Source organism: Oculina patagonica, chromosome 11 (genome assembly GCF_052425735.1).
Source record: "Oculina patagonica isolate OP01 chromosome 11, crgOcupat, whole genome shotgun sequence".
In the NCBI taxonomy this organism is placed as follows: Eukaryota; Metazoa; Cnidaria; class Anthozoa; order Scleractinia; family Oculinidae; genus Oculina; species Oculina patagonica.
In genome coordinates, this window is record NC_135768.1 from 16,144,139 (window position 1) to 16,288,317 (window position 144,179).

Here is a 144,179-nt window from a genome sequence, read left to right on the forward strand (position 1 = left end):
ACAGTACCACACTGTTCATATCCATGGTAAGCTGCCATTTCTTGAAATTTTACTTCAATTTAATGCGAAGTATATATTTTACGCCGGTAAACGTTGCTCCATGTTTCAACACGTGTTCACCTTGAAACGTGCTCGGTTTACGTTTCATGTCGAATATCTTGTAAAAATGCTTCCAAACTTAAATGAATACTACAACTTGCAATCGAAGCTTTAAATCTCAAACCCTTTTTCGCCGAAAGTTTACTTTCTCTTACAAATTTTATTTCTTTATCAAACTTTGTTCAGGCCTCTTGCATCTATAGCGCTGTACTAAGGACTTGTGTTCATTTCTTAAAATTTGATTGTTCTTAATATATTTTTTGCCTTTACTTTTAGAACCGGCAAGTCTTAAAGAAAGCCATATCTGCAAAAACGACGAGTGGAAGGATTCAAAGAGGGAAAAGTCCGAAGCTGCGGTGAATAACACAAAGCTAAGAATGTAATTTGAAAGTTCAGTAACACCGAAACCTCTCCGAAGAAGCATGGCAGTTTCTTGTGCTAGAATTAGGCCAGAGATATCAAAAAGTACATGCCATTTGAAGATATGCTTTTTTGCGGTTGAAATAATAATTGCATTCGAAAGACATTCAAGTGCGGATAAAAACATGAGTAATAAATTTAACTCTGCCATGTTCACTATCGGAAAGGTTATATGAAGATGCTTCGTCTGCACATGTTTTCAGGGCCTTTATATTTGAGTGATCAACCTAGCAAATTTACAAAACCCGTGGAGGAAAAATTGACAGTCAAATTTGTCTCATTAGCCTTATTTTCTGGTATCTTTTTCACGGGTTAAAACAATTAAAACTTTCTTGATGGAATAAATACTTTAACAGAATTTCTTTACCAACTTGCCGAATTTTAATCATATTTGTTTGTTTTCATTTTCACTGAGGTCTGCAGTATTCATAAGCTCTGAAAACATGCGATAAGACAGTAACAAATATTATGCAGAGTATCTTAAGGTGGCACTGCATTTTAAAATCAAAACGTCGTAGCTCTTTGAAACTATTGGTTACGTGACCATGTTAATGAAAACAAATTATGTTAGGATGTAATTGACTTGGAAATCTGAATTAAATGAAGTCAGCATTGGACAATCCATTCTTGCTCTCAAAAAAACGACTTAAGAAAGAATACATTTTCTAACAGCAAATTTTGAATTAATGAGATATATGATAAATTATATTTGTTGGAAAGCATTTTCCTCGCTTAAAATCAATTAAAAATATGTTCGTGTGGAATTTGTTGCAACTACTAAACATATTATTATACAATTACATAACGAGCAAAATTGATAGCAATTTTGAAACATTACAAACGAGGAAACAAATAAAGGTATTATCATGTTAGATTTCCAATACATTTTGTTTGCAAAATTCTTCAAGGAATTTTTCATTTCAACTTATTTCTTTGGTTAACTTCATATTTGGAACAATTATTAATTGACATGATTCGTTATATCAAAATTCTCTTTTTGTCTGCTACATATAAAATACATTGGCGTACGCCTATACATTCGACATGCAGAGCCATCTTAAAATAACGTTAAGAGAGAATTGGGTTTATGAAATGATTGACATATACTAAATAAAAATGTAAAGACAGAATATTCTATTATTTTTTTCCGAGAAGTTTTCGGAAAGTTTCGGCTGACGGTCGTCGTGTGGGAGGGAAAATTTGAACTGTCAATCACAAACCCAATCTGTTCTCTTGTAATTTTTAGCGAGGCTGTATCGAATTATGTCTGGTCTCAGTTTGAAAAATACGACAAACTACAAATATAGTTAATCTCTCGATCTATTGATTTTTCTTTTTAACTCGAAGCGCACTTTACTAGCCCGGCCCCCCCTCCACGTGCAAAAGGTAAATGCAAATTAGATGCTGTTGACTGTATGAGGGTCAAATCCTTTTTGTTAGTGTTTCGTGTTTAAATATTTCATTTTTTCTTCATTTATCTAAAATGCTCGCATTAGTTCGTTATCGAGAAATATTTTTATCCAAAAGAAGTTACGGACGATATTGTAAAGCAATACGTTTTGAAGTGCTTTTTGATAACCAGACATGAATCTTTAGAGCCTCTCTGAATATATCTGAGCTATTGTCAAAACCAGTTTCTGAATGCCACACAGGACGGAAATTTAACTAACAACGCGCAAAGGTTTCAAAAAAGATTATTTGAATTAAATTATTTGATAAAATATACTCGAAAACATTTGGGTTTTTTGTGAAATTGCTTGCGCTAAATTAAAGTTGCGTCTAAAATTTTCTCCAGATTTTGCGATAATATTTTTGCTCCGTCTTTCCTGTTCTGTGTAGCAAACCGAAACAAGTAATCTTGACATGGCTCGGTTTTATTTCTTGAAGGAAAAATGGCAAGCCATAGACGCAGTTCAAATCGGCTAAGAATTATTCGCAAATGTTTTTGTTTTGTCACTTAAAAGTGTACGGTGGTTACGGAATTTACTCGCGTTTTAGATTAACACATACGCGGGCTTTTCCTTTCGTAATCCTTATGGCTTGCCATTGATATCTTCTTGAAATATAGTGTATGATGATATCCCGTTAAATAGCAATGCCTTAAACGACTGATAGCTAGAAATATATTTACAGAAATGAGAAGAACAGGTTAAAATTGATACAAATGCGAAGTTTCTGCACTCTTATTTGGACATTGAGGAGGTGGGGACATTTTTGGAATCACTTTAGTCAAGAGAGTTTGTATAGCTGGGTCTCAAGTCTCCCGGCTGTATAAACATTCTTAAATATTTCGATTTAAAAGTGTTTTCACCCTCTCAATGATGTGCAGAAACGTTGCAGTTGTACAAATTTTAACTTGCTGGTCTCATTTCTGTAAATATATTTCTAACTGCTCGTCGTTTTAGGGCTGCCTATTAAACAAGATATCATCATAAAATACATCATCTTGCACACAGACATGTTTCTTGCAAAAACCGTTTATTCGGAAACAAAAACCTTTTTCTTTGCGCTTATGTGCAAGATGGTGTATATTGTTATTTTTAGCGGGAAAAATTCAAAGGGGTACCCCTTTAAAATTTTTGTCAACAAAATTGTCAGGGGATATGCTGTGCAAAATTTTCCAAATTTTCCCGCCAAAAGACTTAATATATATAGAAGGATTTTTTTCTTCACACCTTTGTAATTAATTTAATTGAATTTCAATAAACTAATTAAAGTTTATTCGTGAACAATTGCTTTTATATTATTAGATAATTAATTATTATTGAGATCAATAAAAGAGACAATAAAGAAGACTTCAAAACACCTTTGAATGATGTTTATTTTATTGTGCAAATATTAAATAATACTTCAATTATTTAAGTTACAAATACATAGCACTTTGATATTTGAAAAGAAAAGGCGCATGCGTATTTTGGGCGCCCATATTTTTCTAAGTCTTTTGGTGGGAAAATAAAAAACTACAGTGTAAATTTACTGAAAGTGACACAGAAGAAGTCAAAAATAAAAAACGGCGCATGCGTATTTTAAGCGCCCGTATTTTTTCTAAGTTTTTTGGCGGGAAAATTTAAAATTTTGACATAGGTTACCTTGTAAGCGAAGTTTGGTAATCAAGACAATTTTTTCCAAAACATAATTAAATAAAGAAAACAGTTTTAAATTTTGTACAAGATTAACAACAAAATTAAGCATATGAAGAAATTTTGGCTTTTCAAGACAATATTTACAAAACATTTTTGCAGATGAGAAAATTCTAACTTGTTGTAGTAAATAAGCTTGTTTTCCAAACAACTTCATTTTTTTACTGACTTTGAAGCATTAATTTTTGCCATGAAAAAAAAATTGAGTTGCAAATTTGGCAAACAGACAGTGAAGAAAAAAAATATAGCTTGTGATAAACGTGGAGGCTGACTAAAACTTGGGCTTGTTAGAGAAACATAAAGTTAGTTTGGGATACAAATTGAAATATATGATCAGGACACGCGCGACTTTGAAGAAAAAACTGTTTTGCATTACACTATCAGCCACTGAGAATATACTCAAGTTCTAAATAAAAGTTTTTGCGGCATTTCAATTTTAAATCCAGTAAATCAAGAATAACTAGAATATGACCCCTATACTTCTGATATTCTGCCATCTTTCTCGACTTATTAAACTGTAGTTGAAATAAGAACAAATTGTCGCGCACAAGTTTGAATGATTAACGTACAATGTAACACAACACCGCTAATTCTTAAGAGTCACGCACGCCTCGATCATATTGTGACAGAAATGGATTAAATCGAAAAAAAAATTCGTCAAGATTTTTTCACAGAAGCCCAAATTCTAGTCTGCTCCGCCAATTGCGATAAAAATTTGCTCACCAAACGTGTCACCGTAAAAAAGGTACTGATACCTAACAATAACTCAAAGTATTCAATGAGATGCAAAAGCATAAGAAAGTTCAGAGAATTTGTCGAAGTAAATAGCGATGTCTCCTTTCAAATTTAAAGCCAAATTGATTGGTTTTGCATCTCATAAAAGGTTGAACCTCATAAATAAGTTGAATCACGTGTTAGATATATAGTGTCTGTAATAAAGATACATACAGTTGGTTGAATTCAATTCTTAAAATCTGCTTTAATATGCTGGCTGTTTTGTGTTCCCCTCAGTATTTCGCTTGTCTTGTCTTATCCTTGTCTTGTCCTTGTCTTTTTCCTTGTCTTGATCTTTATTTCAGAAATCCTGAAATAAATACAAATATTCAATTTAACACAAATAGTGCATCCTCAAACATTGATCTCTCAAGGGACTGTTCCACCGTAAGTTACGTTTTTTGACCGAACACTCGCTATGAAGCTTACCTTTTGGAAAGAAATTACTTCTTTGAATTAAAATGACCAAACCACAGCTTAATTGCTACCAAATTTGTTTCCTGGGAATTATAATATAAAAATCACAAGCAAACAAGATTAACTTTGAAACCAGTTCAGCCCAACAACCTTTCAATAACCCATATCGCAATTAGTTTCAACCTTCGTTCGTTTTAGCCATTTTCTGTATTTGCTGTGTTATTTAACTGTTCCTTCAATGTTGCAAGAAGTAATTTTGATATTTCGCCGAATGTGATGCTCATTTCCCATTCCTAAATTTGACTTTAAAATCCGTGACACACTCCCTTAAAGTATTCTTGCTCCTTTCCAAAGCTATTACTTGTCCTCATTGATGGTTGTTTGGGTAACTCTACATCCCCAGAGTGGAACATTACCCAGTTAACGAGTTTCAACACCAGTTTGCTTAATTGACAATTAGACGTTGATTACTATTGGAAATTGCAGTACTGAAAAGAAACAGATATGCCCGTCAAAAAAGGAATCAGTTTGCAAAAATCTTGAATTAAATTTAACCATGAGCTAAGTATCGATTTAGCAATTAAAATTAAAAATCTTGCTTTCTTTAAACGAATTGAAGTATATTTGTCATTATTCAGTTGAAAGTGAGGATGTTAAAATCGAAACACGAGTGTGAAATGTTGTTATGACGTGGAGATCGAAACATTGTCAGTTAAATTTTAAGTTATCTTTCAGTTTGCAGATGTTGAGTTCAAAACATGTTTTTTTAGTTAAAATATCAAGCTATCTGTCAATTGTCAGTAAGAATGTTGAGATTAAAGCATGATTCGTTAGTTAAGACAGTGTTCGTACTTTTTTGAAATTTAATGACTTTCCATGACCTTTCCATGTCCTCAATTTGCCCAATTTGCTTTTCTTATTGATTTTATGTACGTTTTTTGTCCTTCTCTTTACCAAAAAATAACCTGCCAAATTTATTTTGTACAATCAATATCATTTTCCATGACTTTCCATGACCCACACTCAAAAATTTCATGACTTTCCAAACCTGGAAAATAAAAATTGTAAGATTTCAAGACTTTCCAGGTTTTCCGTAACCCCTACGAACCCTGTTTAAATACAAGCTAGGGCACCTGTCAATTTCAAAAAACTTGAAACAACAGTCAAAATTTTTAGCCAGTTAGGATTCTGAAATTCTTTGTCAATTAAAAATCAAGCAATCTGTTAGTTTTTAGTTAAGATGTGAGTATTGGATGCATAGATCAAAACATAAATTCCCTCATTTAAAAATTGAAAGGTGAAATTCATTCCAAAATTGCACTTTTTTCTTCTTCTCCTTTACGCGATCTGTCTGCATGACTTGTCAATGGGAATTTAAGGTATCTTTCAGTTGTGCAGTAAGGAAGTTGGGATTTAAGCAGGATTGTTAGATAAAATTGCAAACCATATTTTAGTTGTCAGAAAAGACATTCTGATCGACACATGATTTGACAGTTGAAATTTTAAACAATCTGTCTGTCGTTGTTTAATTAGGACGTGAGATGAAAACACGATTTGCAAGTTAAAATTTGTAGTCATTTGTTAGTTATCAGTAAGGATGTTGAGATTTAAATTTAAAACCATCTGATGTTGAGAGCAAAAAACAATTTTCAGAAAATATTCAGTCGTCTGTCAATTTTCAGGAAGGATCAGTAAGATCGGAAATGATTGTCATAATTTGTTCCATCTCCTTTCGGTCTTTCGATAATTCAGCGAGGAAAAAGTGGTAAAACAAAGAAATCAAATCGTTTTTAAGCGTTTCAAGTTAGTTTTCAAATCATCAAACAGTTATCAGCTATTAAAACGCTGTAAGTTTCACATATAAATGTTTTCAAAGTTTTTGCCTGTAAAAAGTGTGTAAAAAGTGTAAGTGTAAATGAAATTGTTTTGCCCTGTTTGCTTTTTTAATTATTAAAAATGATCGAAAATTGAATTATTACTTATACTATCAAGGCATTGAAAAACAGACGAGTGATCTTACGTGACGAGTGTGTCTAAATTCTAAAAAAATTACCCGAAAAAAACATATTGAAATCACTGGGGAGAATTCAAAGCTCGATGGGGGGGGGGGTTAAAGTCGAAAACCTGGCAATTTTGTTACTGTGAGGTTGTTTGGTATACATTGGCTTAGCCTAAACATTCAATAGCCAAACTCTGTACGTTTTAGAAATTTTCGTAAACATATCCGAAGTTTTTCCGATTCTTTTGTCCAATCAGAAATTAAACGAGCATTACCGAATAGTTGCTACTGACGTCATCTGTTTATTTTTATGACAATACTTTGTTACTAAGCTGGCAACAACTTGGCAACCGTGGCGTACTGGGCATACAGTGTAAAATTCCCATTAAAATAAGAGAAAATTAAACTAACCTGTCAGAGATGTCTTTTGCTCCATTACTGTTCGTTTGATGTTGCAATGTCATAATGCATGTCTTCCTTCAGAGACTGAAATGTAAAAAATGATTTGATGAGCATATTGCTAGAAAATTACTTCTGGTTATTTTGGAATCATGTAAACAGGCCCTAAGAACCTACATAAACTGAATCAGGTTCTTACATGGATGATTATCGCTACAAATGTAGGCTATTTAAGTTCTCAATAAGTTCTTTTTTTCTAAAAGAAAAACCATTTTTGTGAATGGACTTTTTGGTGACCAGTATGCAGTCTTTTCCTTATATGAAATTTGCATATTATTTTATTTAAATCTTTTTGGATTGTATCAATATGATTTTCAACAATGGCATTTACATTGCAACTGGAGTGATAAGGCCTTCTGGGAGTCTTAAAAGAGGATCCAGAATGTCGACTTATCTTATTTCCTTTAAAGTAAACATTTTTTAAAACGCCATTTTGGAAAATAAAAACCTATTTCCAAATAAAAGTTTTTATGGGAGTCTTACTGGCAAATTTTAGCCTAATAGGTTCTTAAAAATTAGGTACACATTTGTACTGAATTCCTTTCAATATAACGGTATAAAACATTAACTAACCTTCCATAGATGAACTTGGCCCCTGCAATGGTCCTTTGTACAATGTTCCGAGTTGTTATCGTCTGCCTGATGAGAAATACAAAACCGTAATTTGTGAGCGAATGATTACTTGTCATTGTTTTGTTTTGTAACGTAACGTAACGCTCTCTAGGACAAGGTGCAAAGGATCATCATCATCTCATCATCATCATCATTTGTTAGGGACGGACAATTATTTTTTTGGAGGGGGGGGGGGTATGAAAAATATTGAAAAAATGTTTGAAGGGCCTACAAAGGCAAAATAGATTGTTTGCAAACACAATATGTATGACAAAAAAGTTTGAATTTCGAAAAGAATGTTTGCAGAGAGTTAAATAAAAAAAGTTTGGTTTTCCCAAGAAAATAATTGTCCGTCCCTTAGCCACTTTAGATTACAGCAATCATTACGGTAAGGCAAGGAGATCACCACACTTATAGGGGAGGCCACCTTGGTTAGCGATATGTTAGTAATTTAGTTGTGGATGTGCGGCTAAGTCAATTCAGACTCAATTCATTAAAAAATTCAATCATTTTTTTCTTAAAAGTAGAAGGTCTAGTCGAACCAGTGATCGATGTTAGGAGAGAATTCCAAGAATAGGGATTCCAGAGCTATTAAAGAATACCGGGCCATTCATCAACTATCTCTGAACGCGTTGTAGAACGAAGAATATAGAAAAAAATGAGCCATTCAAATTCAATTCTTAATAACTGATCCGGGTTTAACAGGCCGTTCCAGTTTTCCGTATGTGACCAGAAATGCAATGCGATAAGTGACATTTGAGGATAAACAATTTCTCGTGATCTGAAAGAGCCTAAAACCCTAAACATAAAACTGCCTGTTAAAATATTCAATACATTTACAGTTATAGATTTCTGAATTAACGCTACCGAAAGTGTTCTAGAAATAAATAATTCCAGACATTGCAATATTCCGGTCCAAGAATGTCGCCGTTATAAAATAATGCATGTTGCAAACTCTTAATTCAATGAAAAAGAGCCGTTGTACGAAATAAGATAAAATAATTGAACCGAAAACACGTCTTAAAGTAAACAAATTATTTCATCTTTAGATTAACTAAAGTAAGTAATAAAACGTAACGTTTGAATGACATACCGTGAACACGTCAAGAAAACTCTCATGTCTTTACTTCAGTTCTTCTACTCGCTGGCTGTTTCTGGCTTTCAAGCCGTCTCATGCAATCGAATTTCGCTCTAAAAATGTTTCTCCAATAGAATTTTCAGTCTGGAACATGCTTGGCAAAGATTCCTCTAACATGGAAACGGTATACGGCGAATTTTAAAGCAAGAAGTTCAAGGAGCCGAATTTCTAAACACCGCGTGTAAAATTGTTGAAGAACATGAATAGTCAATGAGGGTAAAAATATTTGAAATGCAAATTCAAGTTGAGCTTTCACTGACGATGAAGGAGATTGGGACCAATAATAGGGGTCACCAATAAGGTTGTCTCAAAGATGATCGCAATTTCCCAAAAAGTTGCTCGAACGTTGCGCTAAAATATCCAGAACGTTGCTTTTAAGGAGGAAATTTCTTCAGATATATATGTAAATTTATAATTGATGTAAATAGTTTTAGTATATCTCTTTTTATTTATTTTTTTCTTGTTGTTTTTGTTTATATTCGGAGAAATTATCATTTTATTGCTACTCTGGAAATCCGAATTGAAATAAATTTTATTGATTATATTGATATGCTGAATGACGCATCTTCAGAAATTACTCGTGAATTTTTGGCAAAAAAAATTATCAGATCTAAAAGAGGTGTGGCTTTGACACTTGCACACATAAGTCATGTGATGGCACTTGTTCTTGTGCGAAGGTCACACCTGTTTTAGATCGGCAGATCGGCTAATATTCACATCTAAATTCCTCAGCATTAAAACAGTAGGAGTCAACAACCAAAAAGGCCATTTTGCGAGGTAGATTCCTATTGTCCAAATGTTAAGATATTCAAATGACAATATCAGCCGAACTACAAATAGGTGTGACTTTGACATTTACCCACCATAACTGTCTATTACTTGCAGCTGCCAAAGTCATAATGTAATTATTTTGCTAGTAAAAAGAAAAAATCATACGACAAGTGAATGATCAAAATGACTGTTTTATTCATTAACAGTTTCAGTTTTTTTGTAACACACTTTTTATAATTAGGTATACGTACAAACAATCTTAGAACGCTATAGTGTATTAGTACATACTAAAACAGTAAATACGCAAACTACGGATATCCTTTGCTATTCACCTCCGAGCAACTCGCGAAAATTGCAATCTTTGACAGGAATAATGGCCGTTTTCACACTAGAAGACGGACAAATTGTCTAGACGGACAAGTCGTCTGACGACTTGTTCGTCTAGTGTGAATTTAAGACGGTTTATGGACGACTTGTCCGTCTAGACGACCAAGTCGTCCTCGAAAAATCGTCTTCCTAGACGGCCAAATCGACGGACAAATTCCAACGATTCAAAATCGTGTCCGTCCCGTTTTCACACTAAGACGATTTGTCCGTCTCAGACCGGATTTCTCCGTCTCGACGATTTGTCCGTCTTTAGTGTGAAAACGGCCAATGAGTAAAAAATAATCATTTGTGGGTTATTTTATCTCACCGTTTTAGTACATGCTAAAATAACTATTCACCTCAGTGTTAGTGGCCAATGGTGGATATTTACCTCGCACTAGCCACCGACACTGAGGTGAATAGTTGCTAACTATACTTTAAGTTTTAAGAGTGTTTTCTATAAAAATACAAACATTTTTTACAAGATGTAGAGTAAGCTGAAACTCGTCGCTTTTCTTAATGTAATGGTACGTATTCACATTTGGTAAGAATGGAATGATTTGCTGCGGACCATTGTTGAGTACATCCTTGTGTAGACCAGTCCCTGAACTCCCTCTTCTGAACTTCCTCCCTTATAGGGGTTGAACCCAGGCGCGAGAAGAGAGAGTCCAGAATAACTTGCATGTACATGCGCTAGTTTTCCCCCCGAAATCGGGGGAAAAACATATTTGGCAGCACTTTTGAAGACGCCCGCGCACAGACTTCTTACTGACCACGTACTTAAAGGGACTATATCACAGATTTTACCAGATGTTTGAACCGCCAAAATTTATATTTGTGTCGCATGAAAACTAAAAAATTATAGTCCATTTTTATTAAAAATTGCTTTATTAGAGCACTAAAACTGTTAACTAGCATCTTTGGCTGCAGATGGCTCGGATTGAAACGCATTGCAATTTGAAAACGTCAGGCAAACGTTTTCAAATTGTTACCGCGAGTCTTTAAAAAATCGATATTTATAGCCGTACCTTGACTTTAGATGTTCAAAGATAATGTTTTTTATGGGTTAAGTTGCCTTCCACTAATTTCAGAACAGTAAGACTAAAAATCTGCGAAATCTCCGTGACATTGTCCCTTTAAGCGGGATCACCAGGAAAAACTTTAAGAAGAGCCTAGTTTGCCATAGTATATACAGAAAAAGATAACGACCAAAATACAATCGCTTTCCGTGAACTATGCGCGCGGAAGAGAGAGTTCAGGGACTGGACTTATCGTTGTGGTATTATTTGTTGTTGTTGTTGTGGTGGTGGTGGTAGTGAACGTTATACGTTCCTTTTGTGACCATTCCAATGAATTTTTCAGCAGTACATTACTGCGGCACTGTTCATTATTCTTTACAAAACGGTTGGTGGTTTCGTCTTTTAACATTTTACTATTTATTTGAAATTTAAGTACTACAAAATTCCGGTGGTAAGCCTTCGGCTAAGAAGAAACAATTTAACCTCTCACAATAAATAAATTGAAAGAAAACCACTCCGATTACTCGCAGTAATCGCATCACTGCGGTTGGGTTTGTTATGGTTAATGTGGTAACTGAAGTCAAGCAAAAAATAAATGGCTAAGTTTTTAAAAGTGAACGCAAGCGCGTGTATGGTTTAAAGCCTCTTTTTCTTAATACAAGGCCATTCAGGAAGAATAACAGTTTTTTGGAAACCATGAATGGAAACTTTCACTGCTGGAAGTATGATGTATTACAAAAAATTGCATTAATGTGTTGAAACATTGGATACAATAAGCAGTCATTTTGGATTTTGAAATCCCGCGTACCGCCATTTGGAATCGTATGACGTCATATGGTTACCAAGCAAAAACCCACATTAAATATGCCATGTTAAATAGACACACATAAGGAAATGCAATTTTGTCCTTTTATTTTCAGACAATGTGACAGGTCTGAGCTGATTCTAATTTTGCCTTGTTATAATTATGTACACGGATAGGGGTAACATTATGACGTCATCAGTTCGAAGATGGTGCTGCGCGGGAGTTTCGTAACTCCAAATGACTTACACTCCTGTCTCATTTTCTATAAACACTTATTACTGTATTTTCTCAATTGAACACCCCCGGCGTTTATTTCAAACTTAGACTGGTGGACCCGGCGTTTATTTGAAGCCGGCGTTTATTAACGAAGTGAAACTTTCTGTTATTTTTCATGTTGATTTATTATCACCCATCCCCCGATACCTAGGGCCAGTTTTTCAAAGCGGGACAATTTTTCCCTTTGTCCCGCCCGGACAAACTGTACCTGGGTCTCCGAAGATGATTACTACCAAGGGTTACAGTGCTGCATACGGCACGTTGCAATCAAGATTTGTGACAAACAGAACCGAAACACTATATGAACAACATGGGAACAAATAAATGTTATGGACATAAAGTTTTAAGTCCATAAACGGCAACGCCTGGACCTCGAATAAACGCCGGGACCTCGATCAAACGCCCCCGGCGTTTATTTAAAAAATTAGCAGTTTTAAACCGGCTTTTTAACGAGGCCGGCGTTTAAACGGGGTCCGGCGTTTAATCGAGAAAATACGGTACATGTAATTTCCCGTAATTAAGAGCCGGGAATGTGAATTGAAAGAACTAGCATTTAGTACTTTTGAGATGTAAATCTTCTAAAGCTATCACTGATATATCATCATCATCTCTTGAGTGTAAGGTGGTCGAGCCTGACATCGTAGACAATCGCTTCTTGGTTCTTTTTGGCTCAAGCTTCGCGTAGTTCAGTATTTCCTTCTTGTGTTTCTTTCTCAGCCTAGCTAGAGTTTTTATCGAGTGTTGAAAGAAATCTTCCACGATTAATCTCATTTCTTCAATCATTTTGTCCTTGTGTACTGACAGAGCTGTGTAGAATATAAAAACAGACTTTAAGTTTAAAGTTGTTATATTTTAAGTTCAGGTTTTCTTAACCTTATTGAGCCTGGGCATTTTCTTTATTCGTGAGCTTGGGAGATACCCATGTATCGCAAAAGCATCCACATTATAGTAATCAATTTTAAAAGGCTTGTTAAGCATTCAGAATTTTTTTTAAGTGATAGTTATGTGCCAAAAATAAACCTCATATTACGCCAAAGTAACATATTTCATTCTAAAGTCCCCATCTTGGATTTTGAAACTTTTTACTATGTCACGGGAAAATCACCAAAACTCAATCTCACATTAAGGAAAAATGGGCCGTTGAAAAACTCAACATTTCGGTAAAACACCCTCTGAGAACATGGTTGCCATAATAAAATTAAATGACGTATTAATTAATAAAACTAACAATTGACACACCAAAATGAACCCCGCTTCAGGTTAAATAGGGTTAATGAAAAACGGCACGATATCTGTCACTTAAGAATGACATATACCAAGGACTTTCTGACCATATTTTGGCATGGTGTCAGTTGGTCAAATAATAACACGCGATAAAGCATGTTTAATTTTTTTGGAGGGTGTGGGCTGGGGGATAGGGTGAAATGTTGGACGAGGTTGAACATGGTACTGTGATTTGTCAGTGGTGAGCAGATCAATAATTTGTTGAAGCGGAAAGGTTAGGCATAAAATTTATACGATATTTTGCGATAACCGACTTCAATAACTGCTTTATTATTCGATTTTTGAGTTCGATTTTGGTGTAGCAGACATTTCAAATCGCTTAGCGGCCATTCACCGACAATTCTTGTAAACGAACTGCCATTTTTCACAGAAGTGGACACAACTACGCATGGTAGAATATTACTTGCAGCAAAATTACTATTTGAAGATAATGAGCATGAGCAGACCATCATTTTTAGCTATTTTTAGGCAGTTATTTGAAGATCATGTGACGGGAGCTCGGCCAATTAAAAGGGAGAAAAATTTGCATCGAATCATAAATTAAATTACTGAATGGATTGAAGAAATTAAGACGGATTCCGCTAAAAGTTCGAGCAATGAGTGCAAAAATTAAGTACCAAAAACCTATTCATTGTACCGTAACATATAATATACTATTTGAATCTTCTCACTGAAATTTATTTGTCTTAATGACCCCGTGATTGAACTCTAAAGCATTCTCGAGAATATTAAAGTCAAACCTCGTAAAAATGTTTAAAACGCGCGCCATTTTGTTTTTAACTGGCGTGAAACGTCCGTTCTAATTGAAAAGTAGGTATTTTCAAATCCATTTTTCTCTCGCGGGGTCAGCTTGAGAGCTAAAGTTTTGATAGGTTTTTGTTAGCTGTACTCAAACTGTTACCATGCTATGAGATCTTTGTGGTAACTTTATTTTTGCCTGTATTGCTCGAATGTTCGGCGGGAACCATCTTAACTGTCAATCAGCCTAACATAAATTAGCATGATTTACAACTTACTGATGTCTTGTTGAACTTTTTGTCGTCCTCGTATTCTTCTCACTGCTTCATATAAGAGTCCCAAGATAACACCTGTTGCTGCCAGTGCGCTTGTAATGAGGAGTGTATTGTGGAAAAGATCAGCATCACTATCAAACAAACCAGTCGAGATGTCCTGGACGACTTCTTCATCGGACAGCCCCGAACCCTGCGACATTGAAGATAAACGGGGGTGTAACCCAAGTGGAAGACTCTGTATGTAATTTTGTGCACAAAACTGAAAAACTTTTAACCTTAGCTATTAACCAAAAACATTGCATTCTCAATGGGCCCTTTGTAGCTAATGATCACATGGTAAAAAGTTAAACCTCGCTGGAGGGAAAGAAGCGCACTGGGACATTCAACACAAAGCGACTTTAATCAGTCATGCTTGGCTTTCCTTTGTTTTGATATTCCAGAGTGGAGCTTGCCCTCCAGCATGGCGGATTTTGTACCATGTGATCTTAAACTGCAAAGGGCCCACTGTATCCTTAAACCAAAATAATTGATATTTGATTTTTAACGGCTTTTCCGGCACGCATTTGGGTACCATTTTATCGTTCACACTTCAAACTACGACTAATTTATTGCACAAGTTGCCATTGGAAATTGTAGCTTAACCACACCAGTGGTTTTTATTTCCTTCTCAGCTGTTATGTTGACGCATTGTGTCATGCAAACACTACTATCCAACAAGTAGAGGAGTCACGCAACAACTCAAATGAGCCGTTATCTGGGTCTTCACGTGTAACGCCACCCCGAGTGACAAGAGAATTGCGTGACGACCCAAAACAACATAATGAGAAAGGACTTCAGTTAGCTTAAAGCAGTTCTATGTGCAAATTTACAAACATTAAGAGTAACTGCTTGCTAAAACGTACCTTTATTGGCTCCACGAGCTCATCAACCCATTTAAAAATTTCCGCTTGATGGGAGCGCATGTAACCATAGAAACAATGTCGAAGACGCATCGAGTCTCCACCAATAACAACTCCATAAGCTGTTTGATAATCAATGATCTGGGCCACTCGTATTGAGGGCTTGGAGAAAAGGTCTTTTTGCGTTCCTCCGGCGTAGGTGTCTATTAAAATCCCGTCTACCTCCCTGTTGACAAGAGCCTCGGAGAGCTCCTCCAAGGTGTGATAGTCTTTGTCTAAGTAGGAAAAGAAACACGGCTTTTAAAAATTGCATTGGGCCTTCGAGAGTGCAATTATTTCAGTGTTTAGTTTGTTTAAATCCCGTATAATTCGACTCCATTCAATAAAATAACGATGAAGCTCTTCCTAGCAGTTTGACTGTGATGGCAATGTGTCCTCCTCCTCATCCTTCTCCTCCTCCTTATCATCATCATCATCATCATCATCATCATCATCATCATCATCATCATCATTAGAAGGATGGTTTTCGGACTTTGCGACTTTTTCTTAAAACACTTCTCTAAAAGCCAAATTTTAATCTTTTTAAATTCTAACTGCGTGGCTGTTAACGTGAATATGAAGACTATCTTATGTACAAATATGACAAGAAATGAATAAAACCGCTCTTCATTAAGCCGTTTCAAAAGTCGATGGGGTCGCTTTGTCAACAAAAGTTGTGGTAAGCACTAAAATTAAGTGGTAAACTATGATTTTGACAAATTATGTGAGTTATCTAGATACCATTTAACCTTTCGGGAGATCATCAGTTACCACAAACCTTTTTTAGTCACGTTTTTCTTCGATCTTGGCAAACGGGACGAAATGTGTTACATCGGACGATCAATGCGAAGTAAAAATTTTCGGACGAATTTGAAAAGAGCGTTTTCGAAGTCAAATGAAAATAAGGAACAGTATATTGCTCCGTTTTCCTTCAAATTTTTACCAGAGATAAAGGTAAGTGATATCTAACTGTCTGCAAAATTAGAACTGATAACACTTTTGTTTTATATTTTTTTCGAAGCTTCAACGAACGGGACCCTCCTGTATGTACCGGTCACAAAGTCCACTTAATGTGCGGAGGTCGAAAAATGGAAATATTTGGAATAGATTTTAATAAGAATAACTAAGATTTTAATGGCATACACGCTACTCCAAAGCGGTCTTTAAGCTATTGTTTGGTGCCATTCTGTCAAAACCATTAGCCACAGAGATACATTTTAGGAGTTGCGAGGTCGTATCTTCCACACGACAACTCCTTTAGATGTGCGGAAGTCGAAAAAAAAGGAAATATCTGAAATAGCTTTAAACAAGAATAACTAAGATTTTAACGGCATAAACTCTATTTCAAAGCGGTCTTTCAGCTATTATTTGGTGCCGGTTTACCAAAACCATCAGCTACAGAGATGCATTTTAGGAGTTATGAGGTCGTATATTCCACATGAGTCTCCGTCAGATTTGCAAAAAAATAAAGTCCAAATTTCAACTCCAAGCATAAAATTGTGTCATACAATACGTTGCTGAACGATTAAAAGAATGACGCACCAAACGTTTACTCATTTGCCCTACCCAAGTTTTCGACCCGTTACAACGCCATTTCGGAGCGTCCGAATCGCAGTTAATACTGCTTTGTGTCAGATCGAGATGCTTATAATAATCAAGAATTGGGGAAAAGATATCTCGCCATATAAGCAGATCAGTGTTTAACGCTATTTCGTTTTTTCCTTCCTACCCTCTACCCCCTTTGTGAAGTATGAAGCATAACGTCCAAGAATAACACAAAAGTCAAGTGAGATACTAGTATTTTTTTCGATGCATTCCGCACTTATCGTCAGCTTTTTATTACGCTCACATCTTAAACTATACCATGTTAAGAGAACAAACGAGCTTCTGCTATTTTCAAATATTTTCACACAATTGAAATCCTAAAATGTTGCATCTTTTATTAAAAAAATCTAGATGCGTCCGTTCTTGGGTCTTTATCCACAGTCGATCACGGAAAAGATTCCAATCTCAGTCATCTCCTTACTTTCCCACGCACGTTAGTCGCTTCTCGACTTGCAGGCTAAAACGTATTCTAAAGTGGGGTTTTCGAATGACCTCAAAGTTGTAAAGTTTGCGAGAAAATTGAAAAAAAAAAAATCCCACCCTCGCGTACTATGACGTTTACCCATGGTTCTTTGAGGTGGTTGCTTCGCATGTGCTCGACCCGCTCGGCAGTTGTCTTGGAAGTCTTGGAAGGTAAGTCTTCTTCGTTTGTCATCTTAATACCCTTACTTTCCTTTATATGCAGTCATTCGTTATGGTACAGGTGCGGAGTAGCTAGAGAATTCGAAGAAACGCACCTGTGAAAAGTACAGAGTTGAATTCTTATCGATCTGTTTTCAAATAATTCGCTTAAGCTTATATAAACAGAATTTTGACATGTTGACACACGGCCGGTTAAAACTGAAAGTAAATCTGGAAATTTCTCCTAGCTGCTGACTTTGTAGCTCGGTCACCTTATTACTGAGCAATGAATCCGAACAGCAGATATGAAGAGGCAAATATCCTGCTCGAACTGAAACAGGCCCGTGTGAATCTTCGACAAGCTTCCGATGAAGGACATCAAGTCAAGAAATCTCAGGTTAGTGAACATAAAGCGCTCGCATATACTATTGTCTTATACTTATGAAAGCAATACAAATACTTGATTGGGCTTTAATTAAAAATTATCTGTTTAAATAGGCCTCATTCCATTTGTAGTCGTTTATGATAAATACCGAGTTCAATCGAAAGAGACGAACCGTAAATTGCCATGTTGAAATATAGTGATTTAATTCTATGCCAAATACAAAACTTAAAATTCATCGCATGTGTTTACAGATACAAAAAAATTAGAAACGAAGCGAAATCACGAAGAACCCAGCCTCTCATCACGGGTACATTTCTGAATGTGAAAAGCTTCGGAAGAGCGATGTGTAAATATCCCAATGTTGTTTATGAGTGAAATTACATCGTGTGCGGTTAATTGCCTGGGTTAAGCTGGATAAATAGTGAAAAAATATTGCTTTGTGAAATGTCATTTTCAGGTAATCAGTTACACTGTAATAATGCAAACTTTGGAAACAGTTTTGAGAAATTGAACCTAAATTGTAAATTCGGTAAACGAAAAAAATTTTTGGTCATAAAATGAATTCGAGGAAAAATAGACAAAAAGTAAACTTATTCAACAAAATAGTAAGCCGTTTTTGAGAGGAAAATTCAAATATTCTTAATAATTTTATTTTTGTATTCTTTGGTAAGGAATCGAAGGGGAAAAAATATTACCTTGAGAGTTCTGGATATGGCCAACATAGTGGACCATACTCGACTTGGGTGAAGGGGGGGGGGGGTAGGTTGCTATGAGAAACAGGGCTTGCTACAGAGCAGTGGGGCTGGTAAGAGACAGGGTTAAGTAAAGAGTAGTGGGCTTGTATGAGATCTGCGACTTACTTAAGTAGGGTTGTTATAACAGGCAGGGCTTACTAGTAAGTATGGGGTTGGTATGAGAGGTGTGGCTTTCTATGGTGAGGTTGCAATAAGAGACAGGGCTTACTACAGGGTGGGTGTTGGTATGAGAGGTGTGGCTTTCTATGGTGGGGTTGTAATTAGAGACAGGGTTTACTACAGGGTGGGTGTTGGTATGAGAGGTGTGGCTTTCTATGGTGGGGTTGTAATAAGAGACAGGGCTTACTACAGGGTGGGTGTTGGTATGAGAGGTGTGGCTTTCTATGGTGGGGTTGTAATTAGAGACAGGGTTTACTACAGGGTGGGTGTTGGTATGAGAGGTGTGGCTTACTATGGTGGGGTTGCAATAAGAGACAGGGCTTACTACAGGGTGGGTGTTGGTATGAGAGGTCTGGCTTACTATGGTGGGGTTGTAATTAGAGACAGTGTTTACTACAGGGTGGGTGTTGATGTGAGAGGTATTACTTACTAGGGTGGGGTTGGTATAAGAACAGGTCTATAGATTTTTTTGGGGTGGTATGAAAAGTGTTGCATTGGTATATCAATTACTGCTGCAGACTATAGTTGTTTATGGTTTATTAAACCACATCTTCAAATTAAAGGCAGAATGCAATTTATTATTCTGGCAGAGAATACACTGCCAACCTCTCTTACTCAAAATGTCCGACCCAGATGTACTTTTGGCTCGTCACATACATAATCTTTTATCAATAAAGATATTGAAAGACGAAGCAAAGGAACAGCTAACTCTGATTTAACCTCTTGCTCCCAAATAAGTCATAAAGAGCAGTACATCAATGATTTAGGTCTTTTTTCCAGTGCTTGGCTTCCTTTTCCTTATCTTACATCGAAGGCAGACCTCTGATCTTAAATTATTTTTTAAAAAAAATTACATGGGCATTTGGTCATTCTTTTTCATACTCGAGTATAATAAGCTAGCATATCTGGGAAAATAATATGAAGACATATTGAATGTTTTCAACAACTGTTCAAATCGATTTCTAAAGGTCATTTGGTGGATATTTAGTTTTACTTTTGCTTTACAGGTCATTATAGCAATATTTCTCAAGGGGTTGTTTTTGTCAAAATGTTGTTATCTTGTGTTGAGAAAAGCCCATACGAGATCTGTTGAAAACTGTCATAAGCTGTTGTGCCACACAACACTGTAAATCCAAGAAGAATATTAACTTATTATATATATTTTTTAAGTTTCATATTAACTTCCCTTAATTTTAACTTATTATATATTTTTTTAAGTTTCATATTAACTTCCCTTAATTTTGTCATTATCACGTCTCATTTCAAAATAGTTTTTAAACAATATTTTAATGAGGTACTATTATAAAACTAATTGCCGCAATTTGTTTTAGGCTGAAAGACACATCTGGGCCCTAAAGGGGCTATTCAAATCTGTAACAAAAAGAGATCCTCCTGCAACAGAAAGTGACAGTTCCTTGACTGAAATGGAAAATGAAACAGAAGAAAGTAATGTAGAGGCAGCAAGAGTATTTACGAAGAAGACTAAAGAAAAAGTGCGCGGGAAGAAAGTCAAGATAGTCTTGTCAAACAAAAGAAAAGCAACATCTACTAAATGCTATTCAAAAGAAGCAAAAGTAAAAAAAGTTGTTGGCCAAAGTGAGAAAGAAGACCAGTCCTGTAGTGCTGAGTCAGATTCCGAAAGTGGTGAGGACGAACATGAAGAGGAAGATAGCAGTCCCTCAGAATCTGGAAGTGGTGAGGATAAAGTTCAAGTTGTCAAAGAGATAAAGTCACAAGTGAGAAACAAGTTTGAATGCCCTCTTCGTTGTGGTGCAAAAGTGTATCAGCTCCCACGACATTTGAGAAGCGTCCATGGATGGAAAGCAGAACGTGCTAGAAATGCTGTTAACCGCTTTGACATGCGTCACGATCAGAGAAATTCCAAAAAACCCAAAGCCGTACGTGAAAAGCGGAAGCAGAAATACTGCAATGAATGTGGGCGCAAACAACGGTATCTCTCCAAACACTTACAGAAACAACACGGTTTAATGAAAGGGACCAAACAGTACCGGAGGGCATTAAAGGAATCTAGACCTGTTTATCTCTGGAAAGATTCGCTCAAATCGCAGGTTGTAGACGTTGAGAGTGACACTGTAAGTGAGTTTGATGAGACCGCTGTTAAGACAACTAACACGAAAGGTAAAGAGAAGAAGAGGCAAAACAGCACATCTCTTAAGACAAGCTTAGCTGGTTGGCAAGGGATCGAAATAGCAAGCATTTCCTCGGCTGAAGATGACAAAAACTCCACAATGGAAGATGTTCAAGAGTTAGAAGGAACCGAGGCTGAAGATGCAGAATATCTCGACTATGATGAAGATGAAAGTGGTGGAGCAGAGTTCAACACGACAGCTTTTGAATTGAACCAGGACAGTAGAGTAATGTTGGACAAGTTTGAGAAGTGGATTCTAAGTCCTGACGGAGGTGAAAAGGATCCCAAGCCAGCTTCACTGGTAGTACGACAAGTGCAGAAAGTACTTATCATGCTAGGAACAGAGAACATTGAAAGTCTGTTTGACAAGGCGCTAATTCGCGACAAGTTCTATCCAGAATCGAGAGCTACTGTCAAGGCTGGAACCACAATCAGTTACTTGCATTCGTTGAGGAAGTTTTATACTTTCGCCATGACTGAAGATGACGTGGGTATTTCTCAAGAATGTCGAAAAGTGGCAGATGCCCTGTACAAGAAATGTGGCGAGTGGTGCAAAAGTTTAAGCAAAGATGTGAAACGAAGATTCTGGGAAAAACAAGAGGAAGATCTCGCTCGCCTCATAACACCAGAAAAAATTCAAGAGTTCACTAAAACAGAGTTTGCAAGGAATCAAGTAAAAACGTTAGGTCAGTTGATTGACAACAGGGAGAAGCCCCCAGCACTGGGCCAACAGGAGTACTGTGATTTAAGAAACTTTCTGTTTATTCACATCTTAAGCCAGAATGGGCACAGAAGTGGTGTTTTAACAAACAGTACCCTTGCAGAGTACGAGAAAATGACCCGTGTAGATGGCACCTATATGGTTGCAGTCAAAGATCACAAGACCTTTTCACACCATGGTCAAGCCAACCTTTGTTTTGACGAAAGTCTAAAAGCATGGGTGGACATTTATGTGAAATGTGCAAGAAATCAAGTTGACGCAGGCGAAGAAAGCGATGCTCTGTTTTTAAATTGGAAAGGAGGGAAGATGTCAAGCAGTGATCTTTCACCAGCATTAACCAGTGCATGGAGAAAGTCTGGTATGATTGGGAACGACACACGCATATCTGGGACTCTTATGAGGAAGTCCTGCACAACTGCCGTTCGTAACCACAATAAAGAGGTCAAGGGGAGTGTTGCCGCTCACATGGCACACAGTGAGCGTACGGCAGACAAGCATTATCATCTACTTCAGAAGCGTACCAACTCTGCCTTTGCAGCCAGGCAGTTAACTACCATTATGCATGGCAGTTCGTCTCCTGCTGTATCATCACATGAAAGAAAAGGTGATCCTGAGTCTATTGATGAGCAAGACCTAACACCTACGCCACTTGCACGGCAGAGCTGGACAGAAGAAGAAGAAAAAGCAGTCCAGGAAGTTTTTGCAGACCAGATAAGCCGCCAGTCAATTACTATGCGAGAAGTATTGGCACTTAAGGAGACCCATCCACTGCTCAAAAATTCCGAAAACAAAAGACTGCTTGATAAAATAAGAGGATTATATCGGTACAAGAAAACTGATGGTGAATGTCTGGAAGACAAGCAGAGAAGTGATGATGCTGTTCAGGATAGCGATGGCAACTCAATAATAGGTCCGTCTACAAATCAAAGTAAAACAAGAGTTTTTGAAGAGGAAGAGGTCACCTTGTTCAAAGAATTTTTTAAGGACATGATTCAGAGGGGTGAGAAGATAGAGCAAAAGGTTGTGGTACAGCGATTGAAAGAGAATGGCCACGGACACATTTATGAAAAATACACCAAGCAAAAAGTGACCGATAAAATTAGAGGTCTACGTTTGACAAACATCAGGCAATGGAGACAGTAATCATCAAGCATTGAGAAACATTCGAACAAAGACATTTATTTTTATTTATTGTTGAATAATCACTTGATACGTTGATATTATAGTTAGTTGCGGTGGCGCGGAAACCGTGAGGTGTTTGACATTGAGGCCACTTTGACGTTCTTAAGGACCTGTTCATTTCTTTCTTGACTAGTGTATTCGATGCTTTTTTTTAGGATTTCTATGCGATAGAAAAATAAGTTAAAGATGAATTTTGTTTCTAAATTCTCAAGGTACTGATTTTGTAAAGTAACATTAGTACTAAGTAAATTGTCCGTAGAAAAAATTGTGAAAAGTACAGAACCGGAAAGTAACTAATACCAGTTAGTTTGACACTTATTTAGGCAGGGAAGTAGTTGTCGCCACATGGAACTCTGGGAAGCAGTTGAACCAAAAGGTTAAGTTTGCATTATTGTAGATCAGTCAATTACTTGATATATCGTGTTAATATTACAGTTACGTGCGGCCACGTTTATTAAGGCCATATTAGGCTATTTTTCCAGGAACGCTTTTCCTGATGATAAAAAGGCTACGTTCAGTTAATTCTGTTGCTCAAACAAATCTGAACAAGTAACAGGCATTATCATTAACTCTACATATTAGCCTTGTTTTGAAATGTTTTTTCCCTAGATATTGTTGTTATGAAATAAAAACAAAAAAATACTATGCCGAGTTTATTTCTATATATACAACTTTTATCTAAAAGTATTGCATCAAACTTTGTCTTGAATAATTCATCGATAGAGAGCTGCAACTGCAAAGAAAGGTTGACAGAGTTCAAACATGAAAACTATTCAGGATTTGACACGGGATCTGTACGCTAAAACTAAATGCTTCAAAATCACTTTCTTAGTTGTCTTAACATCACAAAGGACAAATCTAGAGCAAACGCAGGGAATAGTTTGGTCTCCAAATCCGCAAGTCGTGAAGCCCACACAAAAGTCGTTTAGCCCACACAAAAAGTCGCTCAGTCCACATAAGGGTCGTTAAGTCAACTTGGCTGAGTCGCTCAGTCCACACAAGGGTCGTTAAGTCAACTTGGCCAAGTCGCTTAGTCAACAGAAGGTTGTTAAGTCCACATTTTTTAGTCGTCAAGTCCACAAACAAAGGCGCAAAATCCACAATCCATATAATCATCATCATCGTCATCGTCATCGTCATCGTCATCGTCATCGTCATCGTCATCGTCATCATCAATCTTTTGAGCGCTAGGCGACGCATAGGGCCTCCAAAATATTCCGCCACTTGGTCCGGTCATGTACCGCATTTCGGGCCCCACCCAATGTTAGATGAACTGACGCCAGCTCTTTTTGTCTTCCAAGCGTCGTACTTCCCATCATTTATTGGATAGAAGTTTATACGACAATAAGAAAGTTAGTTTACCACTTTTAAAAAATAACTTTATAGGGAAAACACAAAAACGACCTACCCTTGCTCATGAGCGCATTCCTCCTAACTCCGAGATTGTATTCTGGTGAGCCATGAATCGCTCCTATCTGAAAAATTATAAGTTACAGGAAGGTGAAAATATAAGAAAATGCTGCTGGCTTTTGCGAGAATAAGAATTTTGAAGTGGACAGGTTGAACCTTGGTAGAAAAAGTTTCAAGTTTCAGAATTGGCGTAGTATAAAAACCACTTTAATTTTAAAATAATTTCACTTATCAGGTCACATGTACCTTCGATCCATATATGGTGGTTTCACTGTCTGAAGTAATAGTCGTTAATGCGGTCGTCAAAGCTCCCATGGTCACTGAGATGATGACCAGTCCTGTTAGTACCCAGCCTACAGCAAAAATGCGACCAAGGTGGCTCATGGGAGTGCGATCACCATAGCTAGAAGAAGAAGGAGTTTGGTCATTTGATGGTCAAAAATGGCGGAAAGATCATAGCCCCCGTCTCTATTCATTTTTGACCGTCTGTTGTCACGTGATTAAACAATTTGCATTCACGCAACAACGTGAGCTCACTTTAATCGCTGATGAAGACTGTGCGAGACAGTCGAAAGCTAAGAACCTTTGTCAGTAACTTAGGAAATTTCCTTGATATTAGAAAAAAGAACGCTTTTTTGGGTTGAATAGGGGACGAATTAAACTAAGTCGGCCTTTTCATAAAAGTTTCCTATAACCTAAGGCAGTAGAACGCAAAAGTTAACGGGCCAAAACAATGCACCTAACACCCAAAAAGTCAATATAATTACACTTGTTGGCAAGTTACTATACATGTATTAGGTATTGGGTATAAGATATCTTTTTGAAGAGCTTACCCGACAGTCGTCATGGAAACAAAAGACCACCAAACTCCTTCCCATGTTCCGTGGATAAATGACGTCGGGAAGTGTTGGCTGTTCGAGTTTGCGTCCTGAAAGCAAAAAACACAGAGAGAGAGTGTATTGTTACTAAAAATATATATAAAAGACATTCTTCAATTTTTAAGCACAGCGCAAAAAACCTGCTGAAAAGATCAAAGAAGAAAATAGAAAAAAACTAAAAACGAAGGAAAGCAATTATTTTGGTTCGTCTCTTTTTCATCTTCTTCACATCAGTAGTTCTTTCTCTTTTCTGTATTAATGTACAATCAAAACATTTGTACGAGCACGGCCAAAGTTGTCGCGCCGTTGAAACAACACCATGCAAGCACTTCCCACAACGCAACCTTAGATATCTAAACAACCGTAGCCAAAAAAGGTGGAACGCTTACCCAAAAACGACACAATTACAGATACTTTACTCGAAAACTTTAACACGATAACATACAGATGTGTTTTTAGAGGTCCCCTTCCGCGTCTCAATGTTGAACCCCTTCAGGGTAAGAATCGTTTGTGAAATAAGTTTGGTAGATCAACATTGAGACGTTCAGGGGCGAGGAAAGGAAGAAAATAAGTAACTGTGTCAACACTTTTGATGAGGATTGTAGCTCCTTTAAAACTAAAATTTTACCTTGTAGTTAAGAGCCCAGAGACCATGACATAACTCTTGTAAAATTTGTTTGTTCACAACCAAAGAAGGAAAAAAACTTACCAGAATCCACACTGTTACACCCGCTATGTAAGCCATCACCAAAGGTATCACTATAACAGGCCAGCACGCCAGGAGGGCATCAAACATGGCGTCCTTTACACCGGAAGTGTCCGAGTACACTATGAACGCGACGCCGGCGGATTCCACAAATGGCGCGTAACCCAGTCCTCCCTTGTAACTATCCTGCAACTTGTACCCGATGACTGGGAACGAGAAATCCGTCTGACCATTTATATTTTGTAAAAGGTCCTCGGATCGGTTTTGTTGCGCCGTGCCGTTATTTCCATTCCGCGTGAAGTCTAATGTGGATTGTCCGTGATCGAGACAGTCTCCACAGCAATGGTCAATTACCCCGGTCAATAATTTAGGTATGATTATACCAGGGGTGCGCAAGGAAGTCAGATTGACGTAGGGAGGGTAATTTATCCAGTTGGTTGTTAAGTTGGGACGGCAACGGCAAGTTTCTGTGAACAGAAAATAAATGTTTTTTAAGGAAAGTTATTCCCAAAACCGGCCCAGTTACAGGGGTTTTCTGTTATTTCAATAACCGTGCAAGGCCTAGGACGGTGTGGCGGGCATGTGCTTTTGGTGACGTCAACGCTCGCGATAGAGTCCAGACTTCTTTGAACCAAGAAGACTATATTGAACAGGAAGAAAATGCAATTGCCGGAAAAATAGGGAATATTTAAATGCAAGGCTTTAGGTTTGCAGACCAATTTGTTCTGCACTATTGAGTGCGGGAGATCGCTGCCCTAAAGACTTTTGTGTTTTATTGTTTCCTACTTTGGTGTAGTAATCCTCTCTACCAACTGGTCTACTACCATCAGTAACTTTAACCTGCGAGAGATCTCAGTGCAAGCACCTAAGAAACGACAGATCATGAACAGGAAATGAACATGGATTGGCCATACGATTAGAAGACCAACTGACTGCATTGCCCTGCAACCCTTCTGTTTCAATCCGCAGTGTAATAGACAGATAGGGAAGACCGCGTAACAGCTGGAGGAGGGATACAGAACGCACTATTCAGTCTAATTTTAGCTATAGCAAAATTCAAGTTTAAATAAAGTTTAAGTATGTATATGTATGTATGTCAAAGGGCTACTCCTGGAAACAGATGGAACGCCTGGCCAGGGACAGAGGGGAGTGGAGGAGCTTTGTTAGTAGCCTATGCTTCGAAATGGAGTAGACAGGCTTCAGATCGGATGAGACCAGACCTTGAGGTAGTCTGGTGCATTGTGTAATCGACCTTAAAGTGACCACTCTCCGAAACTTCCCTTCCATGACTGGTGGTATATCAAGAGAATGGCCCCTTTTTGGTTGATATAGTTTAATCCCATGTCCTTCCTATCGATAAAGAAATAAATCATTTCATACTTACTTAAAGGAGTTTATAACGTCCTATTATTTCATTACCGTGCTATACTAGGATTAATCTCAGCAGAAGTCCAAAAAGAAAGTTTTGACTGCCAAAAATTGCTATTTTACAATAACTTTAAGAATTTACAAGATTAATCTACATTCACTATTTGTAACTGACCTCCAAAGGTAACGCCCTGCGGCCCAGGCCCTTTGTTTGAGATGGCAGCGACGGTTATCCTGTAGATCACAAGCGGTTCAAGATTTTGCAATGTCATAAAAGTAGCTGCATGTCCAACATCTTGGCTAATCACGGGCTCAAATTCCACCGGCAAGTCACCAATGGCAACAGCTTGGTGCGTCACTCGATACCCCACGAGGCGACCGTGTGTAAATTCTTGAGGAATTGGGTCCCAGAAAATGGGTATGCTTGTCAAACTTGTCCGGTTATAAGATCTGACGTTTGATGGCGGTTTACTGGGTACTAGGAAAAGAAAAGAAAAAGAAACATGCGTTTTTGGTTCGTAAATGATGTCTCACTCACTTAACCCGCATAGTCTGCATCGTTCACCATTCTACTTCAAACATTTGACAATTTTAAACGAAGCACTTACTGTGTTTTTCCTGAAAACTGCTATAAATAAGGATTTTTTTCCAACAATTTGCCGGTAGTCATTTTTACTCCTGGGTGGAGAGAAGCACTGTGAGAGTAAAGTGTCTTTCACATGACCCCGGCCAGCGCTGGAACACAGAACTCTCGATTAAAAGTCTCAATTAAAAGTCCAGTGCACTGAGGTCCCACGTTTCCTTATTGAATGAGGTTTATTTAATTGAAGGTTACTTTAAAATTTACACAGCCTGGTAGAGCTCCCACTAATTTTGAAGTCTGAAATATGGTAAGCTTTTGAAGTAAGCCAGAAGGGAGAAGAAGACCGGGTCGACCAAAAACAACATGGAGGAGGATGGTTGAAGATGAAAGGCATACAGCTGGGTGGCAGGCATGGGCGAATGTCAGAGCCCTAGCAGCAAATCGTAGTGGGTAAAAAGAGAAGGTCAAAGCCTTATGTGTCTTATGGGATTGAGAGATATAGGTATATGTACAGGTATATAACAACACTGTATTATATGCTTGCTCCAAATTTACTATGCAAATATAATTACAATCAAACTTTACGTAACTTACCATCTTCACCCGTCCATGTGGTATATGAAGCAGAAATCCCTTCTCCAGCGTTGTTGAATGCCCACACTTCAACCGTGTACTCTGTTGCTTTCCGTAAATGCGTCAAAACCACAGAGAAATCTCTCTGTGTTATTACTGGGCTGGTACCATTGCTCGCGCCCCAATACCGGTAACGGTAGCCCCTGATGATACCGTTACGGTGCTCCGGGGGGACGTCCACCCAGTAGACCAGCAGGCTTTGCGAATCAAGTGCAGCAACACCGAAACGGGAGGGAGGGGCTGACGGGGCTGTAATTTGAATTCAAGAAGCGACTTTGCTCAGCAAAAGCGGTAGCAAACAATTAAACAGACAAACAAACACACAGACAGACACACACATAGACGGACAGGCAGATGGACGGTCAGACCGACGGTCAGACAGACAGGCACAGACGGGCCGACAGACAGATATACAGACAGACAGGCAGACAGACAGATAGAGAGACAGAATTAACAGACACAGCAGAAACAGACATAACAGACAGAAAGAACAAAAACAAACGTAGACTGTCAAGAAATGAGTTGATAGGGGCGAGGTGCATGATGACGGTCCCCCGACCTCCGCCCCAGCAGATGTTTTGTTTTCGACCTTTCTTTATTAATTAAATAAGTTAGTGTTCGATTTGCAATTTTTGTTTATTTGATTACAGCGTCCACATTTAGCACAGCAGTGATAAATACATTGACAAGTAAAGTGGTTAACTGATTTTTCATCTTTCTAAGACGTCAACAACAACAGTCCTTAAAAACGCATTATACAAACTTCTTCACCTTAACTGTTTGATTTCAGAGCTGTGAAGACCACTTACTCACACATCAAAAAAAAAAAAAAAAAAAAATCAAAAATACTCCAGCATTTTCTGTATTGTAGTGTGTAACCTTTGTTTTTATTTTAACCCTCGCCCCCGCCTCGATTAGTTGTCTTTACTAGTAGCGGAAGCGAACAGTCTTGTAACCATTCATGAAAAAACAAAGTTCAATAAAATTTAAAGTTCATGTTCAAGTTGTAATGAAGATAGCAGACGAAAAACTGAACTACGGTATCTATTGTTATTATTTTACTTAATAATACTCTCCTCTTACCTGCCTCCCATGTTTGCGCATATACAGGGGTGGTGTAGTTGCCGTCTTCTGTACTAAAAGCTGCAATTTGCACACCATACAAAGTGAACGGCCTGAGGCCAGTAATAGTCGCTTCAATGTCGTTCCTGCCCGCTGTAATATCCATTAGGTGATGCGTATTAGAAACAGGAAAGTACAAAACTCGATATCCGTGAAGACTCCGTGCATCCACCACGGAAATTGGGCTCCAGGTCACGTGTATTGTAGACGACCCTGTGGCAGAAGCTGTAGCGTTCATGGGGGTTTGTTCAGGAGCTGGGGAGAGTAAAAATAGAAAACCATTGTCAAGATTGAACTTCAAAAGATGTCACGATTACGATTGACACTTTTACTCGTACATATAGCTGATTTGCGCAACTCAACTTTTGACTTTTGTTTTATGTACCGCAAAAGTTGACAGGGGGCGGGGTGGGGGAGTACTCATTGGAGGATTGGAGGTGACAATAAAAAGTAATTTTGTGCTTTAAAGGGTACTAAGTTACGTCGTTTCCTTGTTTATGGATTGCCATGATCTACCATCTAGGATAGGGGAAGGGCTTAATAAAATAAGGAATAAGGAACTTCTTAAAAATGAGCTTACAGAGGGAGTCTGATTAAAAAGAAGGGAGGGGTGGGGGGTTAGAGCGTGCTATTATGGTAAATTTGCAACCAAATCTTCTGGGATTATTATTGCAGGCGAGAGAAAGAGCTACTGTGAGAGTAAAGTTTTCTTGCCCGAGAATATAACACAATGGTATAATAAACCCGTCCGAACGCTTGATATCGATGGAAACCAATGCGCTAACAATTAGAACACCGCGCCACCTAATGACTATTTCGCAAATTATTGTAACATTCACGGCGCTCCGCGTCTTACCTGGAGCACCAGTAGAAACCTTAACAAATGCACTCCACGGACCAAATCCCTTCCGAGTAAAGGCTCGCGCTTGTAGACTGTAGTTAGAATAAACGTTCAATGCCCCGAAAGACGCAGAAAGGCTGGAGCTCTGTGCGGTTGTAACGTTTAAAGGGATTCCATGATCATCGGCAATTGTTACTTGATATCCCCGGATGATGCCTTTGCGAAGTTCTTTTGTCACCGGAAGCCAAGATAGTGTAACGCTAGTGGTGCTGGTAGCACTTCCGGTCAAGTTGTTTGGAGGACCCTCGGGAACTGGAGAAGAGAAAGAAACAAGTTGGTAAACAAGGTGGAAATAAACCAACCAACCAACCAACCAACCAACCAACCAATCAATCAATCAATCAATCAATCAATCAATCAATCAATCAATCAATCAATCAATCAATCGATCGATCGATCGATCGATCGATCAATCAATCAATCAATCAATTAATCAATCAATCCGTCCGTCCGTCAGTCAGTCCGTCCGTACGTCATTCAGTCAGTCAACCTGTTAAACCGTCCTGCATAAGTCCATTCATCCGTCAGTCAGTCAGTCAGTCAGTCAGTCAGTCAGTCAGTCAGTAAGGTGAATTACCATAACATGCAGTGCGCCTGACTTCAAATATGATCTCTTACTACAACTACGATAAGAGTTACATAACCTCTGACCCTACTTGCAAGAGCTCTCACCTCCTTCATCTGTCCAACTCTGTGTTTCACTAAAGTTTCCAGTCCCCACTCGTGTATACCCCGCTACAGACACGTTGTACAGTGTGTAAGTCTCAAGATTTGTTATGTTTCTGCTCGTGCTCAAGTCGTGTTCTAGTTCTCTGAAGTTTGATGCGTTGGTATCTTCAGCTTTGATAATGCGCAATACATAACCTAATAGTATCCCAGGTACACTTGAGGACGTTATCTGCTGCCACGTGACCAGGATGCTGGAGGAACTAGAATTGGTTGCGCTTACTTGCAGAGGAGGAGCTCTGGGGACTAGAAAAATATGGCAATAATTGAAACGGCAATCAAAAACTGATAAGTTTGTCACTGCCGCAGATTTTTTACTATATGCGTAACAGTTTGCGCAATAGTTATCTGTCATGCTTATCAGATAGTCTAAATAAGACAATTTCTTTGTTATGTTAGTCCGGATTTTCCAATGCCACAATTGGTGCTTCGTTTTTGTTAGTAATAAAACGGTCAGACCGGTACAATTTTTTGGGCCCGAATATCATGCATTCTCTTGAACCCGGGGTCTCCGGATTACAAGTTAAGGGCCCTAACCACAAAGCATCCGCCTTCTAAATAAAACATGTGTTAAGAAACCGCTGGTAATATTAGAACAATCATTTTAAGATCTTTGTTTAATTAGACTAAGAGCTGGCGTAAGCTCTGCATAGATTCGGGTAGTGTCTCTGATTGGCTGTCTCTCAGTTTTGAATTTTCGCGCGTAAGTAACAACCAACCAGAGACACTACACGGATAACTGTAGACCTACGTCATCGGTACGAAATTTTCCGGTGAAATTTCAGACGTCTTTCGAGCGGGGAAAACATTTAAGACGAATTCCACTGAAAGTTCGAGCAAAAAGTGCAAAAAAATAATTGCCAAAAATCAACTTATAGCACAGTAACATTTTTATACCATTTGAAACATCTCACTGTAATTTATTTCTCCAGTTGATCCCGCTAACAATTTGTTAAGTATTCTCGAGAAAGTTAATGTCAAATCTCGTAAGAAAATCGTAAAACGCGTGCTGTTCTGTTTTAAACTGACGTGAAACGTCCATTTTAACTAAAATTTGGATAACTTCAAATTCGTTTTTTTCTTGCGGGGTCAGCTTGAGAGCTAAAATTTTGATAAGCTCTTCTGAACTGTATTAAAACTGTGACCATGCTATGAGGTCTTTTTGATAACTTGAAATTTGCCTTTTTTGCTCGAATGTTCAGCGGAAACTGTCTCAACTCGTAAAGAGGGCCGTTTGATTACTGAGGTTATTAATGTTTGTAGTGCAAGAACACTTTACGCGTCATCAAGAAATGTTTATTTTCTTTACTTTATGCTTTCTGAGTGAATCTTACCTCCTTCGTCAGTATAAACATAAATAACGGGACTCTTGGGCCCAGCCGCGACTGTAAAAAAGAACGCTTCTATGGAGTAATTTGCGTATTCATCCAGCCTTGTCAATGTTTTCTTGATAACATTATTGTTCGAGACTGCTCTTCGTCTTCTGTTGTGCTGTATAGTAAAGGTGTGAGTATAAACAGTAGAATTAACCACATCAACTCTGAACACCCTGAAGATGTATTTGCGGATAATCCCGTTAAGCTGTTCTGGCGAGTAGGCCTGGAACTCAACTGTAATTGATGTGGAGCTTGCGTTGTACCCGGTCAAGTTTGCAGGCGGTAGGTCTGGAGCTGAGTATTAAAGAACGCAAATATATAAACGTTTTGTTTTTGGATCTAATAATATTTATGTTATTTCACTCGAGTCAAATAACGAACGTCCATAGAGCAGACATGGACTATTAGCGACTTTTCATGTCCACTTCGTCATATTTCTCACCGAAAAAATAATTTGGTCAACATACTACCATTTGCGTTCATCCATGAAGCGTGAACAATTTAACGCGTAGTTTTACTCTTAAAACCCCAACGGTTTTGTCTGTTACGTGTCACTTTTGACCAATGAAACGTTTGCGGTCAGGTCGCGAAATTGACAACGGTTTGGCGAAATACAATCATGTTTTCTTCACGAGCTATCAATAAATTTTTCAAGATTTGCCCGCTTACTTCGATGAAAGTCTGCTCAGAAAATATTTAAATAGAGGATAATACATGGTTGCGCGGAGATATGAAATTTATCTTCGAGTGTTCAAATCGATAGCTCACGAGTGAGCGCAGCGAACGAGTGAGATATCGGATTTGAACACGAGAAGATAAATTTCATATCTCCAAGCAACCATGTATTATTCTGTTTATTATATAAACCTACTAATTACGATGTTTTTGACGATTTTCCGAAGGTTTCCGACCATTTTCCGAAGATTTCCGAAAATTTTCAAAATGTTGTCCGAAGGTTGTACGAATGATTCCGAAAATTTCCGAAAATTTCCGAAGTTTTCCGAAGATTTCCGAAGATTGCCGAGGAAGATCCGAAGATGTTTCGACTTAATATCGATTTACTTTGGCTCATTGAGCATTGCAACATGGCAAACTCTGCGAGATGATTGGTCAAAAATGATATCACACATGTGTGGATATCATTTTTATCCACACATGTGTGATACCATTTTTCTCGATTTGCTACCACTCGCTAAAACACTGCAGTTTATATAATAAATAACAATGGAGAGGAGAGAATTCGAAGTTGACAAGTTTGGAAAGAATTATCGTCCAGGAGTCGTTTTAGAACAAGATTTTCAATGCTTGATTCATTTCTCGGAAGTGTCACGTTTTCAGATAAAACCGTTAACGTTTTAAAAGTAAAACTACGCGCTGAATTGTTCACGCTTCATGGATGAACGCAAATGGTAGTAGTTTGACTGGGTATTTTCTATAACCATTAATTAAAACAAGGAGCCCAAAAGTATGACCACTTTTAGTTTATTCCTCGGCTCCTGATTAGATAATGACTACACGAAAGAATGTGAAATGGTCACACTTATGGGCTCCTTGCTGTAAGATAAAAATCGAAATTCTTGTCTTTAATTTTCCCAAGTTCTAATGCCATGTTCTTGAAGCGTCTGTAGTTGTCGTTGTTTTACCTTTATAACGAAAATCCTAGCAATAACTAGAAACAAGAATTTAAGGACTAAATAGAGAAGAATCGTGATGATTTTGAGAAGAAAGGAAAGCTACCAAGTCTGCAAATAATTACGCACCATCCCCTTCTCGCTCAAAAATGTAAAGATCCATCTTTAACCCTCAATTTTTAACCCTTTATCAATTATAGAGGAGAGAGAAGAGCTTATGAGAATTAATGAAATGATCACCAAAGAGAAATTGTCTTGACCTTTTAACAAATTTTTCCAACAATGCTATAAGAAATGTATGGAGATCAGCCAGGAGAAATTGTATGTGGATATTGGGGCTTAAAGTGTTAACACTCACCATCTTCATCAGTGCGACACGTGATTACATTCGTGAAATTTGATTGGCCCTTGCTGTTGGCGGCGGCTCCTTTGATGCTGTACTCTTGGTATTTTGACAAGTTTCTAACTTCGCCATTCAGACTTGCTCCATCGAATGTTACCGTAATAAGATCGCCTGTTAATACGTCAGTAAAGTTGAATATATACATGGTGATTATTCCGAGACGCAACGGTTCGGGGACTGGACTCCAAGTGATGTTTATACTTGTGGAACTTGTGGCGTTAGCTGAGATGATCACAGGCCCACCAAGTGGAGCTACAACATAACAATGAAAATGGTTATTGGTATCTAGCCTTAAGCCGTGGCTAACGAGCGAACGAGGAAACGAAGCAATGAGCGATGGAAGGAGTAAATGAGCGAACGAACCAAAGAACGAAAAAAGAACGAGCGAACGAGCGAATGATAGAACGAGCGAAGGAACGAGCAAAAGAGCTAAGGAGCGAGCGAGTAAACGAACGAACGAGCAAACGAGCGAATGAATTGAACGAGTGAGCTAATGAGCGAGCGAACGAACGAACAAACAAAAGAATGAGCGAACTAACGAGTGAGCGAACGAAGAAATGAGCAAACGCGCGAACGAGTAAATGAGCGAACTAGTAAACGAATGAAAAATCGAGTGAATTATGAAAAAAAAGAAAAACGGCGAATCTACAATAGCTACTTTTTGGCCACAGTAGGCGTTGGTACCCGAGTTGGTAAAACAGCGTTTAGTTCAGGACCTCGTAGGCGTAGTATTAAAGTAGATTATACTGAATATCTACTCGAATCTACTTGCATTGTTGATTATTGCTACAAAAAAAAAAGGCCATCCCCTTTTATTTTCTTTTATCGTCGTATGTGTTTTCTGATTTTGGGTCGGTCGGTCGGAATAAATAAACAAACAAACAAACAAACAGAAAAGTGGATAAGGAGTCTGGAACTAGGAGGCCCGGTACCTCAGCATAATATCCGTGGAGCCTGGAAACAAGAAGACATGGTTACAAAGTCAACATGGCGGCAATGGAGGTAAAAAAAATCGACGTCGTGGTTAAACTCAAACGAGAACAGCGTAAAAGGGATGAATTTGTCATTGCCTTCATTACCTTCTGCATAACATTTTTTTTAAACGCGAAAATCTGGGTCGGTCGGACGACGCTAAACAGAGAAAAAAAGGAATGGCCAAATTAAAAAAAAAAGAAAATAAAAAAGGCATAAATTAATAATAAACCAAACAAATCCAGCAACTTTCCACTCACTGTCTTCATCTGTGAAACATGTTACGGCCTCGCTGAAATTTCCAGGTCCTTGCTCGTTGAAGGCAGACACCATAATTTCGTATTCGGTGAATTTTTCCAGGTGTTTTAAGGTTACATTTAAAGTTTTGTTACAGGTAATCGTGGTGTCCCACTGCCGAGATGCATTTTGATGAGGTCTGAACAACACTTCGTAACCAGTCAGCTTGATGTCTGGAATAGCGGGTGGCTGCCACTGTACCACGATACTGGACGAGCTGGTATTGTAGGCTCTAACATTTGCTGGTGTTTCGGTAATTGCTAGGCAAACAAAAATAAGTGCTTGTCATTCACATCAGAAGGTGAAACAAGAAAAATAGAAAGGATAACATTTTTATTCTGAGTCCCCGAAGGGAATCGAACCCATGGCCTCCCAGATACCGGTTGGGCGCTCTAACCAACTGAGCTACGAGAGACTCGTGGTGAGCTTGGCCATTTACTAGGTTGATATGTGACACGCGTCCTGCATACTGCTAGCATCAGCAATGTTGAATTCATCAAGTGTGTAGTAAATAATAACGATGGTAAATTTTAAGTTCGGTGATTAAAAATGAAGACGAATTTTTCAACAATGACACGAGCATGGGACAAACAAAAATTTATTTTGCTCGTGTCATTGTGGAAAAATTCATCTTCATTATTTATCACCGAGCTTAAAATTTAAAATTTTTCTTTGTCCCATGCTCGTGTCATTGCTGAAAAATTAATGTTCATTGGTTGTCGAGATAGGTACCATAACATATAACCATAACCATAACAAATAGCCAATCTCGCCGGTCCCTCTTAACCAGTCCGGTCATTAGCTATTGTTTTATCTGGAGAACTCATTGATCAGACAGTGTGGGAGCCGTGCGTGACATCGTGATATTGCGAGATCGCGAGATAGATCCGATATTACACATAGGCAGGATCACGGACGACCATTAAATTAAAAGCATTGTAAAAATAGCCCACATTTTCAGGTGGTACATCAAAAATGGCCACCAATTAAATGCAAGCCTAGCACTTCAGCAAAGGACACTTTTAATAGCCCACTATTCAATCAATCAATCAATCAATCAATCAATCAATCAATCAATCAATCAATCAATCAATCAACCAATCAATCAATCAATCAATCAATCAATCAATCAATCAATCAATCAAGGGTGACGACAAACGGTAAAAACGGGCAAACAAGCGGCCCTCGGATTACAAATTACAACTAAATTAATATATACATTTTACAAAGTGCCATTTCATGCAGTGCCAGCCTTGCATTTAATTGGTTTTCCTAGACGTTACAGTGACGTCTGTAATAAGCATGTCTACAAAAAGAGATCCCGCAATAAGAAGTTCTGGGTTTTACTCTGCGGTATTTGGTTCCCTGCATTCAGAGTTTCATATATTGGCCACCAATGGTGTTAGGTGCACAAAGCATAATGACTAAGAGGGACCCTTTGACCAATGTTTAACTACATACGTTGTCCGGGCGTGGTGAAGAGTTGAACGCTGCTTTTATTCCCAAAGTTTGGGCTGGCCAGAGCACGTTGTACACAGTACTTGTATGTACTGGACTCTTGAAGATCGCAAATCTCTACTTGATTTATCGAGGAGCCTACCATCTTCGTTTTTGATAACGAAGATTGGTCACTGAAGTCATAGTACACTACATATCCTGCAAAAAGTGCAGACTTCTCTGGTGGTACACCATTCCACTGGATTGTAACGCACGAAGACGTTACACTTACTACTGATATGTTCTCAGGAGGTGCAACTGGGAGAGAAAGACACGGACACAATTAGTCACGTCATAAGGGAAGGACAATTATTTTTTTGGAGGAGGGGGGATCAAAATTGTTTCAAGACAACTTTTCCGGCTGCATCTTCCTGCAGACGAAGTTTTTTGATGTCTGCAAACAATTTATTTGGGCTTTTTGCTTTTGCAAACAAATTTTATCAGGATTTTTGATCCCCCCTCAAAAAATAATGGTCCATCCCTAATTAAAGGCCATTTGCTCACATGTAAAACCTTTTTCACATTACAAGCTCAAAGGTAAAGTGAGCTCTGAAGTGAACATTGCCTATTTTGCTCAAAAAAGTAATACAAATTTACCCCCTACCAAAAAAGGGATATCTTAAATTCTTTTAATGATCCTCTCAGATCTGCAACACACGTTGGCAGCATTTATAAGCCCCTTGTAAAATTCATTAATAATTCATGAGGGTGCAAACCAATCCCAGCACAGTATTCAGATCACATGTACACAGCTGTAAACCCCCATACAAATCAATCAATAGAATTAACTTTTGATACAAACTCCTGCTCAGCTAATTAGTATTTATTAACTTTTGATACAGATCTCTACTGATTCGCATAATAATACTTTGCATTCAATTTATTGTTTTCATTTCACAAGTAGAATAAAATATTCGCGTCCGATCTGTATGGGCGTTTACAATGGCGAGCCGATAGGCTCGCCATTGTAAACGCCCATACAGATCTCCCGCTCATATTTTATCTACTACTTAAAGGAGAAGTTCACTCCAGAATGGCCATTTATTTTCTTTACGCCAATAAAATATTTATACAAAGATATGTTATTCACCAAAATTTCAGCTTCCAACGAGCGCCAAAACCCCATAAAATCTTCAGCTGAGCGCCGCCATCTTGTAGCTGGTAATGTATGCGTGACGTCAAAGAGCTCAGCCAGAAATTTTGCGGGAAAATATAAATACTCGAAACGCCTTGTTTCTTTGTAGTGGCTTTTGTTTGTCAAAATGCCTGTTTTTGCGACTTACCAAAAGTCGTGGTGACAGCAATGATCTCACTCTGCTTTCCCGCTCCAGCCATAGTATAGGCAGCTACGGATATGTTGTACGTAACCCATGGTTCTAATCCTGGTAAAGTGACGGAGTTCACGTGTTCGTTGATGATGGTAACATTGACTAGTTCGCTTCCTGCTTGTTCGATGTAAACCTCAAATCCCTGAAAAATGTCCCAAATTTCCAGAGGGAGGCTAGGATCGTCCCATGCGATAACTATGCTTGTATCACTGACAGTTGTTGTGCGAACATTGGTCGGAGCTTCGTTTGGAACTGAAAGACAGAAATATTTATGTTGAATTTGGGCACTGTTCATCTGAAAGTTTAAAGGGGCTTTGTCACGGATTTTAACAGATTTTTGAACAGCCAGAATTTTATCGTAGAAAACCTAAAAATAATGGTCCATTGTTATTAAATTGTTATGTTAGAGCACTGAAAGTGTTAACAAGCGACTTTGGCTGCAGATGGCAAGGATGGAAATGGATTGCAGGCTAAACTTTTCAAGTCGTCACCGCGCGTCTTTTAAAAAATCGATATTAATTAATAGCCGTAGTTTGATTTCTATCTGCAAATTAAAAGGTTATACCTTCCTTTAGATATTCAAAAGGTTAAAGTTTTGATGGGTTTATTTGCCTACCACTTATTTCCAAACAGTTTAGACCAAAAATTTGCGAAATCCCCGTGACGTAGCTCCTTTTAAAAAAACTTTCAATCTCTAGCTCAAAACATTAATTCTCCTTGTAAAATTCATTAACTATTCATGAGGGTGCAAACCAATCCCAGCATTGTATTCAGATCACATGTACACAACTATAAACCCCAATACAAATCAAACAATAGAATTAACTTTTGATACAGACTCCTGCTCAGCTAATTAGTATTCATTAACTTTTGATACAGATCTCTACTGATTCGCATAACAAAACTTTGCATTCAATTTATTGTTTTCATTTCACAAGTAGAATAAAACATTCGCGTCCGATCTGTATGGCGTTTACAATGGCTCGCCTATCGGCTCGCCATTTTATTATATGGCTACAATAAGACGCGCGCTCTGATTGGCTGCTGAGCGGGCATTATTTTCTTGTAATGACCGGGCATTATGAAAATTTTTCTCGGCTCGACGGTTTTTTGAGTTGTGAGTAAAAGCTACTAGCGAGGGGGCAAAAACAACAAATAATGACGACAAAATATAACTATCTTTTCAATAACTGAAAGAAAAATATAAGCATACCGATACTTCTTTAGAATGAGCGACGAAGAGAGCCACAGAGAGCGAGAGCGAGTTTTACCTCCAGTGTTTTTTCCCTTCATTATACTCTTCTTTTGAATAGTGCTTAAAGGCCATATAATAAATAACTTATTAACCTCGTCCGTTCGGTCATTACAGGGGAATCTCAGACCTCGACCTTGATGTATTGACCTCGCTGTCGCTCGGTCAATACATCAAGGCCTCGGTCTGAGATTCCCCTGTAATGACCTCACTCTCGGTTAATAAGTAGTATGTAAACGCCCATACAGATCTCCCGCTCATATTTTATCTACTACTTATTAATTATCATTGATTTATGTTAAAATTTGTTCTGAGAATCTTGAGGTACATCAAAACAATATCCCCAGTTGATGAATTGTTTAATTCACATCGCCTGTCTCAATGACACCTACAACAACGTCAGGAAACATGGCGTCACTGGTAGCGTTTTGTGAAAGACATTTTTCAACAACTCAACAAATTTTGGCCTTAAACTGTTATTTAGATATTTCTGTTGTAGTTAAATTGCCTGAAAATGCTTACCTTCAAAGGGAAATTTGCATATATTTGGGGAATTTTCTTATTCGAAAGCGCCGTTTTGGATTTTTTTGGAGCAACTTTTGCGCACCTTTTTGGATTTTGGAGCACTTTTTTAGCAACTTTTTGACATTCCAGTGAGAAACGTCTCAGCATTTTACGAGCACAATCGGGTCAGGCCTATTCACAGTAGCCTCAATCTGATTGATGTGACATACGACTGACTGATTACATAGTCCATTACGACGACTAAGAGCTAATTTTTATTAAAAAAAGATAACTCAATAAACATAAAGCACACTATAGACCTTAAATGAACGGTGGACGCTATTAACGGAAGAACTTAAACCCGCTATAAACAAACTTTTGTTTACCGTTTTCAGGAGTAAGCTGCTGCAGTTCTAGTGGCATGCCATACAGGTAATTCGTGGAAGATATACTTTGGTTCAGATTTTCAATCAGACTAAAGTCACTGACGTTGTATGTAATAGTGAAGTTTGCAATGATGCTACCGCTCCTAACAAAGAAAGACGCAATGTAAGGATTTAGCATAAAGACAAACCATACAGTACGAACGAACTGACGAGATAGTGAATTTATGAACGAACAAGTTAAAGCACGAATGAAGTAAAGAGCAAACGGAATAACGATCGGAGTAGGGAACGAACAGAGTAACAACCGAAACAAGTATAATTTTCAGAAAATAAAATAATGATAGATAGTCATAGCAATTTTGCTTGGACAATTCTGTCCAAGGGGGAAAGGCGCAATGAGGTAAACCCTATGTGAAGCATCAACCCGTGAAACAAGGCCAGACCACAACACCGGGAACTCTGTGCCCTACTCTTTGCGATAAGTGTATGGGTTCTTTAACGTCCCCTGCTGACCATATAACACTGAAGATGCAGGAGACGGGGCCTACGGTTTATCGTCCTTATCCGAGAAGATTAGAACATCTAACCACTTGCAGATGTCATTGTAAAGGCAGCACGTTCTCCTCAGTTATTTTAAGACCCTGAGTGTGGGTCCGGTCTGGGAGTCGAACCCGAGACCTCCCGCACGACAGTCCGGCGCTCTACCAACTGAGCTAACCGATCGGCGGAACGAAGTATGGAACGATGAAGGAACGAAAAAATGAACGAATGAAATGATGAATGACGAATGAATGCATGAATGCATGAATGAAGGAAGGAAGGAAGAAATGAATTCGAAGGAAGGAAGGAAGGAAGGAAGAAAGAAAGAAAGGAAGGAAGGAAGGACCAATGAAAGTTCGTACTGCACAAAAACTGAGGAGTTATGTCATAAAGGAATCGATGACAATGCAAATGGATACAAATTCACCAATAAATTTACTTAGCTTGAACAATAAAAAATAATAAGCGAATACATGTTATGATTAATTACTATTCAGTAAAGTACAGTAATGTATAGAGAAAGGAAAGATATCATAAAGAGTTTTTTTTTTCATTTTTTAAAATATACATGCAATTACAAAAAAGTGTTTCACTGATACCCACCGAAATTCATTCACTACAACAGTTACTTGCACTCCTGAGTAATTTGAATAGAAGCTGGTAACCTAAAGGAATTGCAGTAAACGTAATCAGATAAAACCATTATGTCTGTTAATATGTCGTACAAGGTGGTTTTAACTTTTAAGTCTGTGGATGATACCCTAGTATGTGACCATTCAAATGAAAGCTATTAAGCAGTACAGTACTTTCATGTGGTACTGTTTATTATGCTGTACAAGGGTGGTTCTAACTTTTCTGTCTGTGGATGAAACCATAGTTTGTGACCACTTATATGCAAGCTATTTTTTATTATTAAGGTGGTTCTAACTTAAAGTCTGTGGGTAAAACCCTAGTGTGTGGCCATTTAAATGAAAGACATTGGGCAGTTTTTTTGATGTGGCACTATTTATTATGCTGTAAAAGGTTATGCTCTTCGAATTCGAGGAGGCTCTATCTTAAGCCTGTGGATTAAACCCAACTTACATTGCTTGTAATGTCATTTGTTAACGATCTGTATCTCTTCGTCTCTGGTGTTTTGAGATCTTCATGCCAAACCTGGTTTTGAATTCGTACTACAACTCGAACACCGAATGGTGCCAACTCTGAAACAATAACATAAAAACGTGTTGCATTACGGGAATCAGTTGTTATAGGAGCATGACTTCATGATGGTAAAATCTGTTTGCTCGAAAGAAAAAACATCAACACAGTCCATTGGAAGTGTAAAACTTTGGAACAGTCTTTTACAAGAAGTTATGTAAATGGAAGTGTCAGTTTCTCTTTGTTCTGTTGTCTTCTGCTCTAACTGAAACGTATTTATTTCATCTAAATTAACCGTGTCGAAATTCAAACGTATTGTTCTATCTTTAATTTTATCTGAATTACTGCTTCACTTGAAATTTTTTCTTAATAATTCACCTTATTATCCAACTCTGATGCGTAGAGCAAAATAACGCGCGAAAAACGTACAAATATCTCACGATATTTGCACTCGTCTCATCCCCCCCCCCCCCCCCGATTAAAAAATGTGAAAAGTCAGCATTTCGGGAAACGAAACCGTTGGATATTAAATCTCTCACAAGAGATTTTAGTGTGTAGAATCGTTGTACATTTTAACTCGTCATTTGTATTTTGACTCGTAAAAATATACAGCAATACTACACACTAAAATGTCTAATAAGATATATTTATTTACCTTGTTTTCTCGGTCCCTACCGTGCGATGACTCGCTGAAGATGCAAATCCTATTTTTTATCACGCCGCAAAGCGCCGGTTTATAAATAGACGGGAAAAAGGCGGTCCAAGTACGGACCAAGAAAAGGCAGTAAATAACAGGCGATAATGACTCAATACACTGACGTGACGAAACTCATTTAATTAGAAAAGTTATTGCACGTTTATGAACTCACCTTTGGTAGCACCGTATATCTGGGCTATCCTTGCTTCAGGTAACACCAATTTCCATATGGCAATATGAAAATAAGCTGCTTTAGCGAATACCCCGTCCCCAGAACTCAGCGAAAGAGAGGACGATGAAAACACAGGCATACCTCCCTGATTGCACCCTTCATCTCTGATAAATTCGTCAACTCTTTGACCGTTCCTGTAAACTGTCAGTGTTTTTGGCGCCAGCGGATTATACGTGAAAGCCAGATGAGACCAAATTTTTTCCGGCATTATAATTTCCTTAAGACAATATTGCGTGGCCCGCTGTACACGGAGAATCAAGGATTTGGTATTCGCTTCCTGGTACACGACAAACTTGCCAAGAGATTTGAAAATGACTTGTCTTTGTCCGTCTATTCGATTCCAACGCTTCAGGAACAACGATACGGTAAAGCCAGTGTCTTCACAAGTATCACTGGCGGGTTTTGTTGCGCACGTGTCTCCCTCGTGATTCAGTTGTATCTCTCCATTGACGCCATCTGTCATGAGGCCGTTTGCCTTGGACACGCCACCCGAACTTTGACCCCAGCCAGGTGTGGCGAGGTCTTGAATATTTTCTACTGAATCCAGTAGCCAAAAATGCGAACAGCCTTGGTATAAAGTTACTGAAATGAAAACAATAGAAATTCATTTGATACTTCATGTACAGTTGAACCTTTTGAATATCGACAACAAAGGGACAGGCAGAGGTAGAGTTTATATGACTTTTGGTTTGTTTCGTATCAAGTGAACAGTCTGAAAGGAGAGTTTCGGCTGTACTTGTTTCCTTTGCAGGCGAATGTTTATGGTCTTAATCCACGAAATGTTTATGCCAGACACAGTTATTTTTACATTTAGCAAGATTAACAGCTATGAACTAACTGTGCTACGTTTATAGACTGGCTCATTTTCGTCCCCATAGCCCCTTTCGCTTCTCTTAGCCGGTGGGGCCTTGGCACGAGAAACGAAGAGCTCTGGAGACATACGAGTTTTTAATTAATTCGAATTTTTTGATTGGCTGTTTGAAATAAAGTCATCTTGAACGGAAGTCAAAAACGCCATGACGCAATCAGGAACTTAGATCACAACTTGAAAAAATCAGGCTGATTCTTTCAAGGCTCCCTTCTTCCTTCAACAGCAATTTACTTTACATCTCCAACTTGATGTACTAGGTGCATTTCATGTGCGAGAAGACCTTTTCGCCAATTTTAGTACTTTTTACCGAAAAGCATTAAAATCCCCGTGACAGTGTCCCTTTAAGCAGTTTTTAACTTTTTCAACCGTTAACAGTTCGATAAGTACTAGTGATATAATTTTTTTCATGCGGGTCCTCTATCCAGGTCGAACTGGAATTCGTAAATGTTCTACGTAACTGCGACACCTTAATCAAATCAACCAAAAACGTTTGCAGGTGAAGTCTTTGGTTCCAACAGAACACGAACAAAGTTAATAACAACTTGCAATGCAATAACTCACAGATTTGACAAAGAGCAGGATTCTTGTCTTGTTCGTTACATCGGCAACCGCCACTTATTTCGTCGCAGTAGTAACCAAAAGGGCACTGCTGGGGACACAACGACCCTAGGGAAATCAATAAGAACATGATGGAAAAACACAAAAACAAAACATAAATTAGACAACAGATTTCCAACAACAAGATGAAAGAAGAAGTCCTTTTACCCTTGAGGACTTAGAGCTTATGGCTTCAAACACATTTTTACTTTTGTGTGCGGACTTGAAAAAAATTCTAGCTCGCACTTACGGCAATTGCTTGTACCCATTTCATTACATGGGCAAAACATAGTGTCTTGTTCATGTCTACGGCACGCATTTGACCAGAGGTTTTAAAAAAGCTATATTTAAAATTGTTATATTCGAGGTCACATGACATCTAACATTAAGATCTCTTTCTCGCCAAAAGTCACTGAGTGGGCAACATTGCAAAATCTATGACGTCATAGGGTAACATTGCAATATTGCCCGCGAATGTTGACCGACGAGCACCATTTTTCAAGTCTTGGTCGTGCTATATAACAAAACACTTAATGACTGATCCCTCGGGAGACCAGTTAAGTTTGTTTCCCTCAAGTCTCAAAGATTCTCGGAAAACAAAATTATCTGTTTCCCTTGGAAACAGTCATTAAGTGTATAATGTTAATGAACGACTGTACCTCCGTGGCCTTTGTATAGAACTTCAACATCACTAGCATTGAAGCTCGACGCTTCAGCCAATACTGTTTCCAGGTTTGAATTTGCAGAGTCTCCTTCATAAGAGATGACATGATGACTGGACCCAGTCCTCATGTTGCCACTGATGCCAATCTGAAAATCAAAAGGAGCTTGTCCAAACGTCGGTCCAGTGGATGGGGAACTGAAAATTGCCATATGGGAAGAATGTTCATTTATTTCCTTTTTGAAAAGGGTACCTTGTGACGTGTAATTTAACGAGAAGATGAATGCCTTGGAATCGGATCTGTAGTTTGTCGAGGAACCTGCGAAGCAGAAATGAAATTTATATTTTACTCTTGTGCCAAGTCGTTGATTTACAATTACACTTCGAGCCTAAGTTTGCTATGAACGAATAGTCCACCAGGTGCAGCCAAGTTGTCTTTCGCTTACAGGAAACGAGGGTGATTAGTGTATTTGCTGAGTTGTCACTTCAAACCTACAAATTTTTGGTATTTTTTGCCGAAATCCTTCTCAAGGCATGCTGTGCGCGCGATCGTGTTCTTTCACGGAATAGGCAACGATGAGAGAACCAATCAGATTTGCGGATTTGCAATAGACCGCGACGAGTGTCTCCTTACATTAACCAACATTGAATACAACTATGATATTTTGACGAGAATTCAGCAGAAATCTAGAAACATTTTTTTTCATGATGTATACGTCTGTATTTAAGTTTTATACTAAGAAACGCCAAGCAAACGCCAAATTTCGTTACTACAAAACACAAAAAAGTCAAATTTCCGCGCCAAAAGAATAGCTTAAAGAGATTCTTCAGAAATAAAAGTTGTTAAAAGATTTTTTAAAACTTTCCATCAATGTTCCCTACCAAGCACCGTTGTTAAAAATAAAATGAAAAAGATAGGCCACCATGCTCGCAAAAGAGATGTGATGGGCCAATCTTACCCCATTTATGCACGTTGTGGTACTAACTTCGAGCGTTATTTCATCGGTCCACATTACATTCTGCGGAGTCGTTTTTTTTTCAAGGCAATAATTTGCGTCCTCGAGTAACAGTTTTGTGCACCCTTTCAGCTATATCTTTTTTCCCTTCGATGATTCTCTTTAAATCGTCTAAATCAAAGAGGAAAATTTGTGCTCCAAAATAATGCAATAGAAAATGTAGCTCGCCCTGCTCGTTTAAGAGCAAAACGACGATTTATCTCCTTCCCGGGCCAAGCCGCATAGAAAAAGCCGCCATTTTGTTTATGTGCGCGCGCTAAACACGCGTAAAATTCTGCGCAGTAAGGATGCGCAATGCAATACTGAGGAATCACCTTAATTGAAAGCTGGTGTCATTAACGAAAGTATTGATAATAGTTTACTCAGGTAGGAAAACACCAAAGGGTGGTAATAACCCTTAAGAAACAAGGATGGTTTAAAAGGGTAAAGAAATAACATACATTGTGTCATGTCAGTTATTAAGCTTGGCTAAGAAATGACAGTACATTAATCAGTCAGTAATTAGGAAAGCTACTCGTATTTTTTCCGAGAAGCTTGTGTCATTGGCTGATTTATGTCTTTCTCAAGGATGGTTCACATTGAAGAAATTTGGAACGGATTATGAACCGCAAAGGGTATGCTACGTTTACAAGGGGACAGATGTAAAATTGCTTAATTATACGTTTTGTAGCCCAAGGATAGTTCCTATGTATTTTCTTTTTATTTTTATCCTTCCTCCTTAACGCTAGTTCATCCTTAGCATCAGGGCCGTAACTAGCAAGAGGCAAGACGAGGCACTTGCCTCGTCTAGATTTTTGCCCAAAATTAAAAACAAAGTTTCAGAGCTTCTAGATTTCAAAATTTTCTGGACGGCATGCCCCCAGAACCCCCTAGCAAGTTCTTGCCTCGTCTATGGCAAGGGTCTGGTTACAGCCCTGAGCATGCTTTTACACAATTGCAAAATAATAAAAAACTGGTACATACAAGATGATGGTTCAATGATCTTCAGCTGTCCGTTAACTTTACTCTTCAGGTTATTCCACGAGAACAAATTCCCGGCGTCATTCCAACAGCTTCGTGTCAACATGACGATCTGAGAAGTCTCCAGTTGTTGGTTCCACATGTTAAAGAGAGTTATTCTCCCTTGAAATGATTTTGACGAATCCACATCTAACGATGGATGTCTTTGGCCAATCGTTAGTGTCGCTCCAGCTGGAATACTGGTGTGCTGCCAGGTGGAATGATTCTTCCACCCGTGACTTACACCATCTTCGTAAAGTATCCACGATTTATGGCCACCTGACCATATAACGACGATTTGGTGCCAAAATCCATCGTTTAATTTTGAAGACGGTGTAACAACGGTGCTAGACAAAACAGCGACATTCGCATTAATCATCACAGTTATGAAACGGGGGGATATGGAACCTTTTTGTTACGAAAAAGGGGGGAACAAAATTTTACAAGAAAGAAAGTTTGGAAAACTTATAACCGGGCGGTTGAACCAATTCTCTGGCTTGAAAGGCACGGCACGGTAAAGCAGTCACTTGAGTAACACATAAGTCTGAGGTTTGCGTAAGTCACGTGGTATGCGTGAGCTGGATTTCGCTCATAACGTCATATCTTGCTTTACTCCACATACCTGGGAGTCTATCTTAAAGACGGCGAATGCTTTCGAGCGAAAAACCTTCAACAAGATATATATTAAGGGCGTTTAATAGCCAGTGAAGGGTAAAAACTCAGGGGTCTTGCGATTCTGGGTTTTAGAATTTTGATGACGTTACGTGAAAACCAAGAATTGCTAGAAAGGAGAGATAAAGTAGCTATAGCTCTAACAGTAGAGCTAGACATGCGCTCACCTGCAATCTGAAATAAGACAGAAACTCAGCCTGGACCCAGATTTAAGCTTTAACTTCATCCTTACTTCATCAGTTCCAAATGATAATGGTATTTCCCCTGCGCCTTGAAGCGATGTCATCATCCAAAATGACACTGTAAAACTTGTAACGCTCGCGGACGATGATGAAGTGGTGGATTGAACATGGTCATCTGCGTTTTGGCGCCAAAAATACAGATCATAGCTGGGATTGTCATTCTTTTGACCTGAAAGTCAGATAAAAGGTAAGTCAGGATCCAGATATGGTACTACAATAGAAAGCACTGAGCTTATTGACTGAGTGGTGGGGCCGGGCAGGAAAGCATGGTCGAGGTCATGGCATACGGAAAGAGAAATATTTTACTGTGACTGGTGCTGTCCGAACAATCACGATAGTATTTTATAACAGGTAGTATTTTAAAATGCTACCTGTTTTAAGCTTGATAAATGTTCTGAATCGCGCGCACTAAATGAACTGTTGATATGTGTGTGTGTGTAGGGGGTAGGGATAGGTAGGGGGTTGGTTGGCTACACGTTAGCTCGCGGTATTGTTTTTTACAGGCCTGTGCCAGTATAGCCGCATGGAGGTATGTTAAAAATAACGTCCTATTGAAAGGCTTTTTCTGCAGCAGTAGCCTGCTTGCTTTTTACCTTTAAAATGACACATTGCACTCAGTGCCAGAGATCACGCACAGAAACAGTGCCTTAGTGCTTTTTTGAGTCGTTTAGATCGTTGCATTGAAGAGTTTGAAATGCCGCTTCTCGTTAACCCTCCAGGTCTCCAAGTGGTATAAGTGATTATATTAGTCACACAATTACCGTGTACAGTGAAACCTTTATTCTGTAGTCATCCATGGGAAATGGATAACTGACCTCTTACTAGAGATATTCTAAAATTTAGCGTGTAATATGGCAAAGAGTGAACTAAAATGCGAAGCTGATCACATCATTTTGTTGGTAACTGAACAATAGTGTCCAACAGTAACACAATATGTGATTAATTAAAATTAAGTAATTGCATATTCAAGGAAGATTAAATAAGTACCATTAAATAATTCTACGGCTTGAATATTACACCTTACAACCTAAACTTTGGCATGAAGTATCTCTGTTTGACTTTCAATAACCCTATATTTTTGTTTTTGATGAAAATCTTTCAAGTGCCGAGAAATTTGCAATTCTGTGCAACGTGCCCATACATTGCTCTGTAATTAATAATGAAATAAGTACCATTAAATAATTCTACGGCTTGAATATTACACCTTTCAGTCTAAAATTTGGCATGAAGTATCTCTGTTTGACTCTTAATAACCCTACGTTTCAATTTTTGATAAAAATCTTTCAAGAGTTGAGAAATTTGCGATTCTGTGATGTACGTATACATTGCCCTGTAATTATGTAAATCATCTCTGTGATTAAATAATTCTCGCTCGAATATTACACCTTTCAGTCTAAAATGTGGCATGAACTATCTTTGTATGACTCTTAATAACCCTACATTTTTGTTTTTGGTGTGGATCTTTCAAGAGTCGAGAAATTAGCAATTCTGTGCAACGTTCCCATACATTGCTCTGTAATTGCATAAATTTAAATCATTCGCTACGCTTGAATATAATTGCGACATGCAGTGCAGAAATTTGGTGGAAATTATCTTTTTACGACAAACTAAAACAAAGAGTTTTAGTGTTTTTCTTACTCATAACCGAGTAATTAAACATGTTTTTTTTAAAGCACGTCCAAATATAATATCAGTTAAAACATAAAAAACATAAAAACATAAAACATAAAAACAAAAGTTACGATAGCTCAGTTGGTAGAGAACACTTCTACAGAAGTTGTGTATGCCTTGGTCGTTGGTTCCAATCCAAATGGAAGCCATTATTCTTTTTTTCTCTTTTTTTTTTAAAAAGTCAGTATGCCGTTTTATATAAAAGTTTAAAGGCTGAACAAACGCAACAGTAAATTTTTATAGCGGAGCTCGCAAGGCGCCGAAGGCGCCTTGTGCGGAGCCCCATAGACAGGCAAATGGTATGAAAGAAGGAACACTATGGAAATGAGTTTTCATGGTCAACATGGATAGCGGCATGGTTCGCGGGCGCGTACGGCGTACGTACGTACGGAGTTGCGCAACATGGCCGCCATAGTTTGATGGTAGAAATAGTGAAGCAAGAAGGCCGTATAAAGGCGGCCGTATAAAGGCGGCCTTTAAAATTTAAAGAGGTTTGAAAAGAAAAACAAGAAGCAATGAAACAAAATGTGGCTGAAAATTACGTGTAGAAAGTAATCGACCGCCAAAAAAGTGGACATTGAGAGCCATAATCGATCGATGACTTTCGTGTCTATCTGTAAAGCCAGCATCGTACATGAAGGAGCATTCGAAAGCTAAATCGGGTTGATAGAATAAACAAACCATTTTATTGCTACGGGGTAAAAAAAAAAGAAAAAAAAAAGGAAAAAAGAAAAAAAAACTTGACCCTCTGGGATTTGAACTCACGACCTCCGGATCCGCAGACTGGCACCTTACCGATTGAGCTAATCCGACAGACTCTGAAAATGTACGTTGAATATATCCTATATCAATGTAATAGATATTGTGGAGTCTACTAAACTGCTGCGAAACTATAACAGGATCGCGAAACTATTTTCTATTGCTAGAAAGCAGATAATTTACTGTACTCTAAAGTAATTTTTCGTGCCATGAGTAATGATTTTGCCCCGCTTTAAGATTATTATTTCTGTCGTACTGCTGACATTCGGTTTAACCGTGAGCTATTTAAATTTGTCTTGAACCTATAAACCGCCATAAACATTAGTACTTTGGCCGCTTATTCACTAGAATGAAAACATTGTAAGCTCCAGTGAAAATTAAAGAGGTTTGAAAAGAAAAACAAGAAGCAATGAAACAAAATGTGGCTGAAAATGACGTGTAGACTGAGTAATCAACGGCCAAAAAAGTGGACATTGAGAGCCATAATCGATCGATGACTTTCGTGTCTATCTGTAAAGCCAGCATCGTACATGAAGGAGCATTCGAAAGCTAAATCGGGTTGATATAATAAACAAACCATTTTATTGCTACGGGGTAAAAAAAAAAAGAAAAAAAAAAAGAAAAAAAAAACTCGACCCTCTGGGACTTGAACTCACGACCTCCGGATCCGCAGACTGGCACCTTTTTTTTTTTTTTTTTTTTTTATTTCTGCTAAGACAGCTCTTTTGTGAGCTGTTTATTTACAATTTTAATACTTAACTAGATAGTTTTCAGAGCGAGTACATTAAGTTTGTATTCGTTATTGCTATTTCTACAGATTAATTACAGCAGTGTTTTTCGTTGTTTTAAGGTTGAACAGAAAGTCAGCTTATTGGTAACCACTAAGGACTACTAAAGAGAGATTCTTACATTAAATGTTAAAACATAGCTTATCATTAACTACAGTCACGATTGTGTTATTGATACACCATTTGAAAGGGAAAAGATACTGTGTTCCTTTCGCGTTATGTAATTTAAAATCTTGAGCTATAATTTGTTTAATCATAGACTTAAAAATTGCTGAGATAGGAATAATGTTGCTATGAAGACGGTATTCTACCGCAGATTTATGAATGGCATACCTTGCCATATGTAATAGAAAGTTGATTAAATGGATCTTATTCCTTATGTGCTTATTTGATTTCTTAAGTTGAATTCCAAAGAGGATAATTTGGTCTGTCAAAGTAATCGTTTTGTCTGAGATGTCACTGATATAAGCCTTTACTGTTGACCAGAAAGGCAGTACTGTTGGACACTGTAGGAGCAGGTGGTCTATTGTTTCAGTTGCAGTGCAGTTGTGGCAAGTAATCGTGTGGTAGACGTTTATTTTAAAGAGTGAGTAGGCCGTGAGGAGTACACGGTGGGCTATTTTCCAAGCAATGTCCCCGTACTTATTGGGGAGCAGGGGGCAGTATAATGACTTCCAAAAGGAAGCATTGAAGTTCGGAGTGGGGTGAAGGTTCCGTTTCCAGTACTGTAGGCCGTGGGCCTCCGTGTTTGAGTCTTTCGTGAGTATAAGGTAGAAGAGTCGTGTAGTGAGGTTAACAAGTGGAGTCCGCGGGGTGTTAAGGGTAAAAGTAACTGGGGTGGTGGCGCGGTGGAATGTACACTGTGTGGAGATTAGGCGGGACCACGCGTCAGGGAGGGCTGCTTGGATGGTCTGCAGTTCCCGTAAAACCTGTTCCGGTGGGATGTCAGGGAGGAGTTCACATATAGCGCGGGCAGGGAGTAAGCCGGGGATAGCGAGGTAACAGATGTCACGCACTTGCGTGACACCAGATGTAATCCAATGTCTAAACAAGAGCGTGTTGTCTAAACTGGTAATATTGGGGTTTAGGAATAGAGGTTCGGCCAAAATGTCGATGAGGGATGCGGGGAGTGGGTCCCGTGAAACATGGGGTTGGAGTTTTGTCCACGCTATTAATAGTTCCCTATGGAAAGCGGGGATTGACTGGTCGATATGATGGGGTTTGAAAGAGGTAGCTAAGGTTCGGGAACCCAGTGTGAGCCCGGCTACACGTAAATAATGGGAGACGAAATATTTCCAACTTGCAGATTCGGGGCTAAGTAAACGACGTAGTGTAGTGAGGCGTAAAGCCGTTATTTTCGTCCCAATGCGATGTACGTTGAACCCACCCTCGTCGCGGGGTAGCGCGAGAATGTCACGGTTAACAAGTGGCTTCTTGTTAGACCAGAAAAAACGATAGATGGCTTGTTCGATGTCACGAACAGCCCATGGTGGAATTGTTAGAGCCGTGGCGTGATACCAGAGCACTGAGGTTAATAGTCCATTAATGACCAAAGTTTTGCCTTTAAAACTAAGATCACGGCAGGACCAAGCAGTTATTGTGTTATTGATTTTTGTTAGACGAGGTTGAATATTAAGACGAGTACAATCGATGTTCCCGAAGTATAGTCCAAGTATTTTTTCCGGTATGTAGTCATTGTACAGTCGAAATGGAAGAGCTGGTCAGTGCGATGCCTAAAAGCACCGGACCAGAGCCCCTTACATTTGGAGTTGTTAACTCTTGCACCAGAAGCGCGTTCGTAGAGTTGTAGGGTATTAAATGCGTGACGTATTGAGTGGTCGTCGGTCAACAGTAGGGAGGTATCGTCTGCATATTGCGATAGTTTGGTTTCCTCTGTTGAGTTAGGCGGTTTAAGTCCATGAATATTAGGATTACGTCGGATGTGAATAGCCATTAGTTCTGCAGTTATAATATAGAGTGGGGCTGACAAGGGACATCCTTGTCTAAGCCCACGCTCGAGTGTGATGAAAGCGCTTAGCCAGCCATTAGTTTTTACACTGCTTGTTACATTGTTATAGATTATCTGGATCCACCGGACGAATTGTGGACCAAAGCCGAACTTGGTTAGTGATTGAAACAAAAAGGAATGTGAGACACGATCAAAAGCTTTCAGTTGATCGATCGAGATTAGAGCAAGTGGTACGTTATGATCGTTAGCATATGTTATGGCGTCTCGTAGGAGACTGACATTATCGTTAATGGTGCGGTTAGGGATACATGCGGTTTGGTTAGAGTGGATTATCGTGTGTAGAACAGATGTTAGTCTTACAGCAAGAGCTTTCGTTAGAATTTTATAATCAGTAGTAAGAAGTGAGATTGGGCGCCATTGTGTTAAGCGGGTACGGTCTCCCTTTTTAAAAATCAGAGTAATAACACCGCGGGATTGTGAAAGGGATAGCATGCCATGGTGGTACGCAAAGTTGTACACCGCGGTAAGTTCGGGAGCGAGGATGTCCCAGAAGTGTTGGTAAAAATTAACAGTTAACCCATCAATGCCCGGGGATTTGTTAGGGATCATGGCCTTAACAGATTTGGTAAGTTCGGCACATGTAACTAGCCCTTCGCAACATTTGCGATCCCGCGGGTTTAAAATGGGGGTGTTTACATCAAATATTTCTTTTTGGGCGGTTTCGTCAAGTCTGTCAGCGGTGTATAATTCTTTGTAGAAATTGCGTGCTTCAGTCAGGATGTCATAGGGGTCGGTAATAGTGTCTAAATTGTCTTTTGTTAGTATTTTTATTGTCTGGTCAGCCTGTCGGGATTTTTCAAGGTTGTAGAAGTAACGCGTGCTCTTCTCACCTTCCTCGGCAAAGCGAGCTTTTGTGCGGATTTTGACCGATTCCAGGTCGTCGAGGTCAAATTGTTTCAGTTGTTGTTTTGCGGTGAGGTAATTTGCGACATCTGCCGGAAGACCGGAAGCAGCTTTGTGTTGTAGGTTAACAAGCCGGCGTTCCAGGGTGGCGCGTTGTGTATTCTGGATCTTGCGTAGTTTTGAAGCATGGTAGATGGCTATTTGTTTAAAGTTGAATTTGGCTTTATCCCACCATATTAGAAGGTTATCAAAGTCAGCTTTTTTAGTTAGCCAATTATTCCAAAAGGCGATGAGCTCAGTGTTAAATGATGCGTTGTTAAGTAAATTGTTATTAAAATGCCAGAAACCTTTGCCACGCGGGGTGCGTGTAAGGTCGAAATGCATAGAGATTAAGTCGTGGTCAGAGTGTGGGTACGGGTTAATATTAGTTTTAACAGCTAAGTGAGAGATAGCATGAGCGATGTAAAATTTATCTTTGCGCGTTAGGATTGGTGAATGATCGGTGGGATGTTTGCCTGTCCATGTGAAAGCGTGCGTTGTCGGGTGTTGTACACGCCAGATGTCAGTGAGATTGTGTTTTGTAACAGTTGCTAAGAGCGTGGTAATTGCTGATTGTCTTGGTTGAGGGTTCCCTCCATGTTTGTCAAGTTTGGTGTTCGTTATACAGTTAAAATCCCCGCCGATAATGTTGGGGTGACTGGGGGACAAATATTGATCTATAGTGGAAAAAAATACAGTGCGTTCGGAATCTGTATTGGGGGCGTAAAGTGCGGTGATACGAAGAGTGGTTTCGTCAATTGTTGTAGTTACCGTCGCGAGACGTCCGTCACTGTCAGTTTTGCGGTCGAGTAAGACAAAGTCCAGGTTTGGGCGGAAGAGAATTGCAACACCACGTGCGTTATTGTCACCGCAGGACATTACAATTTCGCCGCCCCAGTCACGTTCGATGTCTAAGCGTATGTCGTCTGTCCAGTATGTTTCTTGAATTAGAATAATATCAAAATGTTTTCTTTTGAAAAAGGTAAAAGCGGCATTTCGCCGGTCGGGAGAGCGAAGGCCCCGAACGTTAATGCTAGCAAAAATGAATATAAATAAATATAAGGAAGAGAAAGAAATAAACAAACCTCTAAAGATATCCATGACTGAGTAAAATAAAGTTAAGAATTGTTTTCTGAGTGTTTGGCCTTACGGGCTTTCGAAAGATTAGGCTCAGGTTTGAGCCTGTTTCTTCGGCCACGGCGTTCTTCATCTGAGGACCCACTAACGTGCTCACGCTTCCTGCCCGCCAGTTGTTCATTCATGTCAGTGTCCTTGGAGGTGGTGTTCACGCGGTCTTTCTCAGAGTATCCTAGGTCTTGCATAGTGAATCCGGGCGCTTCTTTCGCGGAGTCATAGCCATCCGTCGTATATCCGTTGGGATCGTCGTTGTCGTTTTCCATGTCATCTAACCATTTCGAGTTTTCCTTTTCCTCTTTATCAATAGCAGCCAGACGCTCTGCTCTCTCCTCGTCGCTTGTGTTGTTAGTCTTCGTTTCCGGTCGGATAGTGTCGTTGTTGTTTACGCTGTTTTCGTCGGACGTTTCATCTGTTTGAGGACAGGACGGTCGCATGTGTCCTTTCTCCCCGCACTTGAAGCAGGTCACAGACGGACAGGCCGCCCGTCTGTGGCCCTCCTCGAAGCAAATGTTGCAGATAGGCTTTTGGTTGGAGTGGATCACACGACACCACTCACCGTCTATCTTCAATGAGTATGGAATCGACGCTTTGGTCAAAACCATTCGCACAAGGCGGTTTCCGTTCTCAATGCCGGCTAGATCATGGCCGGTCTTGTACTTAAGTCGAATTACATCTGATTTGATTTCACCGTATTTTTCCAGCTCTTGTATAACTGCATCGTCGTCGATGTATGCCCGAAGGCCCATAATGGATACGTTGGTGAAAGTACCGGTGGGCGGGCTTGGTTGAATGTGTAGTTCCTTCAACTCGAAGCCGTCGCTCACCAGTTGCTCGGCTTGCTCTTTGGCTGCAAGTTCAACCAGGTACTCTCCAGACTGGAGCGCTTGAACAACGGTCACTGAATCTGCCCCGAGATCGCTCTCGATGCGAGATTTCAGGTCGCCGGCGGACACGTCGGCCGGCGCTCTAAAAACAATGGATTTCGCTTTTCGACCCGCCATAGCGGCGAATCGAGAGCAAAATTGTCCAAACACAAGCACTAAACACTTATGTTTTAAAATAATAAAGTTTCAACGAAGGATGGCCTAGGAAAAGGCTAGATTCGACGGATGCCACAGGGACGGACCAGACTGGCACCTTACCGATTGAGCTAATCCAACAGACTCTGCGTTACTCGTTGAATATATCCTATATCAATGTAACAGATATTGTGGAGTCTACTAAACTGCTGCGAAACTATAACAGGATCGCGAAACTATTTTCTATTGCTAGAAAGCAGATAATTTACTGTACTCTAAAGTAATTTTTCGTGCCATGAGTAATGATTTTGCACCGCTTTAAGATTTAATATTATTTTTGTCGTACTGCTGACATTCAGTTGTTTAACCGTGAGCTATTTAAATTTATCTTGAACCTATAAACCGCCATAAACATTAGTACTTTGGCCGCTTATTCACTAGAATGAAAACATTGTAAGCTCCAGTGAAAATTAAATAAATGGGGAGCTCCGCTTTTAGGCTTGCCTAAATCTATATATTATTTCAGTATGTTGAGATCGAACGCCGGCTATTTCAGTGAGACTTCAATCGCTGATGTCAATAGAATTGGAACGCTTGTAGTGTAGAAAAAAACACCACCGAGAAATCAAGCTATGCGAGCGAAATTATCGTTCGTATATCTTTATCTTAATTTTGCTGGGCAAAAGTCCCAAGTGTGTGCGTCCAGCAAAAATTGTACACAATTTGATTCCTTTGCTGACTAGGAAGCTAGGAGCTACGTTGTTTGATATTAATGGTGTAGGGCCGCTATCGTGCATGTTTAGAAAGTTAAAGACTATCGCACCTTTCAAATAAATATTAGAGAAATTTCTTAAAGGTATGAGCGAAATTAAACATAAACACACTTCTAAATTTCAAAGACATGTTTCGGACACTCCGTATCCATTATCAGTTTGAAGATGTTTCTTTCAAAATTTGACATTTACACGGGCACACGTCTCAAAGAGGATATCCCGCTCCGTATTGTCTCCGTGACACTCCCCGAATAAGTAGTACCGCTCTACTTTTCCTCTTTCATGGATGTGGCGTTCATGGTATTTTCTAACTACATGTAAACGGATGATCTCGGAGAGTCAATAACAGTGAAATAATGTCAAATGTTATAACCGACCACGAAAATCACAAAAATGATTGTCACTATCTTGTTTGTGCGGTTGCCCCTAGCTAAATAAATAAATAAATAAAGAAACGAACGAACAAACAAACGAACGAACGAACGAATGAATGAATGAATGAATGAATGAATGAATGAATGAATGAATGAATGAATGAATGAGTAAATGAATAAATGCAAACTAAATGGTGCGACAGTACATTCTACTAACATGTTGACGGCTTTACTAGTTTCAGCTCTCCATGAAGTTTATCCTCAAAGGTGCTCCACTGGAACATATTTCCTGGTGTGTTTATACAACTTTTCGCCAATTGGATAACCTCAGATTGTTCCATTTTATAATTCCACATGTTAAACGAAGTAATATGTCCAATAAATGATCCTGTAGCATAATTATTGGGGTGCTGAGTCTGTCCAATACGCAGAGTTCCATTCAGAGGGTACCATTCAGTCCTAAACCAGTCATATACATCATATCCGTATATATATGCGCCATCTATGAACAGAGCCCAGTAGACCTTGTCCCACCACAGGACAGTAAGCTGGTGCCAAGCGCCATCTATGCCGGGTGCAGAAATATGGCTACAAAGAAAATAACATCAAAAGCTCCATTACATGAATGACTGACTGAAACTGGACCCTTGATTTTATTATGTAAGTATTTATTCAAAGAGTATGCACAAACCGTGACGACTGATACCGAATGGAATTTTCGTAGCCTCCTTCGCAGCGCTTTTTTTTAAGGGAGCGTTGCGTGAGATCGCCAAAAACGTGGCTGCGAAGGATACTAAGGTTTTTCTTTTTCGCGGATAGGAGGCCGTTTTTTATCCCTGATCAAATGGTTTTAACCCTTAACATGCTAAGCCCGAATTATTCCGGGATTTGGAGGAATGGCCATTCTGCCACTTATGACGTCACCAATTTACACGTCAGCAGAAAAAAAAAAGAAAAAATGAAAACATTACACAGTCACACAAATGTCGTATTACTGCTTCTCGCGTTTGAGACTCGAGCTACTCTATTGCATTTTGTAATCATTATTAATAATTTGATTAATGTTGTTAAGGTATTGTTTAGGTATCATGTGACTTTTCCAACCTTACTCTTTGTCAAAGAGCAGTTTCTTGTCATAGGAACAAGGTATAAAATCAGTGGTGCTCTATTGATTTTGAGGAAGGAACATCCCCCTCCTTTTTCTCCTACTTCTGCTTCTCCTCTTCTTCCTCCTCGTATTCATCGTCGCGTTCGACATCGTCATCGTCGTCGTCGTAATTGTCGTCGTCGTCATCATCGTCATCGTCATCGTCATCGTCGTAATTGTCGTCGTCGTCATCGTTATAATATTGTTGTCGTCATCATCGTCATCATCGTCGTCGTAAAAGTTGTCGCCATCGTCCTCCTCGTCGTCGTAATTCAATTTTTTTATTGAATTTGTTCAGTGCAAATTTAATATGCTGAACCTTTCTGTGAGCACGGTTCATTTAAGCGAGGCTATTTATTCCGAATAAAATAACAAACAGCATTTTATACACTCTGCTAATTCGTCGATCGACTCAACATTGAAATGACGCGCGTACACAAACAAAGAAGTTTATGACACAATCTTTGTAGATTTCTTTTAAAAACAAATAGAGTAGGAAAAAAAATAAAAACGTTATTCACCAGCCGGGAGGTCCGTAGTGGGAAAAACTGTGCCCTCGGTCTTGGAACCACCCTCGGCCTGCGGCCTCGGACGGTATCCAAGACCTCGGGCACAGTTTTTCCCAATACGGACCTCCCGGCTGGTGAATAACCTATATATATCCAGTGTGATATATACTAATTATAGCTTTCAATATAACCATAATCGACTTGCATAGGAAGAAACTGAAAAAGGTATTAAAATAGTCAGAACTACCGTAAGAGCTGTCAAAATGTCTTTCAACTTGTGCCACGACGCAATCGGCAGTAGCTTTGCGCGCGCGTTTAAAAATATCCGCAAATAGACAGCAAGTAGTTTGACATTTGATTTCCTTTTACTCTGAGACGTGACCCTACGCCGAACTTGAGTCACGTGTGGGAATAGGCATGGTTATTATGGTACCTTTTAGGAACTAAAATAAAAAATTCCCATGACCCTCCCTGTCACTTTTATATGGCAGTGCTCGTCTCCCTACAAAACTCATCTGGGTACGGACATGATAGACAAAGCGGTAGCTAAAATCGACATACCCACAATATAGAGTTGGATCTATCCAAAAACACAATCGTGCGGAATGCGCAGAATCCATTACAAATTGTGACTGTATTGAAACACTTCCAAATGTAAACAGTGTGAACGGGTAACTGGTAGTCTTTATCCAAATCGACGCTGTGTACTGTGTTATGGCCGAAGTCCATTCCGACCAGGCGTAATCGTTGACGTCTTGACGCCAGAAATGTAATTCAAAGTTGGAGCCCCCTTGATCTGAAAGAAAATTGCAAAAGAGAAGGAGGTCAGTCGATAATGCAAACTTTGCAAACTCTCCCACTCTCTTATGCAGTCGTCATTTCCGCCGTTACCAAGGATTGCGTGATTTCGTGGAGGCAGCATGACTGTTATAGGAGGCCTCGTCGACGTGACTTCTTGGACACAGCACGTTAACACGGCTACTAAGAAAAAGTGTAGAGGCAGCGTGACTAGTGGAAGGCAGCGTAACTATTATGGGAGGCAGAACGACTACTTGGACGTAGCGTGTATACTTCTAGGCAGTGTGACCGCACGGAAGATGTGTCGACGCAGTGGCGACTTGGTCTACAAAACTTCAGTACATCACGCTAATTTACAAAGGATCTTTAACGAATTCATGTTCTTATTGAGCAATGTGATTATGTTTCGCTTACATGCTTTCGGTTGGCACCACAGGGCTTGATATATACCCACACGGGGCTAACACTTATGTACGAATTATCCATTTGTCTAATTACCTTCTTCCCAACCGCGTTCTGTAAATCCACCGAACACATAATTATCTTTCCTGATTATGGACAGGGTGGGGCCTTTATTGTCACACTGTTGGTGAAATGTAGATACATCCCAACCATGTTCTAGAGCGTGGTAACAAGGTATCCAACGCGACGAGTCATGGCCCTCTTCCTTCAACATCAAACTTAAGTATTCATGATAAGTGCTACTCATTGGAACAATCGAAGAAATTATCTCTGCGCAAAAAAGAGAAAATACATCGTGTAAATACCGATGCGAATTTGACTGTTAGACTGACGTTGGTCATAGCAAAAAAAAAAAGAAAAAATGAAAACATTACACAGTCACACAAATGTCGTTTTACTGCTTCTCGCGTTTGAGACTCGAGCTACTCTATTGCATTTTGTAATCATTATTAATAATTTGATTAATGTTGTTAAGGTATTGTTTAGGTATCATGTGACTTTTCCAACCTTACTCCTTGTCAAAGAGCAGTTTCTTGTCATAGGAACAAGGTATAAAATCAGTGGTGCTCTATTGATTTTGAGGAAGGAACATCCCCCTCCTTTTTCTCCTACTTCTGCTTCTCCTCTTCTTCCTCCTCGTATTCATCGTCGTGTTCGACATCGTCATCGTCATCGTCGTCGTCGTAATTGTCGTCGTCGTCATCATCGTCATCGTCATCGTCATCGTCGTAATTGTCGTCGTCGCCATCGTTATTGTTGTGGTCATCGTCATCGTAGTTGTCGTCGTCGTCATCGTTATAATATTGTTGTCGTCATCATCGTCATCATCGTCGTCGTAAAAGTTGTCGCCATCGTCCTCCTCGTCGTCGTAATTGTCGTCGTGGTCATCGTTTTTGTTGTCGTCATCGTAATTGTCGTCATCGGCCTCGTCCTCGTCATCGTAAAAGTCGTCGTTATCGTCATTGTCATCATCGTTGTCGTAATTGTCGTCGCCGTCATCGTTACTGTTGTCGTCATCGTAAATTGTTGTCGTCGTCATCGTCGTCATCGTCGTCGTAAAAATTGTCATCATCGTCATCATCGTCGTCGTAATTGTCGTCATGGTCATCATTATTGTTGTCGTCATCGTAATTGTCGTCATCGTCCTCTTCCTCGTCGTCGTCGTAATTGTCGTCGTCATCATCGTCGTCGTAAAAGTCGTCGTTATCGTCATTGTCATCATCGTTGTCGTAATTGTCGTCGTCGTCATCATTATTTTTGTCGTCATTGTCATAGTTGTCGTCGTGATAGTCATCATAAGCGTCAGCAGCAGTAGCAGCAACAATAACAATAGCAACAAAACAACACAACACAACGACCAAAACCGAAACAACTTCCACAGCCACGACAACAACAACACCAACAAAAGATCAACTCACCTACTCCAGGACCAGAGGGGTCGCGTGGCGCAGCCGATGAAGGAAACAAACTGCACTCTTCTCTTGTAAACTTAACCTGGTCGATGGAGATATCTCCCAGATAACTTGATCCTTTTACGGCTTCAAAAATGACCTTAAGACAACAGTCACATCGATAAAGTAAGTACTTGTAGGAGTCCATCAACAGGAGAGTAATGTGCCAGTATATCAGTTATCCAGCCAAACCTCAGTTTGAGTTATATTTAGCAATGGTTTCCCTAAAGTTCTTAGTACTAATTTTTAACTTTCCTTAAATGACGCATCCACAATTTTATGTCATCACCGTGATAAAAAATTATGTTTTGTCTTTGCTAGTTCCATATATTGTTTTAACCATGGCTTGATTCAACACTCGAAAATAGAGAAGCGACATCTTCCGCTGGACTTAGACAGACTTAGACAGACGTAGCATAGGAGATGTATATCAATGATATCATCTTTAGCTTGTATTTTGATTCCTTGAATTATATGATCACAAATTATAGGCAAACACCATTCAAAACCTTTAAAAAGCGGGCAACAAAGAATGTGCTTGTGGTCATTGGCCCAACAAGAATGCTAAAAAGTTAAAATTTTAAAACGTGCATGCATATGACTTTCGTCCTCTGAATCAGGCTACAAAATGCCATATTTACCTGATATTGCGAATGAATCACATTGACAGGGACATGCGCCTCTTTCCACGTATCATTTTGGTCTTCAAAGAGTCTCCATATCAATTCCTCCTTTCCATGGAGATCCGTGGTGTAAACATTAAGCCTTCCTACATGTACGCCCGTCATGTGATAATGAAATTTAAGGCATGTGTATAAGTTGATGTTAGAAGGTGCAACAAATCTAGCGGATTGCTCAGACTTTGAGGCATCGAAATGGATATAGTGACCTGCAGGAAAAAAGCGTGATAAATAATATCACTGGGATCATAGTGATAAAAGTTGGTCAATGTTTGAATATACACTGACCTCGGTTTACATTCCTCTTAAGCTCATCGATGAGCAAGTTAAGCATAAGTCAGTGGCTTACTATTGGCAAAACTCACCATCTGATTGGCTTAACAAATACCAAAACGATTGTTGATTGGATAAATCTTTGAAGGCTCTCGGGGGGCGCCGGTTTTTTGTGCGTTTTTGGCCGAACAGAACTAAACGAAACCTTCAGTAAGTCAGTTTTTATGTAGGTTTAATAGAATGGCCACACTAAGACTTTCAGACCTTCCCTCAGCTGAGAAAAAAATCGCAGTCTACTTGTCAACCATTAGGACTATTTTTGCCCTTTTCCATTTCTCTTTTTCTAGTTTGTTTTGTATATACTCACTGTATGTAAAAGTTTGAAATGGTATCAATAAACAAAATGAAAAAAGTGAAAGAAATAACTGGACAAACAAATAAAAAAATATGCAACAACAATAACGCTCCAAACCTCCACCAGAGACATCATCACATGGCCCAGTCCCCTCCGTCTCAGTACATCCGTGAGATAGCTTCCAGCCACTGGAACTGTTCAAGAGTTGTATCCAGTCCCTTGAGTTATCGTCGAAGTCAAGATAAACTGAGAAACATAAAACGAAACAGTTAGGATAAAGCACGAAGAAAGAGCGGGTTTTCTTATTGACTGTTAAACAGTTATATGTGCACACACTTGCAATGAGCTACCTGATTTTCTCTTTCAGTCGAACCTCTCCGCACGGACACCTGTCTAATACGGCCACCTCTCTATTACGGACAATCTCAGATGTCCCGACAAAATTCTCAGATATTTTCTTTAGAAAAAATCTCTGTAATACGGACCCTCTATCTCTAATACGAACAACAGACACTTAATCTTGGCCCCCAGGGGAAAAAATTCATATAAACTTAACCTCTTTATTACGGACAGTCAGGTAATCAGGCGATGATATTTTGTGTTCATAACGCAATTTCCTGTTTGTGGTAACAAAATCAACAACGTAACGCTTTATTCCTCTTAGACGTTTTCGGATTTGTGCTTGGTGTTAATTTTTTACCTGCAACGAGTTACTAAATACTTTAAGCTGTTTATGAAGTCAAAAGTGACAACGACCATAGTTGTGACCTCTTTAATACGGACATCTCTCTATTACGGACACTTTGCGCTGTCCCTTCGGTGTCCGTATTAGGGAGGTTCAACTGTACACATTATTAAAAGGCGATCTAGACAGTATTTCAGGAAAGTTGTGATGAGAATAAAGAAAACCATCGACTTGAAGATATTAGGGACCGTCATATCGAAGTACGATTACGAGATCGAGTACGACTTTCGAAGTTAAATCCAGTCACGTTCCCAGAACTCCCACTGACTCTTCACTGTTGCTGACCAGTTAAAAAGGAGACTATCACTACGAGATTGGTGTGAAATGTGATAACCTTAAGCATAAGGTCCTAGGTTTTGAAAAGTCGTACTCGTAATCAATCTCGTACTCGTACTTTGGTCTGAAGGTCCCTATTGTCTTGATGTACTACCAAACTCTAAGAAATAACATTTAAAAAAATGTATGGGAATCAGTAGAAAGAATTAATATTTTGATATTTTCATCCAGGCCCCGAAACTATTTCCCTCGAAAGGCATGTGTACAAGATCGAATTCATGGTAACACTTCAGCTTAGTGCCAAGGCGTTCTCTCGTGTTTAGATGGATGCGCAAGTATGGGTCGGGGACGCGAGGATGACGTCACCGTATACGATAGCGTCCAGACTCCCGTGAGTCAAGAAAGTTCAGAGACCCGTGTAATACTACCTATAGTGGACTATATGGGGAGGCACTTTCATACCTTCTTCTGTAATTATATAAAAGGGAGGGTATTGCACGAGTTGGAGCATATTAAAGGTAGGGAAAAATTGTCATTTAGGTATTTAAAAGAACCTTTCAAAATATCTCGAACAGACCCATCGAACTGTTGATCTATTTAAGTTTTTAAAGAGGGTCTGGATGGGGTTAACTGACAACTGACAAAGGGCCAAAATTTTAACTGACAACTGACAAATGGCCTAAAAATTAACTGTTAACTGACATTTGGAGTGGGTTTTACTGACAACTGACAAAAGACCCGATTGTCCTTAATATCCTACAAAAACCCGTTGTAAATAACATTGTTCGACTCTTTTCGTCCAAAATATATACTAATACTATATCTACTATACTTATACTTAATCTTGACCTCTCTTAGCAGTAGGATGCTAGAGTGTCATGTTTCGTTAATAATTTACCTTATGGCCCATGTACGTATTTCACCTATTGACTCTGCCTATTGACGCTGGGTGCGCGCCAGCTTACACCATTGCTTCTATAAAATGCCGGCGTTAATTCGGATACGACATTTAAACGACATAGAAGCCGTGAATACGGTTCTGGCGCTCAAAAAGCACCTTGATCTAATTCCTTGGCTCCAAGGAATAAAACGAGACGTTGGAGATTTCGACATCAAATTTATCGAATGGCTCCGACCGGGCGGTAAACAGCGGTAAACAGCGGTAAAGCAACACTCTCGAGCTACTTTGCTCAGTATAATGACAGACGACCAGTGGAAGCTGTAGAATGATACAGGTAGCGAAATTAACGTTGTGTATTCTTAGTGCTTTTGTATTTGGTATTGGTATAAATATAAATCATGCCAGGTAGTCCAGAATAATATGATAATAAATACAGTTGGACCGCGCAAATTCAAACTCGGTTATTTCGAACTAAAACCCATTCCCCTTGAATTTGCACTTTAGTCATTTACTATCAGCTATTTCGAACTACGTTTGGTTTCCCCTGACGGTTCGAAATATTGGATACGGTATTTTATAAAGCTAGAAGCCGTGTATCCCTTTTTGAAATTGAAATTGAAAGTGTTGATTTTTTGTGGAGGGAGGAAAACCGGAGAACCCGGAGAAGAACTATCGGAGCAAGGACGAGAACCAAAAACATACCCAACCCACATGTGACGCCAGGTGAGGGAATCAAACGCGGGCCACATCGGTGGAAGTTGAGCACTCTCACCACTGCGAACCACTGCGCCATCCCTGCCCCTCCTCCACAGAAAGATAACTGGGAACGGCTACGCGTTCAGAAAACATATCGTTCTAGTTTTCATGTAATGTGCAATGTGATACTTTAAAAATAGTATAGGAAATCGCAAGACCTTTTCGTACAATTCGTGATATAGGCACAAGTAATTATTTGAAAGTTCTTAAAATTACACGTGCCTTTATTTTTTATTTCTAGTTTTCCGTACTGTGAATCATGACCATTCGGGAACGATAAACTTAATAACCCCGCGGTTCCTCTTTAGACTACTTTGGGTGTAAACTTCAGTGAAGTAAACCTTCATAAGACTTCGCGCCAACATCGTAAATCTTCGTAAGACATCGAGTCAACTTCGGAAATCTTCGGGAAGAAGACTTCGTGCCAACTTCGAAATACGTCGTGTCAACTTCGGAAAGAAGTGTGATAGGTAGAGCTCTCATCCAATCACAATCAAGTTATTTTGTTGAGTGTGCTATAATAATGATATCATTACGGCGGCCCTGCACAGAACAGAACTAAATTTTGAAGCGTTGCGGCGGTGCGAACTAGGTTATCGTTTGAGTAGCATTTGTTGATAAAGAACGTCTTTAGAAACATAAAAGGCCAATTGCAATGATTTCAACGTCAAAATTGGGAAAAAAATAAGCTATTATGTTATCAATTTTCGAATTAATGATATCATTTACATAATATGTGCTTTTTTAGCTAAATTTTGGGTCAGAAAGAAATAGTTAAGCTACATGGTTAATTATTAACAGTCAATTAACTGACAACTGACAAATGGCCTAAAATTTAACTGACAACTGACAAATGGCCAAAATTTTAACTGACAACTGACATTTATAACCCCCATCCAGACCCTCTTTAAAGAGTTTGTATGAAAGGGTTACCTTTTTTATCAAACATGATTTATGATGGTAAGGGTTTTGCACCTCGGGCCTCCTGGTAGAAAACAATGTTTGAGTACCCCCGGGCTAGAGACTAAGTCATGAACAGGCTGGTAAAACATGTCTTTGTAGTTTCATAAGAAAAAGGAGCTATTCTTATAAAGCCAAATAAAAGAAAAAAGTGTTTCTCGTCCTGATTTCTATAAAAAGAGAGCGGGCGGGCGCTTTTTTTTGTTATTTGTTATTCCCTCCATCGTCAAATTCTCCAGAAGCAAACTTGCAAAATAAATCCTGACCTCTCCAGTACGGACCTAACGCGCCGAGGCTTTAAAATTTATGTCTTACAAAATTTTCTTTGTACTTAATTGAGGAGTAACGCCTGTTGGTTTTTGTTCGTTCAAACTTTCCCAATAACAAATATTAAAAGAAAAGAAGCGGCCCCCCCAAAAATATGGCGCGTTTATACTGTCAAAATTCAACTTCACAAATCGAAAGTCATCTTTCTAAATCGATCACCATTACTCCAATTCAATCAACAAACCTTTTCTAAATCGAATGACATTTTCTCATAACAGATGGGTTCATTCGATCGGATACTTTTCAAATTGACCAGCTTTCTTCTAAATCGAGCAAATTACATCCTTCACATAAAATCGATTAGGTTAATTCGATCAGATACTTTTCAAATTGATCAGATACCTTTTAAATCGATCACCATACCAAGATGCTTTGCTGGTAGGGTGACCCTATTCGGTGGAATGATGGAACGACACGGCGGAATGCCGGAATGACGCGGAATTGCGAAACATTACAAAAAAAGACGCAAAAGCAACGACAAAAACAAGCAAATAAAAGTAAAATTATAACTGCTAACTTTCTCAGACGGCGATTTATAATAAGGCTCACAATTTCTGGTACTCTAACTGGTGGATATACGTTGCCGTGACAGAAAAACCCACTTGTTTACAGCGGCTGCCAACCGTAGAAAACCATTAAACAATAAATATATCCCATATAACGAAGGATTCTTTATATATCTTCTTAATCCTTTAAGGACGTCGATCTCGAGCCGGGATTTCGAGGTAGGATACTCGAGCGGGATCGAGTGAGGATTTCGTTAACTTACCGAATTCTCGTCCCGCTCGAGACAATGAAACGTATAAAGCCGAGTACGCTAACAAACCAATTAGAAAAAAGAAAAAAACGAAAGGGCCTGAAATTTACTGAGTTCGCACTGAGAAAAAGGAAACCCACAACAAGGGGGTTTCCAGATGGTCACCCATCCAAAAACTAACCCCGCCCAACAGGGCTTAACTTTGGCGATCAGAAGAGAACCAGTGCTTTCCTTCGCGCTTATGGTAGCAGTCCCAGACAAAGCAAAGCAAAGAGTTACAAGATCATGCAAATAAAGAACAGAAATACCTGATGATTAACTGGGTTTATACTGTTATAAACTGATTTACGCGCTCTTTCTAATACCACATGGAAAGTAGCGGTTCTCATCTGATCGCCAAAGTTAAGCCCTATTGAGCGGGGTTGGTATTTAGATGGGTGACCATTTAGAAACCCCCTTGTTGTAGGTTTCCTTTATTCCGTTATTCCGTGATTAAGGATATTCCGTCATTCCGCGTTTTAGAATATTCCGCCATTCCGCCATTCCGCCGTGCCGCTCCGTCATTCCACCATTTCTCCGAATAGGGTAACCCTACCAGCAAAGCATCTTGGGTATCGTGATCGATTTAGAAGGTATCTGATCAATTTGAAAAGCATCTGATCGAATTAACCTAATCGATTTTATGTGAAGGATGTAATTTGCTCGATTTAGAAGGAAGCTGGTCAATTTGAAAAGTATCCGATCGAATGAACCCATCTGTTATGAGAAAATGTCATTCGATTTGGAAAAGGTTTGTTGATTGAATTGGAGTAATGGTGATCGATTTGGAAAGATGACTTTCGATTTGTGAAGTTGAATTTTGACAGCATAAACGCGCCATACAAAAATGAAGCGGGCGAGGACGAGAAACATTTTTTTTTAACTTGGCCTAGTTGCGAGATTTTAAGTTCACCTGAGAAACATACCTTCGGATCTGCGTTTAACCTGATCCTCTGTCATCGCTATCTTCCAAACTGACACGTCATCAATCGAAATTGACCTGCTCCACCCACCACCATTCTCAGCTGAGCCAATCAGGAGCTTAAACGGCTCACTCGCGAGGGGTAAGCTCAACCGAACTGGGGTTGTGTCAGAGGCCATCAACTTTCCATTGACATAGAACTTGAGGCCGTCATCAGGTGTCCAGGTTAATGTCGCGTCGAACCATTGGTTGACGGTCAAGGGATGACGTATTTCCCAGAAAGAGTTTTCTTTGGCAAAGAAAATGTGGTATCGTCCACGACGCATGGTGAAGCCTAAACCGTTTTGGAACATGAATACTTCTGGAGAAAAATAGAAATAAAGAATGTAGTTAGTGACCTACGAAGGCAAGTCATTGTCATTTAAGCACTTTGGACCTCCTTTAGTGCCAAAGTCTTTCTCTTAAGAAAAATAGAAATAAAGAATACAGTTAGTGACCTACGTAGGCAAGTCAACAAAGCACTTTGGACCTTCTTGAGTGTAAAGCCAGTCTTTCTCCTAAATGAACTGTGTCACGGATTCTAGCTAAATTTAGGCATGGAAAATAACCATCAATTTGGTGAAATATAAAAATAACCCCTTAAAACAGTGAAGGATCATTTCAATAACACACTAAATACAAAAGAAGGTTCGGATGGCAAAAAGCAACGAAGATTGAAACGGATTGCAATATGAATTTTTGAAATATTGTTGGGCTGAACAGTTTTTAAACTTTTGCTTGTTTCTTTAAATTATATCGCCCGGGAGACACATTTGGTTGCAATGAAGCTGTGGTTTTGATTCTTAAATTCACAGAAATAGTATCTTTGGAAACATTAAGTTTCATAGCAAGAATTTGGCAAAACGTAATAACATAAACCTAACTCAGCCGTGACACAGTCCCTTAAAGCCTATTTTCTGCCCAACAATTCAGTATTATTTACTTGTTCTTTGAATCATTTCGTCTTTGGAATTATTCTTTCTAAAATATGTTTACTATTAAATTGTGTTGTGTCTAGCCACCATATGATGGTTTTATTGCTTTATTGCATGTTGCATTTTATTGTTTTATTGCATATTGCGAATTTGCTGTCTGCAGGGAGGTAAACATTGGAAAGATACGATACGATACGATAACGATACTTTATTACGTGAAAGAAGCTAAGCTTTACGGCTAGTTTACAGTTATTTCACGAAATTAAAAACTTAAAATCTAAATTAATTAAAATATACACAATATTAAAATGCTAACTACTATAAATAATATAATTACCATGATTAAAAATATAAAAAATAGGTCACCAAGGGTGACATGAGTCTAATGCCGTATGGCATAGTGATACAGATTGCGCGGTTTTCGTAAGCCGGTTAAAATTGGTTAGAGGTTTGTGTTCGGGAGTTTAATTTAAAATGCTTATAGCAAGCTAGGGGCATCGTGGATGATTATGGATGAAAACGAAACAGTCATAAATGTTATATGCTTCACAAAATTTAAAGTATGAACAGGAGTTGATGTTACTTCTTCCGTATTGTCCGTAAAAGCAGAAACGATTAAACATTTGGACAAGATTGCGTGACGATTTACAAAAAGCATGTTCATTACAACAAGGGTTGAAGAACTTCACATCGTTTTCTTTCAGATTTTTCACCATTTTGATGATGACTCTTGAAACAGATTTTGCAATAAAAGCACTTGAAATAGTGACTGTTACTCCATTGTACTGTAACCACTTAGTGACAGATTTTCCTAAAAACGGGTGTAAATGCTCACGTCAATATAATGATGACCTTTTGAACGCTGGAAACTAGGCAATTATTATCGAGCTACCATACACAGGAGCGAAGACTGTTTATCATGATGTACAAATTTCGCGAATCATCACTTCCATATCAATGTAACCATTTTATGATTTTTCTAGCTGTAAGAAGAACTTAAGATCTCTGAGAGTCGTAAAAGCATGAAATTCGATTTCAGTGTATGGCAAAGGCCGGGACAGTGTAATACTGCAAAGCGGCCAAACAAACGCATTTTGATTTAGTCGCGTAACTTGATTTACATTTATCCATGTACATCTTTTATTTTTGAAGGTTTTTGTTTGCACTGTAAAGAAAAAATTGGTCAAAATTCGAATGACTTAAATACAAAATACGAGGTAAAGTTTTCTATTTTTTAAAACAAAATAAATATTTGGTCGCATTGTGTAAATAAACGCGAGTCGCCGTCGAAATATTTTTTCTCAAAGACGTCTTGCTTTTTAAGCAAGACGAAAACACAAGTGCTTAACTGAACTGAAAACGAAGATTTATTTTCACAAAAAGCTTACAAATGTCTTAACTGGAAAATTATTACGTCCTGTTCAAGTGTTGAATAATCGTGACTTGAGAAAGAACTTTTAATTATGCGTGGGAACACGTGTCGCTGATTGGCTGTTTTTAATTGAAACTAATCGTGCGTGTCCGTACGGAGTCCGTTCTTGCAGCTGATCATTGTTTTCTACATTACAGCGAACGATTATCGATCCCGAACCATTCCCTTGGGATTGCTAACAGCTTTTTTCATATAACAAAGAGTCTAATGCGCATGCGCAAAGCGCACGCAAGCATTAGACTCAAAAATAAAACATCCTTAATTGATTAACATCGCTATAAAAAGTCCTAAAAATAAAACTTACAATTTAAAACGTTAAATTTCGAATGTTGCGTATAAAATCCTATACAGTTAGAATACAGAATATTAAGAATACAGTTTTTGGAAAATTGGCGTGTCCCAGCAGTCTAGTATTTGTGCCAAAATCATACTTTAGAGTCCAATTATGGGATAACAATTTAATTATGGTTAGTTACTCGATATCTGGCAGGAAAATACTCGAGCATAAAAGTTAAATTGTACAAATCATGTTTTCCGACTGATATTTGGGCACATATACTTCGGCTCAAGACTAACTATCTACAGATGCGTCCTTTGTGTTTTCAGCGATCTTGATGAACTATTAATTACCTTTGCTTGTGTCCTGTAGGCCTCGCGAAAAAGTTGGACTTGAGCATATTGAAAATTGACACAAAGACTTAAAGCCCCAAAAATTGCAAAAGAAAACAGCGAGGAAATGCAGATACCTGTGAGATTACGTTTACCATACAATTCCATTCGTAGCCTGCAGTAGCTATTGCAGGCGGTGATATAGAGTCGAATAAACCTTCCGTATATAGATGGAACAAACCAGTTTGTAACGGCCAAATATTGATCCGAATTTGCATCAAACTCCTGAAATGTAACAAAGGAAATACACAAAATATTTAATACAAGATGCGAACAATGTAGCGCACTCCATTCAGTAAGAACCCAATCCTCCAGTGAAATAAATATCCCTTTAATACTTAAAAGGTGTTTCATTTAAATGTTGTTTATGTAGAGAGAGGTTGTTCTGGGAAGGAGGGTTATTCTTCATTCCAACCCACTCCGGACGAGATATCATACACTCCTTTTAAAAAAGCAACAAACCGTTTACAAACAAACTCGCAAACTGATTTAAATGCGGGCCCGAGAGGGCCAACTTTTGGCATGGTCAGCAGGGACAGCTATTTAACAATTAGACGGCAAGCTCGAGGTTTCTGTCATAGTCGATAGAAACCGAGAGCGAGCCGTCTAATTGAATATCGGTAGAATATATTTATTGAAGGTGTTGATTGAAAAAGTTCAGCGAAAAACTGAGCGCGCGCTCCGGGAGCCGTCTATCGATCGTTAGCATAACCACACTGACCTACTATTGGTAATCGCGCAATCTGATTGGCTAAACAGGTGCCTACTATCGATCCGTAGAAGGCTCTCGGAGCGCGCGCTTAGTCTTCGCTGAATTTTATCAATCAAAACCTTCAATAAATCAACTCTAGCTATATTTTGTGTTTAATAGATCGGTCAGTGGGTTATGCTAACACAATTAGACGGCTCGCTCTCGGTTTCTACCGGGTTATGCTAACACAATTAGACGGCTCGCTCTCGGTTTCTACCGGCTTTTGATAGTTGACTCGGGGCTTCGCCCCTCGCCAACTATCAGCCGATAGAAACCTCGAGCTCGCCGTCTAATTGTTAAATAGAAGGCACCTGGGTAGCCAACCAGATTGCGCGCTTTGCCAACAGACGGCCGCTGGGTTATGCTCATTTCATATAAAAGGTAGAAAAGCTTAGAAGAAGGAGTTAAGTTTAATTTAGTTAACTTTACTTTACTTTAGCTGAAGTTTACTAAAGTTAAGAATGATTTCTTTTAAGAGTCGATTCTTGCTCATTGAACTAGACGAAAACAAATTCCGGTTTATGGTTGGGCATAATATAAGGAGGCAACAAAAGTGCTGCTTTAGATTTGGCGCGAAGTTTTCGTGAGATCATAACTAACCCGTCCCCAGGCCTCTAACTGTACTTCGCGTTTGACCGCAAAAGAAGGAAAAAAACTTAGGGACTGAGTTGTGGCCAATAGATTACCTTTACGCCACTGCTGTCTTCATAGAACGTCCAGTCATTCCCTTCAGAGCTGAAGGCGATCTGATAATTCGTTATCCACTGCGTATTTGTGCTTCTTCCCTGAGTCGCAATACATGTGACTTCCACTTCTTCTTGTAAATCAACCTTCAAAGAAACCATATCACAGTCAATTCCGACATATTATGAAGTGGAAATAAGGTATGCCAGACAACCGTATCAAAGTTAGGTTTTTTATAATAACTGACAAATTTATTTTCAAATTAGTTTGTGGATCCACAGCTACTTTAAAAATGTAATGTATGATTTGTGAGAGGATAGACCCGTTAATAAGTGTACGCAAGTCGTTCATACATTGTCTCTAAATTTTTTCACGCACGTAAACGCACGTAACAAATTACGCGTCACTGGAAATCCACCTTAAGTTTTAAACAATTTTCTAGCGCATTTGTATAATAAAAACCGCTTGCGTTGTTAGCAACAATTTAACAAGTCAAGTTATCAAGTATTAACTGTGTCATGTTAACCTTCATAAATAAATCATTATTCCATAACTTGGCTCTCAATTGTGATTAAGGCGCATTTAATTCACTATTTAGACGAGCCGATCTTCCGAGAAATGACATCACTTTAATTCCCCCCCCTCCCCCCGCCCCACAGGCAGACAACGTGGCTTATTTGCACTGAAACTTTTATGGCGGCAATCCAGCCTCGTCCCCAGGCCTATTTGTGCTGTGGAGTAAGCGGAGGAGGCCTGGAAGTAAGCGCGATGGGTGACGTCACATCCCAACTCGCCAAGGACGACTGGGAACGTGGCTGGCATAATATTATACAAAAAAAGCCTCACCTGGAACCAGTTTCCCACGGTATTATATGCCCCATCAGGTTTATACGGACCCCATGCACGTGACCCCGCATCATGGTTTAGACGCCCTCTATAAGGCCAGTAATATCCTGAGTTTACGCCATCATCTACATCAACTGACGATGCTGTGAGCTTTTCATTGGGAACCGTCCCATCTTCAATGCCATGTGCTAGTGAGCATCCTTTAACCGGAAAAATGGATAAAAGAACGAAACATAAGGTACAGAGTAAATTCCGTCCAATCCTAGGAATTGAATGAAACAGGTAGCGAGTCTCTCACGGCCTTTTATTTCTGTTTCTGTAGCACGAAGTAGTTCGAAGTATTGTTTTCAAGGTAAGTTGCTAGTGCATCGCAGGGTATTTAATTCCATCTTAATTACAGGTACTTAATTCCAGGCCATCCTGACAATTTATGGGTCTACATTGATAATCTTGATTGCGAACACTGAGAAGCATTGCGAGCCATCGTTATATCACAGTTGGACTGTTAACCTTTTGAAGATTGGAAATAAAATCAGAGAAGAATCTGTACAGTGGTTTTCGTTACTCGGAAATAATCAATGAATTGCGTACCAAAGCCGAAGAAAGTAAATCTGTGGACCACACGAAGCAGAAACATTCTTTTGACTTAGTGGTATTCAAACCCACGATCTTCAGATTAGGTCACTGTTGTTCTACCGACTGAGCTACGAGTTTGACTAAATTTAAAGTAATATATCAAACACGAGAGAGAGCGTTTCATCACATTCCCAAACACCGAGTAAAGAGTTGAAAATACGATGCACAGCAGAGTATATTTGACGAACTTCTAAATGCCTGGAAATGTGATGAAACACTCCCTCTCATGATTGATCTACCGCCTCAATCAAAACTAAAACTACAGAGAAGTAGAAGTAAAAACAAAATCGTAAAAAGCTATGTTCAGTAAGATCACATATATCCAAACCACCGCGACGGTTCTGAGCCCCTTACTTTTAACTTGATGTATTGAGGCGTTTGTGAAGTACATGCTAACAGGGACCGCGGAGCCGGGGGAGGGGGGATTGGAAAAATGCTCCGCGGTCCCTGGCTAAGGCTATACAAACCTGCATCGTAAACATACAGCTCCATTTTCATACATAAATGTTTTTGCTCAGTCATAACAAGTTGGACTTTGGCAGCTTGGAAAGGCGGAAAGAAGGCTTCTTTTACCACAACACCGGGAGATAACAGGTTAAATCGAAGAACCTAAAGCACAAACGTCACTTGGTCATAGAATAAACATTTATCCATTAAATCAAACTTAAAGGCTTTGTGCGAACTAACAATTTTTAACGTAATGTTTAGGTGGCCCGCGGGTATTTATGAAGCTGGCAGTTCCCTTTTTTAAGCGCGTTTTAAAACAGGAAAACGTGAAGCGATTGCTTAGATTTTTGAGAATATGAAAGAATAATGCTTAATTTATATATAATGATAAATTTTATGGCGATCAAACGCGATTTGTTTAAGTTTTGAGCGATTTTCGGAAGCCTTCGTTTTTAATAAAATGCGTTTTTTTTTTAAATGCCACGTTGAAATTTTTTGAAATTACCCCAAAACGCTGCCAAACAGTTGAAGTCTACTCACAACAACTTACAGGAAAATCCACTCCGTAGATTTCCTGAACGAGCGACATCTTTATTTTGCCTTTAAAAACTGTTGTGTTATGCGTCTGACTTGACCGTTGCATAAATGTGATACTTATAATAACCCAGTACCAGCCAGTTTTGAGGCTGATGTCACCTTAATCTTGTGTGTAACAGTTAAGAAAACCGTGTATATACGTTAAATGTTAGCAGTCAATAAAGATGGAGGGTTTTCAGCCGAATTTTTGAAAATATCAAACAAATAACGTTATTTTAAATTGCGAAAAATTTGTCGATTTGTTTTGCACTTTTTTAAAAGCTGCAGCTAGAACAGGATATTGCAAAGGTTTGTGCCGAGTTTCAGCGTATTTCGTTCATACGGTTTAAAGAATTTCGGTCGGAAAGTCAGGTACATTTGCTTTCCAAGTTCTAATCGCTTTGTAAATCTCGCATTTCGAATGAAATTATTCTGTTGTTGTTCGAAGAGAGGTGTTACTTCCAAATTCCGCACGATCTTCTTCCGTCAGGGAATACACGTGCAAGAACGGTCATTGGCTTCGGTCACATCTAGACTGCTAACTATAGTTAAGGCGGCGTTAACTATAGTTAGCTATTTCGGTAATGTGACCGCTTCTCCGTTCACCCTAACTATAGTTAGAAAATTTACGCCTCGCTGATCCAAAACAATACAGACTAACTATAGTTATACCCAAGCAGGGTTCATGGGTTAGTCTTAAGTTTACAAACGAAAAACCAATCCGAATGCGACAATTCTTTTCGCACGTGCGAGATGAACATTAATATGCAAAACAAAGCGTGAAGGGAAGGAAAAAAAGAAAAACAACATGCCAAGAAATTACATATCACCAATGTTAGGCAAAAATAAAGCTTGAATTCTTCGGCTTCTAGCATCCTTACTTCATTTTATTTTCTTCAACGCCGAGAGGCCGTGCAAAAATAGAAAAAATAGAGGAACAACTGGACACAGATCAACAACAAGGGCAGTCATAAACTAATTTAAATTCGAAATTATTTAAAAGCTAATCAGAACTAACTATAGTTAACTGCATTGGTGTGACCGCAAAGACGACCGAAAGCACTAACTATAGTTAGGTATGACGTCACGTAACTTGAGACTAACTATAGTTAAACTTTAGTTACGTCGTAGATGTGACCGCAGCCATTGTCATTTTAGTAGTAACTATTTCAGGCCGTGTTATTTCCAAGTGGCAGAAGATCAAGCAGAATTTGAAAGTAACACCTCTCTTCGAAAACAACAGTATAATTTCATTCGAAATGCGGGGATTACAAAGCGACTAGAACTTGGAAAGCAAATGTACCTGCTGACTTCCCGACCGAAATTCTTCAAACCGTATGAAAGAAACACGCTGAAACTCGGCACAAACCTTTGCAATATCCTGTTCAAGCTGCAGCTTTAAAAAAATTGCAAAACAAATCGACAAATTTTTCGCAATTTGAAATAACGTCATTTGTTTGATAGTTTTAAAAATTCGGCTGAAAACCATCAATCTTTATTGACTGCTAACATTTGATGTATATATGTCTGAATTTATCAAAACCAGGTCAAGGAAATTTTCACCGTTTAAGCGCAAATCGCTGTAAACGCGTTTTTTTCTCGCCAGAAACTATCTCCAAACTCGATGATATAAAAACTAAAGGGAATGACAGTCTTTTTTCTCTTCTCCTCTCTCTTCTCTACCTTTCAGCGCTGTATTTCTTTTTTTTTTTTCCTTTCTTGTGGCGTTTTAAGCCAATTCGCGCAGTAACGTACTTGTTCAAGAATACTGACGTCACTTTTCTTTGACCCGGTTTTGATAAATTCGGACATATGATTCAATAGTATGACCGGAGAGGCTAGTGAATGTTACACTGGAGCAGGGAAAGCCTGGATTTCTCTCTAGATGCATAGAAAATGATTGATTGTAACTCGAGAAGCTCATTCTTGGCCTTTCCGGTCATACTATTGAATCAATTGATTCAATAGTATGACCGGAGAGGCTAGTGAATGTTACACTGGAGCAGGGAAAGCCTGGATTTCTCTCTAGATGCATAGAAAATGATTGATTGTAACTCGAGAAGCTCATTCTTGGCCTTTCCGGTCATACTATTGAATCAATTGATTCAATAGTATGACCGGAGAGGCTAGTGAATGTTACACTGGAGCAGGGAAAGCCTGGATTTCTCTCTAGATGCATAGAAAATGATTGATTGTAACTCGAGAAGCTCATTCTTGGCCTTTCCGGTCATACTATTGAATCAATTGATTCAATAGTATGACCGGAGAGGCTAGTGAATGTTACACTGGAGCAGGGAAAGCCTGGATTTCTCTCTAGATGCATAGAAAATGATTGATTGTAACTCGAGAAGCTCATTCTTGGCCTTTCCGGTCATACTATTGAATCATATGTCTGAATTTATCAAAACCAGGTCAAGGAAATTTTCACCGTTTAAGCGCAAATCGCTGTAAACGCGTTTTTTTCTCGCCAGAAACTATCTCCAAACTCGATGATATAAAAACTAAAGGGAATGACAGTCTTTTTTTCTCTTCTCCTCTCTCTTCTCTACCTTTCAGCGCTGTATTTCTTTTTTTTTTTCCTTTCTTGTGGCGTTTTAAGCCAATTCGCGCAGTAACGTACTTGTTCAAGAATACTGACGTCACTTTTCTTTGACCCGGTTTTGATAAATTCGGACATATGATTCAATAGTATGACCGGAGAGGCTAGTGAATGTTACACTGGAGCAGGGAAAGCCTGGATTTCTCTCTAGATGCATAGAAAATGATTGATTGTAACTCGAGAAGCTCATTCTTGGCCTTTCCGGTCATACTATTGAATCAATTGATTCAATAGTATGACCGGAGAGGCTAGTGAATGTTACACTGGAGCAGGGAAAGCCTGGATTTCTCTCTAGATGCATAGAAAATGATTGATTGTAACTCGAGAAGCTCATTCTTGGCCTTTCCGGTCATACTATTGAATCATATGTCTGAATTTATCAAAACCAGGTCAAGGAAATTTTCACCGTTTAAGCGCAAATCGCTGTAAACGCGTTTTTTTCTCGCCAGAAACTATCTCCAAACTCGATGATATAAAAACTAAAGGGAATGACAGTCTTTTTTTCTCTTCTCCTCTCTCTTCTCTACCTTTCAGCGCTGTATTTCTTTTTTTTTTTCCTTTCTTGTGGCGTTTTAAGCCAATTCGCGCAGTAACGTACTTGTTCAAGAATACTGACGTCACTTTTCTTTGACCCGGTTTTGATAAATTCGGACATATGATTCAATAGTATGACCGGAGAGGCTAGTGAATGTTACACTGGAGCAGGGAAAGCCTGGATTTCTCTCTAGATGCATAGAAAATGATTGATTGTAACTCGAGAAGCTCATTCTTGGCCTTTCCGGTCATACTATTGAATCAATTGATTCAATAGTATGACCGGAGAGGCTAGTGAATGTTACACTGGAGCAGGGAAAGCCTGGATTTCTCTCTAGATGCATAGAAAATGATTGATTGTAACTCGAGAAGCTCATTCTTGGCCTTTCCGGTCATACTATTGAATCATATGTCTGAATTTATCAAAACCAGGTCAAGGAAATTTTCACCGTTTAAGCGCAAATCGCTGTAAACGCGTTTTTTTCTCGCCAGAAACTATCTCCAAACTCGATGATATAAAAACTAAAGGGAATGACAGTCTTTTTTTCTCTTCTCCTCTCTCTTCTCTACCTTTCAGCGCTGTATTTCTTTTTTTTTTTTCCTTTCTTGTGGCGTTTTAAGCCAATTCGCGCAGTAACGTACTTGTTCAAGAATACTGACGTCACTTTTCTTTGACCCGGTTTTGATAAATTCGGACATATATACACGATCTTTTTAAATGTTACACACAAGATTAATTAACAATTATTCTATGAACCCGCGTTGGCTAGAGGTGGTAAATAGCCAACGAGGCGCGAAGCGCCGAGTTGGCTATAACGACTCGTATCCAACAAGGGAGAATAGAATAATTGTTAATTAATCTTGTGTGTAACATTTAAAAAGATCGTGTATATACATCAAATGTTAGCAAATGTTACACGTCTTGTGTAAGTAGAACGAAGCAAGTGTTTACATTGTACTTGTAATTTTATACGGCTCCACGGCTGTCATCAAGACTGCTATATTATTTGAAGCGAAATTGAGCTCAAAGTGGAACAGGTTTATTGAAGTATAAAAGGACAAGACCAAGATTGAAAGGTAACAAACTTTACAGAAGTGCTAAGCCTAATTTTATGACGTACAATGAATGAAACTGTGTCAGTTTGCCGTTCTTTCGTAAATTAGTTCGTATAGTGTGATCGTCCGGGTGAGAGTAGTTCTGAGAAGAACTGTTGTTGGTGACTGACGTTTCGACAACCTGAGCGGAAGTCATCTTCAGAGTCAAGTGAAAAGTTGTTGTCAGTCGATGATGTTATATGTCTGGTCCGCTGAAGTTGATTGGTCAGTTTAGCCGTGATGTTATTGGCTGTAAGACTCGTGTAAAGTTCAAGGTAGTTGTCAACAGTAATTGGTCAGTTTCGATCCGTCTATTGTCAGTCAAATTAAGTTGTTCTGTACCGTCTATTGTTAGTCAAATTAGGTAGTTCTATTTGCGGTGCGTTTGTCGGTCCTGTTTACGTTGTGAATAAGTCGTTTGTAAGGTGCCGGTAGTTGTTGACATCTGTTAATAGGCGTCTGTTCTAAGTTTGTGTACCAGCTTTCCAGAGTCAGTCGTTGGAAATAGTTAGTACTGTAGGTTAGGCATTCAGCAGAGTCCCAGTCGATTTTGTGGTTAGTAAGTCGATGGTGTTCAGAAATGTGATTGTTGGCATCACCATTTCTTGTCGCTCGTTTGTGTTCAGTCAGTCTCGTGTTAAGGTTTCTACCGGTCTCTCCGATGTAGGAGGCCTGGCAGTCGGAGCATTTGATCTTATAAATCGCTCCCTGTCTGTCGTTAGGTTGGTCTCTGTCTTTAACGTTGGTCAGTAAATGTCGAAGCGTAGTTATAGGTTTGTGAGCTACACGGATATTGTAGGGTTCAACCCTACAAGATCCGTGGATTTTCCTGTAAGTTGTTGTGAGTAAACTTCAACTGTTTGGCAGCGTTTTCGGGTAATTTCAAAAAAAAATTCACCGTGGCTTTTTTTTTAAAAAAAAATAATCGCATTTTATTAAAAACGAAGGCTTCCGAAAATCGCTCATAACTTAAACAAATCGCGTTTGATCGCTATAAAACTTATCATTTTATATAATTTAGGGATTATTCTTTAAGATTCTCAAAAGTCTAAGCAATCGCTTCACGTTTTCCCGTCTTAAAACGCGCTTAAAAAGGGAACTATCAGGCTCATAAATACCCGCGGGCCACCTTAACTGCAACAAAGCTTTTACCCTACAGCCTGACATAAATCTATACACTTTTGCATTGGCTTTTGTACAAGCTGTTTATGCGAAAAAATTCAGAACCAAGAAACGACAAGAAACACTACAATTAGCATGGATGTTTTGCTTCACCCTTGTAAGTGAACGGAAGAGAAATGAAGAAAAGTGATGAGAAGAGAAGGGAAGAAAGAGGAGAGGAGAGGAGAGGAGAGGAGAGGAGAGGAGAGGAGAGGAGAGGAGAGGAGAGGAGAGGAGAGGAGAGGAGAGGAGAGGAGAGGAGACGACAATATAATAAAACAGCTCAGCACAGAACAAGACAAAACAAAAAAAAGAAAACAAAAACAAAACAAAACAGGGAAAAAAGAACAGGATTCTTAAAAGAATAGAAATAAAATTAACACAATGAACAAAACATGCAAACATTACCTTAGGCGTTTCGGTGCCATCAACTAACTTGCTGTACGTCTTCCAGCTCGCTCCATCCTTGGTGTTTTCGTACATCACGGTTAGGGCTGTCACGTCATAACCTCCGCCAATCCCTTGAAGAGCGATATACGTCAAAGTGTATTGCTTTCCCAGGAATACTTGCAGCCATTCACTTGCTGTTGCGCCACTCGAACACCAGCAACCGATATCTCGTAATTCATTTAACCGTGCGAGATGGGCTTCAGTGCTGCTGTTATATGCCGAAGAACTGCTAAAGTCGTCATCTGGTATTGTTCTCTTTTCTATTCCAACTGGCTCTGACGGCGCTGAAAGAGAAACAACAGAACAATACAACAACTTCTATTGTTTTGGGAGATACCCCTCGATAGGTCTAGTCTAAAATCAGGTATCTCCTTCTCATTATAATGAATGATGAATAAATCTTGTTATTTTAACAAACGTAGAGGGTCTCTTGGTAATTTTTAACAATTATTCTGCGAAATAGCGCTGAATATCGTCTGATAAAAGCCAAACAGTCGATCAGACGGCAAAATATGACGGAAAGCAACAAGAAGGTTTGGTGGACGCGGCATATTATGACGGAAATCAAGACAGTGAAAACTGTGACAGACAATGCACATTATAGCTGCACACTATGGTGGGAAACAATCAAAAGATGACCGGCTGTGCCACATCATGGCGGGAAAACAACTACAGTCTAAGCTCTCGTAAGCGGACACCCTAGAGACGCGAAAAAAGTGTCCGTAACAGGAGCTGGCCGCTTACGAGAATGGTTCTCCTCCTTTCTGTAAAAGCTTCGAAGCTGCTGCTTATGGCGGGAATACAGCTGGAAGCTTTGATGGACGGGGTACGTAATGGGGGGAAAGCAGTTCGAAGCCAGGTGGACGCCGCATCAATCAATCAATCAATCGATCGATCGATCAATCAATCAATCAATCAATCGATCAATCAATCAATTTTTTTATTTATACAAGTTGCGCCTACAAGCTAGAAATTTTGTTATTGATGTTGCAGGTTAAATCCATTTTCAGGTTTCCAACCTACAGTGACCTAAAAATAACATGAATACCTTAAAAGGAAGTCCAATACGTTGAAACATAATAAACTAGGCTGGAAACGAATTTGACCTGAAAACCGACTTTACCTGTAACATAGATACGATCAATACTGCGACATGAAGATGATACGTTAATTGATACACCCCCTTGGGGCTTTTCAGTGACTATTTACATAACAAAATTACAAAATAAAAGGAAAAATCTAAAAAATTGTTATCAGGTAACACAGCATATTATAAAGTATCAAGTAAGCATCAACTAACCGTGGTAATAAAACACTTCCACTTGATCTGGGTAAAACCGTGGAGAGCCGGCAAAGTAATTCCGAGCGTCAGAAGACGACAGTGAAATATTAGTCAAGTTAAATGAGGCACCCAATCCGCTAAAACCCATCAGTCGGCCATTCTCGTCTTCAAAGAGCTCAAGGTCTCGTTGTCCGAAGCTTGGACCAAGCTGTTCATCTGTTCTGGCAGATGTCTTGCCTTGCTGGATTGGGAAAAACTGAGGTGACTGGTTGGACGGGTTTGACAGGCTAAACAGGAATCCTTCGAATTGATTTCCGATATCTGCCGGTGTTCCTAACCAGAGAAGAAACAAGGTAAATTCTGTTAGCATAATGAAATTTTATAACAGGCTAATTGGGCATAGAATGATAAATAAGGTTGCGAACAAAAGTGCACTACAGCTTTTAATGTTTCTGGTTAAGAGGGTATTTATCAAGCAAGACATTTTATGAAATATCAAACATAAAAATGAAATAAGAAATGTTACACATAAATAAGGTGGACGACAAAAAAGTCCACTATAGCTTTTACCGTATCTGGTTAAGAGGCTATTTACCAAGCAAGATATTTAAGAAATAGTGAACATGAATTGTCCTAAAACTAGGGAAGCTTGTTTAACCGATATATTGTAAAAGTAGACGCCTGGGAAAGTGTTTAATCTCCCAATGGAAATAAACCTTACAAGAAAAGCTTATTGAGGTTGAAAAGTGACACAAACGGTTAAGAAAGGGGATAATTGGAATGGTTCAAAAACTCTAATTTGATGCTTTTCGTCAGTGCAAAATGCAGAAGTTACATGCTTTTCGTAAGATCTTACTTTACCACGTTGAGGCTGGTTATGACTATAGACCATTTGTGGATACCACTTTGGGGTTACAAAGCAAAAGTATTTGAATTGTGTACCGCACCCGCTCGATTTTTGTTTGGATCATACCCATTCCATCGAAGCTGCCAGAGCCCATTTAAGGAAATAACCGGGACCAAGCAGTGCCCTTATGAGGAAGGCAACAGATTACGTGGGACATACTGGTCCAAATGTTGCATAATTTGAAACGTATCCTTTAATACTACCTACCTCCCCAGCTCTGTTCAACAAAACCTCCGAACACATATTCCCGAACGCGTATGATAGTCAAGGAGGGTCCTTTAGCATCGCAATTCGAGTGAAAGTCCGCGGTGCTCCAGGATGAATGGTCAGCGAAGTAACAACGCTTCCACATTGCGTAGTCACGAATGAATGTTGGAAAGGCCGTACGAAGCAGTTCCAGGGATTTAAAGTCATCTTGAAGTATATCGGAGGCCAAAGCTGAAAGTAGAAATTGAGCAAAATTACCACAGAATTACACAGCAACAGATCAACATAATATCACGACCATGATCACTTCGTCCGAAATCTCATCAGTTTGTCGTTTTTTGGTGAAATCGCGAATGAATTAAGGGCGTGAAGAAAGATTTCTATGTGCCCAAGCTATCAGAATTAGTCCTTTAAAGGCCATCTTTAGTTTGGAGTGACGAAATTTACAATAGCCTGTTTTAAAATGAAGCCTGATACCAGTGGCGGATGCAGACCTTGAAATTGGGGGCGGGGGATTTTTGTGTTTGCCCCCCCCCAAAAAAAAAGTCTTATAGGAGGGGGCCCAGGCGGACCGGGCTCCTCCCCTAAATACAAAACCTTTCAATTGCATCTCATCTCAGAAGATGACATCGAAAGGATTCAAACCGAGCCCAACGAGGTCAAATAATGTTTTTTTTTTTTGCCTATTGTGGTCCCCGATTTCCTTTCTAGGGCTAGCATTATTATCAGTGTTGCGTGGCGCAACATAGCATATGCAGTTGTAACCTAAATGTTCTCATCATCTTGCTACGAATTACAACCTGTATTGGGTTTCTTTCTTGTTGTAATAAGAAAGGTTCTATAAAAAAACATTTGGTCAGTTGCAAAAATAGCAAGCAAAGAAATAGAGGTTCTCCCTTTAATACGCGCGAATTAAAACTTCCTAATTTCATGAAGCCCATGCAATAAAGCCAAATAATTTACAAAAGATTTAGGTTTCGGAAAAAAATTGAATGTAAATCAGTTTTGCCAAAGATAAGTTGCGACAATTTACGTGGGCCTTGTCAAACAATAGCAATGGGCCTGAGAACGACATCTTAGATGATATTTTTTTAAAAATTTGCATTTAAAAAATAAGGGGAAAAATATGCCCTCGTCGTTATGAACTGTCAAGCTTGGGTAAGTTGGTGTTAGGAAATTTTGACGACAGTGGCAATTTGTTTAAGGAAAGGTGTTAGGGGGTGCGTGACTTTCTTTGCACCAGCGAGAATAACGGCATTTTAAATGTGTGACACTTGCGTGACCTAGGGTCTATCAAATGGCTTGACACAAGTGTTACCCATAGTTACCTGTCTGCCTTACTGAAAATGAAACCGTGAATCCCTGATCATTACTGAGATCTGAACTTATGCTTTCTGCCATGAAGTAACCTTGATCTTCGATCACAACTGAGTGCTGGTCAGCGGATATCCGTGCACCAGTTAGTTGGGCGACGTGGTTCTGTTTCGAGTCTATACTCTCTGTTGTACTTGAGTCAGCAAAGTTCCAGTGGTATAATTCTAAATCAGCACAACAAAAAGTGAACTTTACTTAGGATGTGTGTTTTTTTTAACGAAGTATACCCGCACAAGGCAAAACTCCGTCTTTCATATATAGTTTTTACCAAATATTGAATGCATCCCACCACCCCACCCCTACAATAAAAGTAAGCCAGTTCTATTTTTAGTCTATTTTCCATTTATGAAAGAACACACGGTTAATTTGGTACTCGTGGAAAACACAAGAAAAGAAAGATGTACTATATTATACATTCTCATTTGCTGTAGTTTTCTTAGATTTTGCAACAATTGTAACAGGTTTCGCCTTAAAACAAGATGGCAGAAGGTTTCCCTCACTGCTGAACACCTTAATTGTTTTTCTGAGCTATTTCCTGTGTTTTGTTTTTAAGAATAGGTGAGAGATGCGGCTGGACTAATGGTTAGTTCAGATCGAGGGTCCTGGCTCGAGCCAGGCCGGGGCCGTCATAATATCTATCTTATGTTATAACACATAACACATCACTTTTATTTAACCTCGAATTTGTAGAGTAGTTTATATAGCTAATATCTCCGAGCATTTCACAGTAAGCACAGTGCAAAGATTTTATGTTTGGCTGACTTATCTGGCAGCCCCCAGCCTCGGGGGAAGGAGGGGGGGGGGGAGATACTTGAGATTATTTACGTTTTGAAGTTCCAATTTTGCCTTCGAGTTGAGATAGCTTCGCTAAACGGGGAAAATAATGATAAATTTATTTTCTGTTTATCTTAATCAGGTCTTTATGTGGGCTTTTACTTGGGATAGAAGAGCACAGAACACATTATGAAAATGGAATGAACCAAAAGCAAAATTATTCATAATTAAGGCACTGCAGAGATCATTTTTGTAAAATTAAAAATAATTTGGTACCGGTAACTAATTAATTAAGTAACCGAAACTGGAAGCGTGGAAACGTGGAAATCTGGCAATGAATACTTAATGAATTAACCGTCTCTGAAAGCATGGAAGTGTAGAAAGCTGGAAATCTGGCATTGAATACTTTATGAATAAACCGTCTCTTAAAGCGTGGAAATGTGAAAAAAGGGAAATCTGGCAATGAATACTTAACCGACCGTCTCTGAAAGCATAGAAATGTGGTAATGTGGAAATCTGGCAATGAAAACTTAAAGAACCGACTCTGGGAACGTGAATTTTTCATGACTGAAAGGTTGTGAACTGTTGTGGGAATTTTCATGTAAATTTTGACCGCAAGACAGCAAACGCTTTTCCGTGCGTCGGTTGCCAGACATTTATCGGAAACCATACACGGGAAATCGGATACATCCGTGGTCCATCGAAGTATAATCGATTGTCACCACGGTAAATAGGCTGCATTGCTCGGGATCTGATTGGCTACCGATGTTTTGTTTGTTTAATTTAATACCCTTTGGCAAAGAGGATGCTGGTTTTAATGGATACAACATCCTTAAAAAGTTAAGCGAAGTTTCATGTTCAAAGCAATGTATCGCGCCTTCACAAGTATGAATAATAAGTTAAGCAAAATTTTATGTTCAAAGCGTTGACTCGCGTCTTCACAAGTATCAATAAAGTTTTTGAAACGTTAGGCAAAGTTTCATGTTCAAAGCGTGGGTTCGGGTCCTCATAAGAATCAATAAAAAGTTAAGGAAAGTGCCGTGTTCAAAGCGTGGGTTCGTGTCCTCATAAGAATCAATAAAAAGTTGAGCAAAGTTCTGTGTTCAAAGCGTGGGTTCGGGTCCTGAATAAATAAAGAGTTAAGCTGGGTTTCATGTTTAAAGCGTGGGTTCGTAGCCTCCTGCGCAAATTTTCTAGAACGTCTACGTAGGAGGCTTGCGGGGTTCGAGTCCTCATAAGAATCAATAAAACGTTTAGCAAAGTTTTTTTTTCAAAGCATGGGTTCCGGTCCTCATAAGAATTAATAAAAAGTTAAGTGATATTTCAAGTTCAAAACGTAAGTATAAATGAAAAGTTTAGCGTGTTTTTTTTTGTGCTTCAAGTAATACCAGGCTTTTTTTTATTTAGACTTTGGTGGTCTGAATGAGAAACATAGCAAATTGACACTACCCACTCCCCCAAAGCAGCAAAATTGTCATGCCAAAAATTTTCCCATTTGTCACGAGCTTTTTCGCTTAGCTTCGGCCGAAGTCCCTCATGCTCCACCAAGAACAAAACGACTATCGTTTAATGCTTAAGGTCGCGGGACACACCTTAGCTCATCATTATATATATGTATTTATTAAAAGCGTATGAACGAAGTGCAACGACAGATATCGACAACTTCACGAAATATTTATGACTGAATAAAAATACGCGTGCGCGTGGTTTGATGTGTTCGCGTGTGGCACAAATTGTGAACAAAATGATTACTCAAAAGGGATGTATAATTATGCTCTGAAAAATTACCCTGTTCTTTGATTTCTAAAAAAAAGAAAATGTTAGGAATTTTAACCAGTTTACAAAAACACTTTGCTTTGAGTTAGATGTAGGAAGTCTATGGGCTAATATTCATACAAAATTGAATATTTCTGTAATTACCATAATTCATCTCTCCTTTGGAAATCGTGTTTTGGTCGGGACAGGTTCAGAAATTTCAAAGTTTTTACTTTTCCCACAATTTTGTTGCAGAAAATTCAGCGCGGATACTGAACTTCATGACCTGCCACTGCAGAGTGGTAAACTAGGAATACTGTATTGTGTTATAACAGAAGGGGAATTTCGAAAGAGCGCTTTTAGAAAAAGGGTAGGAGGCATTAAATTCAATTTTTTGCATTTAAACCATCATAACTTGCTGGCAAACTTTAAATTAAGAAATCCGCTTCTGTTATGACACACTAGAGGTATTAATTGACAGATTAGTTATTGACAAGGTCACAGAGTGCTGTCTTCTAATCGATCCGTAAACTCTGCCACAAAGTCATGTTTCCCCCCAATTTGTCATTTTCAAGGCAATATCACCGCCGTTAAGTGCATTCTACCAAATAAAAGATAAAATTCATACTCTTTCATCATTTTTTTAGGTCTCTGTAAAATTTGAGTTTCATCGCACCCATATCAACCAGAATATATAAGCGTTTTAACAGATACAGGACAAGCAAAATTTCGTCTAATGAATTTATTCATGCCGAAGTGTCCCCGCGACCTTTATGTGAGAAGTTGAGCCGGAACAATAGACCATTTCTTGATAGATTGCTACTTTATAAAATTTCTCATCTTTAAGCTCTAAGGGATGTGTGGTGAGTTATGGTTTTTTTTTTTTTTGGTTTTTTTATTTTTTTTTTTTATTTTTTTTTTTTATAATTTTTGGGGTAAATTTTAAAAAAAAAAAAAACCAATTTTTTTTTTTTTTTTTTTTTTATTTTTTTTTTTTTTTTTAACTCCGATAACTTCAGGAAATCAGAGAAAAAAACCAGGGAGAAATTTGTGAAAACGCAGGTCAAACATTTACAATTTCTCCCAAAGTAAAACCGGGAAATAGAGCTTTGTAGACTTTTAAACTAGATCCGGCATACTTGGAAACAAGGGAAAAAGTGCTGTAGGTCGTCTTTGGTCACAGTGTAGTTTTAAAAATGTTACATGTTCAAAAATTTACCCCCATGGAACACAGAACTTAGAAGTATTATAATGCTAAATTTTTCATAAGTGCACATTTTGAGCACAATACTTGCCCAACAGATTTTACCTTATTTTACCTGAGTCATGCTTCAGCATTGCGTGGAAGAACCCAATACTTGACTGGCAAACAGTGACGTAGGGCGCGCACTTACGTTAGAATTTATGAAACAGTTTTCTGTTGCTGGGGTCACGTAGCATTTCTAAGACACCAACTGTATAAATTCAAGGTAGAAAACTACGACGTTCAGTTGAGACCTAACCAGCAGAGAGAGCAAGTCATCAAGCACCTTGCCAGAGGAAAAAGAACAGGACAATGCCAGTGCAAATTCATGAAACGGAGTTTCCAAGTTACTCTCGCACCACAATGGTAACTGAACGTTCAGAATTTCTGATAGCTCGGAACCTAACAGGGCCGTAGCTATCAAGAGGCAAGACTAGGCACTTGCATCGTATAGATTTTAACCCAAAACTAAAACAGATATGTTGTGTGTTGACCAAGATTGATCTTTCTCAAGAAGTACCTTACATTAATAGTTAAAGAAAGAGTTTCAGAGCTTCTAGATTTCAAAATTTTCTGGAGGGCATGCCTAGCAAGCTCTTGCCTTGTCTATGGCAAAGTACGGTTATGGCTCTGATTAGAGTTGCCGGACCGTTCAAGGAATTGTAGAAGTGGCAGGAATTTGTAGTTTCAGCAGATCAGCGCGAGTTTTACCTCAATGCGGAACAAACTAAATTCACAATTTTGCCTTTAAATCGAGGTGTTCAAATTTTGTCAATGCTCGTTAAAACACTGTTTGAAGCAACTTAACTTTCGATTTATTGTACCTCTAGATTTAAACCGAAAACGCTTTCACAGATATTCAGTACCAAAGGAAACAAGTCTAAAGCTACAGAAGCTTTATACCTATGTATTGTACTCAAAGTTAGGAGAGTGATTTAGAAAGTTGCTGCGCGAGTGCATAGAAAGCTGTTCTCTTATGAAAAAAGCAAAATTTCATATTTTATAGGTGACCTTGTTGTAAAACGATTGGGGAAAAAGAACAATTAAAATGTCACTAAGCAGGTTTTCACTAGTAAAAACTCCTTATTTTCTCCTGTAAATTAGTTCTACTCAATAGTTCTTATTCAAACAAGCTTTCATACTGATCAGTTACTCTATTTGTATATTACCGCTATATTCGATTGCTTTTGTCTCTTACTTAGAAATCACCCCTCGCTCCTCGCGTGTTGGTGATCGGTGGCGGGGTTGTGGGTATGACGTCAGCATTACAGCTTCTGCAGAAAGGATACAAAGTGACCGTTTTAGCAAAAGAGTACGCCTCCCCAGTCTCCTCTGGTAAACGCATCACCTCCGAGATCGCCGGCGCTCTGTGGGAGTGGCCTCCAGCGGTGTGCGGACGACACACAGACGAGAAGTCACTGGAGAGGTCCAAGGTTTGGTGCATGGACAGCTATGGCAAGTTCATGGAATTGGCCATGAACCCAAAGGAAACTGGAGCCTACCTGAGGCAATCTGTCTTCTACTTTAAGAACAAGGTAAATGTCGATTGACCTAGCTTCTAACTATATTTTATATATTCAAAGGATCATCTCGCGTTCTGTTGCGCACAGTTGTGGACGAAATGGTACAGACTTTCTCCCTACTTTGTTATATTTTTTGGTCAAGCAAAACTAAATAAAATAATATTACTGCTTCTTTATTCAGGTCAATTATCTTCCTACTCAGTTAGAAAAGATGCACGAGTTATGTTATTTGCCAGGATTTCGCCACGACGCAAACCTCATTGAAGAAACTGGTTAGAAACACATGTTTTTCTCTTTCAATCTTAAATTAATCAAGTTTAAGAGTTCCCTTTCTCCTTTTTGTTGATCGCCAGTGACCTAGTTGCCCTATTGCCTGCTTGTGTCAAACCACGATTATGTGTGTTGATGAATTAAACTGCTTTTCCAACGGATTATTTTATTTGTTTTCCTTCAGCTGTGAACAGAGACACAGGAGTAGTGGACGCGTACCAACACATGGCTCCCATGGTTGACACAGTCACGTACATGCAGTGGCTTTACAAACAGTGCCGTTACAAGGGCTGTCGCTTTGTACACAATGAAATTCACGGACTGTTGAGAGATCAGGCTGAAGATTTAAAAAGAAGTTACAAAGCTCAGCTGATCTTTAATTGCTCTGGACTCAGCGCTAAAGAACTGGCAGGAGATAAAGATGTCTATCCTCTGAGAGGTAGCTATTGTGTCTATTTACGATTAAATTAAAAGAATTCCCTGCTTCCTTTATAGTCCGTTGTTTAATCTCGCAAGCAGATTTTTTTTACTGCATTTGTTTACTGATCATGGTTTCGTTCTTCTTGTTACAGGGGCGATTATTAAAGTGAAGAACGACGGAAGCTTGATGCCCAAACTTAACCATTCCATGTGCATCTCTCTGATCGAAGACGTTGACGAGTCCAAAATAGAAGGACAAAGCTTCGTGTTCATCTTACCAAGAGGTGACGACAAACTATGGCTGGGTGGCATGGTACAACCCAACCAGTGGGACAGAAATCTCACGCTTGATTATCCACCAATCAGAAGAATGTTTGAGAAAGTCAAAGAGTTCTACCCTCCCCTCCGTAACTATGGAGACGGGGACGTGGAGGAAGTGTTGGTAGGACTGCGGCCCGCTCGTAAAGGCAACGTTCGACTGGAGTGGGATCCTGTGTGTCCTTATCTTCTGCACAACTATGGACATGGAGGCTCGGGTGTGACTTTCTCGTGGGGCTGTGCTATCGAAGCTAGCGCCATGGTGGATCGTGTTCTTAAAAGCCCACAGATTGATCTTTCTAAGCTTTGAACATTTGTTCGCTTTTTCTCGAAATCTTCTTGAGCTAAAGGTCTTGTCAGTGAAACGAATTTTGTTTAGTCTCGATCGAGTGACTTTTAGTGGAGTATTCGTAAATTCTTAGAAAAAACAATGTTGAGTTGACTTGACTTATTGCCAAAGCCCTAAGTGGGCATAGGGCCGGAATGTTGAGTTGAGGAATGGTTTAAAACAGAGATTTCTGTCTTGAAGCCACGAACCTATTTGTGAGCCTGTTTTCATGCAAAAGTTACATTGTACTTATGTATCAAAAATTAAAAGAGCATAAACATTTGTAAATATAATATACAATAATAGGGGATAATTTAATAAAAAGCATTGGAGTTTCATGGCAACTTGCTTCAGTATTCATATTTTGATAAATAATTGTCCACACAAGCGTAGAAAGCACTCGATCGAGAAAACTATTTTCTCGAAACATCTCTTCGGGGCAGAGCGGCTTATAACTATTGGTGTAAAGGAGGAGACTGGAATCAAGCGGTTTTGCCCTTCTTAGCCTATCATTCACATAACTACACCACTAAAGTGTGATGTTTTGTAGCCGGTTTTTTGGAGGGTAACGTGACGCGTGGGGGAGGGATTACTTGCAAATTTTTCAGGGATTTCAACTTTCTGCTTTCCGTGCATTTTGTCTACAAGGATTTTTAATAACCTTTTGTGTCTGACAACTTTCACAGCTAGTGAAAGCTTAAATTTGGGATTTAAAAAATACAGAATGGGAAGGTTTGTTAGCCAAATGTAGCATGGAATGGTTTAATTTTCTCACCATCTTCTACAGCTATCTTCACGCTCAAAGGCGAGTGCAATTTGAAAACTTCCAAAACATCATAAGTACCGGTACCTATTAATCACGAATTGTTCTCGAGGTCGAGCGATTTCCTTTACTAAGTATTCATTGCCAGATTTCCAGATTTCCACGTTTCCAGTGTTGGTTAATTTATTAAGTATTAAATGCCAGATTACCACATTTCCGGATTTCCACGCTTCCAGAGTCGGTTAGTTTATTAGGTATTCATTTCCAGATTTCCACATTCCCATGCTTTCAGAGTCGGTTACTTAATTAGTTACGGGTAGTCACCACAATCCTACTGAGTGAGTTTATTACCAAATTATTCACTTATTTTACATAATGATCTCTGCAGTGCAATAATTCTGATGACGCGGTCTTCTACCCCCCCCCCCCCAGTAAAAGAGAAAAGTGCGCAAATAAATTGCGGATGTTGTAGGTAATACATGCTCTGACTTCACCTCCGGTATTATATGGGGTATGCAATTTTCCTCTTTAGTCTGAGATCGGGTAGCAAAATTTGAGCTATTTTTGGTCTAAGACGAGGTAGGGGTCTCTAGACCCCGGCGGAGCACCCCCGCCCAAACTTGTCCAAGTACCACCACCCGGGCCTGACAGGGCATTCAACTGTCACAGGATCTCTCTCCACTCATTAGTATGAATGGATACTGACAAATTGTTGGGTCTCGCGGACAGAAATAGCCGGGTAGTGTGGGGTGGGGAGAGGTAACCCCTGATGGACTATCATCCCAAAGTAGAATAAACGGCCTCACCTTTTGACTTGCACGCAGAGACCGGTACGTACTGAACATCACCTTCCACCATGGCTGCGAAAAAACTCCACTGTAAAACATTTCCCGTTTGTACCCCGCACGAAAGCGCGAGATTTTGAACAGAAGCCTCTGACAAAACTTTATCCCACAGATTCACGTACGTTACTTCTCCCACAAACTGTTCTGGCTTCCTGCAACTCACACAATTGGCTCCAATCGACACTCTTCCACCGCTACTGAATGTTGCGCCGTCTCCTATAGTAAAGAAAGACAATTTGGCGCTGTCTATGTAGGCGACAGCTACTCCTCCGCTATTTGTCCATGAAACGCACAGGTGGTGCCAGCTGCCATCTGGTGTTGGGTAATCAACACCTTTTTTGTATTTTCCGGTACTGAAAACAAACAAGAAAACAGCGTTGTTTTATTGTACCCTCCAATCAAAACTCAGCATTAAGGTCATTCCTCAGTATTGCATTGCGCATCCCGTACTGAACATAATTGTACGCGTGATTAGCGCACACACATTAAGAAGATGGCGGCTTTTTCTATACGGCCTGGCTCGGTTCTCTCGAAAACGATAAAACAGGGACATATCATTTTTCCTCTTTTTCTGAGTCTAGCAATCACCTTCCTTCTATAAAATGAATATATAACCAAATTTCTTTTGTAGAAAAATTAATAATCAACGGGAATGTGAACTGAGTCCAGAGTACTCGTGATAGTATAATGTTCACTCGAGATCACTGCATTGGAAAAATTGTCCGTTTAACGCGGCTAAAAAGTTTCTTCAATATAATGGTACCTCAAATGGCAGGAGGCACACCAGTTTGACGAGGAGAACAGGGAGCACCGAGAACAAATCCAGCTAGTGGCAGGGTTGAGGGCTTGAACCCGGGACCTCCGGGTAACAACACAAGCACCCTTAACCATGTTTTCTATGTTATTTAGGAAAGCAACATAATGGGACGTCAGTTACCTACTGAGCAGTTCGAGCGATTATAGCAATGACTGTCATTGCAGACATTTTTAATATTATTTTGCATGATGAATATTGCCTCATACTCATTAAAGTAATGAAAATTTTGATTATGTACACTGGAACTCAAAATCATACCTCGGCCAAATGACTAAGGACAGGCTTGGCCCATCGTTGTCGTTTAAGTCTTTTAGAAACAGGGTGAAGTTTCCATCATGTGCGTAGTATCGTAACAGGGACATCTGCTGGTCGCTGGTTTCTGGCTCCACGTATAATTTATGCCAGTAGCACACAGTGAAAGCCCTGAAATCTGTTAAGACGATGGGCCAATTAATAAGACTTGTCTCGGATGCGTCTTTGGGAAGCTTCAAAGTGTAGTCTTGAAAATATGCTGAAGACAAATAACGCAAGGATTAAACGTATGCTAATTTTATGGAAATAATTTACTCGATCAAGTAAAATTTATGCACTTAACCACACTAGTCAGTCGCATATTCCTTTCTTTCCACCTTCCTTCCATCCCCTCCTCCTCCCTTTCTCACTTCGGATCTTCCTTCCTTCTGCTTCCCTATCCCTCCTTCGGTTCCTAAGTTGCAATCCTAAGCTTAATTATTGGACTAAAGTCACGTATAACTTCTACAAAAGGTAGTGACGCACTGATGCGTATTTTTTTACGTGTGTGAAAAAAATTAGAGACAATGTATGAACGACTTGCGTAATCGTGTACAGCATAAAGCGTGAGCTACTGCAAGGGTAGCCTGTTCCAGGCTCTCGGTTTGTGGGGAAGAGCGAAAACGCGCGCGAGCGAGCGCAGTCGACCCGCTTTTTTGCCTTTTCCCACAAACCGAGAGCCTGGAACAGGCTACCGCAAGGGTAACAGCAGTAATGATGTATTCAATAAACTTGCTATGTTGCTGTTAAAGGAGCGATGTCACGGCATTTTTATTCATTTTACTGATTACTCCAAATTGAAGGAAACCTCAAAATAATAGTTTTCTAACGTAGAAAAACAACAACGGGGTAATAAAACTCGAAAATAATCAAGTTTTGACTGACGGAGATATGACGGAAGAATGACAAACTGTTTGCCATTTTTTTCCTTCAAGCTTCCAATGCTTTTGGCTCATGAAAAAATTAAGATTGTGATAGTACAAACAATTATTATGAGCAGTTATCTTGTTTTAGCGAGATGCGACGCGGAGGGGAGGAGAGGGTAGGGTAGGGTACGGAAGTAATGCCTCACCTCCTTCTGTCCTCCTTATTCTCATACTCGTTTTCTTGAGTTTTCCACCCGTGTCTCCGACATTGGGAAAATCGTCCCACTTCATTGAGCCGGAGTCTTGTCCATATAAAGAATTTAGCAACACTTCGCCGCAGGACGTCGTGAACCACCAGCCAGCGACGTGTGCGTCTGCACCACAGGCTTCCGCTTTGAAGCTAGAAGTATTGTGTAGCACGAGCTTATTTGGGAGATTGCCTGAAAACTCGCCAAGCGAGAGTGTGTAATGATCGTCTCCGTCTCCAACACGAAAGTCGCTGTAAATTGCGAATCCTTCCTTTCCATCAAACGCTTCCAACTGAATCAAAAGCTCAGTATTCTTGGTGGTTAAGCTATGGATTTTGTCATTACCTAGCCACATCTCTGATTGGCTACCAACTGTACCAAAACCTGCTTTGTATTCAGCCCAGGTCTTCGAGAAGCTCACTGAACCGTCCAACCTAGACATTAACCAAATCAATGATTTTCTTATACACCATTTTAATAAGTCGAAACGCCATTTTGGATATTTAACTTTCCGCGAATGACGTCGTTAATGAAATATTCATTTGTGCCTCGACGTATTAAAATAAAGTATCTACCATTGTAATAGGCCGAGGTGTCATTTTGAATATTTTATTAATGACGTCATTTGCGGAAAAATAAAAATTCAAAATGGCCCCTTGACTTATTAAAATGGTGTATAAGCACCTTCTGCTATAGTCAAAAGTCAAAGTCGGAACTCTCTACCAGCGTACTTCAATGATTTATGTACACAAAATTCTCGAATTCATAATCATTCTACAAGAAAATCCAATGATTTACACAAAAAGATCAATAGGACAAATTTGGGTGTGTACTCGACAAGAAATAAAGTAACTAATACATGAAACACTATTTCAAATGAAATAAAACGTTCTTTCTCAATACATGAATTTAAAACAATGATGAAACAGTTTTTACTGTCAAATTTTATGCTTATTGAATTTAATATTAGTACTAGGTTTTTAATCACACTTGTTGTTTTTGAATGATGTAATGAATACACTTCTCGCCAGCTGAATCCTGATACCAAATTGATTAAATAAGTTGTAATAAAAGGGGGACTATCTAGTAAAAGCTTGTTAAGGTTTCTTTAGTCCTTCTCCATTCTTTTATATGTTCCTAAATCATTTATGTTACATGCAGTGACCAAAATGAAAATAAACTTGATTGATTGAAAGAAAAAAATACCTTTGCTGGATGATCGTCCAACCACCACCGTGCGTTTCCTGGTCGCAGTAAACTTCAAATTCGTCTTCGTTGTTTAGAGGACTTATTGTGTAAACTCCGTTAGCTTTGTTTCCAGCAAGCAGCACTTCTCTGCAGTCGGCTATGGTTGAAATGAAAATTAAAATAAATCATCTTAGCACAACCGCTTGGACATTAAATTTTGGTTAAAAGTGAAGAACAGCTCCCAGAATAACCTGTCAGCCGACTTTCGGCCAACAATCGGCCGACAAACGGCCATCAGTCGGCCGACAGTTTACCGACAGCTTAATATGAGAGCTTTTGTCCACAAACGCCTATATTTGCACACCTTTTGCAGTCATGTCCACAATAACACGAAAACATGCTTTATTTATCATCAAAAGTGCGATAATTCTCATTAAACGTTGAATTATTCATAAGAAAACTTTCGTAGTCACCGTGTGCCACAGGCGAGCGTTTTCTCGAGCGAAATGGAGAGTTTTGATTTTTAGCAGATTATAAAGACATAGACACGGAGATGCCACTCTTCTTATTAAATTGCTATAAGATAAAAATGCAAGGGAGTGCGGTAATTATTTGCACGAAATATTTGACACACACAGCTAACTGCCAGATCATATCTATTCCTTACACTCCAAGAAAGAATAGCTTGACTACGAGAAAGATACCTGTGAGACACTCCGTTATTTTGGAAATTTAAAAAGACACACGACTAAGAGAAATTTCTTGGTGGGAAAGCGCAAGTGGGAAAGTGAAGGCACGGATGAATGTTAATAACTTATTTACCTGGTTTCCAGGTGCGCACCTCTTTGCACTGACCAATCCCTGGACAAGAATTGGTTCGATATTTTTCGGTTGGCTGCTGTACCGGTGTTAATGTCGGGTGAGAGCTCCACTCCGAGAGAGTACAAGGCGAAGAGCGGCCTATAAATGGATACCATGCAAGTCAAAATTATTCTTACAATTTTTCATACATTTTGAATGTCCTCCTTTGGAGAATTTTTCTTTGCATCGAAAACATCGACATACGCGTCGTGTTATCGAGAGAGTGATCACAGATCAAACACTCTCGGTATTTTAACAGGTAGTAGCGTTGCCATGGTGACTTTTAATGTCAAGGAATAATCATACTTTTTCACCAGTGATTGGGCATCTGTTTTATACCAAAACAGTTGCGTCAACTGAAAAAGAGTCGTAGTATTGATTCGTCAAAGTTGAGGTGCTGAAAAATTCAGGAAACTGTTTTGAGCCACCTTAAGGAACTACTACTATAAGGTGTCTCTCACTCCCATGGATCTCTAACGATATCAGGAGAAAAATAAACAGGCGACGTCCTTTTTGCAAACTGCTGTCAGTTTGGCTGTTTTCCACTCTGTGTAGACAGTGCCCGGCTTTAGGCTTAGGGTAAACAGAGCGGTAAGGGGTGGGGCGATGGTTTGCTCGGCTAGGTTAAGCAACCATCATTTAATACCAACTCCATGAAACTTTCAACATCTTACAGAGGGACAGTGCTCTGGAACCTTTTACCGCGAGAGTGTCACGAAGCAATATCCCTTAGGAGTTTTATGAAAATGATTAATTCGTCGAACATAATTAAAAATACCAATTTTAGAACCTCTTTTAGAGTTTACTCTTTTTTTTTTTTATCAATTTAGCAATTTAATTTATTTTTTAGCGATAACTTTAGCGTTTTTACCTTAATATAGTTTAATGTTTTTATCTTCTAGTATTAATGTTTTATTTACACACAACCCCACAAGCTATGTAGCTTGTCTAAATAAAGGTTGGATTGATTGATTGATTGATTGACTACTTACCCATCACTCTCCCGATTTCTTGTGCATTCAAAGCTCTTGAAAACACGTAAAGGTCACTGAGAAATCCCTGGAAGTAACGATACTTTTGTCCAACAACCGAGATATCTGCAAAGAATCTGCCTATGGCGAACGAACCGTTATCAGGACTCTGCCATGGATGAACGGTACTCGGATGTTGAAAACCGTTAATGAAAAAAGTTAGCTCAATGAAATCAAAGAATGAAACAGCCACGTGGTGCCACTGTTTTTCTTGAAGCTGATCAGATGTCGTCTCGGTATAAGCTATGCCCAAATGCCAATTTTTAAACCTCAGTTTATTATTGCCATTAACGCCGAACCAAAATCGGCCGTCAGGGGATCCGCCATTATCGCTGCCGAGTATTGGTTTCTGGTATGGGTTGGATGGCAGCACTTTTATCCAACAAGCAATGGTAAATGCCATGCCAAGATTGATGTGCGGTGCTTCCAAATAGGCTTCTGTTTGATCCAGATAAACAGCTTTATGGTCCGTAAGGCGACCCTCCACAAAGGTCGCACTGTACTTAGGGCTAAAGTAGAAATGGTACAAAGTAGAGAAATAATCAGCGTCGAAGACATCAGAACGAAGTAGTCTCGTCTGCTTATTCAATTTTTTTCGCAATTTTCATCATTTCAAAAGTATCGAGATCAAGAAAAAATTACAAAACCACCGGATGGCGTTAAATTTATCATACGTACAACTTTGCACTGGTGCAATTTCACTGACGGGCATACGAATGTTTTTGGCACTAGAAAACAAATCCTCGCTTTTTTCCATACTTGGTGTGTAAGAAGTTGTATTAGGAGGCTTTATAACGCTAAAGGTCAGACATAAACGAAAGCGGAAAAGTTGCGTGTCACAAATTCATAGAGCTTATTAACAAGGCAGCAAAACGTTAAATAAATTAATTGGCACCCAAAGTTTAAACATGTCTCCGTCACCACGATCGAGTGAACATCATCACTAAGCAAGACGATGGTGCTAGTGGTAGTTATGATAACATAATCTTCAGATCGGAGTCGAGTGTAAGAGTACTACTTTCGAATTTCAATCCAGTTACGTTCCCGGACTCTCACTCCTCCCTGTTGCTGACCAGTTAAAAAATATAATTGGTGCGAGATTAGTGTTAAATGTAATTAAGACAATCAGTAAGCACAAGGTGCCCGTACTCAACTCGTTCTCCGATTTGAATGTCCCTAATGGCGGTGCCGACGACGACGGTGATGGTGAGGATTACAGTGAGAATGAGGATAAGGGCCAAAATGAGAATAATCAGGAGGATGATGATGAAAAGGAGGAGGAGGATGAAAAAGGGGAAGATAATGAGGAAGAGGAGGGAGGAAGGGGAGAATGAGGACGAGGATGAGTATGAGGATGAGGAGGACGTCAGTGAGGATTATGATAAAGATGACCATGAGGATAAACTGAGGTGATGATTGGGAGGAGGTGTGAGGATATAATAAAAATTTATCCAAGATTTGGGAGAGGGGGATGAGGATCTGGATGGGAATGAAAATAAGAATAAGAATGAGTATTACGATTAGATGAGATGAGGAGTGATTAGGATAAGGATAAGAATATAGAGGAGGATAAGGGTGGCGAGGCCGACGATGATGAGAAGGAGGAAAAGGACAAGGAGGATAAGGAGGATGGTATGGAGGTAGACAACGAAGATAAAGATGATCACAGGTACGGAAATGATCACTATAGTCAATGTAAAAACAAAAGCTTATAAAAGAAAACTAACCTCAGTTCTTGATCCTCTCCATCAAGCTTCCAGTGCTTCACTTGATCTGTTATATCAACCTCTGAAAAATAAACCTGTGTGTTAGACGTTTTACACAACGCTGACGAAGCAGACAAAAATCTCGCTGAACTTCTCGTTAAAATACTTCTCTCCTTATGTATATTGCCCGAATAATCTGCTACGTTTTATAATTCAATCAGATCGAAAATAACATTTTTGATTTTGAAAGCAAAAATAATAACCTTAATGCAGCCCCTTTCAGTTATGCTAATGTTTCTTGCCGAGGGAAAAAAGGTTTGCGATGCTTTTTTTTCAAAATTATGATGTGTTTGTAAGTTGCTTAGTTCGGTCAGGGGATCATGAAATTCTACTAATATTTAATTTTCGTCAATTGGGAAATACGTCAATTGGGAAAGATTTGTAGAGTAAGCCCTTCAGAGAGGGTCCATTCCCAGCCTATTTTTTGTCTAAATCCCATTCCCAGTAGTAAAATTCCCAGTGTATGGAAAACCGGGCTAAGCATAATAATATATTTGTTGTTTTGATTGTCCTAAATGTAGTTCACTCACTGAACTCTCCCTTCGATGACAGGCGTCGTTGAGCGAGTCAGAAATATTGACCTGCATGCGCATTCTCAGAAATCTGTCAGCCCCACCCCCCTCCCCCCAAGGGGGAAGCTGGAGAAACCAAACCATAATCGACAGCACCTTTGGAAACGCACGCACAGATGTTAAATTCAAAAATTTAGTACTTGTGGTTTAATACCTATTCATTACGGCTTTAGACAAAGGTTAAGGCAATTTTTCTTGCAGATGTCGCGCTATTAAATTTGTTGCGTAGTTGAATTTTTCATTTTAGCGAACTATTTTTATACCCTAGCGCACACGTTGCAGTAAGAAACGCCACACGTCTCTGTGGTTTTTCATTGGTTTGTTTTAAGCATGCACATGCAAGTTATCCTAGACTGTCCCTTCTCGCACCTGGTTCGCAGAAGGAAATAGTTCTGGAAATCATGTTCTGCTCAAAATCATGTTCTCTAGTTATATTATCACCAATGCTGTTGAGAACATCACTTTTCATTTTTCGTTTGTCTTGTAGAGAATGATAGAAATTTTCAGTAGCTTTAACTAAAGCTATCAAGTTTTTATCCCTTACTTACCACTACCCTGCAAAACTTACTATCACTTCTTTTAAATATTCCATTTGTGCCCATGCTCAGTCATAGCAGTTCCGCTAGTAACTTAATCACTTACACGAAAATTGATCGACACTGATGGACACTCGTCAGTGTAGTGGTTCGGTTAAGAGTTAATTTTCAGCGTTTTAACTATTTCCGGATAAAAAAAGAGGTAAAAAATTGGAGTCCATTCCCATTTTTTGTTTCCGAATCCCAGTCCCAGTTACCTAAATCCCACAGTGAAAAAATAGGACCAGTAAGGAACCCAGTCAAGGCAAATCCAGTTCCCATTTTCCCCTCAGGACCCCCAGAGGAAATATGATGACGGATGCAAACCGAAGGTTTTAAAGAGTATTGAGAAGATTGTTTAATATGTAGTTATTGATAAAATGAAAAAATACTACTTATGGAGGGTAAAAGGCAGTAATATGATCTAGTTAATCGAAATTTGTTGAATTAAATTGCCGTATTACCACCAGTGTTGAAGTTGCGGAAGTAGAAGAGGGAGAGGTAGAAAGTAAGCGCAACAAACAAAATGCAATCAACAATGATGCGAGACAAGTTGAAAGAAAATGTTGCCCGTATCACTGGGCCTTAATATTTTACGAAACAGAGACACTATACAGATTTATCAGTGCCGTCATAACCATGGAAAATTCAACTTTAAATAATGGTTTGCCAAGGTATAAAACATCCAAGAAGTCCAGTTGTATCAATAAACGAGAAAAAAACCAAGATGGTGTGAGTGCGAAAGATTGATATAAATTCTAATTGGCATATTTCAAAATTTAGGTTACATTTTTCAAGTTGTGTTAACTGTAACATGGTAAAGTCTGTGTTCGAGCCAAATGGCCCATCAGGCCGGAGCTAAACACAGTTTTAGTAGCATGAAACAACTAAGAGTATTTCTACCACCCCCCGGATTGAATGCTAGTACAACACAGCGTTACCCCAGCAGTGGATTCGCTGGTACCTATTTATAAACCAGGGTGGAGAGAGGCACTGTGAGAGTTAAGTGTCTTGCCCAAGAACACAACGCAGTGACCCCAGCCAGGGCTCGAAACCGGACCGCTCGATCCGGAGTCAATCGCACTAACCATTAAGCCACTATCTGTAATATGGCTTCTTAAAAGTTCGAAGCTGAAAAGAAAAGCTGCGTATTGGAATAATTCAATCTTACCGGTAAAGGGGCAAGTTTCTCCTTCAAACACAGTTATACCATGAGCTCCCTGCTTGAACTGTGGCCATGAAACAAGTTCCCCGCGTTCCACTCCACACTTCGAAGAAAGGACTGCCAGTTGGGGATGCTCTAAAACCATCGGCCATGCATTTCCATGGCCTAACCTGCCTGAGAAAAGCCGATAAGATGATCCAATTCCCAGCGTAAAGATTCCCGTAGATGATAACGAATTTCCGCTTTGGAAACCAGTTCCATATAGAAGCAACCGTCCGTCATAGTAAACCATATAGGCGCCATCTTCTTTTTCCCAGGTCACACAGAGACCATGCCAAGTGTTACCCTGAACTCCTGGCAGTGAGACTAATTGCCTGGTTATAAAAAAACGTCATTACAACAATGATAAATTGAGAAATTGAAAAAACACTCCGCAAGGAGACGAAATTAATCATATCTTGCCGTTGCCTTGTCAACGCGATTGGTAAAAAAAGGTAACGTGGCAGCTACTCGACAGCTATCTTGCCATAATCCCCAGTCCTTGTACAATAATGTCTGCGAGCTCCGCGCGCGTGTTATTTTTTCAAACCGAATAAATATTTTCATGGGAGCCGTGTTTGCGTTTCTCATCAGCTAGAGAGCAATGGGTATAATTGAGGAAGTACCAGTTGACTTTTGGCTCAAAAGTTGTAATGAATAAGATTTTTAATAAATAAAACGTTTTCTATATATCGCTCTCTTGTTCATCTTTGTCCGTTACCATTTAATAGTAGGAATTATTATTAATATAGCTCACTGACTATGAGTTTATACCTCTGATTAAGTTCATAGCACGTATGTATTTCCTCGCCCTTCCTCGCCATTATAAGATACAAGGTCTGATAGTAAAGCAATGAAGTTTTATTTTCTTAATCGAATAATAAAATTGAAGACAAAACCCAATCAACCAAAAAAAAAACAAACAACAATGAGATTAAGGGTAGATTTCCAATGACGCGTAATTTTTTACGTGCGTTTACTTTCGTGAAAAAAATTAGAGACAGAGTATGAACGACTTGCGTAAACGTGTACGCAGATCGTTCATACACTGTCTCTAAATTTTTTCACGCACGTAAACGCACGTAAAAAATTACACGTCACTGGAAATTCACCTTAAGTTTAGTTTAAGTAAATCCTAACCTGTCTTCGCTCAAAAGCGAAAAATAAAAAATTCCACTTGGGCTTAGAGATAAGGCAATAAGAACATTTGACGACAAGTCTGTATAACGTAAAAATCCAAGTTGCGAAGTATCAGCGGTCTTTAACCATAAGCATATGGTGAAAGCTTCAATGTCCGTGTCGCCGTTAATGTTTACACTTGAATACTGCCCCTGCTGTTTGGTAGGAAATTCTAAATAAAAGTCATGATCTGCAACATAAGCAAATTTAAGAGGAAAAGGTGTTAGCCCTACAGGAATATCTTTAAGAATATAAGAAATGTGCATATAGTCCCGATAAAAAAACAGACATTAATATTGTGCGGCATTAACAGTCCCTTTTTTTCTAAGTTCGTCAAGCAAGAAGCAAGAAGAACTAAGGGCAAAAAGGGGCTGCTCGTAGTTTTATAGTATGATGATACGAAGAGCATTGATTCCGTTAGCATGAAGCGCTAGGAGTATTGATGCTTCCCATGGAATGGGATGCTAGTCCATGTGCTAACAATTTGCCAGTACCTATTTATACTCTTTGGTGACTGAAGAGAGGCACTGTTAGTGTCAAGTGTTTTGCCCAAGAACAGAACAAGAGGACACACTGTTCTAGCTGCACTTAAACTCTGATTAGGCCCTCCCTCTTGCTATTACTATACAGAAGTCACTGATAAAATCTTCTAAGTTGTCCTAATCGATACTGATACTTTGTGCATTTTTAATCGAAGGATACTCAAGAAACCACCACGTTGTTTTCCATTTCTAGAAATTAAAAAAAAGGAAACACAACTAACAAAATCCATGTGGAGAACAGTCGAACCTCTTAAATTCGGAGACCGAAGGGACAGGGAGAGAGTGTCGTTATTATGGAGGGGTTTGTATTACAGAGAGAGTTTATCGTCACTTTCGGACCAGGTGAACTGTCTGCAATAGGGTGTCCTATGGGTTCACTCAAGATCTTCCTCGTCGCCTTGGTTTAAACCTCTGTTTAACCATTGCTAAATATTATATTTATACTGCGTCACGAAGAGAAGAAGAGTATATCTGGGAAGCTTTTTTTGCTATACTTAAAAGCTACCTTGAAATTGAAAAACATAAATCAAAATCACAAATACGCCTTTGAGCCTCTTTTTGTTTGTTTGTCTTGTTTATTTTTTCGCTTCTATTTCCTTCTATTTTTTTGTTATTCACTTATTTCTGGCCTTCCTTTTGTTATGTAGCATTGTTTAAGTAACGTAGCCTTATTGTGTACATAGTAGTAGCGTCACCGTGTAATTGTTGCTGTAAACTGTTAAAATATAAGTTTCGTAAATATTGTAAGCATAGTTAGTGATAGTTAGTGATAATACCTTATATAAATGTATTAGTACGTTTGTGTTGTAAATAAAAAAGGGTGTCCGTATTATAGAGATGTCTGTAAGGAGAGGTTCGATTGTATTTTGTATAAAAGGTACATCACTAATGGCGCACCTTGAACAAAAATAAGCCTAAAATTTTTGAAGTTGGTCGTTCGTTATCCATTTCAATCCTCCTCATTCTCAACCATTCTTGCTCCTTTTTGTGACCTCTTTGGTGTAAGGCAATGTTGTCCGTCGCATTGCAAAAATATATTAGGGAGCTTTAACGATAACGACGGCGACGCCGAGGACAACGCCCGGTGCAAGATGAATTCATAATTTTCTCGAGAATTTCACGATTATCCAGATGTATTCAGTGTATCTATTGGTTTAGGAACAAGCTGCAGCTGAATATGTTAAGAAAGCGTTCATCCTAAATTAGAAATACGAACATTAGGCCGTCGTCGTTCACGCTCTTTAAAATACGCATAATTTGGTCCTTTGACGTTGTTGTTTTGCAGCCAAAAAATGTACCAGGATTTAAAACGCACGTGCAGAGCTATTATTCTGCTCATTAACTCTTCTTTCGGTGACGTTCTCGTTCACGTTGCCGTCGTGGTTTGCTAAAGCTCCCTAATAATCTGATAACCACCCTTCGAAATTAGCAGCAGTAAAATCAGTTGTAAGCAAACTGATAAGTTTACGGCAGCGGGCTTAAATATATTTTAGCTCGCAAAATACGCCACAATGCCCAATGAAATGATTATAATAGATGTTTTAACTACCTGAAGGTAGTGATAGGAAAGGCTGCTTACTTTCAAAGTAACGGGGATCGTTATTATATTAAGAACTTTACGGTGTAGCCAATCCTTTGTAACCTGCACTTTGTTTTCTGACTATTCTCTATTCTATTAGTAAAATCCTAGCCGTCTTCTTTGCAAATTTTTAAATTTGACTTTCTGTGCTATCGTTGGCAATAATCGCAAATAGCCAAAGCTTCCATGTACGTTTTTATACTTAAGAAAAGTGGTATCTTGCTTCACTTAATTTGGAAACAATTTCATAAAAAAAATACATTTTTGTGTTTCTTAGAACAAGAAAAATGTTTACGTTTAATATTCCTTCATAGAAAAGTAGAACTTGTAGTCAAAAGCGCTAAAGAGAAAAAAGACAGACAAAAAAGGCATGTTCAGGTAAAATTTATAATTAAAATGCAGCACTTTGAAGTTACTACAAACAAGCATACCAGTATTTTCATGCAAAAATGTTCAAATAGTTTACACAAGTCTTCTTAATTGATTTCATTTATACAACAATCACTCTTGTGTTTCTGAAAACTAGATGCCATCAACAACCTGGATCAGGTTTTTGTAATTTTCTCTTTAACAAATTGCGTAATTAGGAAGCATGGCGTCCCACTGACAGTGAACAAAAGCTATCTGAAAACACGTCAATCCTGTTTAATTAAAGACTTCCGACAATAACCGCAAGGGCTTCTATTTGCTTAACAGCTTTCTTTGCTTAGCTTTTTTGACTTGCAGTAATTTTGCATTTATAGAAATTTGCATTTAAAAATTTCAAAGGGTAGAATCATTTTTGACAACCGATGTTGAACATCATGTGTGAGCTCCCCATGTACGATCAAGAATTTACAAAATTAAATCGGATAAAGTAAACCTAAATATAAATAAAATGGAAGAGTTTGTTGGTGATATTGAGGATTTTTTGCAATTTATATATGGGAGAAGTAGGTTTATTATTGGAAATGAGAATTAAAACTGTCGCGAGTAAACATAATATTCAAGTAAAGATAGCGGGAGTGAGTTGACTATTCGAACACTTCAGTATATAAAACGTCTTTTGGAAATTTACAAAGTTGAGTCGGTTAAAATAAATGTAAATATAAATAAAATAGGAGGGGGGTTGTTAGTATTATCGAGGATTTTTTGCAACTAATATGCAGGAAATGGGGTTTACTATTGGAAATGAGAAGTGCAACCACTGCGAATAATCAAAATATTCGAGTGAAGACTGAAAAAAGTTGACTATTCGAACACTTCTGTATATATAACGTCTTTTAAACATTTCATCTTATTGTCATTTCAATATTGGCAACCCGTGATGTGTTTACTTAACTCCTAAACGGCTTATTACCCTGTCAATAATTCATTACACGAATAGTATCAATTAACATAAGCACTCATGTTACTGAGGTTTCTTTCAAGAGTTGTGTAGTTTCTGACAATTTGAACTTCCTCTATAAATGTAACGACACGCACCATGGTCATTTACTTAGAAAAATAGCCTAGCTTTTTTTTTCATTTTAATTAAACTTCTTGGTTCTGGAAAATCTTTCTTTTTCCCCCATTCAATTTTTCTAGTTGTATATGTGGATGTAAAAAAAATGCGCGAACTATATTTTTATTTTTGGAATTAGAATCTTTAAGATACATCGAAAAATATTTCACATAAATTTGAATGTTTAAGTTTGTTGGAATAGCTAGAAGCATTCTGAGTTGTTTAAAGTCTTCCATAAATGTTCCCACAGGCTTTGACTCGGCTTGCAGTTTTTTTTTTACAAATTAGCGACGAAGTGCAAACTGCGCCTTAACCTACAACTCAAGGTTGCCATAAACACACTCGTTAGAAAAACCACGGGTTGTTTTAAGAAACAGAGATACAATTAGTTAGGTACATGTAAACAACAAGCAATTGAAAACAGAAACTTATAAATATTAGTGTTGAGGCAGTCTCGAGTATTGCCAGTGGAGGGCTAAAACGTGCCGACAACCAAATAAATCGAATGTTTAACTGACGAATTTTTGTCTGTACCGCCACATTCACAATGACAACTGACAAACGAGCAGAACTTTTTTTTTCTAAAAGTAAAACATTGATCAAACGTTTACTGATAGCGGGCATTTGTAATGACCTCCCCTGAGTCCAAGTTTCTTTTTAAGATATTGCTGTTAGGGCGGAACATTTTGACTTAAGTCTAAGCCCCTCATAATATTTAAAGGAAACTTGACCTCCCTTTAACGTTTCATCTTTTTTTCTACATGACTACAAAACAATACCTGAGCACAATGATTCCTGGGCCAGTGACTGCTTTGAAATAATGGCAATTATGACCTAAATGTGATAGGAAAATATAAGAGAACACCCTGAACATTTTAGAAGATATATCACAAATTAAGCGATCAAAAGAGAAAGAAGAAAAAAAATAATTATTTCGACTTACCGTAATGACCTCGATGGAAATCACTAAACTTCCCAAAATGTTCATGTTGATATTGCGGTCAGCAAAATAATTCCCCTGGCGAGTTTGGCTAACTGTAAAATGTTAAATCACGGGTTCACATAATAGTTTCATCGTGAGATAAATTCAACTAGACCATAATCACAACAAAACGGTTGCTTGATAGTTCGACGAAATCTTTGGGGCTGATTCTGCGAGAAATAACAATATCACTTGGGCGATTTTTAACGGCACCTGCTCGGTAAAAGGCGAGAGTCAATTCATTATTCATGAATGAAGTAATAAGCGGCGTCGCAGTGAGATAGTAGCATGTTTGTTTATAACGGAATGGAATCGACTGTGATTGGTTAATACAGCGGACAAACTATTAAGAATGGCTGACGGTTTGCGTGTTTTATGTAAAGTCAATTATTAAAAGCGCAAACAATTTGTTTTCATAGCAATGCCACAAAATGAAAATTAGACACTTGCATATGAATAGGAAAGCGACTAAATCCAGCGACACATTTTATTTCGGAGAGAGCTTGACAATTAAAAAATTCGTACTAGAAATTGAAAGTAGTTTATTTTTCACTCTGTAAAATGCCTTCAGAAATGTATTTTAGAGCGGAAATGACGTTATTTAATCGACAAAAAGAACATAAACAAAGCATGATTGAACGAAACATTTATTGGGAAAGTCGTGTTTTAATTTGAAATAATAATGAAGAATGGGTAAAATTATTCAAGAACAGTTAAATAGAAAATATCGTTTAGTGGCTAGTGACTTATAACTAATACAGATTGTGCAAAAGTGAATAAATTTGAGACTTTTATTTCAATTCAAATGGATCTTAATGCATGAAATAGATTATCAATGGTAATATTGTTTGTTTTCGGGGAAATATTACTCTTATGTAAAAACAAAAATGCTTATTTTAAATAATAAAAGACTTCGCGATGTTAAAGGGAGGCGCAAGGCAATCATAGATCAGTCTGTAACACCTAAAACACTAGCTGAAAGATCATGCACCAAAATTAATAATTTGACAGTATTTGAATAAAAATCCGCAGCAATTGAATGGCTGGTTGGAGAGCCATGTCATTTACTTCCTTTGCATGAAAGACAGACTATTAAGTTTTGTTGTTCACCAATTTCTGAACTCTTACACAAAACGTTCCTCTTTCTATTTTTACAAATATAACAGAAGCAGTGACATGAAAGTTAAGCTCATATGAAGCCATGGCGAATCTCAGTGGGTTGTGGGTTGCATAACATATTATTTAAATAACTAATTTCAGACTCCAAGAGTCAATAAAAGTGCTACTAGGCTAGGTTAAAAAGGTAACGAGATATATAATAAAAAGCGTAACCGTTCTAAAGCTATTGAGCAGTACTTTCACGTGGTACTGTTCATTATGCTGTACAAGGTGGTTCTATCTTCATATAATTATTTCTATTTATTTTGGCAAAATTAAAATGGTTGTTGTTGTTGTTTTTGTTTCACCGCTGAAGGAAAAAACACTTCAATAATAAAGGTGTGATTTTTTCTTTATGCAGGGGCAACGTGTTGGTAAGCCCCGTGTCGTTGTCATCACCTCATCGTTTGAATTTTGACGCATGATCCTTTATATCTTTTCTAAGAATTACACTTGACTAAAATTAAATAGAATAAATATAACTTTCGAGTTTTAAACTTTGAAATATAGGTTATGGGGGGGGGAGAATTCATGTTTATCTTTGTACGATCGATTCAACAACATTGAGTCAAGCACTCCCGTTGTACGGTATGTTATACCGTGCAGTGTTTTTTGATGAAAAGGGTCACACTGTGATACACGTTGCTGTAAGATTAAAGACTCAGATGAATGGTGCAACATTGCACGGGGTCACGGAGTTGCAGCAATGTATCAATTCCACCAGGTTGCAGAAGTTGAATCGTTTTCTGCTAAGTATTAGCTATTTCTCGATATTTCCTGCTTTCTGAAAGCCAAATCCTAACCCGATCACCACAATAAGAATCTTTTTAAACCTTTCTTCTCAAAGAGCAAAAGTCATACTTCATCCCGTTGAGGGGCATAACGTTGCAAAGTGTGTTCAGGCTCAAAACTCCATAAACCTCTTCCGTAAAAATGCTAACGTTCCAATATTGTCCATATACCAAGCGTTTCACGCTTACATTCCGGAATATGTACTACACTTGCAAATTGGTGCGGCCCTTTTGCTACTGGGACAGACTCGTCTATGAACTAGCCACTACAAACTAAAGGGCAACTGAACTGATGTACATGACGTATTGTTTGCATATCCCGACCGGCGTAGGACTGGCGCGGCCCCATGTCGTGACATCCGATTGCTGCCCGCGTCCCAACTACTGTCAAAGCGGGAACACCTGCAAAAAAATACGTTAACGATTTGTTTCCAATGTCCTTAAAAAGGACATTTATAACCAAACTCCTGAAAGGAGACTTTATAACTAAAAGATTAGAACGAGGAATAGTTTTTTTAGGAGCAAGGACGGCGCAGTGGTGAGAGCGATCGCCTCCCACTAATGTGACCCGGTTTCGATTCCCGGACCCGACGTCATATGTGGGTTGAGTTTGTTGTTTAGTTGATTCTCGCCTTTGCTTCGAGGGTGTTTTCTCCAAGTTTTCTGGCTTTCTTCCATCCTGAAAAACCAACATTTGCAAATTCCAGTTCAACCTGGATCGAGGACTCGCATGGAAACCAGCTAAAGCTGATGTTACATCCTCCCTTAAATATAGTAATTTATTCATTTTTTTATTAGTTATTATCTAGCGGAACAATACAATCAGTTCCTGACCATCACATAAACTACAATTTATCTTCAAGTTCGAGGTTGTTCTGAAACTCTTTTCGTTTTTTATTTGCTCGTGATCCAGCGTTCTTCCCTTGCCCCTCTTGTGCACTTCATCTTTTCAATTTGTAACTTCTCATTCTTTATAATTCACGTAGGTCCAGGAAAACATTAAGGCCGCATTTACTTATTTACTATAACCTTCTTATGGTGCTCTACATGATGTAAATTAGCTTAGCTTGTACTTCGTAAAGTAAACGTTCTGTCCCTTCACTCACCTGACTATTTTTTATCGTAATTCAGTGTATTGTTGTCGCCCACCATAAAGTTAACATTCATAGTCCCCCCTGGAGAGCTGACGGTGACAGATGAACCTGAAATTAAAGCAGGAAAATATATAAAATGAAAAAAGAGTGTCGTAAAACCACAAACCAAAGCAATAACAGTAGCCTATAACAAGAACGGCAAGCAACAAAATGAACCAATGAGAAATCGAAGCAAATACACGTGACGGGCGCTAAGCGCGGGAAAACGCATGTGACCAAGTTGCTATTAGTTTCAATTTACATCTGATTGGTTTAGTAGGTGGCGTGAATTTTTAAATCAAGAGATAGTTATAAAAAATCCGTTGTTTATTTAATATAAACGCTTTCGCGTTTTAAGGGGTATTCCGAGCGACTCGCTCGCTTTAGAAGAGGGAAAGGAGAGGACCCTGGGGACGAGTTTGTGCTTCGTACACCTTAGTTATACTTGGTATAGAGGTAGCAAAGCGTGAGACATGTACATGTGAGCTGAGGCTGAAAATCAGTAATAAAGAAGCGCAGTTATAGGTGTGCTGACAGCCTTAATAACCCATTTCCTGACAGTGGACGAGTACAGTAAGTGATGATTGTACTCCCTTTGTTTTAAAAAACTAAGACGTTCAAATGATCATGGAAATAAGCGTTTGGAATGTTTATTTTTGGTGTTTGGTGTTTGGTGCGTTCCCCCGCCTGCAATTTGTTCACTCTTGGGCACTCTAAACACAAGACGGCTCTCTTACAACGATACATTAGTACATTAGCTAGAACTTAGTCTTATACTTAGTACATTGAAGTAAAAATGCGTGTAAATTTAACAGCAAAACTATTTTGTGGAGCAAAGGAAACTTAGAGTAGAGTTCTATGCAAGTGAAAATTCAAACATACCTGAACTAGCTGAGACATTAACGATTGGAACAACATCAGAGCTTGCATCTCCATCTTTTGAGTCACTTAACAGATAAGAGACAACTTCATCACGATTATTTTTCTCTGCAACTTGAATGGGTGTTTCATCTCCCTTGAGAAAGATGTAAAAAATCACGAACAGTTTACAATACAAGATGGTGAAGTAATGAAATTATTTATATATGGGGCCTGCAGTGAAACGAACGATGGAGATTGCGGTCTTTTTGGGCCCATGAAGCGACGTTTAGTTATCTGTATCTTGAAAACAAGAGAGGTGTATTGGCCTGAAACTTCGTATAAAGGGAACTTCTGTTTATATAAAAAATATGTGAATAAAACAGCTCTGTCAGTTATCATAAAGCGGCCTTCACACGACAAACTGAATTTGGCAAACTCATGTTGGCAAACTCAAGCTGGTGTGTGTGAACGACACAACAACAGTTGGCAAACTGTTGGTGAGAATAGAGACAAGTTCTATTTTGTCGCCAACAGTTGGCCAACTTGTTTGGCGTTGCTGCGTCGTTCACACACACCAACTCGAGTTTGCCAACACGAGTTGGCCAATAGTTTGTCGTGTGAAGGCCGCTTAAGGGTTAGGAATTTTGATATGGCTTTAGGGGTACGAAAACTTTTCGGAACCTTCGAGAAACGGGCCCCCCAGCTCTCAGAGGCAACATGGCTCTGTTGGCACAGTTATTATTCAAATCCCGTTGGAGCATCTCAATGTTTTTCAGGCTTCTTTTAAGGAGATCTCATTCTCTTTCGTCCAATTGCAAGCGGTATACGACCAAACAGTAGGAAAGAAAGGATAGTCCGGCGGCTTAGCTCGAAATTTTAGTTGAATTGTGCACTTTTTGATACAAGCATGAAACTTTGCACAATGAAACTGGTCACCAACAGAAATTTTTTCAGATATAGTGCCAAGCCCGAAAAACACCGGTTTCCATGGAAACCTTAATCTATTAACCCTATTCAGACCGGGCTTTTTTGGATCTTTTCAGACCTCCGTAACTTACAGAATATTTAAGCAATCACAATGAAACCTAGGGAATATATAGTATGTCCAAACACCTATCTTTTGGTATACGTCACGTGGGAATATGACGTCACATTACGTGACAATTACATCATAATGACAAAACAGCCGCCATCTTGGATCCGCCATCTTGGATTTCGAATTTTTTCCAAAACGTCATAAAACCGCGCAAAATTACTGCAAAGTACTCAAAATCAATAAAACTGTGCTTAAAAACCGTAAAAGGATGAAAATAATTGCATTAAAATTATTTTTCATTAATAGAAACACGAAAATTACAAAATTGGAAAAACATGCCTGTCAAAATGCCGTTGCCATGGTGACGTCAAGTTCCTCACACAACAACTTATCCTACCAAATCATTTCCAGATAAATTTTAGATAAATTTGCAAAGTTTGGTAGCGTTTGGTTGAATCTTGAAAAAGTTATAAGCGTTCAAAGTCAGCGCGGGCACTTTCCGCCCCTCCCGGTCTGGATAGGGTTAAAATCAATGAAATTTCGTGAAATATTTGTTTGTCCTGGTTTATAGACAAATACTATTATGCCAGGTAGTGATACCAAGTCGCACGTACAAAATTTAGAATGAAATGCTGTAATTTAGACTGTTCACAGCCCTATATTTTCCTATTTTTCTTCTGTTAGCGAACGGTTCACCGATCGCGAGAGACCTGGACGCTAGCGCAAAACGAAAGACGCGAGGGAGCAGAGGGCGGGGAACGAAAAATCTTTTCCCATGCAATAATTTCCTATTAAATTATTGGTATCAAACAGATGGTAAAAAATAACAATTGTAAGCCTAATTAAAAGCATTCATATCTGTATTTATGAATAAAAATCAACAATAAAAGGTTTATAAAAGTACAGGAAGAAATTCTTCGTGGGGAAGGGGCAGGGGGGGGGCTCTCGGCTGAAAATTTAATTGCTGTTTACTAGCTGAAAATAGGGAATTGGCGTTGGCACTATATCAATAATTGATTAGTATGCGAATGCTTGTAATCCTGCAAAGTTTGGTGCTTGTATCAAAAATCGCACAATTCAGGAGCTAAGCCGCCGGACTAGAACGTTGTAACAACGTATAACAATAATAATGAAATCAGTTTTAGATCCCAAAGAGAGTGCATGAACGGCTGCTACGCTAAAACGGTTGTGATATTGATTCGGAGGAACTGATCATAGAGGAAACTGATTTGAGTGAATCACTTGTGCACGGGACCGTGCGCTTACCTCGCTGCACATTCTCGGACTCAGCACTTAAGAAACAACGACCCCGAATTAGCCGGCCCTATCTATATACCCTTGAAGGGAGCCGCTGTTAGAGTATTGTCTAATATTTTGTTCAAAGATGGAACACGAGAATATAAACCTCCCTGAACCAATCAAAACAATGAGTGTACTAGCCTTAAATCATGTATAAATGACAAGGAACTCTTACTAGACTTTTGTACATTATGCTTTTGTTTCCCCACTAAAATGCTCCACCTTAATGCTCCGTTTTCACCACTAAAATGCTCGGTCTCCCCCAAAAAAGTCACTAAAATGCTCGGATAATGCTCATTATACAAACGTTTTTTTTAAAATAAATTTCAAAGTTTTTAACATGGTGTGAACTGTTAACACTTATATAAACGTACAAGTGTTGCAAGTAACAACAACAACGTATCAACAAGTTCATAAATATGGCCAAAAAAAACATAATCCTCAAAATCATCTACGAGGCTATGTACAGAAAGTAGTTGACTATCTCCATGCAGAAAGTTATTTGTTGTTGAATTTAGAGTTTTAGTCTTCATTTTCTCTAAAAAAAGTAATTTCTTTTTTTATTTTCTCCGAAAAAAATTAATTTTCCGGGAAAATGCCACTAAAATGCTCGAATAATGCTCAATGCTTTTGCCTCACTAAAATGCTCGATAAAATGCTAGCATAATGTACAAAAGCCTAACTCTTACCCGGCTTGGTTTGTTGGGGTCAGCTGGGCTGTAAGGATTATTTAATAATTTCTTCACAGCCTGCAAATTGCCTTTCTCAGCTGCCAAATGCAGTGGCGTTAAATCAAACTGAAAAGTCAAACAAGTAAATTTTTTAATACAAAAACGTCACTTTATCTAAAAGTTAGCAAAGGGAAATGAGCAGTAGAATAACGTGATTAATCATGTTTTTGAAAGAAGTATAGTTAAGGGAGTGTTGAAGGATGAAGAATAGGGAGAAAGATTAAGCACAAAGAGAAAAATTGGCAGAGTTGAAAAAAAAGGCAAAGATGCTGGATGCTATGAACAACAGAAGGGTATAATCATTAAAATCATTAACATATCACTGGTGACAAGCATGACAGTAGAACACAATCGAGTATAGTGGAGAATGTCTGGAGAATGTCTGTTATTTTATTTGCTTAATCGAATCTACATGGAATCGTGATGTGAACATCCGCAATCGTTTTTGTTTCTTCACTGCTTGTTTGCCGTCCAAACACGTAAAATTTAACTTCGTGTAAGTGATAGTGGAGGCGTGACATCAAAACAAAAATGCCCTCAAGAATCAAACAAACAGAACGGGATTTACTTATGCGAGTGTGTGTAATTGCACATAAAAATATTCGCTCACGTTTTGTCTAGAGCACACAACAACACAACCAAGGGAGACAGGGAAAACCTGCAAAAAGCGTTATTGTTTTGACGTCACGGGTCGACTAGTCCGAAGTTCCCACTTTGTGCGTTTTTTGGCCCAATCAGAAGTGGAATTTAACACTTTTGGACGGCTAAAACGCGTTGCAGAAAAAACGATTTGGATTTTATTGCGGTGCTCATATCAGGATCCCACGTTGTTTCAAGCAAGCAAATAAACAAATATTTGTACATGTCATCAACCTTCTTTTCTTAAATTCCATACAGATTTGTTACTCACAGTTATTAAAGCTTTTAAGATGATCATTTGAAGAGTGAATTATTCAGTTATTTTAATATTTTAATTTAATATTTAAGTAAAAAAGCAAAAAAACATACACGGTCCCCCAAATTTGCTTGGGCTCCATACTTTAACAGCATTTCAATCAATTCTTCATCACCATTTTTGTCACTCACTACGAAATGGAGGGGCGTTCTATCCGTCTAGATGGAAGCAAAAATCAATCATGTCATTCTCATTTCCGTCAATAAGCCTGGTTATAATTATGCATCAGTCAATTGAAACCCCGGCCCCCCGACCCCCGGGACTTACCGGGGAATTTAACATTTACCAAGTGTTAAAACCCGGCTTATTTCCCCAACCTAGGGGCCTAGACGTCTGTTAAAAACCCCGCATAGCGGGGGCATCCGAATCGACTTTCAGGAAAAAAAACGGACAAAAATCTTGATTTCGTGGCCGAAGTTGAAATATCTATTTCTTTAATTTATTGTCTATGTATAGTTACGAGGTCGGAAAGAAACCTGATGTAGTTTGTTTCCGCCAAAAACTTATAAAAAAAATTGTTTTTCGTGGTCAGAGACACAAAGTTGTCAAATTTAAAACCCATAATTAGCCATTATGAACACGCCTGCCGGAAGACCCATAATATCGGGGTGTGATTGCCCTACAGAACGTATTTCAGCTTTTGTTGACCATCTACTTAAGCCGATAGCACAGCGACAAGCTTCGTGCGACAGACTTTTATAACTTCATTGAGAAGATTACAGTGTCATGCCCAAACAGCCTAAAAAAAGCTTTCCTTTTCTCTTTAACACTGTATGCGAAGCATACGGAGAATTTCATCAAGGAAACCCTCCCGTACAGGGCATTTGCCATAGAAGAGGCAAGATCTTGCTAGGGGGAACTGGGGGCATGCCCTTCAGAAAATTTTGAAATCTAGAAGCCCTGAAACTCTTTCTTCAAGATTTTTCTTAAGGTATTTCTTGAGAGAAATAAATCTTTTTTAACTTGGGATCATTTCCCCAACAAAAAAATTTGTTATTAAAATTGGGTTAAAATCTAGACGAGGTAAGTGCCTCGTCTTGCCTCTGGCTAGCTACGGCCCTGCCGTACTCGGTAAGAGAGTTGCTCAGTGTGATCTTTCAAGAAAGCTCGTTCCAATTCAATGGAAAAGATTATCTTTAAGCACATCAAACAGCCATGGGCACGACAATCGCCGCAGTTTCCGCTGTCATCTTCACGGCCAAAATAGAAAACGAAATACTCAGACAAGTAGCAATAAGCCTATCCTTTGGAAACGATTTATTGACGACGGACACAAGAAGTGACAAAATAGAAGAATTTCTTCTAAAGGTGAACAGCTTTCACCCTATGATATGATTCACGGCTGAAATCTCAGAAACAGAAACTACTTTCTTGGAGACGATAGTGTACAAAGATGGCAGATTTCAAGTACAATGAGTCTATTTTTATCGTGTGAACATATTAAATACAAACCCAGGCGTCGCGAAAGGCTTTAAATATCAAGGAAGAAGCGTGGAGACTTTTCAGAAGGGATTCCTCAGAACGAACATTTTGAGAAAAACATTTAGTCCTTTATGTTAAATCCCGGCTGCCGTCCCCGCTTTAAGTGATCGCGTGCTGTTAAATCACCGCTCCATGGCCCCGGTCTACTGACATTTTGTTAAAACCACCGCCCACCGGGGCCAACGCGCCGTTAAAAGTGCGTTAAATCCCGGCTTTGGACGCGTTAATCCCCGCTAAGTCCCGGGGGTCGGGGGGGCCGGGGTTTCAATTGACTAATGCATTACCCACCTTCCACAATGAAACAAGAAGGCGTCAAGTAGTGAAGGCACAGGAATTTCCACTGTATTTTATTTCAGCACTGTGTACGTTATTGTACCGGTAAGATAGTCATACGCCGTTTAAATTACTGACACTAGACGACTGTCACACTAGACTGCAAATCAGCTGTAAAATTATGTACTGTACGTAGTTTCAGCAACGTAAGTGAGTCAGTTCAAACAGATACCAAGCATAAAGTGGATAACATTTATAGTAAGTATTCGAGTGTAGAGGCCTTCATCCAAATATCACTGAAATATATCATATATCATATATATCATATATACAAACGTCTAGTCGTTTCTCAGAAAAAGCTTTTCTGAGAAGCGGCTAGAAGTTTGTACCTACACGTTTGAACAAAATAAACAACTCTCTTCACGAAAAATTAACATGAAAGCAAAAAATAATAATAAAATAACTTAAATAAGGTTTCTCTGAGAGCTGAAAATATAAAGTCATGTAAATTAAGACAATGGAAAAACGCTTTGAATTTATTCAAGTTCTACGCTAGTTTGCAAACTGCTATATCGTTTATATATGAAATAATGTAATCCAGTAACATGGCCAACAGACGACCATTTTTGCAAATAAAACATTCAGAGCCTTAAAACAGCCCTTCAGGTGTTAAGTTTTAAAACTGCAAATATTTCAGATTTAAACGTCTAGGAAAATTATTGACATCGGCGGATTTCTACTTACCGGCCGTGGTCTACTTCCTTCTTGTCACGCAACGCTGAGCATCAAGCGCGTGACAGTTACAAAAATAGTATTATTGTCTTGAAATATTTATTTTTACTTCAAAAGAATAAAGTTTCTACCAAGACGTTAAGATATTTATACGTAAATGGCCCTCCGATTGAGACTTGTTATACTTCCGGAATAAACGGAAGTAACTAACAACCGAAAGTGAGATATTGAAAGTAGGGAATTTTCCCGGAAACTGAAAAGATTGTTCTATAAATATAAACATTGCTTGAAGACTGTGGTGGGAAGAAACCAAACGCGTTCACGAAGAAAATTGAATAAAATGCTAGTAAGGTGTTATACTTGAGCAGACTTATGTAAATTCATGGCCCCGTATTCTGTAGCTAAGCTGGTGACTCGCTTCCAAAGGTAAACACGAGTCGACACGAGCTCTACCAAGAATAAACAATTGCTCATATCAACTACAACTTCGGGTATAGTATTTCCGCAATTAATACAATCTGACGATCCAGGTTTTCTTATAACAAGAGTTGGAAATAAAAGAGAAAGCAATATTATATTCGACATTTATATAAAAGTGAACGAGAAAATCTCTTAAGCAGTCATGTGTAAACTCAAGCCCCGGGACTCAAGCGCCGTTTACGTTTCAAATTCACCAAATTTAAAATACAGCTTTCGATGTATTTGTGAGGTAAATCAAATGGTTCTTAAACCAGAATAGATCTATGTTCTTATTATAGCTAAAGCAGTTTTAAATGCAGATATATAGAGTTTTTTAAGCTCACCTTTCCATTGCCTGGTTCTCGAAAATTTGCAGGCGCTCCATACGCGAGAAGTAGCAGTATTCGTTTGTTGTCGACCGGATCGCATTTTAAAGCTTGCCAAAACTCTCTTCCTTTACGCCTTGTATCTTCATCTTCCTCACAGCTGGCCATTGCAGAAAGCTGGGGGAACTGAAGGACGAAAACTCGCAGAGGAAAGCAGCATTAAGTCAGAGTATACTATGTAAACACGTGTTACCGAGAAATGAAGAAATGTTTCCAGGAGACTGGATCGACAAACAATAGGTCACGTGAATGTAAAACATGTAACGCAATCGCCGTTTGGCAGCCGGAAGTCACTCAAACGCAAATGAAAAAGGCCGTTTCTCAAAGCAGTGGTTAACTAAAAATAGTAAAGATCAGTTCCTAACCCCATAAGGATATAAGGTTATTGCATTTTTCTGTCAGCAGCATTACGCGCTGTTTTGGAAAAAGACTTAGAAAATTTCACTTTAATAAAATCTACAGGAAGAATATCGATCAGAGAAGCTATTTACAGTTTGCAACACAAAGTATAACGTCGGCAGAATAAGGAATTTCCGAGCAGCGTTTAATAGCAGAATAAGAAGGAACAATCGGAAAATAACTGAGATTAAAACCAGAAAATAAAAAAAAAACAGATAGCGATAAAAAAAAATGAAAAATAAATCTAAAAATTAATGATAGAACAGAAACAACATACAATTTGCAGTGCACTGTAGTTTTTCCAGTGCAATCCGCGGCAAAAAAATAATTGCGGTATTTCGTTGTTTAGTGATGCCTAGAGCAGACCAATTTTATGACCAGAAACTATCCGCCAAGACCATAGATACGGGAGTAACGGACATTTTCAAAGAAAATCTAGCAAAATTGCCGGTAGAGGGAAGACCTGGGCAACTGGAAGTTATAAATAAGAAAATTGCAAATATCAGAACATCGCGCAATACTTTGAAATAAAAATAAATTCATGATTTAATGAGGTAAATTTTCAGAGCTTTCACCGGGACGTCGTATAACAAATCACACCGTGTACTTATTTATTTGCATTAAGTCATATTGTAATCATTAATACAAATATAGTAAAGCGCCACGCTTGTGTTAATTAAGTTAAATGAAATTTGAGGTGCAGTAAGTTAAAAAGAATACGGTAAAAAAAGTTTTTGGCCTTTATATAACGGATCACTTAAAGCGGATTTTAAATTATCGATTGCATGCATGTTTATACCAAAACAAACACCGAGAACAGATTTGTAACCAAAACTGAACAAAATACCATTGAATGCTTTTCTATAAACAATCCGTTGTTATAATTTTATATGTTCACCTTTAGTACAAATCGCAGGTTGCTAGCGCGCTTAACAAAGGTCTGTACATGAATAATTAACGATTTCAAGGAAGTAATATTACTGTAAGCTTAAAGCAATTAACTAACAACAATGCATTTCGTGATGAACCCGCTGGCAGTCCCGTGGTGTTGTAAGAATTAACTTGTTATAATTAGCGCTCCTCATTTCACACGAGCCTTCCTGTTTGTAATTTAAACTCGGAATAAAGAAGAATTTTTTTTATAGTATGCTATTTCTTGGGGGTCTTCTTTTTATTATTTAATTTCTATTATACCATGTGAACGACACCATATGTGAAGGAGTGTAAGTATGAGTTATATAACATTAGAGCTAACATAAAACCGGCATCCATAACGGTAAGTCTGAAACGGTCGCGGAAAAAAGGACCTAGATGTTACCTCGCATTATAGGACGAACATGGTAAGCCCTTCATTCAGAAAACTTAAAGTCTTTTATCTCAAAAAAATATTCTGATCATTTCTCTTACAGTAATATAGATACCCTCAACTGAAATTTGTTATCTTAATTCGTTCTCTCTTTGTAGATTTTCCTCACTTTGGTTGCATTAAACAGTTTCGTATGTGTCGTGATAAGAGGTAAGTTAAAAAGAATGCTTTGTCAGTATTTTTTTTTTTAAAAATATATACTTTAGAACGAGTAGGAAATGGGAGTCTTTCCTTTTCAATCCTTTTTGCAGTTTTTTATTTTGACGGCCGTACTTGCAAACAATAACTTTAACATTATTACACGAAATTTTTTTCGCGACGTCGAGAAAAAAGTTAATGAAATAGATGTTAAACAAACGCTCCAAAATCTTACGTTAATACTAAGATATCATAATGAGACTCCTATTAATCTAGCTTTTACATTTGGCTCACCAAAACAAAGGGTTGATATGCACCCTGAAAAATTTCTACGATTCCTAAAATTTAATTACATACGAAACAGAACCTAAAACGATCGAAAAGCACTATACCAAAGAAGTGAGTGCTTTTATGTAAAAAACCCAAAATAAATGCAGAATCTCCCCTAAATTTCCTGTTTTGGTCGTCTTCGAGGGGTTGCTTGCAGCGTTGTAATTCTTGCCATCATCTTCCCTGGTAAAAGGTTTTGTGGCAGAAAAATGAAGGGAATGGTAAGTTTATGTGCTTTGAGCTGGGGATCTCACTTTGAACGTGACTTAACATTAAGACGCAATTGAAATTCTTATATAAAGTATTTCCTCGATGGAACGAGCTAGATGTATATCACTATAGGAAACTTTTTGCCCCTTTTTGGTTAATGAACAAATCTGTAGAAGGAAAGCTCAAAATATCATGTTAATTTCCTAAGGTGGAAATGGATCAGGGAGGTAATACTTAACCAGTTTACAAACCGAGGATTACAAATGGAGGAGGAGGAGGAGGAGGAGGAGGGGAATGTAATACATTGAAATCCCAAAGAAGCCCTTGTTTTTCTTATTTTCAGACTTTCTCTCATTGCTTGCTGATTTTATCCCTTATTGATGGCATTAATTTTACCATGTATATTTTTAATATCAAAGAAATCGATACGCGTCTCGGACAATTTCTGTAAATTTCTGCATGATTACTGGTGACCACTAAAATAATCCTAAATTGTACTCGGACCTTATAGTAATACCACATATAATTTTTGACATAGGTGTTTGGGCAGCGAACGACCCAGTCGCTGTATATCCACTTGGGAAAACACCAAAGGATGCAAGCCTGTGTAACAACACAGAGGCAGAAATGTTTCGCCGCGGGGATAAAACGTCTCGCTGGCCAGCAAATCTATTCCAACCAACGGGGGGAAGGACCATTCGAATAACAAATAACCACGGAAACTGGAAGGTAAAGTCCATGTCTATCTTGGTTAAGATCAAACCTCTGCAAGCTGGGAGCCAGACAATTGTTCAATTTTCTGCACAAGGAAGGTTAAATCTCTTACTCTCATTACAAGAGAACTTCTTAACTTTCTCTATGTACTCAAAAAGGGACGGCGAGCCACTAAGTGCAAAGTTGATGTTGAATTCGAATGGAGGACAGTCCTTCACAGGGAAGTGGTACTCGGTTGGCGTTACCTACAATCACGTAACGGGCAATGTCACGCTCTATTCCGACAAAGGTGGATTCTACAAAGGTTTTCTGGGTATTTTGGAAATAGAAGAGCCGGAATATGTCTATTTGGGCAATAACATGGAAACAGTGACAGGAGGCTCACCTCAACAACATTCATCAGGTTTCTATTTGGGCAAAATGGAGTGTTTCATGGTGTACCGAAGGAGTCTTCGCTTTTCTGAAATACAGCAAGCTATTAATTTATGCGAAAACCTACCCCAAGATATTGGCGAAGAAGATGATCACAGTGATAAAGAAGGGGGTGGTAAGTTAAGTTACCTAATTGCGTATCTTTATGTCGAGTAGAAACTGGTTCTTATGCAACAGGTTTCGGCGCCAAACCGGATTCTTAAGAATGGGGAGGCTAGGAGTGTTGCTAGTCTCCCCTGGATGGGATACTAGTCCATCGCAGGGTTACACCAGTAATCTGTCAGGTTACCCCAACAATTCGTCGGTACCCATTTATGCTCCAGGGGTGGGTGAGACACTGTGAGAGTAAAAGTGTCTTGCCCAAGAACACAACACAACACTAAGAACACAACACTAAAACACAACAGTAACTCCGGGCAGGGCTCCAACCGGACCATTTGATCCAGAGTCCTGCACACAAGGCGTACATAGGCTTTTGGGTGAAGAGGAGAAGGGTGAATAAATAAGTTTCGTAATGCATGGGATCTTTGGTGCTGGATACCGTATCAGTTGAGAGCTTAACTATCGTGTTCTGTACCTCCAGTTTTGTGAATGGGATTCCAGTCTATCGCGCTTTTAAGTGTTAAAACCTTCTGGGTTTTTTGCAGCTTGCCTTAAAAATTTTCATTGATGTTCCTGCGTCAAGAAGTTTACTCTTAAGTTAAGTGACTTGCAAAAGACCACAACACAATGACTCGGCCAGCTCGATACCACTGCATTTACCATCAGGTTACTTCGTCTTCCAACAGTTGTTAACTTGCCGTTTCTAAATTTTACAGATACGTCGAATGGTGGCAGTCCTTTTATTTGCCCGCTTAAATCCAAGGACGATGATATTAACATCACAAGCTCAAATGCAAGAACGACGGACTTTCTATCCACGCTAGTAACATCAAGGTATACTTTGACAAAGGACGTCACAATGAGCAGTTTCACTGTTTCTACATCAGGCACAGTGAGTACGATTACAGATGATTTTTACTTCGATACAGTTACATTCACCAAGAACTTCACGAGCACGGAAGTGGTGACTATATCTAGCAGTCCTGCCTCATCAAATGGATTTTACCTTAGTAAAACCACTCCTTTACTTCAACAAAACACAATGACGACTGCGAAGATGCATTCAGGCACAAGCTCCGTCATGAGCTACGTTACAACCTCAAACATAGAGATCGAAAGAACGACGGACTCTCCATCTACGAGCAGTCCAGCAACATCAAATAAATTTTACCTTAGTGCAATCACGCCGTCAATTCAACAAAATTCGACTGCGAAGAAGTATTCAGCGTCGGAGAAAATTCAGCCTACGAGATCATTTCAGCAAAGCTTGTCTAGTCACGGCAATTACTCCAAAGGTAACTGAAAAAATGCTATCGAATTGTTGTAGTTCAATTTGCTATTGTACCTGTCAAATGTCGTGTCACCTGTTCAGCATTTACGTATCTCCTATACGAAACAAGTACAAAACAAGGAAAAATCTGTACGTAGTGACATCAAAGTTATTGAACATGTTGTTAAGTTGATGATCTAAACATTTTGACAGGCATGTTTCTCCAAAACTTAAACTTTTCGTTGTTTTATCGAAAAGTTTAACTTTGTTGCACAAAATTTCACATTTTAGATCTAGATTAATTTTAACAATTTTGAACAGCTTTGATTACTTTAGAGCCACTTTTGAAAAACGAATCAAAAGATTCAAGAAGGTGGAAAAAGATGGCGGGTGCTCGAAAATTATGACGTTATAGTGGTAACAGATATTTACGGTTTTACAGATATAAAAACTTACTCCGCGTGATCCCGTGAGACATCACTCTTCGTTCTTTGCTCTTTTTGTTTACCTAGGTACTTCTTCATTCATGCAACGCGATAAACACTTTGCAAGCCCCTGAAGCTGGCATGCAGGCTCTAAGCAGAACATGCTAATGTATTTGTTTTTTTAGGTAACGTAAGTAATTACTCGTGGAGCGATTGGAGTTTGTGGTCTGCTTGTGATAAACCTTGCGGCGGCGGTCTTCGCGTGAGAACACGTGACTGCCTTGATAATTCAAGCAGAAAGAATGACGAAGAGTGCGATGGCATAAACAATGACGTAACAAACTGCAATATGCATTCGTGTCAAGGTATGATACGTGAGTGAAATATGTGGACCTTCCGGTCTTTCCATCATATTTATATCGAACTATTTAATTAAATCAGCAAAAATATTACCCGAACTAAGTCACTCGGTAATCACTCTAATGTTAAAGAGTTAATTCATCAGTTGTCTTATATGAAGGGCTCCGAGTAGCTATAGGGGCTGGCTAGTGTCTTTGTGTTGGGGTGTAATTGGACAATTTAAAAACATTTTTCTGACACAGTCCTTCTTTCCACCGAGTTGTATAAATGATCTCAGTGACAAGAAAATTGTTGGTAGAAAACCCGACAAAGCTTTAGAACATATTTTGCTTTTCACTTGCTACCCATCTTCCGGGAGTGGTAATACTCTTAGTCAGAAGTAAAGTAAACTGGATTTTATCAAGCACTGATGAAGCATTCGACATAAAAAGACTTAAACTTATATCACATTATTTGACAATCAACTTTGTAGCTGTGCCCTTGACTGTGGGAGCAAGGCTAACACAAGAATTCTGGAATGACTCACTGCTCAACAAGAACAGCATTATGTTCAAAACTTTGGAATCTAAGATAAAAACCAACGTAAGTTTGATAAATTTTATAGCGGAGCTCCCAGCGGCCCGAAGGGCCGCAGAGCAGAGCACCATACACATAGAAAATTAACAGACCCATGCTTTTGGTTTTTCATGGTCATCATGGCTAGCGGCATGGCTCACGGGCGCGTGCGACGAAGTTGCCCCAACATGGCGGCCATACTCCAGAAATCGGTTTAAGGTTATGGTTAATGCCAGCTTACATCTTGGACATCCATGTCATGGTCAATCACATGACCATATCGCGGGCTCACATATAGAACTTATCGAGGTCGAATGTTTTTTTTTAAGTTTGCCGCTGACCAAATAATGGTTTACATTGGATCGCGGGCTCAAGTGCTATATTTTTCTGTTATTGGTCAGTAAATTGGGAGCTCCGCTTTAAGGCTTGGCTAAATCTATTTATACAGTAAGCTTTAAGCTGGTGTAAGCGGTTGTCAATATATAAACCTGCCAAGGTTGTATTCGTTTTAACAGGACGGCTATGTAACCTTGTTGAAATTTTTCACTGAGTCATTTATAGAGATGGAGATCGGTTATTTTTAGAGCTGGCAGTGTCAGCTGGTGCAATTTTGCATTGTTATAGTAGAAATGGGAAACCAAGCCCGTGGATAATGCAATGATCAATTTAATTTTAAATTTTTGACCAGACATGTGTAAAACTGAATCTAGATGACACAGGGAGCAGAGGAATTCGATTAGAATTGATCACTAAAATACGTCTTATCTCTTTGAAATGCACTCTTGCGTATATTTTATCCGTAATCAGCCCATTATGCGACCCAAAATGCACTCATTTGCGACGTTCTAATGCTTCGAATCTCAACAAAACCCGTACGATCGTTATGTTGAGATTCGAAGCATTAGAATGTCGCAAATGAGTGCATTTTGGGTCGCATAATGGGCTGATTACGGATAAAAGAGTATACGCAAGAGTGCATTTCAAAGAGGTGAGACGTATTTTAGTGATCAATTCTAACCGAACTCCTCTGCTCCCTGTGTAGATGATTGGAAAGCCCTTTGGCAAACTGTAACTATTATTATTACGTATGAACGAGCAAGAGCTTTGGGTGGGAGGGAGGGAACAGAAAATCTTCGTGACGAAATGTCACACTACTGCTGTTTATCTCGTGTGAGAGCAAAAGACAGCGGTCAAATTTAGCAAGCACGTATCAAGATGCCAAAGTTAGCTCTGATTGGACGATTTTCAGGATTGTCACGTGAGACCATCCAAGGACAATGGTTGGATAATTTATCAAAGCTCATAGCTCTAAATAGAAACAAGAGTTGTTGATTAACTGAAATTTATTTCATGTGTTTAATAAAATGACGTTGCCATGGCAAGGTCAAATATCATGGGCACATGGTTGACATATCAAAATGTCCGCAAGGGATGAATAAACAGCTACTGAAAGTTTTAGCAATGTAGAGTAAATTCCATTTTTAAAATTTCGAAAAACCTTATGGGGTTGGCCCCCGTCGAGGGTTAAGAGATAAAAAAGTTCGATTTTAAGAAATGGCAGTGTCAGCTGACGAAATTTTTTCATTGTATAGTAGAAATAGGAAACTAAGTACGTGAATTGTTCTTTTTCATATGGTATTAAAGTTGAGCAAACTTGCCCTTTTGTAGATTGAAAAACTGTATGCTGGCAATTCGACACTGGTAAATGTAATTCTGAATCACTGCAAGTAAGTATCCCTTTCTTGGTTTGCATCCAGCTTTATTAATAATCAGTTTAAATTATTAACATATAATGTTAATTGAAATCAGGTATTGAAAATTGTTGTATACTTTTTTTATTCTTGTCTTACAGAAAAGGAAGTGTCATTGTTAATTTTACAGTGACATTTGAAGCAGTGAACTCTGATGAGATACTTAACTTCATGGAAAATACTGAAAAGGACGGAAGTTTAGCTGACTTGCAGTTGGCAGTTACCTCTGTCTCCCTTTCCGCCGTGGGAAGTAAGTATTTTCAGCTACAAGTTTACTTTAACACAGTGCTACTCTGGACTACGATAACGAACATACTCATTGCTATAAGTTCCTTATCATCGTATATCTAATATTTCGTCAAAACATGACGTGCCACAAAAAAAGGAATGTCGCTTCTTGTTGCACTCATTAATACTTTTATGTTGGTATAAGCCAGGTGGAATGTAAGAAATGCCAGAGCTATCTACGTCGAAAGGTTATATTTTTCATTTTCATTTTATTAATTTATTCCATTCTTATATATAATTATTAAGTACAGAGCAAAACAAATAGAAGAAAAGAAATGGAAAAGGACAAAATATAGATAGCTAATTTGATGCCCTTGATTTAAATTACAAAGGAGAGGAAGAAGTATGAATTAGTTAGTACTGAGCAAAATAAAAATGGTAAAGTGCTTTTAAAGGTTATAAGGGCCTATAGCGTTTATTTTAGGCCTAAGATCCTAAAGCTATCTGAGATGCATCTGCCTTGGCACATGCCCATTACTTAGCCGCGAGTAGATTCGTTTTTGAACGAAACTAGAGCCAGAATACCAAATGCTTATTGTGAAATAACATGAACAAAAATCAAAAACTCACAAATGTGATAGTTACAGGCCAAGAGTCAAAGACAGACACTTCTAGAATATGAACTTATTCTAATAATTGTATTTCACCACAGTCCCAAATCAGACTCCCAGTATCACCAAGATTTACCTGACGAGTGTCAACAGTTTCAAAGTGTTCTGGACATCAGTCAGTGATGGGCCAATCGATGGGTATCGGGTCGTTCACCGTCCCGTCACGGGAGGAGGGGAATGGAGTACCACTGCTGTTGACGCACAGACTACGTCACTGCATCAGGGAAACTTGTTGGAGGGAATAGTGTACAGGGTTAGAGTTATGGCGTTCAACAGCAGTGGTAATGGAATTCCAGGAGAGGCAAAAGAAATTAGGATGGAAGAAGGAGGTGGGTAAACTGGGTAAACTGGTCCGTTTATAGGAATAGCGTCTACGGACTAACAAGTTAGAAGCTACTTATAAAGCACAATAACGACAACACATCTGCTTCTACTTTTTGAATGACCACAAACTAGCGTTTTACCCACAGACCTTTAAGAACCATCTTGTACAGCATAACAAACAATACACAGGATACAACATAAAAGTATGCTCAATATCTTGCATTTGATCATTTAAATGGTGATACACTAGGTTTTAATCCACAGGATCGAAGGTAAGAAGCTGTGCACCATATAAGCTGAGTAACACATGGCAGAACTGCTCGGTAGCCCTTATTTGAATGGTCAGACATAAATTAAAGTTTTATCGTCACCTTCAAAAGTTAAACTAGGGCTGCAATATACCCAACAATGCTGTGAGTCTCAGTAATTATCTATATACGGTTAGATTCTGGATGTGCAATGTTGGATACGTCGAACACGAGACTGAATAATCAGAGTTTGGCTATTTTGTTTCTAGTGCCTGAGGTAGCGCCGTTCGTAAAGGTGTCAGATATGACAGACACCTCCTCCATATCAATTTCATGGACAGCCATACCAGAAGAATACGCAACGGGCAAGCTCCTTGGTTACCGCGTCATGTACACACCAGTAAAAGTAGCCGACAAACAACTAAAGGAGGGCGCAGGGTTAGTTACTATTGCCGTGGATCATCCAGGAAATTTACATGCAAGTCTTACTGGATTGGAAAGCTACACTTCTTATAGCATTCAGGTGGCTGGTTTTACCGCTAAGGGAGATGGAATACCATCCACTCACGTCATTGGAGGTAATGGTAAAACGCAAAATTGAGAAATGCCTGCAAATATATATTTACACTTTTTCCATTTTCTCTTGGAGTCCGGCAATCTTGCTGAGACGGTCGGTCTATTGGGTGATTCTTTATCTATTTCCCCTCTTATTGATGATCTTAAATTTCCAACAAGGCGAGAGGGTGTGCTTTTGGCCAATTCAAGGAGGTATATAATGAAGATGAATTGTTCAACATGACACGAGCGTAGGGCAAAGAAAAAATCTGAGTCTCCGACGAGAATCGAACCCATGGCCTCCCAGATGCTGGTTGGGCGCTCTAACCAACTGAGCTACGAGAGACTCGTGGTGAGCTGAGCCATTCACTAGGTTAATCAATCGATTGATTATGTTTGGTTATCTTCTTCCAACTTTGCAGTTTGAATGGGTTTGGCAGGGAATACCTGGAATTTTTTACTGAGAGAAAGGGGGTTATTATCTTACAGATCGCATATAAAATGGAATGGACCATATTGTTTGTGTGTTCTATTGGGAACCAACCATCATCTGATCATTGCCAAAAAATTTTCTTGTTTTTGTCTTCAACAGAAACCTGTCCCTGTCCCAAAGTCCTTTATACCAACTGGGCAGAGCTTCCTCCATACGTCACAAAACCTGCGGCAAATGATCAGCCACCACAAGGAATTCTTGGAACTATTGTAGAGGACATGCTATTAACGTCCTGCGGTATCTGCACAAAAGGTCACGGACGGACAACTTTGAGTTTCGAAAACAACGGAAAAGGAGGCACTCCTTACAAAAGAACCATAAACGCTGTTCGCGAGGATGTTGACCATCGAACCCAAGTTAGCTTTCCTGTTATAGGTGCAATGGATGACGACAAATTTCAAAAGGAATATGTCTTCGTTCCTGTAGTCGAATCTCCTGGAATCGTCTTTATAAGTGGGACAAGTAAGACAAGTGCCTTATCTGCAATTGTGCAATACCTCCCGTTGTGCATGTTTTGTTTAGTTATGGCTTATGCGGCTGGTGTCATCATTTGGGCTCTGGTAAGTAATTTGCTATTTGGATTCACATTTGTTATCATGTATGTATCCAACATTTTCGTTTTGTGATATTTTATAGTTAGTGCATTTTTCTCACGCATCACTGAAACTGCCGATTCACCTAAATATAGGTCATAACAATTTGTGGTTTTCATGAAACCAAATTGCTTTTTTGTGTTTACTTGAAAAGAAATAAGCTGTGTCGAGATTTAACGGCTAGAATCGTGTAGACATTTCCTTTTCTAAAGTACAACAAGCCATGTAGCTGCATGGTGCATGCTGTTTCCATAACAAAAAGAGTAGTATTTGGTGCTCCCCTTGACGGGCTAATTACAACCAGTTTGTCCCTATACACTTGAATGGAGAAAGGCTTGGAGGACGACCTGGTGCCTAAAGTGATTTGGTTACTTGATGATCAAGATAGCAAAATGTCTTGCTCAAGAGTACAGCATAAGGTCAATGGCCCAGCTCGAGGTCTGACCATCTGGATGTCAAGTCAAATGGACTCATCAAAAGACATCCCACTTTGCATACCCCTACAGAAACGGATCCAGAGGTGGGTCCTAAGGGGCCCGCTTCACCCGTGAAAAATGAGAAAAATTACGGGAAAATTTTTAAGTCAGTTAGGACCAGATCAGTCCAGGTACCCACCTTTTGATTCTGGGCTCCCAATCTGTTCGCAAGTACGGACACGCTACTGCTAAACGCAAGTTTACGGCTGTTCCAAGGATTCCTATAGAATGCGACCCTGACAGTTTACATTGTCTACTCTTAAAGCCTATATCTTAACATTTGCTATGTTTATTTGAATTTCTGTCTTATATAGGATTCGGATGGTTTCCCAAAGTCGTTCTCTAAAGGAGCTGGCGAAGGATTTTGGTTCTCGTTCATTTCCATGACTACTGTTGGGTATGGCATTAATTTATCATTTCTTTGTGGAACAATCGCCTGTGTCAGTAGAAGAAGTTAGAATGTAAGGTTTTATGCATGAAAGGTAGCCTGCGAGCAGGCTTGGCGAGGGCGAGCAGCATGCGCGAGTGGCGAGCGTAGGATAAGGCGGGGAGTGGCGCCAATAAAGTGACTCGCGGCTTCGCCGCTCCCGTGTAGCTCTCGTGCGTGCCCCAAGGTGAGCCTGCTCGCAGGCTACATGAAATGGGGACTGTCATCTCCGTTAGGATTTATAACAGCCATGATCTTGTTTAGCTGGAAAACATACCAAGATAACAGGAGACTCGACACTTTACTGAACAGAGCTCAACTAATGACAGGAATTCATTAGAAAGTGAACGTAGTTATAGTGCTGTTTCGCGTTATGTTTACCTATTGATAAAATGTGTTAACCGAAGGTCTATTACTTGCTGAATCCAAACGAGGAGTTGTTTATCGACTGGAAAAATTGAATGACAAATTGATTAAGACAACAATGCTTTTAAACAGCAAATATCGAATCATATATTCCACTAGTTACCCATTACGAATCTATACCCCCTAGGTACGGAGACAAAGTTCCTGTAGGAGTCTGTTCAAGGTTATTTACGGTTGCGTGGACCATAGCTGGCCTAGTAATGGCGTCTATACTTGTTGGAGTCATGGCTTCTTCTTTGACATTCAGAACTTTAGACAATGATATAATTTTATATGGAACAAAGGTACACCAGTTATTCTTGAGAAAATAAAATTTTCATTTCCACCTGCTTTCAGTGTTACGTGTTGCATATTTTTACGTCCATCTTCGACATCCACTTTCGACGTGATGTTTGAAATGAGCCAATCAAAACTGATGCATACCGGTGTAGGTCAGCAAATGAGCCCACAAGTTCAGAAGGCATGCTAGTGGATGTGATTGGCGGATTTCGATCCGTCTTGTTTGTTTAGTACGTCGAAAGTCGCTATGCACGTATCACTGAAAGGGGGTGTAGCTCTTCGTAACTAAGAGTATTGGTTCTTTCCCCCCTTGATGGTATGCTTGTCCATAAAAGGTGAAAACCCAGACGTTTGACCTAAAAATGGGCAGTACCAGTCTACACACTTTAGTGAAGAGAGGTACTGTGCAGTTAGTCGTGTACAAGTTCTAGTTAGCTGTAATTCTACTCGAGTGCTTGAAGCAGTTGCTATTGTTTTGGGGGCTATGGATATTGTTCCTGTTGTTTGTTCTATTGTTCTTTCGAAGGGTAGCAAGCCACAGGCGACCAGCCCGCAAGGTCCACTTTAATGGCTCGCTTTCCTTCGAGAAAACAACAGAGCAAACAACAGGAACAATATCCCTAGCCTTAAACGCAATAGTAGCTGCTACACTGTAGGACGACTAGCCTGAACTACAAGCTTATGGGAGCTGCTACACTAGCACTGTGACCTTTTTTTAACCTACAATACAACACGAGAATGTTGGGTTCGAAATTCTGACCTCCTCAGCCCATCCACCGCATTAGCCATGTGGCGCACGCACCTACTCATCTACCTATATCACTGACAGAAATTATTTTAATTTTTTATCTAAAGGTGACGGCTCTAACAGACTCACCTGCTCACAAACTGGGAGTTAGGAGGAACGCTCTAGTCAGTGAGTACTGTGGATATGCTTTACTCTTACAAAGACTTAAGCATTTTCATAACTTTACCACTTCTTTACCTGTGTTTTTTCTGTGTGTGTTTCTCTGAATTAAAAAAAGCTAAGTTGCGGCTTGTCAGGAATGGTTAAAACTTTGTTGAAAAATAAAGAACAAAAAAACGTGAAAGTCCTAACAGGAACATTAGCTTCCATTTATCCTTGATAATTGCTTTCATTTGTAAGTATAGTCACGTTTTAAATTCTTGTGTATTTCTTTTAATTTTGTCAACTTCTTCTGTCAGTGCCACAAGACACTTTATACGAAGCCTATGAAACTCTCGAGCGAGGTGAAGTCAAAGGACTTCTGCTTGATGCCTACGTTGCCGGAAGTCAAATGAAAGGCCTGCCTCAGCAACTGCGAGTCAAAGAAGTCATTAAGTTGTCCAAAGGAATTGGTGTTGTCCTATCAGGAGATGCTATCAGACTACAGAGCCGAGTTCGCGATTATATCAGAAAGAATGCTGCACTGATAACTAAGATGATCCAAAACAGCACAACTCCATTAGAGGTAGATTTGTTTGTAAAAATTACTACTATGTTGTACGCTTGTCAATCAATCAATCAATCAATCAATAAACCAATCAATCTACTCGATCGATCAATTGAACGACCAACCAACCAGCCATTCAGTCAGTCAGTCAGTCAGTCAGTCAGTCAGTCAGTCAGTCAGTCAGTCAGTCAGTCAGTCAGTCAGTCAGTCAGTCAGTCAGTCAGTCAGTCAGTCAGTCAGTCAGCCAAGCAGGCAGGCTGGCAGGCTTTCAGACAGTCAGTCTGTGTAAGCAAGTAAGTCAGTTAGTTGTTCCGTCGGTCGGTCGGTCAGGCAGGCAGAACCTAAGATATTCATATATTAACAGTACTTAAGATATTTATATATTAATGTATTTATCTTCTTGTAAAATATTAAAAGAAAGAAAACTTTTACTCTTACGACCATTGAATTTTTACATTCATACACTTGACTACTGCTATGACACATCTACGCAATAAAAAAACATAGGGGCTACAGTTTTTTCTGAACACGTAAATGGAAGAGAAATCTAGGAGAGAATCAGAGAATATTTTTCACAGGAAGTCTCTTCAGTATAAGAGTATCTTCACAAAATGTAGGTGATCATCATTTATGGACCATTTAAGATTTCTTATTTTCTTTCCAACGGCTTATAGGAGTTAACAAATGACGTCTGTATAAGGTCACTGTGTGCCATTTGTGAAAAACAAAACAAGGAATCACTTTCTCATTTTTTCCTAGCAACCAGAAAAGAGTGAAGCCGAGGAACAGGCAACAGAGTTGTTTTCTATCAATTCTTCATTATTTCACCAAACACTTTTGGTGCTAGCGAAAGCACTGGGAGGCGCTGTATTTTGTGGACTTGTTTGGGAGCTCTTGCGCATAGGACTTGAACGAAGGAAAAAGACCTGGCATCCAGGTAAATTTGTTAGATCGTCAATCGCGTGTCGTAAAACCAAAGCCAAAGTTATCGCTCTGGCCTATCACAATAATCGCAGAAAATCCATTGAGCCAAACTTGAGGCAAAAACAGTCTCTTCTCTCTTTTAGCGGACATCTCGCGGCGTGTTTGTGTCCTTGGAGGTGTGGGTTTTTGGGGGGTGTTTTTTTACATGTAGCTGACGTGACGCGCGGGAAAACGCGTGCGAGCGGATTACGATTGGTTTTGGTTTTACTTCTGATTGGTTGGAAAGTGGCGCGGCTTTTTAAACATTCACTAAGCATAGTGATGTAAAACCAAAGCAAACGCAAATTATTTTCGACACTCATGTGAAAATTGATCTAGTTTTGTGTTGTACTTTTACAAACTTTTTACCTTTGTCTTATCAAGTTGATAAATTTCGGTGTTTCGATTCGTAAACACCACGAGGGTCGGAAAAATTATCCAATAAATTTAAACTTATTTACTTTACCTGCAAACATTCTACCAATCTAAAGGTAGTTACTCAAACCTGTAATGGTAACCTTAATTTGGGGAGCGGAAATCTGACCGCTTTATAAAACTTGACCGTTTAATACAGGTCTCTGGTGTAGTGGAACTACAATCTTGGACAAAACTGTTGAAACACTTTTAAGCCACTAATTTAGCTAACAGAGTTCAGTTTTGCAACCCCCCCCTCCCCCCATTTCAATGTTGTTAATGCTGTAGTGTTTTCAAAACAAAGCCACAAACCCCAAGAAACGGCAACATTGAGTAGTGGGGGGGGGGGGGGAGAGGGGGTAAAATATTTTTACCCGCTTGCAGGTCAGGTCATCTGTGAAAAATGCGTGAAGTACGTTTTTATCAACTAGTTTTGTACAAGATTGTAGTGCAGAGAAAATATCATTCAACTAGGCTCTGATGTGGATTTTGTATCATCAGATCAGTAGCGGGGCATCTGCTGACGTAGTGCTAAATTCTCAAACCCAACAGTAAACGAAAGGTTTAAAAGATGTGTTAACATTTTTTTTATTTTTAACATTTATTTAGGACACCAACCGAAAGGGGATGCCAGCCCAAAGACGATACGAAAAGAGTTGCAAGAACCTGTTCAACATTTTTATGACAATTTCCGACAAGTTTACGTGCACTTAAGACATAAATATAGCAAAGAGCTACAGCAATTTGGTCAACAACGACCGCTTGTGAAGAAGACTCGAAAAGTTGCTTGGACATGATTAAGCTCAAAATGTTGCATGAACTGATTTTTAACGAATATGTACATGTGAAAAATGAATTTATAAAGACAGTGCGTGTATAGCTTTTATCAGTTCAGATTGTAACAAAATATATGTATAAAAGTTATTGCAAATTAAAGGTCGGTGCGAACGATTCATTTTATTTTTTAAAGTGGTCATGAATAATAAATAGCTGTTCCCATGAAGCGCTTGTTTTAAATATATATATGGTTCCTCCTGATGAGCTCTGAGCTGGATCAGAATGGAGTGGGGGGAAGGGAAAAAAAAGACAAAGGGTGTATTATCTTATCAAGATAATGTTCTGTGTCTTCCCATCGAAAGGGCCAAAAAGTTTTTAGTAGAACGGAAAGGAATTAAATTAATTTTATTTGCATTTAAATTTTTAGTCAAGGTCTCTCTTTTTTTCCGAATAAAAGATAAATCTACCAATTATTCAAAAATTCTCACCTTAGTTCTAATGGTTAGCGGTTCACAGGGAATAAGTTATTGGATCGTATCAACATATTGTATTGTTTTTGTTGCTGTTTGGTTTCTCAATTTCTTCAGTCTTGCCGGAAGGCAAATGAAAGGTCTCTCTAAGCGACAGCGATCTCTTTTATTTTAATAAGGGATTAAATGTATGTTTTTTTTTTTTTGGTTTGAAAAAAATTTTTTTTTTTTTTTTAAAAAATCTCAGTCAATGTTCCAAAACGAACTTTACCAAAAGAGGATATTTTTGCAGACGGCAAGGAATTAAATCATGTAGTTTTCATAATTTAAAATTTAAGGCAAGTATGCTTTCTTTGCTTATAAGACTGTGAAAATGATAGCTGTATTTTAGTTAGTTCTTATTGACCGAGCAGGAGGTCTGTATGGGAGAACGCTGACGCGCGAGGTCAAGATCAGATTCGTGAATTCGGTAGTTTCCAGTCCTTGTGAGACACGGCCATATTATAAGAAAAAGTGAAATTAACGTTCTAGCTACAAGCGAGCGCAGACTTAATGGTGCCAGTAAAGTTTGAAACAGCTCATTTTTAGGAATGACATATTTTTATAAAAAAAAAATCCTTAATGTATTTGAGGTATCGTTAGTACGAATGCCTTTCAGAAACACTTTTTTTAAATTCCCTTCAAATGTTAAGGATTATTTAAAGCACAAGCACACATGTGTGATTTTTACTCAACTGATAATACAAGACAAAAACAATATGTTCCTTTCCCACGTTAACAAAGACATAACAGTGTTTATCTTATATTTGAACAAAGCCCAAATGCGTCAATGCAAGCCCTGCCTTTCTTGTCTAAAAACATTTTGATGATTATGCAAATATTTTTGTTTGATGGAAGTATTTACCATGGCAACCTTTTTCAGTTAGACTTTCCGATTTTAATTTTGTTTATGTTGAATAAACAAAAATACTGTAATTGTTTTTTTGACGCACGCAAATTGTTTAGATAACCTTAAATGTAATCATTTAAGAAGAAAAAACAACTTATGTTTTACCCTGGATCACCACAGCAGTTCAAAATTATCTTGAAAGAATATTTGAAAACGAAGATATAAAAATATACCTAGCGCTTTGAATAATATCTGGCTGTCTACGTAACCTTCTGAGCTTTTTTCATAATTCGTAGGCTTTATATTAACCTTACGTCGTGAAGTACGGGTTTTCCGCGCAACGCTTATCAAAAGTTTGCTTAAGTTTTTTTTTTTGCAAACTTCCTTTCGCCCGCACAACAAAAGCCCGTCAATAGTTGTGATCAATTTTCATAAAGCAGTCAGGTTAACGATCAAACGGGTTTTACTGAGATCTCTTCTGGGGTCCGTTTCTCGAAGGTCGCGAAACGTTTTCGCAAGCGGAAAGCCACAGCAAAATGTCAAACCTTATGGTTGTACAGAGCTGTTCTCTTCACAGATTTGAAATTATGAACAGACGTTTCCTCATACAAATTTCAGGCCTTTACACTTCTCTGTTTTTAAGATACAGATAACTAAAAATGGTTTTGCGGGCCCGAAAAGTTTCCGGGGCTTTCAAGAAACGGGGCTCCTGTAGAGTTAGAAGATCTAGGAACATGGTTACAATTTTGATTGTTTTGCTTGGGGGGAGGGTAACCTTTGGGTTTTTTGAAAACGTCAAAACATATTTTTTTCTGGAACAGTCAAAAATGGATTTTTTGATAAACAGAAACTTAATGTGAAAATTAATTTAAAATTTTAGATTAAAATGGAAGAATCATATCGTCACTTACAATTCGTATAAAACGCACAATAGGAAGGCAGACACAAAAAGGCCTTATTTTCTCTATTACTACTTCCAGTTAACATATTGGAATCCATTTTATTTACTATTTTAGTCTTTTTTTCTTCATAATTCACTTAATTTTGAGCCACAATAGTCGGTCATCGATCACAGCACATGGGGGGCGCACCCACCTCCCTACGGGTCTGTATAAGTTACATAACGCTTTTAATTACATCTGAAGATTAAACTGCGCTAGCTAAGAAAGATAGGAAAGGTGAATGCGAATAATTTGTATCTCAAAATCGACAAACTTTAATGGAAAAATAATGTCTCGCAAAATTTGTTGACAGACACGAAATTCTTTAGTCAACAAGGCTTATTGCAGTGCTAACATATGATGGTATGTATGTTTGAAGTGTGCGTATAAATTTTCAAAAAACATTTTTCCGTCATAACTCTAGCAACTAACATCATACTAAATTACTCTTTCTTGATGTCATCTGGCCGATTGTCTTATAGAGTCTGCGATGGATTTTACGGTTTTTCTTGGCAATTTCCGTTGGTGGTTGTTTCATTCTACCGATAAAAGGTAAGAGATCGTTAAAAACGTTTCATCGTAGTATAAAAAGCAGTATAATACATATAAATTTACATTTCAATATTTTATTAAAATATTTGGTAAACGCTGCAATGAGTATGCCATTGAACTGAAGAGTGGAGAAATCCTAAGTCCCGAGAGATGACTTTACAATAGTTTAAGTAGTTTTAAGTTTCTCCTGACTGCAAGTATATTATGAATTTAATAATCAGAGATAAAGTTTTTTTGGTCGGCTAGTATAAACATGACTGTCACCGAATATGACTTGCAACATCCGCCACACTTGTTTAAAGGAGCTTTGTCACGTATTTTACCAGATTTTTAAACAGCCAAAATTTATATTTGCGTCGCAGGAAACCTAAAAATAAATACACCTTATTCGATGGTTTAACATATAATACGCGCGGATATTTTGCGGGCTGCGAAGTATTTTTTCGAGCCCCGTAGGGGGGAAAAATACGAGCAAAGAATATGTCCGCTCGTATTATATGTTAAACCAACGATAAGGGATTTATTATTCCACTAATTTTTCCACTTAGTTTGGGTCCGTATTCCATAAGTTTGTCCGTCCGTATTTTTGCCCTGTTCTACGCGTTCTTTTGCCCTAATATGGTAAAATAGCGCAATAGTGGAATAATAATAGTCCATATTTATTAAAAATTGCGCTATATTAGAGCACTGAAACTGTTTACGAGCGTCTTTGGCTGCTAATGGCTTGGATGGATATAGGATTGCAACTTGTAAAATTAAGGCTTAACTTTTCAAGTTGATTCCGTGCGTCTTCAAACGATCGATATTTATAGCCGTAGCTTAATTTCTTTCCGCAAATTAAGGTTATATCTTCCTCTAGAAGTTTAAAAATAATGTTTTTCATGGGTTAAGTTGCCTACCACTTATTTCAGAACAGTTTAAAAAAAAATCTGCGAAATCCCCATGACGTAGCTACTTTAAATTCTTCTTTTATTGGCAATATCAATACATTGTGAAGCAGACAGGTAAAGAGAATAACGAAAATCATCAACTAGGAGATACTGTCTTGATGTAACACCAAATACTTAAAGGACATAGAAAATGTATAAAAAATTCTAAAAGAGAATATATGTCGAGAAAGAAAGCTAGGACAATATTGAGTGTTATTATATGGCTACAATAGTACGCGCGCTCTGATTGGCTGCTGAGCGGGCATTATTTTCTTGTAATGACCGGGCATTATGAAAATTTTTCTCAGCTCGACGGTTTTTTGAGTTGTGAGTAAAAGTTACTAGCGAGGGGGCAAAAACAGCAAAAAATGCCGACAAAATATAACTATCTTTTCAATAACTGAAAGAAAAATATAAGCATACCGATACTTCTTTAGTATGAGCGACGAAGAGAGCCACAGAGAGCGAGAGCGAGTTTTACCTCCACTGTTTTTTTTCCTTGATTATACTCTTTTTTTGAATAGTGCTTAAAGGCCATATAATAAATAACTTATTAACCTCGTCCGTTCGGTCATTACAGGGGAACCAGACCTCGACCTGATGTATTGACCTCGCTGTCGCTCGGTCAATACATCAAGGCCTCGGTCTGAGATTCCCCTGTAATGACCTCACTCTCGGTTAATAAGTAGTATGTATCGAATTCGAAAGGTCGAAAAAGGAAGGTCCTGGAATCGTGGCACACTATGGCAACGCCGGCAACAATTCTTACCAACTTCACGGACAATATAATATTCTTTTTAACAAACGCTTATAATTAATTTACATCATAATTTATTCAGAATTTTTATCGCTTTTTGGATTTTTTATTCGTCGAAGGTTGTAGATCGAACAGCCGAAAGCTCATAATTTTAAACGTTATTACTGAGTGAACGTTTTTAATTCTTCACAATGTTTCATCCTGGTCACGGACTTCATCGAAACAAAGAAATATCTTTAATAAAAACAGGATTTTCTTTACTAAGTAAATTACTTTTTACTGTTACCATCTTTTTTCTATGATAAAGTTGAAAAAATAATAAAGGATAAACACGTTGCGATGTTAACTTGCATTTGCGTAAAATACTTTCTAGTACTTCGATTTTTTGTCCGATAGCGAATTAGATATATTTCATTTGTTCTCTCCAACAGTTTGACATGGTAAAAACTAGCGGTTTATTTGAAAATAGTTAATCTGCCTGTTCGTGTTTATCTTAAACTGCTGCTAAGAAACATAACATTATTCCGCCTTCTTTAAACCCTTAAAACACCTGTGCTTAGATGAAAATGCAAGAATTGGTTGATATAAGGTTTTAATGAAAATAAAATAAATAACAATGCTGGTTATTAAAACCAAAACCGTAACAAGGTAGTAATTCTATTAAATAGCACTTTCAAAAGTGCTATTTAAAAAAAATATAAGATATCTTCATAGTTATGCAGCTACCCGAGACGTTGCTCTGAGCAAAGAAAGCTGAAAAAATTCTCGCAGTTTTAAATTTACATGCATGATTCATGTTATGAATACAAGATGTATAACAAAAATATGCTGTTGTACAATTTTAGAGTAAAAGTTAATACGTTCATAGTAATACTGCATCAATCATACTTAAACGTTGGCCAATCATGTTGCAACAAGGTTAAAACAAGGTTTAGCCCGCCTTTGATCGGTTAGAATACGGAATACGTGTTTTTTCTTTAAAAAACTCTATGATAACTCATAAAGCTTTATAAAGCTGAAAGAATACCATTGTCTTCTTTTATCTCGCATCATAGCTTGCATTCGCAGATAACATATGCACCTCTTTGCAAAATTTTGTTACAAAATAACATGATTCTTGATGGTAGACCGCATTGTGTTATGCGAAAGAATGTCACTTTTAATGGCTAACACATGCTTTCCTTTTTCTAAAGGTACACCTGTCCCGATTGGCTTTTATCCCCTGGACGGTATAAGTGGCCTTAATGACACCAGCTCTTGCAAGAATGTGCCTGGGATTTCAAATGACACGACCCTGGGGCCAGGGTATGTTGGGGAACCAAACACCGCTTACAGATTCAGAGGAACTCCATCAAGTTATGTTCGTCTGCCAAACAGTGGAATGTTCAACACCACATCCATAACGCTGCTTGCCTGGTTTAACACGGGGACCTCTACAGGTCAGCAAACGATTTTGCAGTTCTCATCCGAAGGCAGGCTGGCCATTTTGTTGTCACTTAATTCAGACAAACTAAATGTTATAATTTACCCAAATTGCTATAATCTTCCCATCTCAGTATCTCCTCTAGATATTACTTTTAAGACTTCGACTTGGTATTTTATTGGAGCTTCATATGATTATGCACTTGGTTATGTAAAGATTCGGGTGAGATATACAGACGGATCACAAATTGACAGGACTTTTCATCGAAGTGTTATCGAGCTAGAGACTTACCATGATATATGGCTTGGTTATGGACCTGAGTCGCCAGGGGCGTTCAATGGTAGCATTGCTTGCGTGCAAGTCTACAACCAGTCTTTAACTAAAACAGAAACATCGGAAGTTCAAAAACTGTGTCTTCCAAGGCAATGGTCAGGTAAGTACAAGGTACAGTAGAACCCCGATATAACTATCTTCGATATAACGATATTCCCGATATAACGATGAATATTCTATGTCCCGGCAAAAGTAACAGTAAAATGTACGGGACAGGACCCCGATATAACGATCTTCGATATAACGATATTCCCTATATAACGATGAGGATTTAGCGGACCAAACGTCAAACCTTCCCCGATATAACGATGTTATCAGTAGACAGTCACAATTTAAGCAAAATATTGAATTTAAGACAATAACAAAACAGTAATCGAGTAATTTCTAACGTTTCTGACAACAGCTTTAAACGATGACAGAAAGAAATTATACTGTATTCAACACCTCTTTATCCAGAAAAAAAGTATATGTTAGGTTTACCCCGATATAACGATATTTTCGGTTATTTTACGGTCATATCGTTATATCGGGAGCTTCGATATAAGGATTCCTCGACATAACGATGTAATTTTACTACTCCCTTGGTATATTGTTATATCGGGGTTCCACTGTAACATAGTTTGGA

At 38.7% G+C, this 144,179-nt stretch overlaps 7 protein-coding genes and 1 long non-coding RNA gene across 8 annotated transcripts in view; 3 read left to right on the forward strand and 5 right to left on the reverse strand.

Annotated features, from left to right (window-relative positions):
• Window positions 1-12,817: 12,817 nt before the first annotated feature.
• LOC144630299 (uncharacterized) lies at window positions 12,818-48,155 on the reverse strand. Its single transcript, XM_078488630.1, has 24 exons — window positions 47,798-48,155; window positions 45,817-46,137; window positions 45,122-45,226; window positions 43,630-44,271; window positions 42,704-42,822; window positions 42,224-42,285; window positions 41,081-41,223; window positions 38,894-39,190; window positions 37,575-37,868; window positions 36,077-36,373; window positions 34,800-35,096; window positions 32,769-33,104; window positions 31,381-31,680; window positions 30,664-30,960; window positions 29,769-30,062; window positions 28,647-28,934; window positions 27,645-27,947; window positions 26,105-26,568; window positions 25,351-25,445; window positions 24,764-24,920; window positions 24,516-24,582; window positions 15,495-15,766; window positions 14,596-14,782; window positions 12,818-13,101 (listed from the first exon to the last, which is right to left on the reverse strand). Exons 1-24 carry the CDS (start codon window positions 47,934-47,936, stop codon window positions 12,842-12,844), a joined length of 6,036 nt encoding a protein of 2,011 aa, XP_078344756.1. The 5' UTR covers window positions 47,937-48,155; the 3' UTR covers window positions 12,818-12,841.
• A 513-nt stretch (window positions 48,156-48,668) lies between these two features.
• On the reverse strand, window positions 48,669-104,643 carry LOC144629674 (uncharacterized). The gene is made up of 25 exons (XM_078487901.1): window positions 104,594-104,643; window positions 103,787-104,154; window positions 101,430-101,490; window positions 99,664-100,211; window positions 98,633-98,770; window positions 97,829-97,967; window positions 96,581-97,056; window positions 95,476-95,728; window positions 94,362-94,753; window positions 86,116-86,325; window positions 84,788-85,018; window positions 83,692-84,006; window positions 82,350-82,675; window positions 75,997-76,138; window positions 74,894-75,093; window positions 74,050-74,193; window positions 72,690-72,837; window positions 69,542-69,898; window positions 63,972-64,100; window positions 63,188-63,435; window positions 62,514-62,646; window positions 61,132-61,365; window positions 60,397-60,631; window positions 58,397-58,767; window positions 48,669-48,916 (listed from the first exon to the last, which is right to left on the reverse strand). Exons 1-25 carry the CDS (start codon window positions 104,641-104,643, stop codon window positions 48,669-48,671), a joined length of 6,096 nt encoding a protein of 2,031 aa, XP_078344027.1.
• Window positions 51,089-57,290, reverse strand: LOC144630448 (uncharacterized). Its single transcript, XR_013566540.1, has 2 exons — window positions 57,151-57,290; window positions 51,089-51,858 (listed from the first exon to the last, which is right to left on the reverse strand). It is a non-coding gene; the product is annotated as an uncharacterized LOC144630448 (long non-coding RNA).
• On the forward strand, window positions 90,235-92,849 carry LOC144630383 (D-amino-acid oxidase-like). The gene is made up of 5 exons (XM_078488748.1): window positions 90,235-90,299; window positions 91,136-91,468; window positions 91,638-91,728; window positions 91,911-92,165; window positions 92,299-92,849. Exons 1-5 carry the CDS (start codon window positions 90,246-90,248, stop codon window positions 92,772-92,774), a joined length of 1,209 nt encoding a protein of 402 aa, XP_078344874.1. The 5' UTR covers window positions 90,235-90,245; the 3' UTR covers window positions 92,775-92,849.
• Window positions 104,644-104,943: 300 nt separating the features above from the next.
• On the reverse strand, window positions 104,944-109,927 carry LOC144629675 (uncharacterized). Its single transcript, XM_078487902.1, has 3 exons — window positions 109,546-109,927; window positions 109,382-109,436; window positions 104,944-105,188 (listed from the first exon to the last, which is right to left on the reverse strand). Exons 1-3 carry the CDS (start codon window positions 109,588-109,590, stop codon window positions 104,944-104,946), a joined length of 345 nt encoding a protein of 114 aa, XP_078344028.1. The 5' UTR covers window positions 109,591-109,927.
• Window positions 109,928-110,222: 295 nt separating this feature from the next.
• Window positions 110,223-121,090, reverse strand: LOC144630412 (uncharacterized). Its single transcript, XM_078488781.1, has 6 exons — window positions 120,839-121,090; window positions 117,602-117,706; window positions 116,552-116,659; window positions 113,549-113,681; window positions 112,640-112,735; window positions 110,223-111,935 (listed from the first exon to the last, which is right to left on the reverse strand). The coding sequence occupies exons 1-5, from the start codon at window positions 120,986-120,988 to the stop codon at window positions 112,644-112,646; spliced, it is 588 nt and encodes a 195-aa protein (XP_078344907.1). The 5' UTR covers window positions 120,989-121,090; the 3' UTR covers window positions 110,223-111,935; window positions 112,640-112,643.
• Window positions 121,091-126,458: 5,368 nt separating this feature from the next.
• LOC144630332 (uncharacterized) lies at window positions 126,459-137,321 on the forward strand. The gene is made up of 13 exons (XM_078488684.1): window positions 126,459-126,631; window positions 127,099-127,208; window positions 128,850-128,908; window positions 129,034-129,182; window positions 129,873-130,160; window positions 130,673-130,981; window positions 131,551-132,011; window positions 132,835-132,917; window positions 133,501-133,657; window positions 134,508-134,568; window positions 134,859-135,124; window positions 135,866-136,043; window positions 137,093-137,321. The coding sequence occupies exons 1-13, from the start codon at window positions 126,616-126,618 to the stop codon at window positions 137,278-137,280; spliced, it is 2,325 nt and encodes a 774-aa protein (XP_078344810.1). The 5' UTR covers window positions 126,459-126,615; the 3' UTR covers window positions 137,281-137,321.
• Window positions 137,322-139,858: 2,537 nt separating this feature from the next.
• Window positions 139,859-144,179, forward strand: part of LOC144630436 (uncharacterized) — a 28,645-nt gene continuing 24,324 nt past the window's right edge. Inside the window, exons 1-3 of the mRNA XM_078488807.1 lie at window positions 139,859-139,923; window positions 140,043-140,112; window positions 142,992-143,654. Coding sequence (XP_078344933.1) covers window positions 139,918-139,923; window positions 140,043-140,112; window positions 142,992-143,654 — 739 coding nt within the window. The 5' untranslated portion in view covers window positions 139,859-139,917. The remainder of the gene's footprint in view (window positions 139,924-140,042; window positions 140,113-142,991; window positions 143,655-144,179) is intronic.

Coding starts and splice junctions, on each gene's coding strand:
- LOC144630299 (XM_078488630.1), bottom strand. CDS start 47,936: ATGTGGAACCAACAACTGGAGACTTCTCAGATCGTCATGTTGACACGA. Junction 45,227..45,816: donor TCTATACAAAGGCCACGGAG/GTACAGTCGTTC, acceptor TGATTTCCCTAG/GGTCGTTGTGTCCCCAGCAG. Junction 25,446..26,104: donor GTGTAACAGTGTGGATTCTG/GTAAGTTTTTTT, acceptor TTTTGCTTTCAG/GACGCAAACTCGAACAGCCA.
- LOC144630383 (XM_078488748.1), top strand. CDS start 90,246: ATGCCAGTGCAAATTCATGAAACGGAGTTTCCAAGTTACTCTCGCACC. Junction 90,300..91,135: donor GTTACTCTCGCACCACAATG/GTAACTGAACGT, acceptor TCTCTTACTTAG/AAATCACCCCTCGCTCCTCG. Junction 91,469..91,637: donor TCTTCTACTTTAAGAACAAG/GTAAATGTCGAT, acceptor TTCTTTATTCAG/GTCAATTATCTTCCTACTCA.
- LOC144629674 (XM_078487901.1), bottom strand. CDS start 104,643: ATGGCGAGGAAGGGCGAGGAAATACATACGTGCTATGAACTTAATCAG. Junction 98,771..99,663: donor AGAAATCGGGAGAGTGATGG/GTAAGTAGTCAA, acceptor ATCCATTTATAG/GCCGCTCTTCGCCTTGTACT. Junction 63,436..63,971: donor TGATGATGTCTCTGGTGGAG/GTTTGGAGCGTT, acceptor TTTTTCCTGCAG/GTCACTATATCCATTTCGAT.
- LOC144629675 (XM_078487902.1), bottom strand. CDS start 109,590: ATGAACATTTTGGGAAGTTTAGTGATTTCCATCGAGGTCATTACG. Junction 109,437..109,545: donor TTTCCATCGAGGTCATTACG/GTAAGTCGAAAT, acceptor TATCACATTTAG/GTCATAATTGCCATTATTTC. Junction 105,189..109,381: donor CCAGGAATCATTGTGCTCAG/GTATTGTTTTGT, acceptor CTTATGTTGCAG/ATCATGACTTTTATTTAGAA.
- LOC144630412 (XM_078488781.1), bottom strand. CDS start 120,988: ATGGCCAGCTGTGAGGAAGATGAAGATACAAGGCGTAAAGGAAGAGAG. Junction 117,707..120,838: donor GAGAACCAGGCAATGGAAAG/GTGAGCTTAAAA, acceptor GCTTCCATCTAG/ACGGATAGAACGCCCCTCCA. Junction 116,660..117,601: donor AAGCAAATTTGGGGGACCGT/GTATGTTTTTTT, acceptor TTGACTTTTCAG/TTTGATTTAACGCCACTGCA.
- LOC144630332 (XM_078488684.1), top strand. Junction 135,125..135,865: donor ACAGCACAACTCCATTAGAG/GTAGATTTGTTT, acceptor ATTTTTTCCTAG/CAACCAGAAAAGAGTGAAGC. Junction 136,044..137,092: donor GAAAAAGACCTGGCATCCAG/GTAAATTTGTTA, acceptor ACATTTATTTAG/GACACCAACCGAAAGGGGAT.